Raw genomic sequence first — 120,668 nt, 5'->3', positions numbered from 1 at the left:
AAAAAAAAAAAGAAAAATAGACAGAACCCTAGGACAAATGGTAAAAGCAAATCTATACAGACAAAATCACACAAAGAAACATACACATACACACTCACAAAAAGCGAAAAATATATATTAAAAAAAGAGAGAGCAACCAAATCAGTAAACATATCTACCAATGATAATAAACTCTAAATACTAAACTAAGATAAACATAAACCAGAAACAAAGGATTTAGAAAGCAAATCCCAAGTGTACTTTCTCCCAAAGTTCACCGCCTCAATTTTGGGATGATTCCTTGTCTCTTCAGGTATTCCACAGATGCAGGGTACATCAAGTTGATTGTGGAGATTTAATCTGCTGCTCCTGAGGCTGCTGGGAGAAATTCACCTTTCTCTTCTTTGTTCGCACAGCTCCCAGGGTTCAGCTTTGGATTTGGTCCCTCCTCTGCGTGAACGTAGCCTGAGGACATCTGTTCTTCGCTCAGACAGGACAGGGTTAGAGGAGCAGCTGATTAGGGGGCTCTGGCTCACTCAGGCCGTGGTAGGGAGGGAGGGGTATGGAATGCAGGGTGAGCCTGCAGTGGCAGAGGCTAGCATGACGGCAGAGGCCAGCATGATGTTGCACCAGCCTGAGGCGCACCATGCGTTCTCCTGGGGATGTTGTCCCTAGGTCACTGGACCCTGGCAGTGGCAGGCCGCACAGGCTCCCAGGAGGGGAGGTGGGAATGGTGACCTGTGCTTACACACAGGCTTCTTGCTGCGTGCAGCAGCCTTAGCGTCTCATGCCTGTCTCTGGGGTCCATCCTGATAGCCGCGGCTCACGCCAGTCTCTGGAGCTCGTTTAGGCGGTCCTCTGAATCCCCTCTCCTCACGCACCCCGAAGCAACCGCAACCGTCTCTTGCTTCTTAGGCAGCTCCTGACCTTTTCCCGGACTCCCTCCCGGCCAGCCGTGGCGCACTACACCTTCAGGCTGTTTTCACTCTGCCAACTCCAGACCTTTCCCTGGGATCCGACTGAAGCCGGAGCCTCAGCTCCCGGCCCCGCCCGCCCTGGCGGATGAGCAGACAAGCCTCTGGGGCTGGTGAGTGCTGGTTGGCACCGATCCTCTATGCGGGAATCTCTCCGCTTTGCCCTCCGCACCCCTGTTGCTGCGCTCTCCTCCATGGCTCTGAAGCTCCACCCCCCCCCCCAGCCCCCATCTCCACCAGTGAAGGGCCTTCCCAGTGTGTGGAAACTTTTCCTCCTTCACAGCTCCCTCCCAGAGGTGCAGGTCCTGTCCGTATTCTTTTGTCTCTGTTTTTTTCTTTTTTCTTTTGCCCTACCCAGGTACGTGGGGGTTTCTTGCCTTTTGGGAGGTCTGAGGTCTTCTGCCAGCATTCAGTAGGTATTCTGTAGGAGTTGTTCCACACGTAGATGTAGTTCCGATGTATTTGTGGGGAGGAAGGTGATCTCCACGACTTACTCCTCCCCCTCTTGAAAGTCTTTTCCTCCTTACTTTTAACTGTCACTTCTGCATCTCTTCCCTGGGGCTTTTTCTTCGCTTTATCCTTTAGATATTGGTGTTCCTCAGGACTTCATCTTTGGCTTTATCTTCTCATTCTTCACTTGCATGATTATTTTTTACTACATCCAAATGTCTATGACTCACTAGGCTATAAACTCCATGAAAACAAAGCCTGGGTCTGTCTTGTTCTGAATTCTACCCCACTGCCTAGCACGCAGTCCGCACTTTTCCTGCACCTGTGCCCCAAGCACCAGCCCTATATCCTAGTTGCATCATGTGCCAGCTGTACAACCTTGAGTAAGTTAAGGCATCTGTACCACAGTTTCCTAATGTTTACAATGGGGAGAGTAGTAATACCTACCTCAGAAGTTTGAGAATTATATAAATTAATAGAGGTAAGGCACTGAGAATATTGCAAGGCATATAGCAAGCACTGTAAAATTTTAGGTATTGTTACATATCTAACTTATACTAGCCAATGCCTTCCTGTCTTTACATGGCCACACCAAATTCGATATCTTTGCATATTTTTATTCTCTCCATGTGGAATTTCAGTAATTCATTTTAAGACACTTTTTTTTGGTTAGGATTTTGCTTTCTGTATAAAAGAGGGATCAGAGAAGAAAAGCACTTAGAAAATCCACTTTTGGGGAAAAGAGAACAGTGGAAAATGGTATTTACAAATTAAGGCATTTACAAGGCATGTAATAAATGTCACTTTCCTTTCAAATGTAAAGGAATAGATATTGTTAAATATATGGCTCAGGTTTCTGCTATGTAAAATCTTCACTAACTTCACTAGACAAACTTAATATATACCATATCCATACTTATAAAGTAGCTATATCAAACTGTATTGTATTTGTTTATTTTAAATCTTCCCTAATTCTTAAAGATAATAATGAATCACATGTTATAGGGGTTTTGAAAACAGAACCTCAGAGAGTTAAGCAAATATATATCCAACAAATGTTTATTGAATCTTAATGCCAGAATAGGATCCATTTTACTAATTTATTCAAAACCTAGGAGTGACCCCCTCCCCACTTCCTAAAATCCTGATATCTTATTCTAACATTCAAGATGCTCCACAAGGGGGCTTCCCTGGTGGCGCAGTGGTTGGGAGTCCGCCTGCCGATGCAGGAGACACGGGTTCGTGCCCTGGTCCGGGAAGATCCCACATGCCGCGGAGCAACTAAGCCCGTGAGCCATGGCCGCTAGGCCTGTGCGTCCGGAGCCTGTGCTCCACAACGGGAGAGGCCACAACAGTGAGAGGCCCGCATACCACAAAAAAAAAAAAAAAAAAAAAAAAAAAAAAAAAAAAAAAGATGCTCCACAAAATTCATTTGTCCAAACTTTTCTCTCTTCTCCTTTCAATGAAACTTCTACTCCACACTATCAAACTACATTTGGGAACTCCAAACTATCTTCAACTTTCCCTCTTCCATGTTTTTTGTCACCTCCGTTTCCTTTCTGCTTATACAGTATATTAAAAAAAAAAAAAAGACAATGGACCAAAAATGGAGTCACTTACGCTAAGCCCCATGTCAACAAACCAAGATTCTTAATTATTTCAGTTCTCCCAGAAATGGAACCTTTAACCAGTCAATCAGGAAGCACCTGATCAGCACTTGTTAGGTAATGTGCCCAGCAGTCCCCTGCTATCCTGTAAACGAAAGTAACTTTGCAATAACCAACACCTTTTTTTGCCTAGTATCACTTCCTTGTTTTCACTCCCTTCTGCCTATAAAAGCCTTTCATTTTGTAGAGCTCCTCAGAGCTCCTTTCTATCTGCTAGATTGGATGCTTCCTGATTCAAATCAAGTTTTGTTCAAATAAACTCTTAAAATGTTTTAAATGCCTCAGTTTACATTCTAACATGTATTTCGTATATAGTCTTAAAGTGCTGGTTACAATCTGGTAGCTCATAAACCAAATTAGACTCACAGACAAGTTCAGTTTCATTTGTAGTTAAATTTTTTTTCTTAATTATATGTAACTATTGAACAGTTAGGAGCTTTCATGTTAAAAACCTAGATGCCAGATTTTCTGTGAAAGCTGAAAGGTTAAGCAGACTTAAGTTGTTGTAAAACAGAAGTTGGCTAAAACTGAGTAGAGGCTGCCCTCCTTGGATGGGGCTGGTCTAATATCACCCCAGTCTGCATTACCACTGTCAGTATTTGACCTTCTGATGCTTGATTTAAGAATTAGACCAAGTTCCAAATAGTCCTGTTTTCCTAGACCTCTAAGGCCCCCTAATCTCAATCACATTTTAGTCCAAAACACCTTTATTTATATCCTTCATCTGCAATTAATCACATGTTACTTTATAGAAACTCTCATATTATTATTTTGATGTTACAGAGGGCTTAGATAAAGAGGCTTTGAGGCAAAGCAGAGGGCACTCAAAAAACTTTACAGGGTGACAATGATAATTATTGGTTATTAATTCAATAAATATTTGTTCTGCTTCTGGTTTGGGGTTTTCCAGATCACCAAGACAATATTCCTGATGCAGTGCCAGGCACCAAGATAAGCAATTCTCATACATGTTCCCATTTAACTCTTTGCAACAATGCTATGAAGTAGATTCCAGTTTTACATATGAGGAAGCAGGGGCAGACCAGACTTCTAAACCAAGTATGTTTGACTTCTGATCTTGTTGTCTAGTCTTTTGAATTACTGGATAAATTCATCCTTATTATCACTGCCATGGTCCAGAATCTACTTCTTGGCTTCAAAGGTCAAGAAGCTTGATTTCTCTCACTGCAACCTGAGATGATCAGCTGACAAAGACTAACTCATAGGAGCTAAACTCTCAAGGGACTTATGTCTTGATCAAAATGTCACCTTATTGTTTTATAAGTGAGACATTCATCTTAGCAAGTCAATACATTCTTTTTTAAAATCTTCGATGCTCCACAAGGGAAGTCACAACTGAAAGTGGCTTAGGCAAGCAAGGCATCAGTGCAGAATAAATTACTTGAATGATTTTACTGACTAGTTCATCCAACTATCCAACTGACTATGCCACACAAGAATCTATCAAGGTACCAGACAGGTACCAGGCCATCCACCTGTTCAGGTGCCCCCCAACCTTAGATGGTGATTGAAGCATACTGTGACGAACCCTTATGTTTTGGGATCTTCTCTAGACTCCACGCAGATTACCATCTCCCTTCCCGTTATTATTATTTGTTTTCTTCAGTTATAATATAATTGATTAGGCCACAATTTCTTATGCCTTTTCAGACTTTGACTTAATTTCCAGGCCTTACTTTTGCTTCTTTTGGACTTGGAAGGAATTCTGTTTTCTAAGGGAACTATGACAAATAGCTAAACTGATTCATTTTAGACGGATTTGGTTTTTTAATTCTCACTTTTCTGGGAAGCACCTTATAGTAGCCCTTACGCACTGCTTCAGGTTCCCATTTTTATTTCATTTGCAAATGTTTATGTTTTGTCTTCCTAACTGGATTGTAACCTATTTGAGGGCAGTGACAACAATAATATATTTGAAGAGATTTACTATCTGTTTCCATTTTATTCACAAAACCACACAGCAAAATCATTCATGCTAATATTTTTCCCCTGCTTTTTTTTTTTTCTTTTACAAAAGGTGAAAACTGAAGTTAGCAGAAGTAAATTGACCTACCCAAGCTTATAAAATTAGTCAATGGCAAGACGAGGTTCTAGTTCCAGTTCTTGTAGTCTCTGTTCATCACACTTTCTACTATTGGTTTGTTGGCCAAAAAGTTCTGTAACATCTTACGGAAAAACCCAAATGAACTTTTTGGCCAACCCAATACATTAGGCTGCTTCTGCATGATCATGCTTAATATTCTCTTCTGAGCCCCAGGACACCACATTGTAAATATTGAATAAATAATCACAGAGGTTTTTTTATTGTAATTATAAGCCAGTGAGTCATAATTCTTATTATATGTATCTTAACATATCAACTATATGTCTCAATAATGCAAATGGTTATTATCTGATATTGTTCTAGATGAGTATTTCTCAACACATGGCCAGTGGCATATCAGCATCAGAGTCACTTAGGATGCCTGTGAAAACGGCAGATTCCTGGGTTTTTCTCCAATTTTGTTGAATGAGACTTCCTGGGGATGGAGTCCAGAAGTATGCCTATCAACAGGTTTTCCAACTAAAAGTTAATCATGCTGAAGTTTGACAATCACTGTTCCAAATAAACATAATGAGGGATAGAGTGAATATAAAATACCAGGTTCTCTAGGAAAGGCGATGTCAACATATAAAATATATATATATTTCAACATATAAAAACAATAGGGAAGAGGATACATTTCCTTGATTCTAAGATAACCTCAATTATAAGATACACCATTGATTCAATAATAGTTTTTGAAGAAAAGAGCATTAAATCCTCAAAAAATGTTTAATTCCAAACCTAGAAAATTTTAAATATTAAGAAAGTGAAACTTAGACCTGAGGAAATTCAGTACTTATATTTTAAATGGTGTAGTGAAAACAGGAGTTTGGAGGTGGGGAGTTGAACATGGTCTGTGTAGACTTTGAAAGCTAAGAAGAGAGAGGACACTTTAAATTAGGGAAACAAAATGAGCTAATGATTTGGATAGGTTTAATTAGTGGAGTGACCAAACCAAATCTTATAGAAAGAAGGTTGCTATTACATTTTAGTAGCTGGTAAGGGTGGTTAAAAAGAATAAGGACAGATTAAGAAAAGCTTTTACTGCCAGGTCAACTCATGATATTCAGTAGTTAAGGAAGTGCCTTTAAAGGTTTTTCAGCAGTAGGTGGAACTAATGAAAGCATTGTTTAATCTAGCAATATCCACAATGTACTCAAAGGAAAGGAAATTGTAGAGAAATCAGTTAGCAGGTTTACCCCAACACACTCACTAACCTAGAACAGCACAAGAGAGAATGGAAAGCATGGCTTGGATAAACCATTGAAGAAAGAGTCAAATCCTGACTTGACTTGCACTTCTGGAAATATATCTGAGGAATGTAATTATAAGTACAGATATAAACATTCAGTTCCAAGGACTTCCCTGGTGGTCCAGGAGTTAAGAATCCACGTTCCCAATGCAGGGGTCCCGGGTTTGATCCCTGGTCAGAGAAATAGATCGCATATGCCACAACTAAAAATCCCGCAGGTCGCAACTAAAAAAAGATCCTGCACGCCACAACGAAGATCCTGCGTGCTGCAACTAAGCCCTGGCACAGCCAAATAAATAAATATTTAAAAAGAAAAGATTCCGTTCCAAGGACATTGATTGCAGTGAAGTTCATAATAGTTAAACAATGGAAATGATCTAAATATTTAAGAAACAGGGATTGGTTCAGCCACATAGTGGAATATTATTAATTCACTAGGAATGTTGCTGTTGATGAATGGATATTAATGCATAAAAATGTTCACAATATGTTGATAACTGAAACAAATGTGTTTAGAATGGTCTAATTCTTGTTTACAAAAATATGTATGTGTTCAGATGCCTAGAAAAGTTTGGGAAGGATAGACATACAATGAAATATCACTAGTGTTATTTCTAATACTTCATTCTACATAGTGCAACGAAGGGTGTTTTTTATTTTCCTCTTTTTGCATATCTTGTTTTCTAATTTTTCTAAAATGAATATGTTTTGGTTTTCTACTAAAACAGCAAAATTAATTATCTCTTTACATTAAGCATTTTATATTAAAAAATAGGACTTGTTGACCATAAGGAAACTAAAACAAAACTACTTTTTTTAAGCCTGGGTGACAGAGTCTGATACTAATACGGAAAAATGTGGGAAGGCCAAGAACAAAAAAGCATTTTGAGATCAGGATTATATACATATCTCAAGGGAGAGTGTATAGAAAAATGGCCAAAAGACTGACTTTGGAGCAGTGTGGCGTTCTGGGAGAGTAATGAAAGATAACATTGGCTATAGAAGATGAATTTAGAAACCTTTCTCTCTTGCTAAGGTTTATTTATTGGCAGTAGGAATGAGGAGGAGAGGCTTCGCTTAATGCTACAATAGTAATTCTCAAACTTTACCGTGTATCAGAATCACCTAGAGGCCTTGTTAAAACACAGACCTCTTGTTGCTGGGCTTTACAACCAGAGTTCCTGATTCTGTAATCTCGGTGGGACTAGAGAATTTACATTTTTAACAAGAACCTAGGTGATGTTGATACTGCTAATTCCCAAACCACATTTTGAAAACAACCATACTAGAGTTGAGAGAGATCTGGTAAATTGGTAGGTTGACAGGGGAGAAATTTGTTTGAGAAGTCCTAAGGCATGAGATGTACTTGATTCAATGAGAAAATCTGAACCAGGTGAGCAGAGCCACTTCCAGAGCCTCTTTCTCACAAGGCAGAAGAGCCCTGATCATGGAGGAGCAAGGGGGCTCTAGGGAAAGGAACTGGGTTGGGATGGTACAGTGAGAAAGAGCTGGAGTGTGGGGAATTTAAAAAAACAAAAACAGAAGCAAACCTTAATAGCTGGTGCAATACCAGGGGAGCAAGGATTCTGAGTTGAAGGTGATGGCCTCTATTCCTTTAATTCATTCCTGGTGAAACCCATCTGGACCCATATTTAGGTTGCACTTTTAAAAAAGACTACATAAGTAAAATTGAGAAAACTGTTTTATTAATACTGTAGCATTTTAGAGCTACAATAAAAGGGAAAAGAAGGTCATTTCCCTCCAGTCACCATCATACATCTTTAACACCACCAGAACAGACTAGCATCTGGTGAAACAGCATGTAGTAGAAGCAGCACCTGGTAGAATATCATAGGATTGAATTTGTTTCTGAACAGGTGTGGGACTCCTCATGGGGGCTCTCAGAAATAATTAAATAGGGGATGTACTTTACAGGAAGCTGGAGTTTCTGCATAGTCAGTTGAGGGCCAGAGCCAGGGCAATTTGAGTTACATGGAAACCCTTGATTTTTTTTTTTAATCTTATTTAATTAATTTATTTTTTAACATCTTTATTGGAGTATATATAATCACTTTACAATTATCTGTTAGTTTCTGCTTTATAACAAAGTGAATCAGCTATACAAATACATATATCCCCATATCCCCTCCCTCTTGCATCTCCCTCCCTCCCACCCTCCCTATCCCACCCCTCTAGGTGGTCACAAAGCACAGAGCTGATCTCCCTGTGTTATTCGGCTGCTTCCCACTAGCTATCTATTTTACATTTGGTAGTGTATATATGTCCTTGCCACTCTCTCACTTCATCCCAGCTTACCTTTCCCCTTTCCTGTGTCCTCAAGTCCATTTTCTACGTCTGTGTCTTTCTTCCTGTCCTGCCCCTAGGTTCTTCATATCCATTTTTTTTAGATTCCATATATATGTGTTAACATACTGTATTTGTTTTTCTCTTTCTGACTTACTTCACTCTGTATGACAGGCTCTAGGTCCTTCCACCTTACTACAAATAACTCAATTTCATTTCTTTTTTATGGCTGAGTAATATTCCATTGTATATATATGCCACATCTTCTTTACCCATTCATCTCTCAATGGACACTTAGGTTGATTCCATGTCCTGGCTATTGTAAATAGAGTTGCAATGACCATTGTGGTACATGACTCTTTTTGAATTATGGTTTTCTCAGGGTATATGCCCAGTAGTGGGATTGCTGGGTCATATGGTAGTGCTATTTTTAGTTTTATAAGGAACTTCCATACTGTTCTCCATAGTGGCTGTATCAATTTACATTCCCACCAACAGTGCAGAAGGGTTCCCTTTTCTCTACACCCTCTCCAGCATTTATTGTTTGTAGATTTTTTGATGATGGCCATTCTGACTGGTGTGAGGTGATACCTCACTGTAGTTTTGATTTGCATTTCTCTAATGATTAGTGATGTTGAGCAGTTTTTCATGTGTGAAACCATTGATTTTAACTCAGAATTTTATCACTCTCTCTTGGGTAGAAAGCTAAGAGAAGAGGAGTAAAGGTATATATGCCCTGTACCTGTGCAATAATCTGCTCAGAGCCAATTTTGATTCAGCTAACAATAAAGAACCATCACAGTTTTAGTAGAACCATCAATAAAATAAAAGCAAGATATTTGAACTATAGCTCTAATAGGTTTACGCAGGATAAAGTGAGGAACACAAAACCATAGGCTAGGGAATAACTAGAATGCTGTTACACCCTAGTAGGAAGGTAATAAGGACTCAGCTAGGAAGTGGCTATAGATGAATGAAATAGTAAAGGGGTGTACAATATCAGCAAGACTTGATAGATGAGATAATAGTAAATAAATTAGGGTAAAAGTCAAATATAGCATCAATTTCTGTCATGGTAGCTAGAAAAGCTATGATCCAACTATGAAAAATAGAATTTTAAAAGAATTATCATTTTGAGAGTTAGAGATTTTTTTTGGATTTCTTAAGCCTGAGGTAATAATCAGTCTGTGATTTTAATTAGGGGAGTATAGCTTAATTCCTCTTTAATTATCTCACACTAAAGATTTTTTCTCATCTGAGTCTTTTTAAGTTACTGCTTGTACTACTCCTTTAATATTAATTATTAATTAACTTGTATTCTCAATGACCAATTCATGTGAATGTCTTATTTCCCAAAGCAAATTTTGCTCTCCTGAAGAATAAAACCAATGTTTTACACTTGTATCCCCCATATCTCATACTCTGGCACTGTAACTCCATACTGACTAAGTAATGCTATTTTACAGCACATGGTTCAGATATTCTTTGAAAAATACAAAGGATATATAAAAAATTATGATCAATATTCTGAGATGAAAGGTCAGGATGCCATCAAACAATATAAAGGAACTAGAAAGAACTCTTGTAAATTTAATATACAATAGTGTCAGTAAACAATGCATTTAAAATAATTGAAAGACAAATTTGAGGAAATCTCTTAGAAAGAAAAGATAAATAAAATTAGAGAAAAGATAAGATTTATAAAAGAAATGAAAAAAGAAATTTCCCAGAACCGAAGGACATGTTTCTACATTGAATGTGATCACCAAATACCCAGCCCAATGAATAAAGCAGGACCCACCCAAAGGTGTATCAAATACCGAAATGTCAGAACACCAAGAAGAAAGAGAAGATCAAATAAATGTCAAAGAAATAGGTTATATACAAAGGATCCAGAGTCCAATAGGATCAGACTACTCTACAATCACCTAGAAGGTAGAAGACAGTTGATCTATGACTAAAATGAAGAAAAAGTATCTCCAATGTTGAGTTTTATATCCATCCAAACTATAAAATGTGAAGGTAGAATAAAGGTCTAGATATTTTCAAACAAACATGACCTACAAAAGTGGGCTTCCTATGCACTCTTTCTCAGGAAGCTGAGAATATGTTCCACCAAATCAAGGAAACAGGGAGACAGGAGACCCAAGACAGAAAGTAATCAACATGTAAGAGAGGAAGAAGGAATTCCTAAAACAACAGTAGAGAAATCCCAGGATGACAGCTGTGCAGAAGGCCTATAAAACAAGTCCAGATCAGAGCAAGAGAAGTGAGTGTTCCAGGAGAGATTTACCCAAGATTAAAATGGGTGTGAGAAGTAACTTGATATGGTTGACCATACTGGTAAGCCTGCCTGAGTTAGTGGTAGGTGAAGAATAAAGCAAACAAACAAAATGATGAGGCAATGGTTAATTCCAGGGAAAACAAAACTTTAACAAAAAAAGTAATCACAGTCACAGTAAAATACCTGATTTAGTGGTGAATAACATATATATAACTCTAGTGCTTTAAATTTTGAGTACTTTGATCAAAAATTTGAAATAATTGGGAGGTTGGAGCAAGAGAAGGAAGAATGGTGTGAGAGAAAAGAACCAAATCCCCATCTTTTATGGGAGTAAATCAGTAAACAATATCTACAATTTTTAAATGAAGAAATCAGAGTGTAATCATGTTACTCAGAAATATGGAGATAAGGAGCTAAAAATATCTAGGAGTCAAATGTGACTGCTTCAGTGTGGAGGCATAGAGCAGAGAACTGCTTTGTTTGTACATAAACTATATGACTTTTAACACTATTACATCTGTAACTCTGAAAAATAAAAATTTTGGATAGTAACCAGCTTATTTTAAAATGGTATATTTTGTCTCACAATTAACTAAAGATGCAAATAAGCAAAAAAGAATGAAACATTTTCCAGTTTATTATCTTCTGACATTTGTCCCTAGATGCCACTCTCCACCTCCCTTAGAAAAATACTATGTACATTTTCACAAACTTAAATACATATATTTGGTCATCTTGAGTTACATAATTGCTGACAACAAATGAAAAGAAAAACTGGTTCTGTTTCTTTGTTATAAATAAGTTATTAAATTATGCATGTGAACATTTGAAACATATACTAATAAAAACTACCAGAGCAAGAAGGTTTATCTAAGTAGCATCTTTGAAAAATGGTGAAAGGTCATTATTTGAGATGCTTGTTTCATGATTTTTAGCTCTGCTATGGTTTCTGGCCTATAAATGATTTATTCATTCCATTTTTTTCATGTAATGCACCTTTACAAATTTCCTTTTTATAGTCAAGGCACCTTGCTAAGTTCTGAATTTCCTGAAATCTGTAATACTCTCACTTGTACTTAATCATCTTAAATACTGTAAAGTGCTTAATCTAGCAACATATATCTTAATCTGTTAACATTTGCAATTATTTTTCAGGGAAAAATTCTAATTTGAACAATAGTATTTATTGTTTACAGACTGACATGGAGACCTAAATTCAATATTCTGAAGAAGCTTTCTATTATCTCTTCTAATTTTCCTCGTTGCCAAGAGTTGAATAAATATCATAACATTGTGTCACTGTAAAAAGGTGGAAGGAAAGGCATTCCACTTTTTCACAGTGTTGCACCTTTTTCCTGCATTGTCAGGAAATTGTACTGCCCAAGCAAATATTTAAAATGTAGCAATGAGAAAAAACCTCTAGACAGTAAACCGCAAGAAGATATGAGCCCTTCCTCTTATTCACCATGGCATCCCCAGTGCCAAACATAGCATCCAGCAATATAATGGGTATTGAAATATGTTAAATGAGTGAATGCAACACTGCTTACTAATTTCGTCTATCTTCCCTAATCAAAAGAGATACAAAAAGACCACATTCTATTAGGTATCAGGAATTTATATACCTGACTACGAAGGAAGACCCATCTTGTCAAGTTTTGGATCCCCAGAACCTAGAAAACATGGAAAGACCAAAAAAAAAAAAAAAAAGTCCTTGTCGGGAACAGATCGCAGTGGGTTAGAGTAGCACCCAAATCCCCTTTTATTTGTCACCAACAAAACTTCCAGCCTACTCTGTCTGCCCGCTCTGAAAATTGAATGGCCTTAAGAGGAGTAGATTCTCAATGGAAAAGTCACTTTTTCAGGAACAGGCACTTCCACTCCATGCAAAATGAGGCCAAGTCAACAAAACAGCAAAGACTTGGCTAATGCAAGCACAAGCTAATTTATTATGATTGGCCCAAATTACCCACTTTTTTTTGCCGCGCAGGCCAATATCCACAACCGCACTGATGCCTCATGTAGGGCGAACGTTTTCACCAGTAGCTGGTGAGGAGCACGGTGTTTCTCAGCCAAAACCGAGGGAGACTGGAAATTGTGCAGTGCAGTAATCCAAACACCTCGAGTGGATCCCAGCCTTTAAAATCTATATCTCGTAAGAAATTCCTTCCATTTTCCATATTACAAGCTGGGGAAACAAATCTCCGGAGCTCTTCAGGGATGAGCTCTTTTCCAAATACTACAACCACTGCCACCTCCCCATCCCTCAGTCCAAGGTTGAACCACACACGACCCAGTTCTGAAGGGTCACACCTAGCTGACCGCCTCCCAGCTGGCCTTTAAAGAAGCCGCGCGCGGTCGAGCTACCCCAGAGTCCAATTTCCGTCCACAAAATGAGAGGATGTTTTCCTCCTGGCCACACCCTCCTAGCCTCGCCCTCCACGCCCCGCGCGAGCAAGAGCGCGCGGGCGCGCGGGAGGGGCGGGGTCGCGTAGGCGGCCGCTGCGAGTTTCGCCCTCCCTCAGCGGCGCGCCGGAACGCCCAGGGCCCATGGACAGCGCGGCGGCGCGCGCGCGCGCGCTCCCGGTGCCCTCCTCCGTGACGTGCCTGGCCCAGGCCGCGCAAGGGCGCTGTAGCTGCCAGAGCCGCTGTCATGGCGTCTGAGGCGCTGTCTGAGGAGAACCCGCCGCGGTCTCTTTAGAGCGAGGGGCGGGCGGCTGGGTATGGAGAGCGGCCCCGAGAGCCTGCAGCCGCTAGAACACGGAGTGGCCGCCGGGCCGGCGCCAGGGACAGGTTCTCCGCAGGAAGGGCGACAGGAAACCAGGCTCGCCGCTGGGGATAGTCCTGGAGTATGGGCGGCGGAGAGCAGCGGCGGGAAGGGGCAGGGGGCGGCAGCCGCCGGGAGGAGCCTCTCGGACTCGGCTTCTCCCGCCGGCTCGCCTCGGGTTCTCGTACCCTGCAGCTCCCTCCCGGGCTTGGACTTGAAGGGGAGCGATTTGGAGAATCCTGCTGCCCAGAAGGCGCCTCTGACAGGGCAGCACAAGGTGACCGCCTCCCCGGAGGTAGCCGAGGCCGGAGCCGACCATGAGTTGGGTCCGGCCGGAGACGCGGGCGCCCTCGCGGATCCCGCCGGCACCTGCCGGGCAGAGTCGGCGGCCGCGGGCTCCGAGGAGCCCAGCAGCGGCGGCGGCCTCAGCAGCAGTTGCAGCGACCCGAGCCCTCCCGGGGAATCGCCGAGCCTGGACTCCCTGGAGTCGTTCTCTAACCTGCATTCTTTCCCAAGTAGCTCCGAGTTCAATAGTGAGGAAGGAGCTGAGAACAGGGTCCCCGAGGAGGAGGAGGGCGCGGCGGTGTTGCCCCGGGCTGTGCCTCTGTGCCGAGAGGAGGAGCAGGAGGAGGGGGAGGCAGCCCAGGTGCTGGCGGCCTCCAAGGAACGCTTCCCAGGACAATCTGTTTATCATATCAAGTGGATCCAGTGGAAGGAAGAGAACACACCCATCATCACGCAGAATGAGAATGGACCCTGCCCTTTACTGGCCATCCTCAATGTTCTGCTTCTGGCCTGGAAGGTACACTCCGCAGCTTTCTATTTCCTACAGCTTTCGGGGAGGGGGAACACGGGGCGAGGGAGCTGCTGCCTGTCAGCTGATGGCTTCTTCCTTTTTTTCCCCTCATTCATCAATCCATCCCTTTTTCTTCTTACATGATATTCATTCTGAGACTCTCTTGTTGGAAGAGTGTTCTCATATATACGTCAGAAAGAATTGCCGGCAACCTCAGGTCTCTCTTGTACTGTTTAGTGATGAGCGTTCAGCATTCAGCTATGGCTGATATACTTGGAAACAGCCGGGACTAGGAGCATCTTAAACCCTTTGGTTTATTTTTTAACCTATATTTTTCTGTGTTATTCCTTCTTACTGACTTTATCACATATGGAAAAGAGTGAAGAAAGGGGGAAGATCATCTTCAGAAGTTACCATCAATCTGTGATATCAGGGAGCAAGTTTTGATGGTTACGTTTAGTCTATTTTCCAACTCCTGCTTGCTCCATTTGGGTGTGGATACTTAAGGGCATGGTGATGGGGACGATGTGGCCCCTTAGACAAATTCCATTTAAGGAAAAGCAGTGGCCTGAGACCTAATTACCATAACTTCTTGGTTTTCAAAGATCGTTTTTATTTTATGTATGATTTTTACTTGCCTCATTTCTTTTACTCTACTGAAATAGTCTGGCATTATTACCAGTAACCACACATCAGAATGCGTTAAGGGAGCTAAAATTATAACAACTAAAATAAGAAAAGATATATTCAAGTTAAAGGAGCAAAAGAGGGAAGGGCCCTTCAAAAGAAAGTATATTGAGGACTCAGTATATTGAGGACCTGTAAATGAAGTGTCTTATTTAAGCTTGCAGTTTTAGAGTGCTGAGAAGATGCATCTTAGAGTACATATTTTACTTTTAAATTGAGAATTGTATCTATAGATAAAATGTTCCCTAGAAAAAAATAACCTGGATTATTGTGACTAGTTAGGAAGAAAGTCAAGTAAAGGAAATAGTGTTTATTAAGTCACTTCATCTTCCTTTCTAGCAAGGGCTAATGCAAAGAAAATAAGATTAGATCTTACCAGTATCTAGTACATAATGGCACTCAAATGTTTTGAGTGAAAACTGCCTGTTCTTGAAGAGCTGTTGAGCTGTTTGGAGTTGCAGCATCGACTCACTTGAAATTACTAAAGAACAATGCAAGACAATACACTATAAATGCTAGGTTATAGGAAGCAGATTGAAATGCATTAGACATCCCAAAAGGGGAAGTTTTCCTTTGGTCTGGCATAGTCCCAGAGAGCTTCATGGAATTTTTAGATCTTGAAGGAAGTTTTTAAGGAAAAGTAGGATTTAAAATAACAGGAAAATGGAATTCCTGGGAGAGGGAAGGGTATAAATAAAAGGGAAGAAAATAAAATGGATAATGTGTGTGTGTGTGTGTGTGTGTGTGTGTGTGTATGTTTTGGATGACATGTCAAGGGAAAGCTTCACAGAAGAGGTAACCTGTGTACTGGGTCTGATGGCTGAGTAAGAGAAGTTCCTTCCAGGCAAAGGGAATAGTGTGTTCAAAGATGCTGAAGCAGAAAAAGGTTTGTTCTATTTGGAGACTCCAACCTTGCTTGGAGTGCAGTGGAGGAGAAGGAAATGGCAGTAGCAGGAAATAAAATTGATAGGTGGGTTAGACTCTGAATGAGCAGGCATGCTAAGGAACTTAGAGATTGTTTTATAAATCTTTGGTTCTTAGCCTTTTTTCTGCCTCAAGACTATTGATGCACACAAAAATTACTCATCAGTAATCATCAGTGATTGATGGGGAGATCAATTAAGAGAAGCAAGGTTGGATAGAGCTGTGTTCTCAAAGTGAGCCAGGGCTTCTGAGGTCAGTACTGTACATAATAGTACTAAGTTGTTTTTTGCCTTTTTCTCTCTCATTCTCTCAGTGTCAGTAGAGTTTTTCACGCTCTGTGATGTGTGATGATATCATTGCTCTGACAGTTAACAGAATCTGTGCTCGTGCATTCTTGTGTTTAAAATTTTTCTCAATTTTTATTTCTAGTATGGTAAATCTTGATAGATATAATCCACTTAAACAAAAGCTCTTTGGGATCCTCAATGATTTTTAGGACTGAAGAGGGTCTTGAGACCAAAAAGTTTGAGAAATGCCATAGTAGAGAAAAATAGTAAATAGGGTATGAAGGTAGTTGTCAGATTTCAGAGGACCCATCATTAGACACGTTTAGACTTTATACACAGCTGATAATAGGAAGCTACTATAAATTACTGGATAAAGGAATGACAAAGAAAGGGGTCTTTTCATTTGAGATTAGACTGGAGGTGAGATTGTAGTGAGTGTAGCAGGAAGAATTGATGAGGATAGCTCTTTTAGATGGAAATTCTCTGCCCCTTCTCTCTGATGAGGATAATGTCACAGCCTAAATGATGAATTGATTGCTATCTGGTTATAGGAAATGAAGGATGTGACACTTTTTTCTAATTGGGTAATAGAGATTGGTTGGATCATTCAAAAGGTGGAGAGTGTGTTTTAGATGGGAAAGTTGATGTCAGAGTTTGGCTGTGTCAGGTTGGAATTGTCTGTTAATGGGACATAAAAATGTAAATGTTCATTATGCCTCCAGAAACATAGAATGGGCCTCAGGAAAGACGTCAAAATTATAAGAAAAATTGAACTGGAGAATTATTGCATAGATAGAATTATGGTATCTGTGAGAATAAATGAATTCTCCAAAGAGAGTGGTGAGTAGTTCTCAACTATTTGCCATCCCAGTATATGTGAGGAACTACAAATTGCCAGTATAAACATCCTCCCTCTATTTTCTCGCTCCCTCTTCCATCCAGTTCTCCAGTAGACGTAGAGAAAACAGAGGAATAAAGTTGTTGGGGGGAAGGGAATGCTAAGCAGCAAAGATGAGAGAGTGTAAAAGAAATCAGTATAGGCACAATTTGAGATGTAAATGAGAACTAGAGATAGGACAAATTCATGATAGTGTGGGAGAGAAACTCTTATTTTTTTTTAAAAAAAGGTCAGTTATCATTGTCAAATGCAGCAGCGTCAAGGAACTAACTGGTGGAGCAGGAAAGATTTTGCCAAAAAGGACAGATATGAGAACAAGGTCGCTAAAAAGTCAATATAACATGGCATCCTCAGAATAGGTGGTAAAATTCTCTTCAGAGGACAACAACACCAATCTTTTTTTTTGAAGTAATGGAAGGAAGATACAAAGACAAGGTCATGTTAAGATAGAGAGACATGAAAATTGAGGCCTCATTCTCCATTTTGGCAGAATAACAGATGATCTCATCAGTAATAGCTATTGAACTTGCCAGTAATTAAGGAGAGAAGTTGTAAAGCATCGAAGGGTGAATTTTGTGAGAAAATTATGTTGTATTTTAAAGAAGTTCTCATCTCATTAAAGATTATGCATAGGAATTTGAGGCATAAGCAGAAAGTAGTCAGTGGCCATGGATAAATTGGGGTATTCTTTTAAAACTTCTAGTATGTCAATTTTGTTTTTCCCCGCCCCCCCCAAATAGTTCTCTCATCGCTGGAAATAGGAGCAGTAAGAATGGCTGGTTAGGATTATCAAGTATTGGGCTTTTCAAGGGTTGATTCATGGAGAGTCAATGGAATTAAGAATTGAAAGTAAAACAGTTGATCATCTTTTTTGGGGGAGAATGAAGTAATGAGAAAAATCAGTAAGGAATTTCCTAGCGGTCCAGTGGTTAAGGCTCTGCGCTTCCACTGCAGGGGGCATGGGTTCGGGCCCTGGTTGGGGAACTAAAAAAAATAAAAATAAAAAATAACTGAATACATTAGGAAAATTTGAGTGATTCAAAGGAAATAAGTGCCATGATGATTCTGGGTGAGAGATGACAGTTAAAATTATCAAACATGGTTAAGTACTAAGTTGGAAATGTTGAAGTTTTAATTAAAAGTGTTGGTTTAGGACTGATGGAAAGTAGGTGATCATTACTAATCTGTAAAATAGTTGAACTGTGATAATCCAACAAATCAAGAGAGAAGGAAATCTGTTCATTAAATTTAATTCAAGCTCAAATTTCTAATTCTCTAGCTGACACCAGGTAAATTGACCCAAATTGAAGTCTTGGAATACATTTTCATTTTGCTTCTTTATTTTAGACTGTTTTTGGTGTTTTATTAATAGTTTTTCTTTAATCTTTCATTTTATCTATCATAAAACAATGCCATTTATAGGTTTATTTGAAGACTGTGACCCAATTAATCAGTTGTATTTATAAAAATCAACAAGTCAGAAGATATATAAAATATTAAATTTACTTTCTGATGTTATTGGCCTATGTTATAAATACTGAAGCAGAGTGATGGGTACTTGGAAGTTCATTATGCTGTTACTTTTCGGCTTTTCCATATGATTCAAATTTTGCATTATGAAACATTTTTAAAAGCTTCTGCCTTAATATTTTTATGTTTATGAAGGTATTACTTTAATAATAGAAGGAGTCCCTGCTTTGTCACCCTTTTGTTTTCTTATAGAAAGAATATAGGTTCTAAGGCCCACATACTCAAAAAATATATATATATACACATACACATATGTATATAACTTATACTGTACATTGTAGTAGAAGACATATAGTAATATCTAATCATTATGTATCTAATTATTATGTAGCATTTTAGTGGAAGTCTGAATGCACTATTCTGGTTTAAGATGCTGGAAGCACATCCCCTCTGCTCCCCAGTCCTTTGGGTGGGAAATTCTTCCTCTTCTTTCTTTGCTTAGCAGGTGCTGAGACGATCTCCTACTCCACATCAAGGGAGGAACAGCAGGATTCTTAAGCAAGTTTGTTTACCTTAGTCTTGTTGCTCCAGACATTAAACCTAGAAACTATCAATATAAAATAAACATTGATACATTTGATTCAGTAAAAAACAAAAAACTTAAGGTTAAAAAAAAGAAAAAGGACAAAAAGATACCCCTTCCCCAAAAAAACTTCACCAGGAACTAAGTGAAGTCAAAACACACACTACAAACTAAGGGAATTATCTGCTAGATTACTGTATGTGTCTAAGGGCTAATTTCTTAATTTACAGAGAGCCCTTATAAATTAGAAAGAAAAAGATGAGTGACCCAAGAGCAAAATGAGCAAAAGGCCATTAGCAGAAAATTCAGTGAAGTTCAAGTGGACATATCCTCTGTCTCATTATCACCTGCAGAGGGTGAGCTTCTTACCAGAAAGCTTTTGCTCTAGTTCTCCTTCCCTCCTTGATGACTTCTTTTCTCATACCTTTTCACAGATACCTCTTCTTAGTTTTGACTAGGTTTTACTTTCTTTTTTTACTTCCTGACTTATAGGAATATTGCAACTGCACAAATTTTCTCATATTCCCCTTTTCCTAAAGTAGGCACAAAGCTCTTTTGAGGATTTCCAAGTGTATTACTTATAAAAATGGAAAAACAGATGGTGAGCTGAAGATTCCATTTTAGCCTCTGCCCACCCTGTTTGTTTTTTAATATAGATCCTGTAAGAAGAGATTAAAAGCTTCACACAGTGGTAGAGTTTTGTTTACACAAAGGTGCAAGCAACACTTCGGAGGCTTTCATTTCCAGTCTCTCCTAAGAATTAGGATTGGTGTAATATCTCTCGGTTTGTCAGATAAAGTAGATATGGGCTGATGATATTATGAATACTCCCTGTGGTGGTTGTCCTATTAGTGTTGTCCTCATTTTCTCCTCTCCCTTTGCTATGAGTAGTCCTTCAGTGGAAAACCTTCCCATTCTCCTTCCATCCTTGTCTCTGTTAAGTCCCAGATGAAGGACATTTGAGCACAGGTGATATCAGTAATCCTAGGGCTTTGAATAATAACAGTAAGTACTCAATTATTTTTATGTCCAGATACTATGCTAAGTATTCTACATGTATTATATGCATTTTCTCTTTTAATTTTCTCAACCACATCATGAAATCCTTGTGTAGATATTGTTCCTATTTTACGTACAAAGAAAATTGAGGTGCATAGGGTGTAAATAACTTACCCAAGGTAAGTTTATTCCCACTCCAGAACCTGAGCTCTTACTTCAGATATTTGGTTGGAAAGTTGAAATTCAAGGTAACAGTAATCCTGGTAGACAATAGGCCTGGGACAAACCAGGGTGGAAGAAGAGCTAATGATAAAGTCAGAGAAGCAGAAATAGACTTCATGATTACTTAGAACAAATCCTGGGGATCTGTTCTTTGCACAGATTCCTTCTGTTTTTAGCCTCCTGTGTTTTATCCCATGTCCTGTCAATTATCTGACACTTCCAATTTCAGAGGCTTTCTTGAGTTCTGTGGTGAACGAGCTTACCTTTACATCAAAGTTTATTCAGTATTTTCTTTGATATTTTCAGTAGTTAAGTTTTCTCTCTCCTGCCACTACCCTAGTTCAGGCCACTTTCATCTCTCTCCCGGACTACGTTAGTAGCCTTTTAACTGTTCTCTTATCTTATTCTCATCTGTCTTTCAAGCAATTAATATAAATGTTTCACTGTCACTTTTTCTTTGGGTAGATTTTCAGCATGGTAAGCTTGCTGAGCTGCTTAAATATAAGTCCAGTGAAATTTGAACTAAAGATGCCTTTTTAAAAAAGTTGTATTTATTTATTTTTATAAATTTATTTATTTATTTTTGGCTGCCTTGGGTCTTCATTGCTGCACGCGGGCTTTCTCCAGTTGCGGTGAGCGAGGGCTACTCTTCATTATGGTGTGCGGGCTTCTCACTGCGGTGGCTTCTCTTGTTGTGGAGCACAGGCTCTAGGCGCACTGGCTTCAGTAGTTGTGACTCAGTGGCTGTAGAGTGCAAGCTTAGTAGTTGTGGCACATGGGCTTAGTTGCTCCACAGCATATGGGATCTTCCCAGACCAGGGCTGGAACCCGTGTCCCCTGCATTGGCAGGTGGATTCTTAACCACTGCACCACCAGGGAAGCCCCAAGATGTCTCCTTTTATTATACATCTTTTACTGGGAAAATTTCACTGGAAAAACATTCTTCATTGTTCTGAAACCTTTGAATTGCATATAAAGTAGGACATTCTTGAAAATCTTATACATGTGAATATATCTGCAGTTTCTGATGGTTTTAAATAGTTTTAAATAGGCCTCGATATTACTCTGAGAATGGGGTCTTAAGTTCTGATAAACATTGAGGGTAAAGGTGTTTCAAATTAGCCAGAGTTGAAAGTTGTCTCTTATTAAATTTTCCTGGTTTGAAATACTGATGGCATGTAGAAAGTCAGTTAGATTTTTAGTATTTTTAAGTACAGTAATTATTCTTAATAATAAATGAATATTACCTATAAGAAATTAGAATATAAAACATGATGTATAATAGCTTATAATGTTTATTTGCTGGAGCCAGAATTAAAGGCATGTTGAAAGGATCCTTAACTTTTTTAGCCCTTATTTTGAAAAATGCTGCATTTCGTCTGTTTGATTCCCATTAATAATACTTATAATATAATTTCTTTACAATTTCAACTTTAAAAACTACGAATACTATATGATTTGCCGCATATTCAAAATCAGTGAAACTTGAACTGAGAATAAATTGGGTTTTTTTTTTGGATGCGCTGTGCTGCTTGCAGGATCTTAGTTCCACAAACAGGAATTGAACCCACACCCCCTGCAGTGGAAGTGCGGAGCCCTAACCATTGGACCACCAAGGAATTCCCAAGAAATTGTAATATTTAGTGATCCTTTTTACCATAAGTAATGCAAAAACAGACTACAGCACAGGAATCAAATAATTCATGGACAAGTTAAAAATATTGTCTCCTGGGACTTCCTGGTGGCACAGTGGTTAAGACTCCATGCAGGAGGCCCAGGTTCGATCTCTGGTCAGGGAACTAGATCCCACATGCATGCCACAACTAAGAAGCCTGCATGCTGCAACTAAGGAGCCTGCGAGCCGCAACTAAGGAGCCCGCCTGGTGCAACTAACTAACTAACTAACTAACTAAATATTAAAAAAAAATTTTTGTCTACTGAGCTCCAACTCAACTTTCTGTTTGAATGTCAAACTAAATTTCACAGTTATGAAGCAGACGTCATTTTCTTCTACAAACTTACCTTCCCTTACCAAATGTCTTGTTTTTATTAAATGTATGGATCTTAAGTTTTAGAGTTCCCTGAGCCTTAGAGTCAACTTCAATTTTTCTTTTCCCATCATCCTCCACTTTTCACTGGTCACAGAGTTCTGTCAGTTCTTCATTTAAAATATATTTCACGGGACTTCCTTGGAGGTCCAGTGGTTAAGACTCTGCTTCCACTGCAGGGGGCACGGGTTTGATCCCTGGCTGGGTAACTGAGATCCCACATGCTGTGCATCACAGCCAAAAAAAAAAATACACACACGCACACATATGTACACATATATTTCAGATAATGTTTTAGATAAGATTTCATTGAAAGAAAGTGTTACTGTTTTTAGAAGTCTGTGTATTAATTTAGTATCCTGCAGTTTTGCCAAATTCATTGATGAGTTCTGGTAGCTTTTTGGTGGTGTCTTTAGGATTTTCTATGTATAGCATGTCATCTGCAAACAGTGACAGTTTTACTTCTTTTCCAGTTTGGATTCCTTTTATTTCTTTTTCTTGTCTGGTTGCTGTGGTTAGGACTTCCAATACTATGTTGATTAAAAGTGATAATGGGAATTCCCTGGTGGTCCAGGGGTTAGGAATCCGCACTTCCACTGCAGGCGGCACAGGTTCAATCCCGGGTCTGGGAACTAAGATCCTACAAGCCACACTGGGTGGCCAAAAAAAAAAAAAAAAAGTTGTTCAGCATCCTTGTCTTGTTCCTGATCTGAGAGGAAATGGTGAAATGCTTTTCATCATTGAGTATGATGTTAGCTGTGGCCCTGTCACAAACGGTCTTTATTATGGTGAGGTATGTTTCCTCTATACCCACTTTGTTGAGAGTTTTTATCATAAATTGATGTTGAATTTTATCAGAAGCTTTTTTGCATCTATTGAGATGATCATATGATTTTTTTGTCATTTTGTTAATGTGGTGTATCACATTGATTGGTTGTTGCAGAGCACAGGCTCTAGGGCGTGCTGGCTTCAGTAGTTGTGACACGCAGGCTCCAGAGCACAGGTTCAGTAGTTGTGGCACACGGGCTTAGTTGCTCTGCAGCATGTGGGATCTTCTCGGACCAGGGCTTGAACCCGTGTTCCCTGTATTGGCAGGAGGATTCTTAACCACTGTGCCACCAGGGAAACCCCAAACTGTATTTCTTGAGTACTTATTAATTGGTATTCTAATTAAACTTTAACAATGTTCTTTGGCAGGTTATTTTCATACTTAGCGTTAGCTATATAAACTGTTCCTTATTTCTTTGTTATTATTGGGTCCCCTGCATTTCTCTCCCCCCTTTCCCCTATATCAAAATTATAGGTATCAAAATCTTGGCATATCACTTTTGAGATGTTTTACATTTCTGTTCAGGATATTAACACTTTAAGCAGGTTTTGTTATTTTTATTTTTGGTCTCTCGTGAGTCTATTCTCAAGTACACTTCACTCTTCGAATGACTAAGAATTACAGAATAATTGGGCTGAATTAATGATGTTTTATCCTATAGTTGAATATTTGGAGTTGTAGTAGCTATTTCCTTTTGTTAATTTAAATATTCTTTTGTTAATTTAAATGTTTAATATTAAATATTTTATTTAAATATTAATTTTAATAGAAATCTAGTTAGAATAATGAAATATTTGTAGGATAGGACATAATTTATTTTCCTAGATAATAAAAGCTTCATTTTATTTGGACTCTATTAATTCGAAACTGTGTGTTAATATGTACTGAGAGGTTTTGCTCAAATTTTAGGAAGAATATTTAAACTACTTAGAGTACCTTCCAGGTGTCCTTGAATACATTAATTTATTTGTAAACAATATGTTATAGATTATTACTAAAAGAGGACCATCTGAGAACCTAGGTCATACTTCATTTGTCTGTTCTTCATCATAAGATTTAAAATTTAGAGATTCAGACAGAATACCACAGTTTTAAATTCTGTATCCTTAGCTAGCTTTTCCATAACCTGTTTTTTCTTTAATAGACTCTAAAGAGACAAAGGAAAGAAAGTCTTAGGATCATTAACAAAATCTTCAGCATTTGCTTTTGTGGTGATGGTGGTAGAGGGAAGCAAAAAGAGAAGCAAGCATTCAGGAAGATCATTTTGTGGTTAAAAAAAATTAAGATCTGTTGATGGCTCCAAAGTATTAGTGGGAGGGAGGCGGGCATTTCTTCACTATTATACTCTTTTGTCCCTAGCTGTAGTGAACATCCAGAATATTTTGTTGGCTAAGATTCGGGAAATGAATATACCACTCAGTATGCTTGGGAATAGTTAGAATATTTGCGTATTTGTTGTCCCACTTCTAAAATCTCTATAAAGGTTGTCATTTCCTATTTCAAATGTTTGAAGCAAGACATGATGGGCAGTTGTTATTATTTGGAAATTTCAAGACTAAACCCTGAAATCATCTATTTGTAGAAATCTAGGATTGTAGAATGTATTTCCCAAATACATATACTTGTTAGTTCCTTGGTTTTTTATTGACAATTTTATAGTGGGATTACTACATTGACCAAAAGAGGATAAGCTATTTGTTTATGGGATTTTCTGGTGAATACATTTCTGCACTGAATTTGTCTGGAATAAAAGAACATATAGGTCTCATTTAAGAAGCATTGTTAGGTGAAAATTGGACTTTCAGAGTGGTCTGACAGTTATTCAGAATGTAAATATTCACAGTGTTTATAAACTACTGGTTTAAATATCAGACCTACAAAGTGGTATTGAAACACCTTGATAAAATATTATCTAAAAGCAGTTAAAATCATCTAAAGCAGGGATCAACATACTTTTCCTGTAAAGGACCAGATAGTAAATATTTTAGGCTTTGTGGGCCATATTGTCTTTGTTGCAAAGATTCAACCTGTTATTATACTGCAAAAGCAGCCAAAGACAGTACATAAACAAATGAGAGTGACACCCAATACAACTTTATTTAGAAAAACAGCAGGGGGCTATAATTTGCCAATGAGTTTCAATTTGAAAAATATACTCTTTATGGGAACTCTCTGTACTTTCTGCTGAATTTTTCTATAAACCTAAAACTGCTCCAAAAAAAAAGTCTATTACAATTTCTGGGACTTCCCTGGTGGTCCAGTTGTTAAGACTCTGTGCTTCCACTGCAGGGGGTGTGGATTCGATCCCTGGTCGGGGAACTGAGATCTTGCATGCTATGCAGCGCAACCAAAAAAAAAAAAAAAAAAGTCTATTACAATTTTAAAAAGTGTCCTAGAAAATAAGAATAATTTAGAAACAAGTAATGATTAAAACCTCAATGGCAACTCTTGGTTTTCACTGAGTGATAAAGCCACTGGATGACTAACTCATAAGTACCAACTGTCATTTATGCTTTCAGAGGGTCTAAAACTGTTCTGTTTTACAGGGATCTTGTTTAGCACTTACTTTATTCATTGATTAAAACAAACAAAAAATTGTGACATACCGTTACTACATTTGGTAACATAAAGATCCAGAGCACCTTCTTTAACACTTGTTGTTGGAGAAATTGCTGATTTAAATGATCCTGAAATAGTAATTCCTGAGGAATTTTTAATTATGCTGCTATTCTGTCATTGCTATCTTAATTATTTTGTTCGCGTTTACATCCTACAGTACTTATTTTTCTTCCATGAATATACCAAGGAGTATGCTTTTGAATAAGTCAGCTAAAATATTTACAGTCATTGGCTGTAATATCTGTGTAATTCATCTGATAATTCATTTGAAAAATTCATTTAGACTGTGTTGCAGCTGACTTAACTTTTGAAACTTAAATATGACTATAACGTATATACCTACTTTTAATCTTTTTATTGTGACATATAGCACATACATAAAACAGAGATGTCCAGTTTAACAAGTTATCATAAAGCAAACAGTGGAACTACCATGCAAGTCAAGATAGAGAGCATTGCCAGCACCCCAGAGGCCTCTTATATGTCCTGTTACAACTGTAACTCCTTCTCCTATCCCTAGGGTTAACCACAGTCCTAATTTTTATAGTATCCATTTTCTTTTCTTTATACATATACAGCTCTAAACAGTAAAGTTTAATTTTGCCTGTTTTTAAATTTTACAGGTTGACTCATATAGTTTGAATCCTTCAGTTTATGACCATCCTTTATACTGTATTCATTGCAGCTACTCAACAACAAAAAAATGGCCCAGGTAGACTGAAGTAATGGAATATTGACCTGTGTTAAGCCTGTCTTCAGTAAAACTGCTGCATGGGTGACCTGTCAAAACATGTTCGGTGCCTCTTCCTGCCCTTAAACTGTATTTTCTATCATGCAAGACGCTGTTGCAGGTGCATAATGAGAATCAGGATGGGTGACCAAAGGCATAGCACTTGGCTTTGAAAATAGATTTCTCATTGACTCTCTGAGATCTTGTATCACCCTGTAAATTTTATGGTGATAGGATTGGCTTTGTTGTATTAAAGATTAGTTACAAAGATTTTTAAATGTGAGTGTTGTATACCTATAGTAGATACATATAATACACATACATACTTGTGTTTCTGACTGAAGAAACACCTTAAGTATCTAAAACATTTGATTTTATAGAAAAATACTTTGTTTTTCAGGTGAAACTTCCACCGATGATGGAAATCATAACTGCTGAACAGCTGATGGAATATTTAGGTTAGTGTTGAAAAGTGAATGATTTTTATATCTCTTTCAAAATAAACCAAAGTTTTCAAAGCTAATATATTACCAAATTTCACCTTTTTGAGGCTATTTTTAAGTTATAATTTTTAATCTCTTAATTAAAAAATTTTATCAGTATGTTTCTGTTCTTGGATGCGTTCTTTCTGACCAGCATTAAAATTCTTTAAATAGACTAATGACATCTAGAAAACAACAGGGTACATATTAATTCCAATAAACTACAGAATGGGAAATGGCACAAAAACTCTAACATTGTATGTAGGTAGTGTTTTAAAATATTGAGTAGACTTGAATTAAAACCCAGGAGGTGATTTAGAGCAGTGCTACCCAAAATATGATTCATGCACCTCTGCCAGTCTATAATATGTTAGTTACCAGTCTGCAGTGAAATAGAGGCTTATGCTAGAGTGTAAAACATTTTAGTCCATCTGAAATTTTTTTGATAGCCAGTTTTTCTTGATGAAGGAAGCAGTGTATTGAATTGCATTCTGTTGTTGTTGTTGTTGTTGTTGTTGTTGTACGCGGGCCTCTCACTGTTGTGTCCTCTCCCGTTGTGGAGCACAGGCTCCGGATGCGCAGGCTCAGAGGCCATGGCTCACGGGTCCAGCCGCTCCGCGGCATGTGGGATCTTCCCGGACCGGGGCATGAACCTGTATCCCCTGCATCAGCAGGCTGACTCTCAACAACTGCGCCACCAGGGAAGCCCTTGAATTGCTTTCTTATGCAAGATTCTTATTTCAAAACAGACCATAATACACAGTTTGCAGACCAGTTGCATTAAGTAGAACTTGTTTACAGAGCAGGTTGTTGTATATCACCGTGTGGTCTTTTACAATTTAGCAAATAAGAATTTGTATATTTATACTTATACTATTACCAAATCGGAAATCTTAATCCATATTCTTACAGTTGTTTAGTAATTAAATTTTTATTTTAAAAAATCTTATTAGCTGATGTTTATTTATGCCATTCCAGACAACTAGCTAACTGATTTTTTTTGTGTGAGGTGTAGGTTTAGTGAAGTAATTGAGATTAGAGCTTTTGGAAGACCTTTTTCTTTATGTAATTAATGTCATTTAATCCCGCTCACTGGCTAGGGAACCTCATAGTTAAGTGCAGATTACTTTCAATATCTAGATGTCTGGAAATAGAATTTCTATTTAAACCTCTGTTACTCTAGCTTGGTGATTCTTAAACTTTGTGATTTCTAAATTATATTTCATGGAAAAGGCTGAAATATGCTTAGTGCTTTTGATGAAGAGCCAGCATGACTGCCAAGGACTGTGCAAAGGGGAAGTATTAGGAGATGAGATTAGAGGTAATGGGATCATATCATACAGTACCCTAGGCTATTATAGCAACTTTGACTTTTGTTGTCGGTGATTGGGAAGCCATTAAAGGATTTTTTTTTTTTAACATCTTTATTGGAGTATAATTGTTTTACAATAGTGTGTTAGTTTTTCCTTTACAACAAACTGAATCAGTTATACATATACATATGTTCCCATATCTCTTCCCTCTTGCATCACCCTCTCTCCCACCCTCCCTATCCCACCCCTCTAGGTGCATTAAAGGATTTTGAACAGAGGACTGATGATCTGACTTTGAGTTTAACAAGAATTCTCTGGCTGTTACTTTGAAAATAGAACTTAGTGGACTTAGTGGTGTAAAGATAGGAGCAGGGAGATTGGTTAGCAACCTGTTAAAACTGGCAAAAGGTGGTGGTGGCTTCAAGCAGGGTAGTAGAAGTGGAGATTATAAAATATGGTCAGATTCTGAATATAGAGCTGATAGAATTTGCCGATCAGTTGAATGTGGAGTGAAGTGAAGTCAAGGGTTACCCCATGATTTTTGGTTTGAACAACTGGAAGGACAGAGTTAACATCAACTGAAACAGGAAAAAATGTAAAGAACATGTTTAGGGAGGAATATCAGGATTTTGGTTTTGGGATGTTTATTGGCATTCAGATGGAGATATCAGGGAGGCAGTGGGCTATATAAATGTAGAGTCTAGAGGAGAGGGCTCAATCAGTGCTGTACAGTAAGACTTTCTGTGTCACTGGAAATGTTCTGTATCTGTGCTGTCCAGTTTCATAGCCATTAGGCACATGTGGCTCTTGAGATCTTAAAATATAGCTGATGTGACTGAGGAACTGAATATTAAATTAAATTTTTATTAATTAAATTTAAATTTATATAGCCATATGTCACTGCTAGTTATTGTATTGGACAGCACAGATCTAGCTTGTAAATACACATTTGGGAACAGACAACATATATAAATGACAGTTAGACTCAGTCACAAATAATATGAATGCAGATAGAGAAGGGAAGAGATCAGTGGACCGAATCTTGGATGTGCCAGTGATTAGAAGCTGAGGAAGAGAAAGAATGGGTAGAAGCTCAACTATGTGGAAGAAAAACCAAAGACTGATTTCCTAGAATATAAATGAAGAGTGTCAATGAAGAGTTAGAGATTAGTTGAATCAGATGCTGCTAATAGGCCATGCAGGATGAAGACTGAAAATTGACTATTGATTGAGCCATAAGGAGGTAATTGGTAACTTCAACGAGTCCACAGGATAAAAACCTGACTGGAAGTGGGCACAGGGGAAAATTAGAAGCCCTTATATATTGTACACAGCCAATAGGAATGTAACATGATGAAGCTACTGTGGAAAACAGTTTGTCAGTTCCTTAGAAAGCTAAATATAGAATTACCTATGATCCTATAACTTTACCCAAGAGAAGTAAAAATACATGTTCACACAAAAACTTGTACAGGAATGTTCATAGCGGCATTATTAATAATAGCCTAAAAGTGGAAACAACCCAGGTAGCCATCAACTGATGACTGGATAAACAAACTGTGGTATATCCATATAGTGAAACATTATTCAGCCATAAAAAGGAATGTATTGATACATGCTGTAATATGGATAAACATTAAAGACATTATGCTAAGTCAAAGAAGCCAAGTCACAAAATACCACTTATTATATGATTCCATTTATATCAAATGTCCAGAATAGGCAAATTTAGAGACAAAGTAGATAAGTGGTTGCTTAGGACTGGGGAATATAGGGGGGAAATAGAGATTGACTGCTAATGGGTATAGAGTTTCTTTAAGGGGAGACCAAAATGTTCTAAAATTAGATCATGATGATAATTTCACAATCCTATTAATGTACTTTAAAAACATTGAATTGTACACTTTAAATGGGTTAATTATATGGTATGTGAATTACATTTCTATAAAGCTGTTTTTAAAAAGAAAATTGAAGGAAAAGAATTGAAAAGAGTATTTTAGACAAATAGAAGTATTAGTCTTAGGCAGTACAGACCTTAACAATAGGAGGGAAGATAGAATGTATTAAAAATAGATGCAGGTAGGTGGACAGATTTGGGTGTGGTAACTTATAGAAGGTCTTTTGAGTGCTTCTGTTTTCTCAGTGAAACGGGAAACCAGGTCATCAGCTGAGAGTGAAGATGAAGGAGGAGTTGTTGAAGATGAGAAGGAAGGTATAAAATAGTTGCCTAGACAAGTTGGAGGTGAATGGGGAGATGAAGTATGATTCCTGGGCATTACCACTGGGGTTAGTGAGACCAGCCAACATTGGCGGTATGATTTCTTCAGTCACACTCAGCTGCATGAGTATAGGCCTGAATAGTGCAGGAGCAGGATTTAACCAGAGCTGGGTTTTTGCCAAGTGAGTATGTTGAAGAAAGAGTCTAGGAAATTGAACGTTTGTGTAGAGAGTGGTTATAATGATTAGCTATAATATTTAAGTTGCATAAAGAGGAAATGAGGATATAAATATGTTGAAGAAAAATGTGACGGGATTTAGTGGATTCTAGGCCCTGATACAGCTGAAGAATTTTTGGAGCCTGGTAATAACAAAGCCGTATGATCATAGGGAATGAGTTTCTGAGATAAGGTGGAATATAACATTTTTGTTGGAAAAGAGGTCAAGGAACAGAAAGTCCAGGGTATTAGATGGGTCATCTCTATGAGTATTGAAATTATCAAAAATTATGGCAGGATTTGTGTCATAGAGAGGTAGTGAGCTAGGAATGAGGCAGATTGACCTGAAAGTTGGTAGAGAACTATAACCAGGTGGGTGGATAATGGGTAGTATTATATGATAGCATGAGTTTTAAAACTGAGGAGTTTTAGGGAGGAGGGAGAGAAAGAATGACCATAAGGAGCAAGTAGATCCACCTCCAGGCTCACTGGTAAAGAAGCATGAGAGAGAAAAGACATCACTTGAGAGGGCTGCAGTGTCATCAAGGCAGAGCCAAATTTCATTTAGGCAGAAGATGAAGGAAACATTAAGAAAATACTTAGAAGATTTGAGAGACCATGAGTTCCAGAGGATGCTGAAATTCAAGATAGGAATTCAGGAGTCGTTAGTATAAAAATGGTATTTAAATCTGTGGAAATTGATGAGATCATTAAGAGAGAAAGTATAAAGAGAACAGACGTGGGTCCAGGATCATCTCCTAAAGTTTCCCAGCATGCACAGATTGTGTAGAGCAGTGTTTCTCCACCTTTTTTTCAGTATTGCCCCCCTAAGGAGCCTTTGTAGACATCTTTGTCCTAATCACTCACTCCAGGAAATTTTAATACCACAGATAAACTGTATGTCTCTTCATGTTCTGTGTCCCTTTGAAGGCCACAAACCATTATAATATCTAAGATACTTTTGTCCCTACCCTCCAAGAATCAGTTTTTGCCTCCTTGGGGGTAACATCGCCCCTGCTGAAATGCATGGGTTAGAGCATAACTTTTTGGCCCCAGGGACTGGTTTTGTAGAAGACAGTTTTTCCACGGGTTGGGGGGCGAGTTTCAGCAGGGGCGACATTTAATATACTGGGCTAAATAAAATATATCATTAAAATTAATTTTACTTCTTTTTACTTTTTTTAATGTGGCTACTAAAAATTTAAAGTTACACATGGGCTTGCCTTTGTGGCTTGCATTATATTTCTGTTGGACAGTGCTAACCTTAAACTGTGCTGCCACTCCACAGCTTCTTATGTCATCCTGGCTCTGCTGTCTGTGCTATCATAGACCGATGCCATTTACCTAATCACTTGCCTGCTAGTTACTACCATTACTCTACTTGCCTTTTTCTATTCTACCTTCTGAGACAAAATGAGCTCTTTTGCAGTTAGTTCCCATAGGTAAAGAATGCATTTGTGGGCTTCCCTGGTGGCACAGTGGTTGAGAGTCCGCCTGCCGATGCAGGGGACACGGGTTTGTGCCCCGGTCCGGGAAGATCCCACATGCCGTGGAGTGGCTGGACCCGTGAGCTGTGGCCACTGAGCCTGCGTGTGCGGAGCCTGTGCTCCACAACGGGAGAGGCCACAACAGTGAGAGGACCGCGTACCGAAAAAAAAAAAAAAAAAAAGAATGCATTTGTAATGGCAGAGACCCATGAGCAGAGGCAGGGGGCATATGAATGGAGGTACTTATAGTATAAAAGGGTAAGATTGGAGTGGAAATAAAAGCATCATAAATTATAATACGTCTTCATTTTACAAATGAGGTAACCAAAGCTCAGAAAGATTAAATAATGTGTTCTCTCCATCTAGGCACCTTCTAATATGATTTTTAAAATGCTGAAAGGCTAGTATTCACAAAAGTATATCCCTTCTCCCTTTCCACCACTCAAGTGTTTTCTGTTGTGGCCTCTCCCATTGTGGAGCACAGGCTCCGGACGCGCAGGCTCAGCGGCCATGGCTCACGGGCTTAGCCGCCCCGCGGCATGTGGGATCTTCCCGGACCGGGGTATGAACCCGTGTCCCCTGCATCGGCAGGCGTACTCTCAACCACTGCACCACCAGGGAAGCCCTCACTCAAGTGTTTTTGATAGAGTATTTTAAATTCCTACTACTTGTCTCTTCCTTGCAATAAATCACATTCCGAAGTACCAGTATACAGAGAGAGGAAAGAATTTCAAAGAAAGAATCCGTAAGACTTTGCTATTAATGGGATATTTCAGACAAACAGAAATTAAGAAACAAAAACCTGACAGCCACATTAGGCCAAAAAAGGAAGAGAGGGTTTGGCAGTAGGTAGTAGGTAACTTATCCCAGGTGAGCATTTGGAAAAGAGGAGACACAGTCAACTGTGGGCAAAATTAAAATGCTTCAACATTGACCTCCTTTTATAGTATTTATGTTCAAAAGATAAAATAAATTACCTTTTAAAAAGTCAGACAGCACCATCATCCCAACAACTATTTTCCTTACTATAATACGATGCTAGTCTCACCATCATACAAACTGTCTTGGATGGTTAAAATCATAGTGTATATTCTAGTTTGTGTTGTGCTTTTTTACCTCATCTTCCTAACCATTTTCTGCCTTCCACCTACACTTCTTCCCCACTTTATTAGACCTCCTAGCACTTACTAGGAGCTTTCCTTGCAAGGTTACCCATCCAGCCATATTTCCCACCACTCTGCAACATAAATCTTATGTATAAACCTCCTTATAAACTGCCCATAGAGCATGATGTTTCTTATATTTGCTTTTCCCATCATTCTTTCTTCCTCAAAGAATGCTTTTTCCCCTCACTGCCTTGGCAAGTTCTGCCGATTTTTCTGAATCCGCTTTAGATACTACCCCCTACAAAGGATATTTCTAAGTGCTACAGGCTTTATCAATATTTCTTTTCAAAATCACTTGGTACTTAAGACCTTTATTATATTTTACACTCTATTATACCTTATTGTTATTTTATTCTGTTTCCTGTATGTTCTTTGCCCAACCAAATTATTAGTTTTTTAAGGGAAACGCTCATTTCCAAACACGTTAACATGTTGCTAAACACAGAATAGACTTTCAATAAATACTGTATTTTAAAAAATGTTTTATTTATTTATTTATTTGGCTGCATCAAGTCTTCGTTGCGTCAGGCAGGATCTTCGTTGTGGCATGTGGGATCTTTTTTTGCAGCGCACGGTCTCTTCACTGCTGCGCGTGGGCTCTAGTTGTGGCATGCAGGCTCCAGAGCCCATGGGCTCAGTAGTTGCAGGATGAGTGCTCTCTAGTTATGGCGCGCGGGCTCTAGAGTGTGCGGGCTCAGTAGTTGTGGCTTGTGGTTTTAGTTGCCCCATGGCATGTGGGATCTTAGTTCCCCACCCAGGGATTGAACCTGCATCCCCTGCACTTGAAGGCAGATTCTTAACCACTGGACCACCAGGGAAGTCCCTCAATAAATATATATTTTTTAAGTTGTACGCGGGCCTCTCACTGTTGTGGCCTCTCCCATTGCGGAGCACAGGCTCCGGACACGCAGGCTCAGCAGCCATGGCTCACGGGCCTAGCCGCTCTGCGGCATGTGGGATCTTCCCAGACCGGGGCACACACCGTGTACCCTGCATCGGCAGGCGGACTCGCAACCACTGCGCCACCAGGGAAGCCCCCCAATAAATATTTTTGATTGAAGTAGTATTGTTGACCAATTTTGTTATAAAGGTTAGATAAGCTAGACAGAATTCTTAAGAGATGATTTATTTAGATATCTAAAACTGAAAGATGCTCCCTTAAAAACTCAAAATCAGTCTTTTAAAAATATCTAATTCTCTATTACAAACTTTCCTAAAAATACAGATGTCTATTGTTTCATATCACCCCAAAATTTAGTCACTTAGAACAATGAACATTTATTATCACACAGTATCTGTAGGTCAGGAATCTGGGTGTGGCTAAGTGACTTTGGCTTAAGATCTCTCATGAGGTCGCAGTCAGTGTGTCAGCTGGGGCTGCAGTCTTATCTCCAGGCCCAACTGAGGAGGATCTGCTTCCAAGCTTACTCACTTGGTTGTTAGCAGGATTCAGTTCCTCACAGGTTGTTGGACTGAGGTTCTCAGTTCCTCATTGACTGTGGCTCTCTCTCTAGAGGCTTCCTTCAGTTCCTTGCTGTGGGCATCTCCAAAAGGCAGCTCAGAACATGGCAGGTGGCATTCCTCAGAGTGAGCAAATGAGAAAGCACCATGACAAATGACACAATATTTTCTTTTATAATTTTGTAAGTGATATTTCATTATTTCTGTTGTATTTGATTCACTAGAAGTGAATCCAATCCACACTCAAGGGAAGGTGATTATACAAAGGTATGAATGCCAGGCTATAGGGCTCATTGAGGTCCATCAAAGAGGCTGCCTCCCTTAGTCAGGCCATTCTTCTCTTGTCTGAAGATCTTTTCTGACCTCAGGAAAAGAGGAGTTGCTTATCTGAGTCTTTCCCAATAATTATTCTGTTCTTAGCACCTAAGCTTTAATCTATGATAGCATCTCTAGGGTCATTTAGTATTGAATTATGTAATGTTCTGCATCCTGACGCTATTAAAGTTGTAGGAAAGCCCATGCGCCACAACTACTGAGCCTGCGCTCTAGAACCCTCGAGGCAGAACTACTAAGCCAACGAGCCACAACTACTGAAGCCCATGTGCTTAGAGCCTGTGCTCTGCAACAAGAGAAGCCACCACAAATGAGAAGCCCATACACAGTCTTTTATCAGGATAAATACAGAACTTAAATGAGCTATAGGATACAAGTATAGCAAATATGTTCTCAATTATTTGAAAAAATAATGTATAAAACTTAGTCAAAGCATAGATTTCAGTTAAATGCTATATTAAAACCTCACCATGTAAATATACAATGTGCCATGTATAGTAAGGATTCAAAAATATTTGTTAAATACACTTGCTTATATATTTCTGTGAATGAATTAATTTAGTGATTTAGAGTTCCTGTACCTATGGTGGAATAAAATTGTTTTCAGTTAGATTTTGCCAACTTAAAGTTCTAAATAAAAGCAAAAATAATAATGTGTTGATGTTCATAGGAATTTCTTTATTATCAGAGTTGGAGAGATTAAAAGAATACTTTTGAAAAAACATTTATTTATCTGTCTTTGCGTTGTATCTTCATTGCTATGCGCAGCTTTCTCTAGTTGTACTAAGCAGGGGCTAATCTTTGTTGTGGTGCATGGGCTTTTCAGTTGTGGTGGCTTCTCTTGTTGCAGAGCACAGGCTCTAAGCGCATGGGCTTCAGTAGTTGTGGCTCGTTGGCTTAGTAGTTCTGGCTCGAGGGTTCTAGAGTGCAGGCTCAGTAGTTGTGGCGCATGGGCTTAGTTGCTCCTTGGCATGTAGGATCTTCCTGGACCAGGGCTCGAACCCATGTCCCCTGCACTAGCAGGTGGATTCTTAACCACTGTGCCACCAGGGAAGTCCGTAAAGGAATACTTGAGGGCTTCCCTGGTGGCGCAGTGGTTGAGAGTCCGCCTGCCGATGCAGGGGACACGGGTTCGTGCCCGGATCCGGGAAGATCCCATGTGCCGCGGAGCGGCTGGGCCCGTGAGCCATGGCCACTGAGCCTGCGCGTCCGGAGCCTGTGCTCCGCAATGGGAGAGGCCACAAAAGTGAGAGGCCCGCGTACCACACACTCACACACACACACACACACACATGCACACACAAAAAGAATACTTGATGCAGTCTTTAGTAGTTTATTTTGAATTTGAAAATAAAAGTTAATAAAACAGTTTATCAACTTAGTGACTTGGGAGGCTGGCTGAGAAGTTAGTTCCATGTATCACTGTTTATATCAAAATTAATTCCAGATAAATTAAAGATTTAAACGTAAAAAAAGGTAAACATAAAATTACATGAAGAAAGTATATGTGAATGTTTGTATACTCTAAAGAGGAGAAAATCTTTCTAACATGACATCAAAACCATCAAACCCAGAAGCTATAATAGAAGAATTTGACTATACTGAAATTAAATATTTCTGTATGGTGAAAAGTAGGCAAAAAACATCACCATAAAGTCAGAAGCCATTATGGGAAAAAAATAATTTACCATGTATAACAGGAAATGTTCTAATTCCTCTAACTGAAAAAGATCTTTTATGGTTCAGTTAAAAAAAAATGATACTTGTATAGGCAGGCAATTCAAAGAAAAGTATATATAATTAATACATAGGTAAAAAGGCAAAACATGGATTAAAAAGTTACTGCATTTATTAAAATGATGCTACATATATTTAAAAGGTATCACGTATACTAAAAGTCATTTTTAGGGGCTTCCCTGGTAGCACAGTGGTTAAGAATCCTCCTGCCAATGCAGGGAACACGGGTTCGAGCCCTGGGCTGGGAAGATCCCACATGCTGCGGAGCAACTAAGCCCACGTGCCACAACTACTGAGCCTGCACTCTAGAGACTGCGAGTCACAACTACTGAGCCCGTATGCCACAACTACTGAAGCCTGCACACCTAGAGCCTGTGCTCTGCAACAAGAGAAGCCACTGCAATAAGAAGGCCACGCACCACAACGAAGAGTAGCCCCCGCTCGCTGCAACTAGAGAAAGCCCGAGTGCAGCAACGAAGACCCAATGCAGCCAAAAATAAATAAGTAAATAAATTTATTTTTTTTAAAGTCATTTATATATTAAAAAGGTGATACCAAGTGAAAATACATGTATAAAAATATATCAATTTGGGGGAAGTATAGTTGCTTTACAATATTAGTTTCAGGTGTACAGCATAGTGATTCAGTATTTTTACAGATTATACTCCATTAAAAGCTATTAAAAGATAATGGCTATAATTCCCTATGCTATACAATCTATTCTTGTTGCTTATCTGTTTTATACATAGTAGTTTGTATCTCAATTCCATACCCCTTTCTTGCCTCTCTCTCCCCTCTCCTCACTGGTAACCCCTAAGATACCAATTTTTTAAATGCAAAAAAAAAGTTTGCTTACTTCTAAGAATGACAGACATTTAGAAGACTGACGGCACCCATTCCTGGAAAGGTATTGGGGTAATAGTTATCTTGCTGATAGTAGTGAAACTTGGTAAAAACCTTTTAGAGCTTTATTGTAGTGACACGGAAAGATGCTTAAATATAAAGAGGAAGAAAAAGAAAGTTCAAAACATAGGATGTACACTGAAAAAAATATGTGAGACCTTAGCTAACAGTTAACATTGATTTTCTCTGACTGGGGGGGTCAATATTTTATGTTACCTATTGCTACAATTTATAATTAAAATATATTACCTTTGTAATTAGAAAAAAAGTAATATTTTTAAAAGACAACTTTACAATTTCTTTTTACAGGAGATTACATGCTTGATACAAAGCCAAAAGAAATTTCAGAAATTCAACGTTTAAACTATGAGCAGGTAATAGATACAATTTTTGTTATGTTAAGATAGTTAATTTTTACTTATGGATATATTCATTGGTCTCTATCAGTGGCTTTGCTTTTTTTAAAAAAATTTATATATGATTTTTATACAACAGGTTCTTATTAGTTAACTATTTTATACATATTAGTGTATATATGTCAATCCCAATCTCCCAATTCATCACACCACCACCACCCCGCCCCCACACCACTTTCCCCCCTTGGTGTCCATGCATTTGTTTTCTACATCTCTGTCTATTTCTGCTTGCAAACCGGTTCATCTGTACCATTTTTATAGGTTCCACATATATGCATTAATGTATGATATTTGTTTTTCTCTTTCCGACTTACTTCACTCTGTATGACAGTCTCTAGATCCATCCACGTCTCTACAAATGACCCAATTTTGTTCCTTTTTATGGCTGAGTAATATTCCATTGTATGTATATGTGTGTATATATATATATATATATATATATATATATATATATATATATATATACACACCACATCTTCTCTATCCATTCGTCTGTCAGTGGGCATTTAGGTTGCTTCCATGACCTGGCTATTGTAAACAGTGCTGCAATGAACATTGGGGTGCATGTGTCTTTTTGAATTATGGTTTTCTCTGGGTATATGCCCAGTAGTGGGATTGCTGGGTCATATGGTAATTCTGTTTTTAGTTTTTTAAGGAACCTCCATACTGTTCTCCATAGTGGCTGTATCAGTTTACATTCCCACCAACAGTACAAGAGGGTTCCCTTTTCTCCACACCCTCTCCAGCATTTGTTGTTTGTAGATTTTCTGTTGATGCCCATTCTAATTGGTGTGAGGTGATACCTCATTGTAGTTTTAATCTTCATTTCTCTAATAATTAGTGATGTTGAGCAGCTTTTTATGTGCTTCTTGGCCATCTGTATGTCTTCTTTGGAGAAATGTCTATTTAGGTCTTCTGCCCATTTTTTGATTGGGTTGTTTGTTTTTTTAATATTGAGCTACATGAGCTGTTTATATATTTTGGAGATTAATCCTTTGTCCATTGATTCGTTTGCAAATATTTTCTCCCATTCTGAAGGTTGTCTTTTTGTCTTGTTTGTGGTTTGCTTTGCTTTGCAAAGCTCTTAAGTCTCATTAGGTCCCATTTGTTTATTTCCATTACTCTAGGAGGTGGATCAAAAAAGATCTTGCTGTGATTTATGTCAAAGAATGTTCTTCCTATGTTTTCCTCTAAGACTTTTATAGTGTCTGGCCTTACATTTAGGTCTTTAATCCATTTTGAGTTTATTTTTGTGTATGGTGTTAGGGAGTGTCCTAATTTCATTCTTTTACATGTAGCTGTCCAGTTTTTCCAGCGCCACTTATTGAAGAGACTGCCTTTTCTCCCTTGTGTATCCTGGCCTGCTTTGTCATAGATTACTTGACCATAGGTGCATGGGTTTATCTTTGGGCTTGCTATCCAGTTCCATTGATCTATATTTCTGTTTTTGTGCCAGTACATATTGTCTTGATTACTGTAGCTTTATAGTATCGTCTGAAGCCAGGGAGTCTGATTCCTCCAGCTCCATTTTTTTCCCTCAAGACTGCTTTGGCTATTCAGGGTCTTTTGTGCCTCCATACAAATTTTAAGATTTTTTGTTCTAGTTCTGTAAAAAATGCCTTTGGTAATTTGATAGGGATTGCTTTGAATATGTAGATTGCTTTGGGTAGTATAGTCATTTTAACAATATTGATTCTTCCAATCCAAGAACATGGTATATCTCTCCATCTGTTTGTGGCATCTTTTTTTAAAAAAATTTTTTTAATATATCAGGTTCTTATTGTTTATCCATTTTATACATATTAGTGTATATATGTCAGTCCCAACTGCTTTTGCTGCATCCCATAGGTTTTGGATCATCATGTTTTCATTGTAATTTGTCTGTAGATATTTTAAAATTTCCTCTTTAATTTCTTCAGTGATCTCTGAGTTATTTAGTAACGTATTGTTTATCCTCCATGTGTTTGTGTTTTTTATGGGTTTTTTTGGCTGTAATTGATTTTTAATCTCATAGCACTGTTGTCAGAAAAGATGCCTGATATGATTTCAATTTTCTTAAATTTACCAAGGCTTGATTTGTGACCCACAATGTGATCAGTCCTGGAGAATGTTCTGTGTGCACTTGAGAAGAAAGTGTAATCTGCTATTTTTGGATGGAATGTCCTATAAATATCAATTAAATCTATCTGGTCCATTGTATCATTTAAAGCTGTGTTTCCTTATTAATTTTCTGTCGGGATGATCTGTCCATTGGTGTAAGTGAGGTGTTAAAAGTCCCCCACTATTATTGTGTTACTGTCGATTTCCTCTTTTATAGCTGTTAGCAGTTGCCTTATATGTTGAGGTGCTCCTGTATTGGGTGCATATATATTTGCAATTATATCTTCTTCTTGGATTGATCTCTTGATCATTTTGTAGTGTCCTTCCTTGTCTCTTGTAACATTCTTTATTTTAAAGTCTATTTTATCTGATATAAGTATTGATACTCCAGCTTCCTTTTGATTTCCATTTTCATGGAATATCTTTTTCCATAGCATCACTTTCAGTCTGTATGTGTCCCTAGGTCTGAAGTGGGTCTCTTGTAGACAGCATATATATGGGTTTTGTTTCTGTATCCATTCAGCGAGCCTATGTCTTTTGGTTGGAGCATTTAATTCATTCACATTTAAGGTAATTATTGATATGTATGCTCCTATTACCATTTTCTTAATTGTTTTTGGTTTGTTTTTGTAGGTCATTTTCTTCTCTTGTGTTTCCCACTTAGAGAAGTTCCTTTAGCATTTGTTGTAGAGCTGGTTTGGTGGTGCTGAATTCTCCTAGCTTTTGCTTGTCTCTAAAGCTTTTGATTTCTCCATTGAATCTGGACGCCATCCTTGCCAGGTAGAGTAATCTTGGTTATATGTTCTTCCCTTTCATCACTTTAAATATATTGTGCCACTCCCTTCTGCTTGTAGAGTTTCTTCTGAGAAATCAGCTGTTAACCTTATGGGAGTCCCCTTGTATGTTATTTGTTGTTTTTCCCTTGTTGCTTTCAATAATTTGGGTTTAATTTTTGTCAATTTGATTACTATGGGTGTCGGCGTGTTTCTCTTTGGCTTTATCCTGCCTGGGACTTTCTGCACTTCCTGTACTTGGGTGGCTATTTCCTTTCCCATGTTAGGGAAGTTTTCGACTATAGTCTCTTCACATATTTTCTCTGGTCCTTTCTCTCTCTCTTCTCCTTCTGGGACCCCTATAATGCAAATGTTGTTGCATTCATTGTTGTTCCAGAGGTCCCTTAGGCTGCCTTCATTTCTTTTCGTTCTTTTTTCTTTATTCTGTTCCATGGCAGTGAATTCCACCATTCTGTTTTCCAGCCCACTTATCCATTCTTCTGCCTCAGTTATTCTGCTGTTGATTCCTTCTAGTGTATTTTTCGTTTCAGTTATTGTATTGTTCATCTCTGTTTGTTTGTTCTTTAACTCTTCTAGGTGTTTGTTCTTTAATTCTTCTAGGCCTTTGTTAAACATTTCTTGCATCTTCTCAATCTTTGCCTCCATTCTTTTCCTGAGGTCCTGGATCATCTTCACTATCATTATTCTGAATTCTTTTTCTGGAAGGTTGCCTGTCTCCACTTCATTTAGTTGTTTTTCTGGGGTTTTATCTTGTTCCTTCATCTGGTACAAAGTCCTCTGCCTTTTCATTTTGTCTATCTTTCTGTGAATGTGGTTTTCCTTACACAGGCTGCAGAATTGTAGTTCTACTTGCTTCTGCTGTCTGCTCTCTGGTGGATGAGGCTATCTAAGAGGCTTGTGCAAGCTTCCTGATGGGAGGGACTGGTGGTGGGTAGAGCTGGGTGTTGCTCTGGTGGGCAGAGCTCAGTAAAACTTTAATCCACTTGTCTGCTGATGGGTTGGGCTGGGTTCCCTCCCTGTTGGTTGTTTGGCCTGAGGCGACCCAGCACTTGATCCTACCTGGCTCTTTGGTGGGGCTAATGGCAGACTCTGGGAGGGCTCACGGCACCGAGTACTTCCCAGAACTTCTGCTGCCAGTGTCCCTGTTCCCACAGTAAGCCACAGCCACCCCTCGCCTCTGCAGGAGACCCTCCAACACTAGCAGGTAGGTCTGGTTCAGTCTCCCCGGGGTCACTGCTCCTTCCCCTGGGTCCCGATGTGCACACTGCTTTGTGTGTGCCCGCCAAGAGTGGAGTCTCTGTTACCCATGTCCTGTCAAATTCCTGCAGTCAAATCCCGCTAGCCTTCAAAGCCTGATTCTCCAGGAATTCCTCCTCCCATTGCTGGACCCCCAGATTGGGAAGCCTGACGTGGGGCTCAGAACCTTCACTGCAGTGGGTGGACTTCTGTGATATAAGTGTTCTCCAGTTTCTGAGTCACCCACCCAGCAGTTATGGGATTTGATTTTATTGTGATTGCACCCCTCCTACCATCTCATTGTGGCTTCTCCTTTGTCTTTGGATGTGGGGTATCTTTTTTGGTGAGGTCCAGTGTCTTGTTGTCCATGATTGTTCAGCAGTTGGTTGTGATTCCGGTGCTCTCGCAAGAGGGAGTCTCAGTGGCTTTTGGGGCATTTTTTTTTTTCTCTTTTTACACCCTTTTAAAAATGTAAAAACCATTCTTAGCCCACAGCCTTATTTGACCCACAGGCCATACTTTGCTGATCTCTCTTTTATGTGAACCTATATGCAATGTAGAATGAAACATAGATACCGTTCTACACACCTATGTAGAATGGTAACTTGGTATTTTCCTTGAAAAAAATGACTTTCAAGTGAATTTGTTATTGATTTATCTTTCCTCATTTGTGTATATTTTACAATTAAATTATATGTAGAAAACAGTTCAGCAGATGATGTCTGGGGTATGTCATTAGGACTAAATCTGCTGTTTCATAGTTTCAATGTATCTACATTGCTTGGCATGTTCTTTAGAGATACTATTCTGTAATATAGGAGGGGACCACTGGGCTCAAAATTATTGGAGCTGTAAGAAAGCAAGCAGAGCTTCATTTTCTTCAGTAATCTTCCTTTGTTTGACAATGAAAGACAAAAAGAAATCAGGTTCTTACAGTGAAAGAAGTATCAGGCAGGGAAGAAACAGACATCATTGGAATCTTTATGTTTACTTTCAAAGTAACCCTTACTACATACTTTCACCAGTATCCAAATGGCAAAAAGAAAACAAAATTCATTTTGGTGTTGCAAAATTTCTTGAATTTGAATGTTCGTATAATCTAGTCCTAATAAAATGGAAAAGCCAGTATGTTGCATTGCATCACTGTTTAATCCATAGCTAAAGTCAAATAGGTGTGCTAAATCATTTAAATTCTATTGGAATTTGTAGCCTAAAGCAAGGATTTCCAAACATTTTTCACAATGGAAACCTCTTTTCAAATGAAATCTTAGGCTAACCTTCAATATATAAAACCAGTAAATATTTTATTAGTATGAAGTGTTAAGGTTAAATTTATATTGTTTATTTATCAAATTTGTATCATTTCTTATTGAAATCAAGGCTATTATTAATACAGAAACTTGAAATTAGAAATTATGGATCATAGTTGCAGTTTCACGTTAACCTCAAAATTCATTTTACTTCTGTTGCACAGTCTTGAGAAAATCTTATTTATTTATTTCTTTAACATCTTTATTTGAAGTATAATTGCTTTACAATGTTGTGTTAGTTTCTGCTGTGTAACAAAGTGAATCAGCTATATGTATACATATATCCCCATATCCCTTCCCTCTTGCGGATCTCCCTCCCACCCTCCCTATCCCACCGTTCTAGGTGGTCACAAAGCACCAAGCTGATCTCTCTGTGCTATGCAGCTGCTTCCCACTAGCTATCTATTTTACATTTGGTAGTGTATATATGTCAGTGCTACTCTCTTACTTAGTCCCAGGTTACCCTTCCCTCTCCCCATGTCCTCAAGTCCATTCTCTATGTTTGCATCTTTATTCCTGTCCTGCCCCTAGGTTCATCAGAACCATTTTTTAAAATTCCATATATATGTGTTAGCATACAGTATTTGTTTTTTGAGAAACTCTTGAGTGATGAGTATTTGCAAATGATATCAGCACTTTGTTTCAAGCCTGTCTTGCAGTCTCAGGATATGTTTCCATTAAGGTGATCTAGACTCTTGGAAAATGATTGGAAGTAAAGTTTTGCTACAAAGTTGAAACAGACACTAACAACCACTTGCATTTCTTATAAACATGTCAGACAGAAAGTACCCTACATTTAAAATAAGCTTTAAAACTATTTATAAGGCATTGTGATTTCATTACCATTAGTTTTGAGAATAGTATGTACCAAGCTGATAAGACTGAGTCTAAGCTGGTGTTTAATGTTCCACATGTGTGATGTAACAATGTTCTTTTTGTATAGTTTTGTGTAAACAGAAATGTTTAAGCCTAAATTTTAGAAAGACCAATGCAGAGCTGCAGTCTTCCTAATTAAAAACCCTTTTACAGAAATCATAATATAAACAAAGAGCATATTTTTTTCAGTTTTGCTTAATGATGACAGCACAAGAAAATACTGTGTGTGTGTTTATGACAGGTTTTTATATGACTGCAAATATATTTTTAAAATATATCTTATATTTAAATTTAAAATTTCACCACGTTAACGGTATCTTTAAGAAAAATTCTAAGAAACAGTTGAACTACTGGCTTAAAGGAGTAGTAATCCTTTCTTGTAAGCACCCATTTGGATTCAGGAACAAGATGGCAAAATACTCTTTTTAACTCTTTGTGTTTATTTTTATCAGTTTTGTTTATGGAGATTATTAATTGTATTAACTTAGTTATTTTAACATTATATAATCTATTAAAAATGTAGAAGATACATAAAGGTATAAGCTTGAGTCCAGGAGCTGTTAGAAATTATACTTCCCCCTGAAGGAAACTGGATGATTGGCAACTAAGAATTTAACAAATAGCAGAAAAAAATCAGTAGTATCAATAGTAGAACTGCAATCCTACAGTGGCTCATTATTGCTAGTATTTTCTCACATTCATCATTGTTATGGCTTTAGGAAAAGTTTTAAAACACTGAAAGGAAAAAAATGTGAGCTGATTGTTTTCAAGGGTTCAACTTTTAAGAAGACTGAGAAAATATATTGTTTTAGGGGAATATAGTTATTAGAGGTGAAACTGACAAAAGCCAAAGAGTATATAACAGTGTTATCCTGTTATAAATTTTTCATTCATAAATTTAAAACATTCGAATAATTTGTTTTCAGTCTGTATAGTCTCTTAGCATGGAATTTTATAAGTTAATTGGTAAAACAGAACTTTGTTATTATGACCTAAATTTGTCCTTCTCAGATTTCAGTGAGAGTCTGTAATTTTAACATAAAAGGATTTATTTCATGTTCACCCTTTCTACTATAAGCCCTCCAGTAGGCTATAGTCTACTCCTGTTTTATATCTTTAGTATGTAGCACAGTGTCTGATTAACAGTAGGGATTCAATAAAATTTTATCAAATTTTATATATTGGTTTTTATTTGTTCCATCAAATATACCCTCTAAATTATGTCCATATTTAATATATTAAAACATTTAGAAAAACATGTTTTAAAATAGTCTTCATTACACACTTACATGACCGTGTTTATTGAGAAAACTGATGTGGACAGAATGACTCTTTAATTTGACCAACAAGTCTTTGTGAGCCAGCCTCTTTCTCTCAGACTTCATCTCCCACCATTTACATTGATACATAATTATTACCCAAAGTCTATAGTTTACATTAGGGTTCACTCTTGGTGTTTATACATTCTTTGGGTTTTGAGAAATGTATAATGACATGTATCCACCTTTATAGTATCCTACAGAATAGTTTTCACTGCTGTAAAAATCCTCAGTGCTTTGCCAGTACATCCCTCCTTCCTCCTAACCCCTGGCAACCACTGATCTTTTTATTGTCTCCATCGTTTTGCCTTTTCCCACTGTGTCATTTGGAATCATACAGTATATTTCAGGTTGGCTTCTTTCACTTAGTAATGTACATGTAAATTTTCTCCATGTCTGTTCATGGCTTGATAGCTCATTTCTTTTTCTTTCTTTCTTTTTTTAAAATTGTGCTTAAAAAACATAATATAAAATTTTCCCTCTTAACCATTTTTAAGTGTATAGTTTTGTCATGTTAACTGTATTTATATTCTTGTGTAGCATCTTTAGGACATTTTCATCTTGTAAAACTAAAATTCTATACTCGTTGAACAACTCTCCAGATCTCCCTCCCTCCAGCTCCTGACAACTACCATTCTACTTTCTATTTCCATGATTTTGACTACTCTAAATATCTCACATAAGTGGAGTCATGCCGTATTTGTTCTTTTGCAGCAGCTTATTTCAGCATAATGTCCTCAAGTTTCATCCATGTTGTAGCACATAATAGTATTTCCTTCTTTATTTTAAGGCTGAATAATATTCCATTGTATATGTATACTATGTTCCCTTTATCCATTTATCTGTTAATGGACATTTGAGCTGCTTCCACCTCTTGGCTGTTGTGAATAATGCTGCAGTGAATATGGGTGTACACATATCTCTTCAACACGATGCTTTAAATTCTTTCAATTCTTTTATGAATATACCTAGAAGTGGGAGAGGCCTTCCTCTTTGACTAGAAATTTTGTCTTTGGACTTCCTGGTCTAAAAATAGGTCCCTTACCCCTCTCACTCTGTACATCCTTATCCTGTTCAATTTTTCTTACTAATACTTGACTTTATAATTTATGTATTTGTCTCTCATCGTAGGATGTTAGTTCCATGAGATTAGGAACTTTGTTTTATCCACTATTTTATCATTAGAACTCATACTAGTGCCTGGCACATAATAGGTACTTAATAATAAAAATGGAAGGGGTGAATACATTGGATACAATGGAAAATTTGTAGTAAATGTGCCTTCATTTAAGTATCTTTTTTGTTGTTTGATTTTCCTCATTTTTTCTCTTCCACTTTCTATTTTCAGAATATGAGTGATGCTATGGCAGTACTGCACAAACTACAGACAGGCTTGGATGTAAATGTAAAATTCACTGGTGTTCGAGTGTTTGAATATACACCAGAATGCGTAGTATTTGATCTTCTTGATATTCCTTTGTACCATGGATGGCTAGTGGACCCTCAGGTAAGTAGAAAATCTTAAATTATATGAACACAAATATAGTAAAAATCTCTTTATTTGGCAAATTAATCTAGATTTATATTTTCTGATACTTATGTTTTTGTGCTTTTACATGAAATTAGCCACATTGTGAGGTTAAGAGCACAGTCCTCCAGACTGCTAAATCTGCCCAAGACTTTTGACTATAATTTCATGGAGTTAGAGGCCAACTACAAAGCTGAGTCCACATCCTCACCAACACTTGTTATTGTCTATCTTTTTGATTACAGCCATCCTAGTAGGTGTAAAGTTGTATCTCATTGTGGATTTGTTTGCATTTCTCTAATGACTAATGATCATCTTTTCATGTGCTTATGAGCCATTTGTATATCTTCTTTAGAGAAATATCTGCAGATCTCTTGCCCATTTTTAATTGGGCTATTTGTCTTTTTGTTACTGTGTCCTAAGAGTTCTTTGTATATTTATAATATATAAAGTATGTAAGTATAGAGTATATCGTTTTAGTGCTTAATTTAGGAGTATGATCCATTTTGAGTTGATTTGTGTATATGGTTTGGGGAAGGGATCCAACTTTATTCTTCTGCATGTGGATATTCAGTTGTACCAGCCCCATTTGTTGAAAAGGTTATTTTTCCCCCCAGTGAATTGTCTTGGCAGTCAGAGTGATCTTTGTGAAATAAACCCTCCCCTTTATCCCTGCGCCCTACTCTTTTCCTTAAAAGCCTCCAGTGTAACTAAAATAAGATACAAAATCTTTTTTTTTTTTTATTGGTATATAGTTGATTTACAATGTTATGTTGGTTTCAGGTGTACAGCAAATTGAATCAGTTATACATGTACATATATCCACTCCTTTTTAGATTCTTTTACCATATAGGCCGTTAGAGAGTACTGAGTAGAGTTCCCTGTGCTATACAGTAGGTCCTTATTAGTTATCTATTTTATATATAGTAGTGTGTATATGTCAATCACAATCTCTCAATTTAACCCTCCCCCCACTTTGCCCCCTGGTAACCATAAGTCTGTTTTCTAAATCTGTGACTCTATTTCTGTTTATTTTAAATTTTATTATTTATTTATTTTTGTCTGTTGGGTCTTCATTGCTATGTGTGGGCTTTCTCTAGTTGTGCCAAATGGGGGCTACTCTCTGTTCCCATGCGCAGTCTCCTCATTGCCGTGGCTTCTCTTGTTGCAGAGCACGGGCTGTAGACATGCAGGCTTCAGTAATTGCAGCACGCAGGCCCTAGAGCACGTGGGCTTCACTAGTTGCGGCACATGGGCTCAGTAGTTGTGGCTTGCAGGCTCCAGAACACAGGCTCAGTAGTTGTGGCACACGGGCTTAGTTGCTCCACAGCATGTGGGATCTTCCCAGACCAGGGCTTGAACCCGTGTGCCCTGCATTGGCAGGCGAATTCTTAACCACTGCAGTACCAGGGAAGTCCTTTATTTCTATTTTGTAAATAAGTGCATTTGTACGGTTTTTTTAGATACCACATATAAGCGACATCATATGATATATGTCTTTATCTGACTTACTTCAGTCAGTATGACAATCTCTGGGTCCATCCACGTTGCTGCAAATGGCATTATTTCGTTCTTTAAAATAAGATACAAAATCTTTATTCGAGTTTTTATGATATACTGCATGATCTAGAGTCTGCCTCCTGTCAAACTTCACCTCATGTAATTCTCCCACCTTTTTACTACCCTCCAACAACACCAGCTGCCTTTCTATTTTTCAGACATACCAAGCTCATTTCTAGCTCGGGTTTTTGTACTAGCTGATTACCCACTGTGGAGCACTGTTTTACTACCCTAACACATTGTTCTCCCAGATCTCTCCATTTCTAGTTCCTCGTTATTCAGGTCTTAGTTCAGATATCACCTTGTTAGAGAGGCCTTCCCTTGTTGAAATTAGTCACCCTCTTTTCCCCCAGTCTTTATCTAGAATTATTATTTATTTATTTACTTGATTGACTCTCATCTCCCAGTAGAGTGTATGTTTTGGGGTTTTTAAAAATTGATTACTTATTTCATTTATTATTATTATTTTTTTGGCTGCTTTGGGTCTTCGTTGCTGTGCATGGGCTTTCTCTAGTTGCGGCGAGCAGGGGTTACTCTTCATGGCGGTGCGCAGACTTCTCATTGTGGTGGCTTCTCTTGTTGCAGAGCATGGGCTCTAGGCACGCGGGCTTCAGTAATTGTGGCATGCAGGCTCAGTAGTTGTGGCTCGTGGGCTCTAGAGCACAGGGTTAGTAGTTGTGGTGCACAGGCTTAGTTGCTCGGCAGCATGTGGGATCTTCCTGGACCAGGTTTCGAACCCGTGTCCCCTGCACTGGTAGGCGGATTCTTAACCACTGCACCACCAGGGAAGTCTGAGTGTGTGTTTTATAAGAGCTGGGCTCTTATTTCTCATTGTTAAGAACAGTGCCTGGAACATAGTAGGTTCTCAATAGATATTAACTGATGGAATGAAACATGCATGCATGCATTACCTATAGGGGAGGAGAGAGCATAATAGCAAGGATTTGGTAGTGTTTCTTCATCCCTGTCCTTTGGTAAAGGTAACTGGTATTCTGGGCAGTGAAAGGGTGGCTTACTATAAGCAGGGCATCTGTATTTTTTTTGGCACTGTGTCTCTGAGAACATCACTGAAAAGTCTAAACATGTCCAGCATCTGAAACCTCCAAGGTGAGTCATGTTGGATCCTGGCAGATGGCAATGCCAGGTAGCCTAGATTCTTGAGGAGGATGAACTTATGACCTAAGGAATTTAAGCCTGAGTTCTTAAAAACTGGACTCAAATCATCCCTCTGACTGTATGTGTAGCTATATATTGCCTGGCAAACAGTTGAATTCATATGCTTAAAGAAAAAAAGGTACTCTAATATAGGACAGAAAATTTTCATCAGACTTTTCTGGTCTACACAGTGGTTTTTAAACTCTTGGGCCTGAGAGCTGTGCTTTTTATCTATTTTACTTACTTGTTTTGTGACAGAAGCATTCTGATGCTGAGAAAGAAAAAAGAACAAGGCAAAATTTGAAATCCATAGGTCTCTATGAAATATCTCTCAGAACTGGCTAGTTCTTTGTATTATGATTATGTGTACTGCAAATAATTATCTTGCAAATAAATGTCAGTCATTCTCTGGATGGTGGGTGGGCACCATAGTTCAGCCACGGGAAGGTGTTTCTCCATTATTAATTGATAATTAACTGTTTAAGAGCAGCATTGGGGGCTTCCCTGGTGGCGCAGTGGTTAAGAATTGCCTGCCAATTCAGGGGACACAGGTTCAAGCCCCAGTCTAGGAAGATCCCACAGGCAGCAGAGCAACTAAGCTCACGAGCCACAACTACTGAAGCCCGTATGCCTAGAACCTGTGCTCTGCAACAAGAGAAGCCACCGAAATGAGAAGCCCGGGCACCACAACAAACAGTAGCCCCCTCTCGCCACAACTAGAGAAAGCCCACGTGCAGCAACAAAGACCCAACTCAGCCAAAAATAAATAAATAAACTAATTAATTTAAAAAGAAAATAAAAAAGAGCAGCATTGGAAGTCAGATGACAGTGGAAATCATACATTCAATGTGCTGAAAGAAGACAAATGCTAACCTATTTCCTATTCCCAGAAAAATTATCTTTCAAGAATGGAGAGAAATAAAGTCACTTTTAAATTAATTAAGATAGTTTCCTGCCAGCAGACTATCATTAATGGAAATTCTATGCAAGGATTTTGAAAAGAAGGAAAGTGATCCCAGATGGAAGAGTGAATAGAGAGAAAATAACATGATAAATATAAATGATTGTTGACTGTATTAAATAATAACATTATCTTTTGGGGTTTAAAAAACATTAGCATATGCAAAAATAATAACATAAGTTGGGAGAAGGGTAAAGTATTCTAAGGGCCTAGAATTAATTGTTCAAGAAGAGAGTATTAACTTCTGAATTTGATATGATAGGGGTAGATGTGATAGTTCCTATAACTTCTCTGTCCAACATGGTAGCCAACTGTTGCTATTTAAACTTAATTAAATATTTACTTCTTAAGTTTCACTAGACACATTTCAATTGCTCAGTAGCCACGTGTGGCTAGTGGATGTCTTACCGGGCAACAAAGATATGGAATATTTCCATTATTACAGTGTACTCTATTGGATAATGGTCTTTTGGAGTAACCGTGAAAAGAATAGAAAATATAGTGGATAACTTTTACATTAGTAGAAGGGGGAAAATTAATGCTAAAAGAAGGAAGAAAGTGAGGTAAAAGAATGGTAGATTTAATAAATTTGAATATATGAATAATTATAGTAAGTATCAATAGGACTAAATGCTCTAGTTAAAAGACAATGATTCTGAGGCCGGATTAAAATACATATAGTTGCTGTTACAAGAGACATATATAAAACAGTCTGAAGTTAAACAGAAAGATTGCAAATAAAAAGAGAAAAGAGAGATGCCATACTGTTGCTAATCAAAAGAAAGCTGGTGTATCTATAGTAGTATCAGAAAGAATAGACTTTTAAGTCAAAAAGCATTACTAATAATAGAATGTTTAACTTGCCAAGAAGATATAATCATTTTAACTTTGTGCCTGGAGACACCTGGAAAGTAAATACCCTGATTGACTGTTTGTTTATTCCTTGGACCCATGGGAATTGCCACAAAGAATAAAGGTCAGTTTTTAACAATGGAAAACAAAATTTGTATGCATCTAATAACATAACCTCAAAGTACATAAAGCAAAATTTAACAGAAGTATAAGAAGAAAGAAATTGTCATACTGGGAGATTTTAATATACCTTTCACTGTAATTGATAGAAGCAGAAAAGAGAACCTAATGAACATACATTCTTTAAAAAAAGTTAATGAACTTTTTGTTTTTGAATAATTCCAGATTTACAGGAATTATTCAAAGATATTATTCAGAATTCCCATACATGCTTCTCAGTTTCCCCTAATCTTACATGACCATAATATATGTGTCAAAACTTAGAAATTTAGTATTGGTACATTACTGTAACTATATTAGTCTTTGCATTTCACTAATTTTTTCACTAATTTTTTGTTGTTGTTGTTGCAGAATCCAATCCAGGGTATCACATTGCATTTTAATCATTGTATCTTCCTAGTCTTCCCTTGTCTCTGCCATTTTCTCAGTCTTTCCTTGTTTTTTATAAACCTGACTATATATTCTTTTCATCCACTCATGAAATTCACAAAAATTGACCTAATACTGGACCATAAAGCAAGTTTCAACAAATTTTTAAGGATTTAGAATATATGAAGTACAGAATAGTCTCTGACCACAGTGCAATTAAACTAGAAATCAGCAGAAAAAACAGTAGAGACTGTCTGGATCAAAAAATCATAATGAAACTTAAAGTATATTTTAAATTACACAACAACTAAATATATATCAAAACTTGCGAGATTTAGCTGAAAGTTTTTTTTTAAGCTAAAACAGTTTTTAAAGCCCTAAAATCAAATATTAAGGAATAATGAGAGTGAAAATTAATGAGCTTTATATCTATCTTAAAAGTATTAAAATAGAAAGTAAATATATAATAAAGAAGATTAACAAAGCTAAAATTCTTCAAAAAGGACTTGAAGAGACACTTCATAAAAATGGATACCCAAATGACCAGTGAATATATGAACTAGTCATCAGGGAAATGCAAATCAAAACCTAAATGAAATACGACTACACACCCATCAGAATGGCTGACATTTAGAAGTCTGACAATACTAAATATTGGAGAAGATATGCAGTATAGAGAATTTTTATTCCATGCTAATGATAATGTAAATTGACTACCTCCTTTGGAAAGCAGTTTGGAGTTATCTAGTAAAATTGAGGATAAGACTCAAGAATTTGACAAGGCAAATTCCCTAGAGAAACTAGATTTGTGAAACAGGATAAATGTACAGGAATGTTCATAGCAGTATTATTTGTCATCGCCTCACACTGAAAACAACTTGAATAGCCATCAAAAGATGAATGAATAAATGTATTATAGTATCTTCATACTATGGAATGCTGTAGTACAATGGAAACAAAAAGCAGCTGCATACCACTGCATACAACTACCTAGTATGTTATATTTTTGCTTATTTGGTTTATTGTTTATCCTTTCTCTAGAATATAAATTTCATGAAAGCATAGACCATCTATTTTATTCACTGCTGAGTCTTCAGTTTCTCTAACAGCACCTGGTACATGGTAGTACATAAAGGCATCCAAATGAATTAATTGAATGAAATATGAATGTAGAGATCCTGCCTATGAAATTTGAAATCTTTGTATTTTTCATTGCTAGTCTATAGTAGTACAACTGATTTTTATATATTGATCATGTATTTATTATAATAGGTGTATTTTTATGGATTCCTTAGGATTGAAAATTCAGTTCTTTGGAAAGACAATGAAGTTGAGTCACTAAAGAAAATTGCTGTAATCAGTAAAGGTGTTACAAAAAATAATGAAAATATAAAGGGATTGTGCTCTCAAACTGCTTCTTAGGGTCTAAGTTTTCATTTTAAATAAATGAAAACTGAAAGGCATATTTTTTTGTGTCGTTTACCTAGAATCATAGCCAAAAGATCCACTTCCAAAGAAAGGGCCTTATTTGGCTCTGTATCAGAAGGTTGACAAGTGAATACATTTGTGTGTTTTAAGTTAACATGAACTGTTTAAGATATGTATATAACATTTTCCACAGTTTCCTGCTTTAATTTATTCAATTAACTGATCTTCAGCTAACCATCAGTCCCACTTGGATGGTTAAGAGGCTTTTACCATCCTTGAATTTTGCAGGAACAAAGAAAAATTATAACCTAGAGAAGTTGTTCTCAAACTTTGCTAGGCAGCAGTGAAATGAAAACTTAGGCACGTGAGAAACGACTTGAGTTTTGAATCTTTCAGCTTTTAAAAAAGCTCCCAGTTTGAAAACCACTGTCCTTACTATTGTGCAGACCTGTCAATTCTTGTGGTATTCAAAGAGTAGGTATTCATGAAGATCATTTGGATGTGGAAAGAAAACATTGCCTCTCTTATTTTTTATCTCATTGTATTAATTTGTGTTAATTAATATATTAGTTAAGTACATGTAAATAATTTACAAATAAATATATTTTAGGAATGGGAGGGCAATCAAAGTAAGTTGTTTAGACAGCAGATATCTATTTTGCTTCAATAGTAAAAGCAAAGTATATGGTAGGAGAGTAGAGGTGCCCAATTTTATTTTCCTATACCTTAAAACTTTGAATTTATTTTTCTACTGTACATTCACAGACAAAGATCAAATAAGAATCATGAGGCAAATATTTTCCCTTATTAATATATATTAACTTTTCTTTAGAAAAATAACATTAGTTATGTCTGCTCATATCTCCACTATGCTAGGAACTAAGAAACAGATAAAGTGGGAAACCCTGTTTATCCCATAAATTAACATCCTTTAGATTTGCCTTGCTTTACAATCTTTTTTTTTAATTTTAAAAAATTTTTATTTATTTATTTATTTATTTTTGGCTGTGTTGGGCTTTCCCTAGTTGGGGTGAGCGGGGGCTACTCTTTGTTGCGGTGCACGGGCTTCTCATTGCAGTGGCTTCTCTTGTTGCAGAGCATGGGCTCTAGGCCAGTGGGCTCAGTAGTTGTGGCTCGAGGGTTCTAGAGCGCGGGCTCAGTAGTTGTGGTGCATGGGCTTAGTTGCTCCACCACATGTGGGATATTCCTGGACCAGGGCCAGAACCCGTGTCCCCTGCATTGGCAGGTGGATTCTTAACCACTGCGCCACCAGGGAAGCCCGCCTTGCTTTACAATCTTAAGAAATAAAGTTGTATATAATAATTCCATTTTATTATTTTTTGCATAATTGAAATATGGCTAAGCCATATTGTTCATAATATGTTATTGTGAGCCATAAACAAAACTGGAAACTGTTGGGTGTTGATTTTAGTGCTGATTTTCTTTTTTCATAAGTAATACTTTTATATTTAATATTATATTAGAATAAAACCCTCAAGAGTTATATGGGTTTCTTTGTTATTGTTTTTAATTTTATCATGATTAGTGAGACAGTCGTTTGTTTTGTAGATTGATGACATTGTAAAAGCTGTCGGTAACTGCAGCTACAACCAGCTAGTGGAGAAGATCATCTCTTGTAAGCAGTCAGACAACAGTGAGCTGGTTAGTGAAGGTGGGTGAGTGTTGCTATTATCTGACTTATTCTTGGCAAAGTAACTTGTCTTAAAATTTAATATCTTTTAAATGTCTTAAATACAACTTCTAAAAAATAAAAGTGATTCTACCTGTGAGAATTAAAAGAAGTAATTATTCATAAAGGTACCAGTGAAAGGTTTTTCCTAGAACCCTTTTTACTTGTTTTGTAAAATCACTTCTGGATTCTAATAAAAGTTTTTGGAATCACTTGCTACCTTTGATATAATCAGTTACCCAGGGGTTACTGATAATTACTCTTTTAAAAAAGGGTTATTATTTGGGAGTACTGAGGGAACTTTATAATTCATCCTGAACACTTCTGTTGACTGAGATGTGTATTATGGTACTCAAGTGTTCATTTTAGTAGAGCTCTACCTTATATTTCAGTACAATATAGTATATTAAAGCTCTATTTTGGATCAGAGCACACCTTTGATCATCAGTTTCCCTAATCCTTAGCTAAAATTAAAAATTGCTAAATTCATCAGCATAGAAGTGGGGTTTTTTGTGTTTGTTAGTTTGTTTTTTAAGTTGTGTTCCAGTCAGTGAAGGGAAGAGCAGATTTGAAACCAGAGTGCTATCAGGAACCATAGCATTTGGGTATAACTTCACCATCACCCACTTCACTTTTTCATAAATATACACAAATACTGAGACTGCTGTTCTCCTCAGTTTGAAGGGTTAACGAAAGAGAAATCATGAGAAGCAGATACACAGTTCTTTCACGTGAGGTATAATAAAAATTTATTATCGTCACTACATTTTAAAAAATTAAATCCAAAGGACTACAAGAGTACCTAAGAACATATAAAAGAAGATGTGTACATGAATCTCATACTATATTGATTAATAAGAACCCAACTAATTACACTACTCAATTATCCAGAAGTTTAACATGTTTATGCTAGAGGCCAGTAGCAGGAAAATACACAGTGTGTTAGTTGAGGCTCATCTAGTCTTTTACTTGCAATAAACACAGATATTCAGCAATGCTGATCATTGATTTGTGTGGTGCCTCTTCACTACAACCTAAGGCAGCAAAGTTTAAATTTTAGGGGAGAGAGGAGCAACAAAAGTTGTTACAAAAAATGTTTTCCCTCAGTTAACAAAATTCCACTCACTAGAACTTGCCATTCTTTATCCAAGCTCTCATTACTGTAAATATTCTTAGAAAGCAGGCTATAAAGTATCCATCTGTGGATTCCTGCTTTCTCAGTAACTTTCAGTATGCTATTCAATAGTAATTGAGAGAACAATAGGGTCCAGAAAGTGTTAACAGATGGAATGATAGCCAATAAGTGATATTTGGATGAATATATTTATAAGGTAAGAAGCTATGGGAAACACTAATGTTAACAGCATTTTCACCAAGCTAGGCTGCAGTGTAACAGGGGTAGGACTTATTACACTAGCAGAATGAACAACAACCAAAAAAGTCCCTTCATCACTTCTCCTTTTTCTCAACGTGGTTTTACAACTATTATTATTATTTCTCTGGTATTGAATCCCTGGGATAATAAAAAACTGTTGCTAATTTGTATAGAATTGATAACTTGAGAAGAACATCTTGGTAAAAGCAAGTAGGAATCTTCCTCTTTAGTGGTATAGAATTTTCAGGTAATATATATCAGAGCTGATTAATTCCTTGATATATAAATTTCATAATGGTGCTATTCTGCTTATCATATTTCCATACATAGTCAAGGAAAAAATATATGTGAAATTCAGTACAATTAAAAAGCTGAACTAGTTTTTTGTTTATAAGAAATTACAAACATGTAGTCTGTTTGAAATAAGTATTCAATCCCAATGGCTACTTGTATAAGGCACTATGAAATCATTAAGGAAATAAAAGGCCACAATGGACATTTTTATTTTTTCTTATATAATATAGCAATTAGCTTTTTTCCCATTTTCTTCATCATATTTTTTTGGGTGTATTGTTCAACCAAAGTAGTCAGCTTTCTTTTTCTGTTTAGCCTACAACTGTAACTTTCCTTCTGAATCATAAAATATCCCAAAGTGGTTTATTTCTAATCCTTTTTATTAAAAATTATTAAACTTTTGTCTTAGATGATTTTTTTAAAATTCAAATATTTCATCTCCATAAGGTGCAGAATACAAGAAATATGTTTACTATCATTCCTTTTTGATGAAAAAGAAATATTATTTAGTTAATAGTCAAATAGAATTAGATATTCTTTCAGAGAACATTTATTTTTTTCTGGTGGCGATACCTTGTAAGTAAAAGTACAGAACTTTTACATGTACACAGAATATTTATTATTTGCTACATCTTTTGGATATTAATACTTTTTGGAATCAAGTTATAATGATGGGTTGTGGCGTGGCAGCAGAAATCAACAAGGAAAAAAATAGCACAGTACCAGTTTCCAGACTTCACGATAACTGGTCATTTAATTCCAGAAGATCTCTCAGGAATAATTTCTTCTTTAACAATTGTTTCTAGGTAGAAAAAAATATGCTCAAGGAAATTATTCCAGCATATTCACTTATTCAAGCTCACTTATTGAGCTTTTATTATGTGCCATAAACACTGAAGATTATAGTTTGAGTTCATATTATTTTTGATTAAATAATATTGATTTCCTTTTCTTTTTCTCTTTATTTTGGAAAAACTCAAACCCATAAAATTGAAATAGCACAATGAATATATGTACCTATATACATATTTGTACATATATATGTTTCATCTAAATTCACCAATTATTAGCATATTGAATTTTTACTTTCTGTATTCACACACACACACAATTTTTTTCCTAAATCATGTGACAATTAATTGCAAATATTATAGCACTTTATCCATTAACTCTCCAATATTTGTCTCCTAAGAACAAAGAATTTTCTTATGTAATCACAATGTAGTATCTCAGGAAATTTAACATTGATACAATACTATTATCTAATATACTGCTTATATTCAAAATTCCCCAGTTGTCCCAGTAATGCCCCTTATAGCTTTTAAGTTTTTTCAGTGTAAGTTTCAATCAAGTATCATTTAATTATCATATCAATTTAGTCTCCTGTAATCTAGAACAGAAGATTCCTATCCCCTTTTCTTTTTTTTTCTTTTTGGTCTTTTGTGGTATTTATTTTTCTTTATAGTCCAGGCTAGTTGTTTTATAGAATAGTCCTCAATCTGGATTCATCTGATTGTTTCCTCATTAGTAGATTTGGGTTATATATTTTCCGTGGGAATTCTACATAGGCGACATTGTGTCTTTCCTAGTGCATCAAATCAGGTGGCACATGATATCTGCTTATCCCATTGTTGGTGATGTTCAAATAGGATTAAGGTGATATTTACCAGATTTTTTGTTGTTGGAAAGATGCCCTTTGCCATTTGTAATTAATAAGTAATCTCTGATATTTTGTTTTGAAACTCCATAAATTTGTTTAGTTATGAAAATTGAAACTAGATTAGGCTTTTGAATATTCCACTAAAATCACACAGGTGTCACTGTTTACAAGTTGGTAGCAGAATTAGGAAACATTTTTCTCTCTAAGTCTAAATTAGTCTACGCTCTATGGTTTGGGGAGAATTAAAGTTCAGTTTGCATTTATAATAATCAGCACTAAATTTTATAAATTAATACCAGTTAAGTTCCAGTCTTCACTTTGCCATAACTAGTTTTGTCCTTGAGTAAGTCACTTATTCTCTCTGAATCCATGTCCTGTTCTCTAGAAACAAGCAGCTGAGAAAGACTTTTCTAGTGTTAAATTTTTGAATTTCATACATGAAAGTAACATTGTGCTATATCTCCACTGATTTTTTGTATCTTTTTGAAAGGGTTTTGTAGAGAGTATATTGTATGTATGAGGTGTGGGAGGGACATTTGGAAACATCTTTCTGAAGGAAGTGATTAGTTACATGGATATTATAGACAGCAGTGGTACTTCTCAGCACAGGCATAATGCTTACTTTTAAAATGCTATATAATAGAAAATGCTTTAGTATATAACTAATACATTCTACTCAGTAACTTAGTATTTAGCAAAGTAATGATAGTAATTGAGGAGGGGTCTTATTTCTAAATGTATAAAACCAGGAAGTTGCAAATGAGCTATAAATTTCCTTTGGCTGTGGCCTTCTGTATCACTTTTTGTACTTCCTGTCCTACATTACCAATTCCTTGGAATAGTGTGATATATTGGTAACTTTTTACAACCACTTTGCAGCTTGAAGTGCTATGGCTTGACACTAAAAGTGAGGGAGTGGAATAAATCTATATTATGCAGCTGCTTCTGGCCCTACCAAGTTTCTACCAAGTTTATTTTCAATTTTTTGTTGAGTCTTCAGTTTCTTAACACAGATTCATCTTTACTCCCTATATCTGCACCTCCCTGCTCACTTACAAAACTTTTTAGAGCATTCTCCTCCCCCCTGTTCCTTTTTAAAGAAAGGGAACAAAAGAAGGAAGGAAGAGAAAGAAGGAAAGAGAGAAATATAGGCTTTTAAAATATTTATACAACTGATTCTCATTATTACTGATAGTGATGTTCCATAAAGTTGCTGTGAACACTGAATTAGTGAATACCAAACCACTGCTCATAGGGGAAACACAACATTAGGTTCCTGTGAGCCTCTGGTCACAAGATTTTCATCAACTTATCAATACATAACCTTGTTTTTTGTGTGTTACTGTTGAGAGACACCTTATTTTTTTTTTAACATCTTCATTGGAGTATAATTGCTTTACAATGGTGTGTTAGTTTGTGCTGTATAACAAAGTGAGTCAGCTATACATATACATATATCCACATATCTCCTCCCACCCTCCCTGTCCCACCCCTCTAGGTGGTCACAAGACACGGAGCTGATCTCCCTGTGCTATGCGGCTGCTTCCCACTAGCTGTCTGTTTTACATTTGGTAGTATACATAAAAGTCCATGCCACTTAGAGACACCTTGTTTAATATATATTATTGATTCAGTAACATTAAACTCATATCCAACAGCTCTGTAACTCATGCCCAGCTGAAGCTGCAAAAATATGCATTGTCTCTATAAGGCACATCACAACCTTTGTGTGCTTAGGAACACTAGCTTCAGCATTATGCTTGGGGGCCATTTTACATGTAAAAATCACTCCAAAGAAGCACAAAAATTTCACAAAATGTGAAAAATGTGGCATTAAATAGAATGTGAAAATGACATTTGTTCACAGTATAAGAGCTGAAACAAGAAGGTGACACACTGTTGCCTATTTTGACTTCAGTGGGGAATGTGTCTGTTGGGTGACTCAATTTTTTTGCTGCTTTGCACATATTCAGGAATGACCCTGAAAGTGCAACAAGTATTGATTTTGGGAGTTATAAATTTTAGATAGTAGGCAAATTAGTGGATATGAACCCGTGTGAATAATGAGGATCCACTGTATGTATAGCTTTTAAATTAAACCCCAGAAGGTTTCTTTATATTTCGTTATGTTTGAAAACAGAAGAGATGATTTCTATTTCTGAACTTGATATATCTACATAATGAGTAGCATATGTTGGAGGAGATTAGGATAAAAATATCATCAGTTACCCCACTGTTTTCTGTTCAGTCTATGCTTACTTTTAGATTTAAGGCAAGAATTGAGCAGTTTGTGAATTGAAAATTATCTGGGATCTTTGTCAAAATCTTAAGCAACTCAATTTCTTGAGGCTACTTTTAATTTCTAAGCACCTATCCATTGGGGAAGTAGTTGTTAACTTTTGCTCCTACCCACTTTTTATTTATTTATTTATTATTATTATTTTTTTTCGGTATGTGGGCCTCTCACTGTTGTGGCCTCTCCCGTTGCGGAGCACAGGCTCCGGACGCGCAGGCCTAGCGGCCATGGCTCACAGGCTTAGTTGCTCCGCAGCATGTGGGATCTTCCCGGACCAGGGCACGAACCCATGTCCCCTGCATCGGCAGGCGGATTCTCAACCACTGCGCCACCAGGGAAGCCCCTACCCACTTTTTAAATTGCTAACCCTTACCTTCTTATTGTTTTATTGGGTTTTAGTTTTATTGTATGTGTTTCTTTTATTGCAAGGCCCATGAAATCCTTTGCGGAAGTAGGTGTGGTATAAGTACATATATTTATTGATAAAAAGAATTTCAGATAACTGTTTCTTTAGCCTGGAAATGTCTATAGACACATCTTCCATTGCAGAATTAGAAAAAAAAATCTCCAATTTAGGGCCATCATGTTCTAGTAGGAAGAGTCTTATTTTGATTATCCTTTCTTCATACTTGGAACACAATGTAAATAGAAAAACTTTTAAATTTTGAAATTATTCTTCCATCTAATATTATGCATTGGTTCCTAGGCTTTGTAGCTGAGCAGTTTCTAAATAACACAGCCACTCAACTGACATACCATGGATTATGTGAACTAACTTCGACGGTTCAGGAAGGAGAACTTTGTGTGTTCTTTCGGAATAATCATTTTAGCACCATGACCAAATACAAGGTATGATATAGAAATAGCTACTGTTATTCTAAACTAAAGGAGCTTGATTTAGAGATGTCTTATGATCTGCTTCAAAATAAAAAATTTTAGCATAATATTCTTTAACCATCAGATTATGAAGGTAATAATTAATTCTTTAGGGTGGAATGGATTAGCAATTTGTTACTTAAAATCCGTTTTTTGTTTTTATTTAGGTCTCAACTCTGTTTTCACAGATTACTGCATTAACATGTATTTATTATTTTCTTTCTAAGAAAAAAAAAGATAAACCCTAGAGTTAGAACTAGGATGACTGCTAATGATGGATGTTTACATTTGAGGGCTAAAGGCATTTAGAGAAAGAATCAAGATTTGTCTTTATGATAGTGTTTCTATTATTAAGTTATCAGTGTGACTTTAAATTCTTTTTATCATGTCATTTATGGCTTTGCCAAAAAAATCTTACTGATTCATCCTTCTTGTTATCTCTTCAGTGCTTCCATTTTTACAGCTGCCACCTAATACAGGAGTTTATCAACTTATCTCTAGACTTCTGTGGCAGAATACTGCTCTGATCAGGTCAATAATATTGCAAAAATGTTAGTAACACCCAGTGCCTAGAGGATAAAAATGCAAGGTATTTTCTACTATCCCCTTGTGTCAACACTTTGTTTCAGCCATAATGATCTGTCTGCTCATTAATAGTCCTCCATCCCCATATACACTTTATGCTTTCCCATTTTGTTTCTTACTCCTAATCCCTATGTGAACATTCTCACTCCTTTTTACCTATCCAAATTTCACCTATCTTTTAAGATGCATTTTAAATACTAACTCTTCAGTAAAGCTACTTCTTCTCTCCTTAAATCAGTGGTTCTCAACCCAGATTGTATGCTAGAGCTGCCTAGGGAGCTATTAAAAAAAATACCAATGCCCAGAGCCCAGCACCAACTCACTTAAATCAGAATCTGTAGAGGTGGGACCTGAGCAACAGTATTTTTAAAATGTTTTCCGGGTGATTTAAATATGCAGCTAAGGCTCTGGATCACTACTCTACCCTTCCTCCTTTACTTGTTATGGGCCATATTGTCCTTACTTTGCCCTTATTGATGAATACCTAGTTAACAATTTTATTTCCATGTAAATGTGTCTCATTTTTCTAAATGAAAGTAAGCTTATTGAAGTCAGGAATCTGACTTTGTATTTCCTTCAACACTTTAATCAGTGAATTGCACAAAGTAGTGTAAAATAATGATTTGTTTGCTTATTTAAGAATACTCTATAGCCCTAGCTCTCCTGCTCCCGTTAGTTATAGCAAGGGTTTGTTTGTATTGTTCCCATATTTAAGCTAGATGTGTGCTAGGTATGGACCCAGATTTATCCATACTCCTCAAAAATCTAAGGCCAAAGAACCACAAAATCAGAATTATTGCTACATAATAAATACTGCTAAGTCATCTCACTTTACCTGATCTCTTCAAGTCCACATTTTATTCATTCATTCAACTAATATTTATTGACCATGATTATGACTGGGTACTTAGCTAAGTACTAGGACTGCAGCCTGAGCAAGGCAGCTATAGTTCCTGCCATTTAAGGACCTCCTAGTATGACAAGGGACAGATGTTAAATAAATACACAAGTAGGTATCATTTCTATTGAGATACACTCTGTGAAGGGTACATACAACATGCTGTGAGTACTTTTATTAGGACTTATGACCTATTTGAAGATGTCAGGAAAAAAAGGGGGGTGGTGCGGTTAACTAAGCAGATGGAACATGTGTGCAAAATCCTGAGGAGGGAAATAACCTAACTTTTTAAGGAATTCAAAGAAGGGCTGTGTGACTGAAGCATAGAAAATAAGAGGCATGATGTAAGGCTCAGCAGATAGATATCAGATCTTGTAGAGTCCTAAGTTAAAAGGAGAAATAGGGAATTCTCTAGCAGTCCAGTGGTTAGGACTTGGCACTTTCACTGCCAGGGCCTGGGTTCAGTCCCTGGTCAGGGAACTGAGATCGCACAAGCCATGCTGTGTGGCCAAAAATAAATAAATAAATGAATGAATGAATGAAAGAAATAGACTTTGGTCTCCTGATGGCCTAGTCGTTCTTTTTGTTCTCTCTCTCTCATTTTTTTTTTTTTTTTTTTTCCTTTGCAGGGGTAAGATAGTTCAATTGAGAAAACAAAGTCTCTGGCTGTCATGAGTGGTTGTTTTACAACTTCCCAAAATTGAGCTTTAGACGTTCCCTTTTTTTTTTTTAATCAAGGCCATATCCCTGACCTGGAAGTCCTTTACTAGTCACCTAGGTATTCACAATCTTCCTGTGTGGTTGGGAAGGGTGTGCCTCTCCTGGAGCACTTTCTGCATTGGGTCTGTTTCTGGACTGAGTATGCATTTCCGTGAGATAATGATAGCCGAGAGAATGTGTGTATTCTGCTATTTCTCACTTCTAAGTTTTTCTCAGTAAACCTTATTCTATAGCTAAACAGTGTATCACTAGTGGTGTGTGTCTCCCTGCCCCTTTTATAACATTAAGATGCTTTGGACTTCGGGGCAAGAGTGGATGTGTATTTAATTAGGAGACTATTGTAGGAGGGCAAGTAAGAGATTGTAATGACTTCAACTAAGATGTAGAGAAATGGAGAGTAGACAGATTCAATAGACATTTAGGAGATATAATCAACCAGATTTGGTGATTAAGATGTGAAAAATAAGAAAGAGGATAGAAATTATTTCAAGCATTTTTTCTGACCACAATGGTATGAAACTAGAAATCAACCAAAGAAAGAAAAATGAGAGAAAAACAATGACATGAAGACTAAACAACATGCTACTAAAAAAAGAGTGGGTAACAATTAAATCAAAGAGGAAATTAGAAAATACCTTGAGACAAATGACAATGAAAACACAACTTTATAAAATCTATGGGATGCAGCAAAAGCAGGGAATTTCATAGCAATACAGGCTTTCCTCAAAAAACAAGAAAATTCTCAAGCCATCTAACCTACCACCTAAGAGAATTAGAAAAAGAAGAGCAAACAAAACCCAAAGTCAGCAGAAGGAAATAATAGAGGTCAGAGAGGAAATAAATAAATAGAAATAAAATAGAAATTTAAAAATTTTTTTAAATAGAAAAAAATCAATAAAACCAAGAGCTCTTTTTTAAAAAATTAATTAATTTATTTATTTTTAGTTGTGTTGGGTCTTTGTTGCTGCACATGGGCTTTCTCTAGTTGCAGCAACCAGGGGCTACTCTTCATTGTGGTACATGGGCTTCTCATCATGGTGGCTTCTCTTGTTGTGGAGCATGGGCTCTAGGCACATGGGCTTCAGTAGTTGTGGCACTCAGGCTCAGTAATTGTGGCTCACAGGCTGTAGAGCACAGGCTCAGTAGTTGTGGCACATGGGCTTAGTTGCTCTGCGGCATGTGGGATCTTCCTGGACCAGGGCTCAAACCTGTGTACCCTGCATTAGCAGGCGGATTCTTTTTTTTTTTTTTTTTTTTTTTTTTTTTTTTTTTTTTTTTTTTGTGGTACGCTGGCCTATCACTGTTGTGGCCTCTCCCGTTGCGGAACACAGGCTCCAGACGCGCAGGCTCAGCGGCCATGGCTCACGGGCCCAGCCGCTCCCCGGCATGTGGGATCCTCCCGGACCGGGGCACGAACCTGTGTCCCCTGCGTCGGCAGGCGGGCTCTCAACCACTGCGCCACCAGGGAAGCCCTGGCAGGCGGATTCTTAACCACCATGCCACCACGGAAGCCCCAAGAGCCAGTTTCTTGAAAGGACAAACAAAATCGACAAACTTCTAGCCAGGCTCTCCCAGAAGAAAAGAGAGAAGACCCAAGTAAACAAAATAAGAAATGAAAGAGGAGAATTAATAACCAATTCTGCAGAAATACAAAAAAATCATAAGAAATACTATGAATAGTTATATGCCAACAAACTGGGACAACCTAGAAAAAAAATGGACAAGTTTCTATAAACATACAGCTTGCCAAAGCTGAGTCAAAATAATTTGGGGCTTCCCTGGTGGTGCAGTGGTTAAGAATCTGCCTGCCAATGTAGGGGACACGGGTTCAAGCCCTGCTCTGGGAAGATCCCACATGCCGCAGAGCAACTAAGCCCGTGCGCCACAACTGATGAGCCTGCACTCTATATCCCATGTGCCACAACTCCTGAGCCCGTGTGCCACAGCTACTGAAGCCCGTGTACCTAGAGCCCATGCTCCACAACAAGAGAAGCCACAGCGATGAGAGGCCCATGCACCGCAACGAAGAGTAGCCCCTGCTTGATGCAACTAAAGAAAGTCTGCATATAGCAATGAAGACCCAGGGCAGCCAAAAATAAATAAATTAATTTTTAAAGAAAGATAATTTGGACAGACTGATCACTAGAAGTGAAATAGAATCTGTAAAAACAAAACAAAACAAAACAAAAAACGAAAAAATAAAGCCCAAGAAACCCCTACAAACAAAAGTCCAGAACCAGATGGCTTTACTGGGGAATTCTAACAAACATACAAAGAACTTATCCTTCTCCAACTATTCCAAAAGATTGAAGAGGAGGGAACACTACCGAAGTCATTCTGTGAAGCCACCATCACCCTGATACCAGAAATCACACAAAGACACCACAAAACAAATTACAGGCCAATATCTTTGATGAATATAGTTGCAAAAGTCCTCAACGAAGTATTAACAAACTGAATCCAACGATACGTAAAAAGGATCATACACCATGATCAAGTTGGATTCATTCCAGGGTTACAAGGATGTTTCAAACACATGCAAATCCATTAATGTGATGCACCAAATCAACAAAAGAAAAGACAAAAACCAAATGATCTTCTCAATAGATGCAGAAAAAGCATTTGATAAAATTCAACATCAATTCATGATAAAAACTCTCACCAAAATGGGTACAGAGGGAACACATCTCAACAATAAAAGCCATTTATGGGACTTCCCTGGTGGTCCAGTGGTTAAGAATCTGCCTTCCAATGCATGGGATGCAGGTTCAATCCCTGGTTGGGGAACTAAGATCCCACATGCTGCAGGGCAACTAAGCCTGCGTGCCACAACTACTGAGCCCCTGTGCTCTAGAGTCTGCATGACACAACTAGAGAGAAGCCAATGCGCTGCAACGAAAGATCCTCCATGCCGCAACTAAGGTCCCTCATGCCACAACCAAGACCTGACACAGCCAAATAAATAAATAAATTTTAAAAATAAAAGCCATTTATGACAAACCCATAGCCAGTATAATACTCAATGGTGAAAAGCTGAAAGCCTTCTTGCTAATTTCAGCAACAAGACAAGGATGCCCACTCTCACCACTTCTATTCAACATAGTATTGAAAGTTCTAGCCACAGCAATTAGACAAGAAAAATAAATAAAATATGTCCAGATTGGAAGGGAAGAGGTAAAATTGTCTTTCTATGCAAGACTCTATGCAGAAAACCCTAAAGCCCCTGCACAAAAACTGTTAGAACTAATAAATGAATTCAGTAAGGTAGCAGGATTAGTATACAGAAATCTGTTGCATTTCTTTATACTAACAAATATCAGAACAGGAAAGTAAAAAAAAAAGTGTTTAAAATCGCATCCAAAAAAAAAAAAAAACACCTAGAAATAAACCTAACCAAGAAGGTGAAAGACCTATACATTGAGAACTATACAACATTGATAAAGGAAACTGAAGAAGATTCAAAGAAATGGAAAGATATCCTGTGGTTTTGGATTGGAAGAATTAATATTGTTAAAATGGTCATACTACCCAAAGCAATCTACAGATTTAATTCAGTCCCTTTCAAATTACCTGTGACATTTTACACAGAATTAGAATGATCCTAAAATTTATAAGGAACCATAAGAGACTCAGAATTGCCAAAACAATCCTGAGGAAAAAGAACAAAGCTGTAGGCATAATCTTCCCAGACTTCAGACAATACTGCAAAGCTACAGTAATCAAAACAGCATGGTATTGGCACAAAAACACATATGGATCAAGGGACCAGAATAAAGAACCCTGGAGTAAACCCACACACCTATGGTCAATTACTCTTCGACAAAGGAGGCAAGAATATACAAAAGACAGTCTCTTTAGCAAGTGGTGTTGGGAAAGCTGTACAGCTGCATGTAAATCAATGAAGTTAGAACATTCCCTCACACCATGCACAAAAATAAACTCAAAATGCCTTAAAGAGTTAATATAAGACATGACACCATGAAACTCCTATGCCAACAAATTGGGACAACCTACAAAAAATGGACAGTTTCTATGGACATACAGCTTACCAAAACTGAATCAAGAAGAAGCAGATATTTTGAACAGACTGATCACTAGAAATGAAATAGAATCTGTAAAAAACAAAACAAAACAAAAAACACCCAAAAAACTCCCTGCAAACAAAAGTCCAGGACCAGATGGCTTTACTGGGGAATTCTACCAAACCTACAGAGAAGAACTCATCCTTCTCAAACTATTCCAGAAGATTGAAGAGGAGAGAACACTACCAAATTCATTCTACAAGGCCACCATTACATAGAATAAAACAAAGGGGGAAACATTCTTTGACATAAATCACAGCAATATTTTCTTAGATCAGTCTCCCAGGGCAAAATAAATAAAAGTAAAAATAAACAAATGGAACCTAAACAAATTTTAAAGCTTTTGCACAGTGTAGGAAATCATCAACAAAAAGGCAACCCATGAATGGAAGAAAATATTTGCAAATGATGTGATGAATAAAGGGTTAATTTCCAAAATATACAAAGAGCTCATACAACTTAATATCAAAAAAACCACAATCGAGTCAAAACAAACAAACAAACAACCGAGTCAAAAAATGGGCAGAAGACCTAAATAAACATTTCTCCAAAAAGACATACAGCTGGCCAACAGGCACATGAAAAGATGCTCAACACTGCTAATTATTAGAGAAATGCGAATGAAAACCACAATGAGTTATCACCTCACACTGGTCAGAATGGCCATCATCAAAAACATCTACAAATAATAAATGCTGGAGAGGGTGTGGAGAAATACCAATATGTGGGAATATTAATATTCCCACTGTTGGTGGGAATGTTAATTGGTTTAACCACTATGGAAAACAGTATGGAGATTCCTTAAAAAACCAAAAATAGAACTACCATTTGATCCAGCAATTCCTCTCCTGGGCATATATCCAGAAAAGACAAAAACTCTAATTCAAAAAGGTCCATGCACCCCTGTGTTCATAGCAGCACTGTTTACAATAGCCAAGACATGGAAGCAGCCTAAGTGTCCATCAACAGATGAATGGATAAGGAAGATGTTGTGTATATATACAATGGAATGTTAACCATAAAAAAGAATGAAATATTGCCATTTGAAGCAACGTGGATGGATCTAGAGATTATCATGCTGAGTGAAATAAGTCAGACAGAGAAAGACAAATACTGTATATCAGTTATATGTGGAATCTAAAAATTAACACAAATGAGTTTATTTACAAAACAGAAACAGCCTCACAGACATAGAAAACAAACTTATGGTCACCAAAGGGGAAAGTGGGGAGGAGGGATAAATTAGGAGTATGGGATTAACAGATACACAGTACTATATGTAAAATAGAAAAACAAGGATTTACTGTATAGCAGGGAACTATATTCAATATCTTATCATAGCCTATAATGGAAAAGAATCTGAAGAAATATGTGTAACTGAGTCACTTTGCTGTACATCTGAAACTAATGCAGTATTGTAAATCTATTATTCTTTAATTTAAAAAAAGAAAGAATGATTTCTGGGTTCTAACCATGAACAACTGGATGAATGATGATGCTCTCTGTCGAAACGCAGAACACTGGAACAGAAAAAAGATGTGAACTTTTAGAACTGTTAGCTGCTTCTCAGGCATCCTTCCAGGTGGAAATGTTGGTTAAATGGTTCAGGACTGGAATAAGTTTTGTGTACAAATAGGGAGAGGGAGAGTATGAGATTTACAAGAAAAATGTGGAATTGGAAGAAAACAGGAGGCCTAGGACAGAGATTTGAGGAGTGCCAACATTTAAGGATCAACTAGTGGAGTATAAACTGGCAAAGGAGACAGAAAGAAAAGAACAAAAGGAAAATCTAAAGAATATGGTATCATTTAAACCAACAAGGAGAGAGTGTTTCAAGAAGAATGGAGGGCTTCCCTGGTGGCGCAGTAGTTGAGAGTCCGCCTGCTGATGCAGGGGACATGGGTTCGTGCCCCGATCCGGGAAGATCCCACATGCCACAGAGCGGCTGGGCCCGTGAGCCATGGCCGCTGAGCCTGTGCGTCCGGAGCCTGTGCTCCGCAACGGGAGAGGCCACAACAGTGAGAGGCCCGCGTACCGCAAAAAAAAAAAAAAAAAAAAATGAAGAAGGGAGATCCTAGATTGTTAAATGCTATTGAAAAGATGAGTAAGATAAGAAAACTTGGGGGGAAAGTGTTCATTAGGGATATGGGTTTCATTGATATCTTTTAGAGAATGGTGGAAGCAGAAAAAAAAATCATTGAATTGGTTAGGAAATGATTGGGGTCTCAGATACTAGAAACAGGTTATAGGCAACTTTTGACAGACAAACAACAGTTTGTCTGTGAGGAAGCACAGACATAATGGCTCATAGCTATAGTAGAGTGTGGAATCCAGGGAAGGTTGTTTTTGTTTAATATGAGAGACTTTGACAATGTTAAAATATTGAAGGACTCAATAGAGAGAAATGTTGAAAATTCAGGAGAGGAGATAATGTTAGAAGCCTCCAAGAAGGTGAGAAAGGACAGACATTTTCACAGGTAAAAGGGATTGACCTTTGGTTTAAAAAGAGATCTCTCCATTGTAAAGGAGGGAAAGAATAGACTATGAGTAGAGCTACAGGTAAGTTTATAGATTTGATGGCAGGAAATAGAGAAAGTTATTGTTTCAGTGTTTCTATTTTCTGTAATGTGGAAGGCAAGATCATTTACTGAGACTGAGGAGGGGTAGGAAGGTTTGGTTCCAGATTTGAAGAAAGAAAATTTGAAGTAGTCTTCACAGCATGTGGGAGAAAGGACTAACTCGAGAGATTAAGAATCACTAGGCAGTGTTAAGGCTGGTAATTATTACATGAATATACCACTTGTGTCATTTTTCTGCAAGAGCATTCATCAGAGTGTAGGCCTGGTGAAGGTAGTTAGTTATCCTAGATTTGGGACTTCGTTAAGTAGGTGCATCAAAGATTAGAAGAGCAAAGGAATTTAGGGGCTTGATATTATGTACATCATGATATTGTCCAAACTTATAAATATTTTCCTAGAAAACAACAACAACACCATTCTTTAAAAGGTAGTCCTGTGGGTTTTTTTGTTTTTGTCCATGCCACGTGGCTTGTAGTATCTTAGTATCCCAACCAGGGATCGAACCTGGGCCCTTGGCAGTGAAATCAATGAGTCCTAACCACTGGACCACCAGGGAATTCCTGGTAGTACTATTTTTATAGAAGGGATAAATGGAAACAACTATCCTGGTGGCCAGTCACTAGGGGGAAATGGTATTACTTTCTATAGTGACCACCAAACTGAAACAGTAGCACTGTTTTTTACTTTTTATTATGAAACATTGGAAACTTACAGAAAAATGATGAGACTAATTTAATGTGTTCCTATTATACTCATCACCTACTTTTAACAATTTTGACATTGTATTTTTTTATCTATTTTTATATTTTTGCTTATACTTAAATATGTATCTTGGGCTTCCCTGGTGGCGCAGTGGTTGAGAGTCCGCCTGCTGATGCAGGGGATACGGGTTCGTGCCCCTGTCCGGGAAGATCCCACATGCCGCGGAACGGCTGGGCCCCTGAGCCATGGCCGCTGAGCCTGTGCATCCGGAGCCTGTGCTCCGCAACGGGAGAGGCCACAACAGTGAGAGGCCCGCGTACTGCAAAAAAAATAAAAATAAATAAAATGTATCTCTAAACAAGAACATTTCCCTTTCAAATCACAGTACCATTATTGCATCTAACAAAGTTATCTATAATTTTTAATATCATCTCATACCCAGTCCATATTCAAATTTCCCATTTGTCCCCCAAATGGTTTGTTCAAACCAGGATCTAGGACCTTGTGTTACATTTGGTGAAGTAAGTCCTTTTTAGGCATAAATCCTGTGTTTTCCAGGAATCTTTTGGGTCTTTGGGCTATTTGTATCTGCCTCATTATAATTCTCTCAGTTCTATTTCCTATATTCCTGTTGAACTTTCTTTCCAGTTCTGAGGGTCTTTAAATTAGACACTGCTTTACTCTGGCAAAGTACCCAATGAGTACATTCTTTATAAGAGTCAGAGACACTTTCCCTCCTAATTGACCCAGTGACTGATAACCGACTTACCACAAAATCTATAGCACTTCTTCAGTTGTTGGTGTAAAACTAGAAGCCTTAAAGGAATACTTACTAAAATTTAAGGAAGGGGTTCCTCCATTTGCTTGATAAGGAAATAAGATGGAAGATTGTGCCCTTGTTTTATTAAACCTGTTCAGCATTAAAACTATTATTCTGTACCACTAATTGCTGGGTTGTTAAGAGTTTCTGTAGTTCTTTATAAACTTGAGCCCTAGGGAATCTGTAAGGATATAAGTAAGGAAAAACTAGAAAACTGCTTTTTCCAACAAGATATGCCTACTTTTACTGCTGCATTAGATCTTCATAAAGACTTCTAACATTTCACTTTTGAAGGACCTTGAGATTTTTAGGGCCATTTTATGCATTCATATTTAATGATCATTTTATTTTGCATCTTCCTGCCCCTGTGAACTCTTTGGAACAACTAGAGTATAAACACAGTTCATTCCATGGAATTTTAGATACACTTTCTTTTTTAAAAAAAATATTTATTTTATTTATTTATTTTTATGGCTGTCAGGTCTTAGTTGTGGCACGTGAATCTTTGATGAGGCATGCAGGATCTTTTTTTAAAAAAATAAATTTATTTATTTATTTTTGGCTGTGTTGGGTCTTCATTGTTGTGCTCGGGTTTTCTCTAGCTGTGGCGAACAGGGGCTACTCTTCGTTGCGGTGTGTGGACTCCTCATTGTGGTGGCTTCTCTAGTTGCGGAGCATGGGCTCTAGGTGCACAGGCTTCAGTGTGGCACGCGAGCTCGGTAGTTGTGGCTTGTGGGCTCTAGAGCGCAGGCTCAGTAGTTGTGGCACACAGGCTTAGTTGCTCTGAGGCATGTGGGATCTTCCTGGACCAGGGACTGAACCCATGTGCCTTGCATTGGCAGGCGGATTCTTAACCACTGCACCACCAGTGAAGTCCCGCGGGATCTTTAGTTGTGGCGTGTGGGCTCTTCATTGCAGCGCATGGGCTTCTCTCTAGTTGTAGCATGTGGGTTTTCTCTTCTCTAGTGGCGTGCAGGCTCTAGAGCACTTGGGCTCTTTGTTGTGGCGCACAGGCTCCAGAGCACGTGGGCTCTGTAGTTTCAGTATGCGGGCTCTCTAGTTGAGGCGCGTGGGCTTTAGTTGCCCCGCGGCACATGAGATCTTAGTTCCCTGACCAGGGATTGAACACACATCCCTTGCATTGGAAGGCGGATTCTTTATGACTGGACTACCAGGGAAGTCCCTCTAGATATACTTTCAACAAAAAATATAGAATATTTTCTACTACAGATAAATGGTGTCTATAACTAGGGACCTATAATAATAATAAACTGCCAGTCTATAAGTTGGCAATCAGTCAAAAGTATCTATAAGTGTATTATTCTATTAGTGCGGCTTATTTTTACTGTGATTTGCAGAAAGGATCTTTATCCTTTTCTTTTACTTTTTGGTACCCATATCGTATCATATGCCATTATTATCTCAGGACCAAGACCAACAAGGAAAAAGTCTGTGTTGGGACAAAAAGGATTACCTAGGAGAGGGAATCTCTAGTTTCTTTATAGGTTGTACCAATTTCCTTAGCAATTTACTGAATTCTACCTTGTGTATAAAATATTTTTGTCATCTAAAGTCTTTTGGAACTCCAGAGATGTATGAGCCATGGACTTTTGTTTGACCAAAGGGAAGGTATGTGTCTCCTTTGACTTCTCTAGTATTATATCTCTGTTCTAACTCCTGTCTCTAGACTTTGGATAGAGGCAGGGGCAAATTCTCTTGTTCGGTTAAACTTTTTGGTAACTCTCTCAAACCGTATTTCTAAAACTGGACAAAGTATTCTCTGTTTACTAGCTTTATGATTCCATTTCCATAGACTTTTTTTAAAAATTAATTTTATTTTTATTTATTTTTGGTTGTGTTGAGTCATCGTTGCTGTGCACAGTCTTTCTCTAGTTGTGGCAAGCAGGGGCTACTCTTTCTTGCTGTGTGAGGGCTTCTCATTGTGGTGGCTTCTCTTGTTGCAGAGCATGAGCTCTAGGCGCACGGGCTTCAGTAGTTGTGGCACGTGGGCTCAGTAATTGTGGCTCGCGGGCTCTAGAGCGCAGGTTCAGTAATTGTGGCGCACGGGCTTAGTTGCTTCACAGCCTGTGGGATCTTCCCGGACAAGGCCTTTGAACGCATGTTCCCTGCATTGGCAGGCAGATTCTTAGCCAATGCGCCACCAGGGAAGCCCTCCATAGACTTTTTTTTGCAGCTGTATTAGAACTTTATTTAACTTGATAGAAGCCAAAATTGATGGTTCTTAACATGGTATGTGGAAATCAAAATTAAAGAATACAAAGTACCTTTAAAAAAAAAGCATTCAGCTCAGTCCTGGTTCCTTCAATATTACTGCCAAACTTCTGTGAAAGAAGCCTTGTAATAAAGACTAACAGCAACATAGAAGATGATTTAAAAAAAAAAAAACAAGTTCATTTATCAATTTAACAATCTAGAAAAAAGAAAGTGACTATAATACTTGATGACAGACATCATATTTAAGTAGAAAACACAAAGATTAAAGTAATATCTCTGAAAATATTGCACCACTTCAGGTGTTTCCTCCAAATTTGCTTTATGTAATTGGATATAAATTAATGAACAAAAACTTAAGCAAGATACATGTAACAATTTAACAGAACCTGATAATCTAATTTCTTTCAATTTTTCTCAAACTCATCATGGGGCTTATAAGAAAATTAACCAACATAGATACTGCTGCAGTTGAATGTCAAATCTTTAAGTGCTTATGACATACTAAATTTTTCTATAATGCAATTATGAAGAACCCTTCAAGAGACTTGTTTTTTATGTAGAAAAGTGTTAAAGTCAAATATTAAACTCAATATAAAATAATAAGAAACATTTCTGATTTGTTGGGTTGAGATTGCTTCTCCTTTTGCTAATGAATGATTTTTTAGCTGTAATATCACTGAGTTGAACAAATATGTCACCTTTGAGTACATTAAGAAAAATAAACACATGCTAAATGGATAAAACATTACAACTACATCCTTACTAGACCATCTCTACTTCTAACACTTCAGAAGCTTAGAGATTCAGTGTGCTTATATTAACTGCAAGAAAAAGATAAAAGAGAAATTCCGTCTTTTTTGAGATCACAACTATGAAGTCAGGTTATACAAATTCTGTAATTGTGTGCAAAACATGAAACACATTTATCTTAATTCTCCCTGCTTAGAATTGTCAGTCACTAGCAGACTGTCCTTCCAAGAAACAAACAGAGATGTGTTTTATATAACTTCAATAACCTCAGCACTACAATACAGGGAAGGAGGTCACAGGAAAGAATAAATCAAAATTGTTACAACTGAGAAACTTTTCTCAGTTTAACCATGGTGCCACTTTCATTTTTACATAAGCATGGTGGAATAATTCAAGCTCAATAAATCAGAATTGTTAATGTTTAAAATTTACCTTGACTTTTAGTTATCACCATATTAACAACCAAAATAATTAGGTGAAACACATAAGAAAGGGTAATATTAAATCCCACTTTACTAGAGTTGGTTTCTTGACACATTAACTCATTTTTTAAAGAAAAGGGATAGTGCATCTCAGCTTGCTTACACACTAGGAGATCACTTTGAATTCTGCATTTCCTAACTGCAAACAGATACAGCACTTCTAACAGGTTATAAATAAACTGGTTTTCAAGCATAGAGCCAGCCCTAACGATAATAATACACTATTTTAAAAGACCTAAGGCAATTAATTCCATCTCCAATGGAAAAAAAGAACTGTACAAACAAGCTTAAAACTACCTTTTTTGTGCCAGTGTTATAAAAATGTAGCTTTTAATAAAATCTTGACCCAAATGCCAGCAACTTGAGAAAAGAATTTGGGTGGGGGGAAGAAGAAAGTATTCATTTAGGAAAAACAACCACTATCTTTTTCCTAATCTTTGACATACACAGTTTAAACTTATACAGCTGCTTTAACACTTTACACAATTCCTATGTATTGGAGCAATAACAAGATCTAAATACAATTATATTTTTGAACACTGGGTCAAGGCTTTACATAAAAATACCTTCCTACTTTTCCCCCTAAGTTTCTAAGATATCACATACTTTTCCCCAACATCTGCAGCCATTCAGGAATATTTAGGAACGTTTTGTGTATGATCTTAATCCCTAATCCCTGGCTCTTTGGGCTCAGTGACAAAAGATCAAAACCACCAAAAATGATAGTTCACTTGAAGTCAATTAGTCTCGTAGGACGAAAGCAGTGCTGCATCAACTGGCTCCATGTGAAGGATCTCATCAACCAGTCGTCCATACAGTCCAGATGATAGATGTGCATGCACGGGAGAAATCGAATTGGGTCCCCATGAACAAAGTCCATCATACAGATCACACACTCCCGGATCTTTTTTTCTGATCCATCTCTTCCAGGTTCATAAACTCCTTTAGGCAGATGCTGTATAAGGCCTGTTCTTTGAGCTATCCTAATTTGTTCCTCTTCAGTCAGCTGAGTTGCTAGGTGGGTCTGGCTAGGTGTTCGGTGATAGACCGGAACTGGAACTTATTCCTGATATGGCGGTGGCGGCTCCTTATCCTGCTCCATCCCCTCGCCAAAGCTAGCCCAGTCGGACTGAGACTCGTGAAGCAGGGAGATGTCATCCGAAGTGGGGGACTTGAGGCAGTTCCCCATCTTCTGGGGCTGGGGTGTGTGATCTGTGCACTGTTTTGACAGTCTTCTCCCCTCCATAGACTTTTTAATTAGGGCTTCTGTCATCACAGAGTCACAGAGGATGTGTGAATTAAATTGATTTTTTCCCTATTATACTTTTTTCCTATTCTTGATTATTATAATAATTTACCAGTAAACTTCACACTTCTCAACTGTGTATGGATCTATGGTTTTGATTGCACAGCCTCTCATGACATTTTCTCTGACAACAGATACTAGTTGACTTACTGTTTTTGGAAACTCCTCTTATTTCTAGTTTTGTGGTTTATCATTCCTAAACTCTGGACAAGTACCTTTTCCATTACTAGCAAAGCAATCAAGTCCAGCTCTTGTTAGTTATTAGTTGTAATAGCACTCTCCATGAACCCTTGATTAAACTATTCTTCCCTCACCTGTCCATTGGCAAAAATACATATACCCCTAATTTCTACCTCGTATGTTACCTTGCTCCATGTAATTCCATCTAATCTCGTACAGTTAAATTGGGCAGATCATTTTGGCATATCCACATTGAGTACATGATCCTACGAAGATCTGTGCTTTTCATCAGCATAACTAAGATTAGGATCTGAAAGTAGCAGGAGGATATGCTAGTGAGAGTGCACATGCTTTCAGGGCCATTCTTGTGGTTCTAAATAGTAAGATGACTTTTTAACCAGACAGGAAATTTGAAAGTATAAAAATGGGCTGTATATAAATCCCCACTTTCCTAGAAACAGACCCATTTTGGTCTGTTCTGCTTCGGGATTCTCTCTATATCCAAGATCTAGTTGTTCCTTTTTATTTTAATGATCCTCCTCCGCTTCTCTAATACTTCCTGCTTGCTCTTTTTTTAAAAAATAAAAATTTAAATTTATTTGTTTATTTTTGGCTGCATTGGGTCCCCGCTGCTGCACACGGGCACTTTACAGCTGCGGCAAGCGGGGGCCAGCCCTCGCCACGGCACACGGGCCCCTCACCACGGTGGCCTCTCCCACCGCAGAGCACAGGCTCCAGGCATGCGAGCCTCAGTAGCCGTGGCCCACAGGCTCAGCAATTGTGGCCTAAGGGCTCTAGAGCACAGGCCCAGCAGTTGTGGCACACGTGTCCAGTCCAGTCGCTTCGCGGCACATGGGACCCTCCCAGGCCAGGGATTGAACCTGCGTTCTCTGCACTGGCAGGCAGACTTCCCACCACCGCGCCACCAGGGAAGCCCCCCCCTGCTTGCTCTTGACTAAAATAAACTACTGATTCCGTGGCCTCTGTCTAGATCACCTAGCTTCTAAATCTTTTGTTAAATAATGACATCCGCCTAGTTCTTTCCCCATCGTGACTCCCCCTTGATCATCCCTTTCCCATATCAACTTTTTTTTTTTTTTTTTTTTTTTTTTTTTTTTTTTTTGCGGTATGCGGGCCTCTCACTGTTGTGGCCTCTCCCGTTGCGGAGCACAGGCTCCGGACGCGCAGGCCCAGTGGCCATGGCTCACGGACTTAGTTGCTCCGCGGCATGTGGGATCTTCCCGGACCAGGGCACGAACCCGTGTCTCCTGCATCGGCAGGCGGATTCTCAACCACTGCGCCACCAGGGAAGCCCCCCATATCAACTTTTATATCCATGTCTTGACTGTTTCCTCTACCTCTTGGTTTTAAATTATTGACAACTCTGGAGTATATTCGAAACCAAGGTGTTTAAGGTTGGCTTTTATTAGTTTGCTTTTTTACTTTACATTTAGGGATTAGAAGTGAGAGTAGTTTAGAAGGAGATACAGTTCAAGATAAGTACTAAAGCCATATTAAAAAAATAAAATAAGTTTGTCCATTCACTTTTCTCTTTGACTAAGACTATGGTGGGAATTTTTTTCCACAGAAGGCTACACTTAAGTAAAAATTCACCTAATCTAGATTTTTTTTTTTTTTTTTTTTTTTTTTTTTTTTTTTTGCGGTATGCGGGCCTCTCACTGTTGTGGCCCTCTCCCGTTGCGGAGCACAGGCTCCGGACGCACAGGCCTAGCGGCCATGGCTCACGGGCTTAGTTGCTCCGCAGCATGTGGGATCTTCCCGGACCAGGGCACGAACCCGTGTCTCCTGCATCGGCAGGCGGATTCTCAACCACTGCGCCACCAGGGAAGCCCTAATCTAGATATTTTTAAAAGGTAGTTGATACATCAAAAATTGTCACTTTTTTTTTTTTTTTTTTTGGCCGTGCCACGCGGCTTGTAGGATCTTAGTTCCCCGACCAGGGATCAAACCCGTGCCCCCTGCAATGGAAGCGTGGAGTCCTAACCAATGGACCACCAGGGAATTTCCAAATTGTCACTTTCTTTTAAAAAAATTTTTTAGAGGCGGGAAGGGGAAAGAAATGTAACAGAGTAAGAAAAGTGATTCCACAGTACAGGCAGAGAGATACATCTTTTCCTTTTAAATAAGAGGCAGGGAAAGGAGATAGATAGAGAAACTGAGATAGATTTAGGGGCTGTTCATGTGCCCTGCATTATACTAAGCATTTTACGTTCATTATCTCATTTAATTTTCACAACTTCCCACTTTACATCTGAGAGAACAGGCTTAAAAGCCCTGAGTAACTTGCTCAAGACCACACAGCTTGTAAACAGCTCCAGTCTGACTTTTAACTTCACACTCTAAACAGCTCTGCCTCTCTGGGTGGGTAAGAAAGTTACTTGTAGGTGAGGTTGACGTTTGTTAAGTAGAAGTAAAGTTCATTTTCAATTTATAAAATTCCTTAGAAATCCTCTCGTCTCACTGCTTCTGTATCACTTTATAAGAAAAGAAAACTAAGGTCCAAAGACTTTAAATAATTCAAATCCAAGCTAGTTAACCAGAAATATTCAGGCAGTGCTTTCCTCTGTATATTAAAGGCTAGAATTACTTAATTTTTTTATTACATTATCAGGTTTTCTTCTATTTTACCAATTTACAAAATGTGATAGTATTATGTATATTGTTAATAAAAGTAACGTATATACTCTATATAGAATTATCAGAGTATTTTAGATAGAACAGGTTTTCGTTCAGTCATCTTTTGTGATTTAATTGCCCATTAAAAAAAAATTATAAAAATTATCTAATGTCATTTGTTCTTATGTAATAATAAACATACATTTTATACATTAAACAATTTAACTTAATATATGCATTCTGTATTTTTTTGTGAAATTAATATTTTAGAGACTGGTGAGTGAGATTAGGCAGAAGATTTAAGGCTTAGAAAAGAAAGCTTTGGCTAGATATTAACAGAAGTGCTGGGATACAAAAGCAAGAAATACTTTTTTCTTTTTCTTTTTTTTTTTTCGTTTTTAGCCGCACCATGCGGCTTGCGGGATCTTAGTTCCCCAACCAGAGATTGAACCCGGGCCACAGCAGTGAAAGTGCCAGGTCCTGAACACTGGATCTCCAGGGAATCCCCAAGAAATATTCTTGACGGTGATTTAATTGTAGACTCTCAGGAACAAATGGGCCTAAAGTATTCAGTACTATACTGACACATGCTTTGTTATTTTAAGTAATAACCAGCATTGTTGACAGTGGACCAGTTACAGACTTTTTTTGATAAATGTCAAGATCTAAAAGAGGAAGAAATTGAGGCTGATGGTCCATGAGAAGACAGGTCACCTATACCAAGAAATGGATACTTTTAGTTAAAACTTTTAAATATTCATGTGCTATGGATGATAGTAGCTTTCAATAGAAATGCTCCCAGAATTTACTTATCCTAAAGTGTCATTTGGAGGAAAATTATTGATAAGATTATAGTTCCTTCCCAACAAACAGCCAATCTAATATATGATCTATACAAAATAAACTGTAAAACTTAGATATTATATAACATGTTGAAACACATTGTGATAAGTATAAATAGAAGGGTCAGATCTATTCAGTGGAAAATTAGTTTTTCTCTTAAATTATCCCAGAACAAGGTAGACCCTAACTGGGTATTCAAAAATATGTTAGGTAATGAGTCTGCATGGGTGAATAAAACATGGCTCTGGTCCTCAAGGAGCTTAAAATGTATTAAGAGAGATGATTAAGTAAACAGACAACTGCAATTCAATGTATGAAGTGCCTTAATACTGTTAGGTCCAGGATTCTATGAAGTCACATAAAAGGGGCACTAATACCAGAGTAAGATGGGATGATTACTACCCATGATATGAATCCTCAAGCACTTAGCATAGTGCTAAGCATATGGTAGGCATTCAATATTTGATAAATTGGGACATACCTGATTAAAAAACCAAAACAAAACATGAGCCTGGACTTAATTTTTGCTTAAAACAATGTTTTTAAACTGTATACCAAAATGTGTTTCTTTATGAATCCTTTTCATGTTGCACTAGTAATTTCAGTGACCTTGTAAATTAATCAGTACCTACAGCTGATTCTTGAATGTAACTGCTACTAGACAACAGGAAAGACTTTGTACTTTAGGAGGAGCTGTGTCTCATAGTGCTGGACACATAGTAAATGTTCAAAAATAACAACTACTTATTTTAAAGCTTCAAAATTTATTCAGTAATTCTCTACCCTCACCACCAAATTCTTTAAAGGAATTTATTATTAATTATTAAGATTGTGTATAAGTGAGAACTTGAAAAGTATGATTCTTGTGCAATAATAAACACTATATTAACCAGTGGGAATTCTGAACAAGTAAATGAAAGTCTTGTCCTTGGCAAATCTGAAATAAAAATGGCTTACAGGGCTTCCCTGGTGGCGCAGTGGTTGAGAATCCGCCTGCCGATGCAGGAGACACGGGTTCGTGCCCTGGTCCGGGAAGATCCCACATGCCGCGGAGCAACTAAGCCCGTGAGCCATGGCCGCTGAGCCTGTGTGTCCGGAGCCTGTGCCCCGCAACGGGAGAGGCCACAGCAGTGAGAGGCCCGCATACCGCAAAAAAAAAAAAAAAAAATGGCTTACAAATGTTATATGGTATACTAGGGACACTTTACATATGATTGGAGTTAAAACTAATGCATATGAGCAATTAGAGATCAATGGTAAATTCTATGGTAATGACTGTAAATACATTATGAATTCATTGATTAATTCAATAAATATTAGGCTTCAGCTTTATGATACAGCCTACACTAGGCAGAGATAGATTAAAAACTACAGTCTGGGGAATGAGGAAGAAAACATAATCATTGAACAGTGTGATTTAATGCTACTATAGAAAAACTACAGAGTACTGTTGGTGTACAAATTAAGAGCAGCTAATGGTGCAGAGAAGGAAAAATTGGTATGAAATGGATTAGTCATATGTGCTTAATTTTTTTAAAAAAACAGGAAATATGATATAATTTTATTGTGACTATGTCTTATTTGTTATCTGATGTATTTTTTAGGAGCTTATATAGTATTTTTCTATTTTATGAAATGAGATTAAAAAACCCCAAGGGCTATTTATAAGTTATGAATTAGTTGAACATGCCAAGAACTCCTATTTCTCATCATACTGTAGTGTACCTTTTATAAACTATATTCAAAGCCAAGTGGATATAATTCATTGAGCAAATAAGATATCTACTTGGTCAACTATTTAGTATGTTGTGCAGATCTAACTAGTAGGAATAATTATATGTTTTAAAAAGATTATACAATTTCTCTTAAATATTAACTAGCTTTGATCAATTTAACAGTCCTTTTTCTTATTTCTTATTAAGGGTCTACTGTATTTGTTGGTAACAGACCAGGGGTTTCTCACTGAAGAAAAAGTTGTTTGGGAAAGCCTACACAATGTCGATGGTGATGGAAATTTCTGTGACTCAGAATTTCATCTGCGGCCTCCTTCTGATCCTGAAACTGTATACAGAGGACAACAAGATCAGATAGATCAGGTAAATTTGTTGTTTTATCTTCTTCATATTGTTTAAAGTGCTCATTCCTTTCAAATGTGAATTTAGTTATCCAAATTTTTGAACTAAAGATTTGTTCATTAATATACCTGTGAAATTTTCCTGACACTTCCTAAATAGGTAAGTGATTATTCTACATGTACATTAATTGTACACTTTGGTTCAGAAGGCCAGATTATATTGAACTGTGAAGGTCATGGTAAAGAGTTTAAATTTTATTCTAATTGTAGTAGGGAAGGTATGCCAAGTATTAAACATGGAAGTGACATGATCTACTTTACCTTTTTTTAAAATTGAGGTAACATTAGTTTATAACATTATGTGTTTCATGTGTATAACAGTATATTTCTACTTCTGTAAAAAAATATGGAATGCTTCACAAATTTGTGTGTCAGCCTTGCATAGGAGCTGTGCTAATCTTCTCTGTATCGTTCCAATTTTAGTATTTATGCTGCTGAAGCGAGCACTACTTTACCTTTTTAAAAACCTGCTATGTGGCAAATGCATAGGAAGGACACGGTTGTAAGCAGACTAGCAGTCCAAGCAAGAGGTGATGATGGCTTAGCCTTGGTGGTAGAGATGAAGCGACAAGTACGTACTTGAGATCTATTTTGGTTAGTCAGAAAAAGTAGAAAAGAGGGAGTCTTAAAGATAGCATACACTGGATAAAGAGTAGGGGGGTGTTCTAAGCCTTAGAGTCCAAGGTAAGGAGGAACAGACACAGCAGGAGCTGCACTACTGAGCAGAATTCTTACTTAGAACTGAGACAGACGAGATTTTTGCCTGCTATTGGTTGGTAGGCTTAGAGCCACCAGTGTGTTTATTACTAGAGCCACCAGTGTGTTTATTACTAGAAGTATAACAGTGATGTGACATTTTCCTCAACTGAGGCAGAAATATGTTTATGTTAAACAGTTGGCACATGTTTCACTGATAACAATTTAAGTGCATAGAGACTGTGTTCATTTAACCATTATTCATTGAGCAGTTGTATTGAGCACTATAACTACGTCCTGGGGACACAAAGATAAATCATTCTGTCCTGTCCTCAAAGATTCTGCAGTCTAGTTGGGGAGGCAGGTATTTGACCAACTAATATTATATGTTAAGTTCTATAATGGTAATTTGAATAGCAAGCTATGAATGGATGAAAGAATACTTGATTCAAACAAATACTGATCTTTCTAGGACTCTTGGCTTTCCTTTGACAAACAGCCATAATAATCAACATACTCATTTTCCTTCAGAAGATATACAGGAGCATGGTTTTTTAAGTGTTACTTAAGAGAAATATACAGGATTTTTCTAACCACTGTATGTAAAAAATATTGGCACAGGAATGAAGTAAAGCAATAGATTACCACAGTAATCTAGTCGTAAGGTGTTGAGAATATATGTATGATATTGTCTTTAAAAGTAGCAAGGAAGGGACTTGGCAAAGAGCAGAGTTTGAAGAATTGAGGAGAAAAATTTGAAGGACAAATTCTTGATGTCAGTAAGATAATCATGCTAGATAGTACAAGGTCTTCACAGGCAACAACCTTTTACATATCCTCTGTGGTTATTTAAAATTCTCTTATTTTGAGGGTAGATTGGGGGAGGTTCACAAGAGTAGTCAAGTTTCATTCAGCACTAATTCTTAATAAAAGTGGATGTTATGTTAGATAATATAACTTTTGACCAAAGATGCATCACTTTCTCTCATAGGAAATAATCTGGGTGTGTGTGTGGGAGGAGAAGGGCATAGTTAAGTAACTGAATATGATTGTATCATGGACAGCTATGTTGGCTTTAAAAATCATCTTTTGGAAGAATGTTTAATAAATAATCTTGGGAAGTTCTTGTGACATTTTTTTAAACAGAAGACTTTATGACATTAAATGGAAAAGAAAGCAGATTATGATAGTTTCAGGGGTTGGGAGATGTGTTTGTATATGAATATAGAAAAAAATGATAAATATATAACAATTATATATTAATTGGTAACAGTAGTTGGCTCTGTGTAATGATATTATGGTAATCTTAACTTTCTTATTTATGCTTTTTTCCTTTGTAACGATTTCTACAGACATGTGTTTTTTTTTTAAGCTTTTCTGAATGCCTTATATACTGCTTCTAGAAAGAATTTCAAATGAATATTTAAAATATTTATAACAATGGAAGCATCACTGAAATAATTTCATACCTCCCAAACAGAAATAAATAGAAAACTATTTTTACATTTACCCTCTGGTATGTTTTTTAAAAGCCACTCTCAATAGGTTTGTAGATATAATCCCTATATTCACACACTTTAGTTCTTGGATAAAATCTCATAGCTAAAAATGGTTATCATTTAATTTCTTAGGACTATCTTATGGCATTATCTCTACAACAAGAACAGCAGAGCCAAGAGATCAATTGGGAACAAATACCTGAAGGAATCAGTGATTTGGAACTAGCAAAGAAACTCCAAGAAGAAGAGGATAGACGAGCTTCGCAATATTACCAGGAACAGGAACAAGCAGCTGCTTCTGCTTCTACACAGGCCCAGGTAAAAACTAGTGTTCTGGTTCTTAAATATAATGATCACTTTAGCAATAAAGAAATCTGTGCTGAGATAAAAACTTTTAAGTTAGGTATTGACTCTGTTAGCATTTTTAGCATCCATGGATTTTATGACATTGTCCTAAATTTGTGATTATCTTAATATATTTCTAATTTAGTTAAATTTACTTTTTCTGAGGTTCTGATGGGAAGATTTTCCAAATTTATTAAGTTCTTAATAGCTTCAAACAATATAAACCAATTTGAACAGATCTTTCCTATCAATTAGAAGGCAGTATAAAGTACTGCTGGAAAGAATGTAGACTTTGGAGCCAGATAAATGTGGATTTGCATTTTCTGCTTCTGTCTCCCCTTACTAGGTGCAACATGGACAAAGTCCTCAACGTCTCTTAGCTTCATTTTCCCTATCTGGAAAAAAGAAGATAATACTTAACCCTTAGGTTTGTGGTTGAGAATAAATAATGTTAGCATTTAATCCAATGTTTGACATGTGCTAAGTATTCAACAAAGGTTAGCACCTTTCCACTTTCCCCAGCTAAATGTTTTAAGCGCTGCAAATGTAACTAAGGGGGTTTCTAGTTCTTAAATCTCATTTCATTAAATGAAAAAAAAATTCCCCTTCTTTTATGTTTGTACCATGCTAGAACTATTCCTTTGATTTGGGTATTCAAGAAAGCTTGATGCTCTTTAAGGTCTGATGAAACTTTAAATATAGAGGTCTCTATTAAAATAGGTATAACATTTCTATTTCTAGAAATATTGACTACTCCAAGCTTAAAATTTAAAACCTACCATGTTATGATTAGCTTTTCACTAAAAAAGTTCTCTCATTGCACAGAATACACATTTCACACTCTGAGTCCTCAGGGGTTTTTTTCCCTCCTTTTAAAATCTGTTTATTATAGTATTTAATGAGATCTTGGAGAACTATTGTAGCTTGCCAAAAGATGTCACTTTCTTTAACATTTCCTAAACTTTAACATACATTATCTTGAATTTGAGTCTTCAGGCAATATAATGCTATATGTTATTTATTGTTTGAAGTTCCATTTACTCAGAATGGATACATTAATTATATCTGTTCTGAATGATAGAGGCAGTTATTCAGATACCATATCACATAACAAGTCTATACACCAATAGCCTTTTTCCATTAATAATTCCTTTCACTCCTGTAGTTTTTCTTTCTAGATAACTATGCTTAAGCATCTTGGAAAAATTGTGGTAATTTTTTCCTGTTTATTTTTCTTAAAGCAAAGCCAGCCAGCACAAGCCTCTCCATCGAGTGGCAGACAATCTGGGAATAGTGAACGTAAACGAAAGGAACCTCGAGAAAAAGATAAAGAAAAAGAAAAGGAAAAAAATAGCTGTGTCATTTTGTAACAAGTGTGGATCTTGTTGGAATCATCTGTATGTCTTCAGAAACAAAACCATAGGAGGAAAGGAAGAAAAACCGATAAATACCGTCTGTGCCTGATTTCCCAATGGATTTTGTTCATGTTTTTCAGGGGAAAGGTTGTTACTTAGTTACAATCAGACTTTTTCAAGTCACACAGTATACTCTTTATGAGCTGGAGTTTCATGTTACAAGTTGAAAATGCTGTGTGTTGTCATTCATGAAAAATAATGCACTTGTAGCCAAATAAGCAAATCACAGCAAATTTGTGTCATAGTGACATTCATAACTCATATCAGTTAGTAAGCTATTTCATCTTCTGTTCTAACAATGAATAGTATTCATTGTTTCCTTCCTCGAATCTAAATATTAGCACAATAATTTCTGAAATTAATTTTTACAATGTTAAATTATGATCTAATCCATGAGAAACCAGGGGTTTAATATAGATTTAAAAAGAAAAGAAAAGACAAAAATAACAAAAATAAATAACCCTCAATTGTATATTGGACTGGTTTAGCCTTTGAACAGCTTTACCTTTCTTTAGGAATGTACATTTTAGATATATCTTGAGAACTGATAATGGAGCTTGGATTTAATTTAGATAGAAAAAAAAAAATTTGTATTTCTTTTCCAATAAAAAACATTATATAGCACCAATACTCATCAAAATCAAATCTTAATAACTTTGTAGTGTTATAAAATTTGAGGAATTTTGAAATCTTTAATAAAGGTTACTTGGACCACAGTTACTATTTATTGATAGTGTGCTAAGTGAGTATAAAGAGGAAACCATGTGGATGCTAGGCCTTGTAAATATGGAGATGTAGAAATAGAAAAGGAGATAGTTCAGTGTCTACCTTTTTCTAGAAATACCTTGAACCTTAAATTTTAAATCATGTTTATTTTCTAGAAAATTAAGTATACTTATTAAAACCAACAAAAAAGCACATTTTTGAAAAGATGTTAGATAATCTCTGAGTCTAGTGGAAAAGCATTAGTAAAAATCTGTTTGAGGATAAGAATTTGGAGGAATTTATGTAGAAGCAATCAGATTATTCTAACTTATGAGAACCAAATAAACCTATAACATAGTGTTTGTAGGTTTCAGAAAGAATATTTATTGAACTTTATTATAAGGCAACACATATTTTCCTGTATTTCTATAGTTTGGAAAACTATCCTTAATAGTCCTTTTTATATGCTTTATATTTAAAAGTTTGTTTTAGTCATTTTTGAAAAGACTATTGCTGCTGCAAGTAGTTACGTGATTTACATTCTAAGTCTCAGTAAATTTGTTTGTTCAAGAGCATTTTAATCTAACCTGAGCATCCACTTGGAGAATGCTTTATGTGGTCTGGGGTGACAAAAGACTACAAAAAAAATGTGGTCTTGATTTCTTAAGCTATGTCCTTAACATTCTCCGTGATCCAGGACCAGATATAAGATAAATCTATATGTAAAAAGTAAAGTCTTATTTATGGAAGAAATTATTCTAAGGGAAATATCCAGGGTCAAGCTGTATCTTTTACATCCTTCTATATTGCATGTCTGTTTATGTTATACCATTTGTTATTCCTTCAAATTTCATATGCTAGCATCATAAGTCATCAGAGAACCTGTTTGGGGTATAAAACTTTCATACAAAATATTTGGTGAGTCTCTTGATAATAACCCAGAATATGTGTATATTGCTAAAGTAATCACATGTACTACAGAATTCTCTATTGGCTCAAACAAGTTAATTTTTAGGCCAAGTTTATTCTTGATATCACTCTGTTGGTTAAAGGAGGAAACTCAAACCTCAGGGTTTGTTTTTCCCAGAACAGATAGTAGTGACAGTGCATTATATTTTATTAAGAAGCAAAACAATAAATCCTGAGAAGTTTTAAAAAACATATTTAAGGCATATTTTTCCATAATTATATACTTAACTATTTATTGCCCTTGAAAAATATATGTGTAGAAGGTATTCCTCTGTTAATTGTTACTGTCTTAATTTGTTCCAAAGATAACACTGCCATTCTGCAGTCCCATTAGAAGAAAAAAAAATTCACTCAAAACCAGCAGTGCTGCTATCAGATAAGTAAATGTCAATGTATACTTATAAGAAATAACTAAGAATGTAATGTGTTTGTTAATTCAACCTTTTTCTATGTAGTATTTCCCAGTCAGTCTTTCTTACATTCCTGGAATTCAGTTTGATATACCAAGAGTAATAATGATAAAATGTTTACTTTGAATACTGTGGGGGAAAATTAAATGTTCAATTCTATTAAAAAAAAAAAAAAACTTCTGAGAGATACTGGTTTCCCATCCTTGAAAGTTATAAAGAATTTAGAGCTATTATGTCTTTATTTTGCTCAAGTCAACAAATTACATATTCAGACATTTGTTGGTTTAGGTACACTGGAATTTGATAGTGGTATATTAAAGTCTTTCCTTCACAGTATTTTGTAATGCTTGAAAACTGTTACATGTGCACTGCTAGTAGAAATTAGAACTTAAACATTTTTGTTTTTAAGATTTATAGGCTAGATTAGAGACACATTTGCATCAACCAGTCACCTCTTCTGCAACCAGAGCTAGCAAAAGAAGCAGATGAATGAATGGATATGGTCATTGAACTGTCTCATACTTCAAAGACTTTTCCTTAAGGTTAGTAACCAGTCTTTGTTAACAGTATGAAAATTTTCTTCATGTTAATCCCATTGAATCAACAACGCTGTGATTTATAATACATTATCAACACTAAAAAATACATCGTGTGTGTGTGTGTGTGTGTGTGTGTGTGTGTGTGTGTGTGTGTGTGTGTTTGAAGCAAGGATCCATGACTTGTAATAGATTCTCAAAGGAGTCTCAGATTTAAGAATCATCATCACCAAGCTGTTTGAGGCAGCTAAAATTGGAATTGGCTGCTTCCTATAATATGCTGTTTCAATGTGCATAGGTAAAGTAACTTATTTCATGTTTCAAGATGTCAAGTTAGTAGTTGAATGAGACATAGATTTAAGGTTAGGATTAGTCTTTGGAATATATGTATATGTTTTTTGTCTAAAATTTCTAGTATTTGACTACTTATGTTTTGAATTCTTCCTCATACTTCTTGATCTTAGCTTAATTAAGCAAGTTACTATCAGAGATTAGTTGACTGAACCCAACATTAACCATTTTGTACTTTCACAAAACCTTAACATTTTGTTTTTAATGAATCAGCAACTCAGTTCATTAAGAGACAGAAGATCTTGAGAGGAAAGAGGACTAGAAGTAAAATATATATTTAAGGAAAGAACTATCATATTAATGTTGGCATATAAAGCAGATATTTGTAAAATTCTGCTGCAGAAAAATCAAGGCAAGAATTTCTAGAACTGTCCTAAAACAATCTCATTTTTTAAAAAAGCAAAAAGCAAATTGATTGTATTTCATTTAACTTTCCTATTCAATGGAGTTATTGTAAAACATGCTGGAAAGCTTATGGCTTTTACCTATCACAGAATATTTGGGCATACAACTTACACTATAATAATAAATTTACTAATGTTTGATAAAATAAGATGGAGGCATTAAAGATGGCATATAATTTGTATTTTAAGGTATGGGAAATGTGAAATTCTGAATCATTTTGTCTAAAAACCTGGCTTTTACCTTGCCTTCGGCAAATTTACCATGCCTCAGTTTACTCTAAATATCTAAAGGATGCTCATTTTTAGTGCTTTGCACCTTGGAATAAAGGGCATAGTATAAGCACAGGGTATTACTGAAATAATCATAAATATTACACACATCTTTTGTTCTTGAATGTGTAGATTTTTTCCCTCAATGACAATATTTCTAAAGCCAGTTTTTTTGTGTGTATGTTTTTTAATGCTGTCAAAGTTTGTAGAATTATCTTGTCTTTGAGCATGGCATCATCTCTTCCCCCAACTTTTTTTTTTTTTGCTACACTGCACAGCATGTGGGATCTTAGTTCCCTCTCCAGGGATCGAACCTGTGTCCCCTGCCAGGGAATTCCCTCTTCCCCAAATGTAGTATTTTACAGTTGCTTTTGTGTTCTGTGGGCTATAGGATCAAAACCAAGAGTATCTGGGGAGTGTAAAAGCATTAAAAATCTATTTTTTCTGATATCTTTCATATTTCTAAATATTTAGATTCTCTTTGCCTCTTTATGGAACAGAGTATAATGGGATCAGATTACTAATACATATATGTAAACATTTTTGCATGGATGGAATTCATTTAGATCTCTTAATTACTGTCCTTTTTAGGGCTATTTAAATTATTTCTGTTTTTTAAGTATAAAATGTTATTTGATAATATACAATTAAATTTCTTTTAGAAAGTGACCAAAAATAGTAAAATAACTAACCAGAACCAGAGTTCTTAGGTCCTCTAGTAATTGTGTCCTTTTTTACTGATGTCCAACACTTCTAAAGCTCTTAGGAAAACATAAAAAATTGTGGTTACTCTTCTCTAGTGCCACTTTAAAACTAAAATTATAATTGAAGGCTTCTTGAATAAAATATACTGCAATAGAGAGATAATGCAGTCTAAGGGACAAATTGCAGGACCCTGATAAGTTTAACTGATTTTGAAGATCTGTCTAAATTTTAACTCATGCATGTCTTACTTAATCCCATTGTTTCTGCCATTAGAAATTAGAGTTTAATAAATTGCGATATACATATATGTTTTTACATGAAGGATTCTAGTTTCTAATTTCACTTTTCTGATCTCAGAAAAATTCAACTCAAAAAACAGGGTAAAAGTCTTCAGCTTTTGCCTCAAGTTTAGCTTTATCCTGTTGAGCTGAGAAAGGATGAGATTTAGATTTGCCTGCTTATAATAGATATTTTTTAGGGCATGGTACTATCCTAGATATGGTGTTGAAATACCATGGCAGAAACATAAAATCTAAGCTTTAAACCACAGTAGATTTAAATAACAAAAAGTTGTAGTATTATTCTATAATGTCTCTACTTCATCTGATATTAATTCTAAGAATTCCTTCAAATCACTTAATAATTTGTCACCATTAACTTTACAAACCTTATATCTATCCTCACTGTAATATCCTATCTTGAGAGGCAAGGGTGCCTCCTAGATTAGAGGGTGGACAAAAATTCTTCTGAAGGTGATCCTAGCTTATTTGGCTCTAGTAGTCACAGCTTTAATAGGAATTCGGGAAACTGAAATACCCATTTAAGTTCCCAAATCAGTGACCTGTCCAAATGAGCATTATGACTGAAATACCCTGCAGAGCAGTTCTAACTAATGAAATGTGTTTTCAGACTAAGATTGGCATTTAATCTGTCCTGTATGTCTCTCAATTTTGTCAGTTTTTGTTGTTTTTTACATTGTGGTTGTATGAAATAACCATTTTTTTCCAAGGTATATAGGATATCCTAAAGCTTTACAGAGTTTGAAAGATGAGGATTTGAAAAGCTTCCAGTAGTTTTTGTTAAAATGCTATCTTCTCAGTAAAATGACCACTATTGTTTTCACACATCCACATATCACAAGTAGGACAGTATGATCAGAGATTGATGTATGATTGCTACCCAACAATCAGCAAAAGGGATAATCTTCACTTGTGAAACTTCAGAGGTACCCTGAAAGTCACTTCCTAAAGTTAGTGCATGTGAGTCTTTTTTCCTTGAATTGTGCAGAATAATTGGCTTGTGGCACATATTTGGAGGAGTAGCAAGTGAAATGGTATAATGACTGCAGAGAAAGTGATCTTGAAATACAAGAAAAAACAAATTTTCTTCTTCCACTTTATTGCCCAGCTATTTGGGTCAGGAGGTTGCTATGATAGATCTCTATGCCAGGCCAAGAATGGCCAATTGAAATAGAGTTCTCAAAGAGTTTAAATATATAGATTGTGTACGAGTGCCTATTTTTTTTTCTCCTCCTTTCCTTTACTATCTTAATGCCCTTTCTACTTCTGAAATAATTCATCTGTTTTGCTTTATGACCAGCTTTAATTCTAGTTGTAGAATAATAGCAACCCTAGAGATTGATAGAAAAGAGCATTGAAATACATCTTTTGAATAAAGACTCCTAAAAGCATCTAGCTAGCTTAGGGTTGAACTGAAATTCTGTGAAAGAAAGTTATTGTTTTATATGCTAATTATGCTAAAACCATTTGATTTTTAAAAGTCTTAAGTTTCACAAGTTTCATTTTTGGAGGATACTCCTAAAAAAGGCATACTGAACACAGATGGGAAAATATAAAATATTTCTGAAAGAATTATTCAGTATTATTCAACGTTTAATTTCATGTTTGTTATTGTACCACAAGGATAGCGTCATTCTTGGATTAAAATGTTGGATTTTTGTTAATATACTTAAATCTGTAACCAGTGATAACACCCTTAGTATTTTTTATTATAGATTATATTTTATTTCAATAAACTTTGATATTTAGACCAAAAAGTCTTTCTGCTATATATATTAATCTCATTAAGCTACTTCTTACAAATGTTAACAGTGGGGAAATGGGGAATTGACATTAATTCACATTTACTTAGGATTAACTCTTAACATACTTGGACCAACTCTTGATAAAGACAGTGCTTTTCCCTCAAGAGACAGTGAATAAAGAAACAATTAACTCTAAATTATATAATAGTTAACTACCTGATCCCAATGGTAGATTTGTTATATCTGATACTTCTATTCTCTTGGAGGACTAAGTTAGCAATAACTGAGGAGGGAATATTTTCTCTTTATACCATGCCAATCCTAATATAAAGTTTTTTGTCCAACAGTTTTTTTGTCCAACAGAGTTTTTGTCAGCCGATATCTGGCATTTCTCTGTGGAAGCTTTCTTTCTTTCTTTTAAAATTATGTATTTAGACTGCACCAGGTCTTAGTTGCAGTATGCGGACTTCTTAGTTGCAGCGTGCATGTGGGATCTATTTGCCCCACCAGGGATCGAACCTGGATCCCCTGCATTGAGAGTGCAGAGTCCTACCCACTGGACCACCAGGGAAGTCCCTGTGAAAGCTTTCTTAGTAGACTCCCCAGCCTTCTAGGCAGAATTAATCATTCCACACAGTGTTTTGACGACTTCTCCTCATTTATAGCACTTAAGCTAGACTATGAGCCTTTTAAGAACAGGGATCATGTTTTATTCATCTTGATTTTCTTGGCAATATTACATGATCATTGGCACTTTAAACAAACCTAATATCTACTTAGAGGAATTTTTTTAAATACCTATATTATGTGGTAAGTTTTATTGCTTGCCTGTCCTTTAAATAAGTAAGATAAGTAAGTTATTTAATCAGTTTTCCCCTTTAACATAAAAGTTATATAGATAGAAGAAACCAAAATGCTTAATCTGTTTCCCCCTACCCCCTGACTCCCCTGATTTTCCGTGGGTATCATCCTGTATCCTCCTAGGCTGCTTGGGGAACAGCAGCCTCAGCAAAACTAAAGTAAGCAGCCTTGTTCTTTCCCCATTTCATACCCTTTTTACAGGGTCTCTTTCCTCACTTTATATTATCCTATGAAGTACATACCTATTAATTTGTTGGAGCTGAGATTTGAAGCCAAGCAATCTGACTCCAGAGACTGTGCTCACAAATATATCTGGAAGGGGACAGATAAATCTAGGTCAGGTCTGTGTTCAAATTCTGACTCTTGACTTTTTAAGACACATCTGTTTCAAACCCTACAGAAATCTTCAAAATCAGGCCTATTAGCCTCCTTTGTACTCACTAGTCTTAAAGCCAGTGAATTCTGCACAGCCTCTTTTCTCAACTGTAAAACAGAATAATTTCTCTCTCAAAATTGTCATAAAGATTAGTGTACTTAAATTGCCAAATACATAATAAACACTCAATAAATTATAACAGATTGTGGATAACAGACTAGGGATAACTTTTCTTACCAGCCAAGAATTTTAAACGTGAAAAAACACCCCTTTAAATTAGGAAGGCCCCTTAATCCTTATAAAAGTAAACATTTTTTGATTCTCTCCCAATTATAATGCTGATCCTACCATAAGAACTGAGATCAACCTGGACTCAGAATGGCCCAGAGTGAAAAACATGGAACAAACAAAACTTCAGAATACATAAAATAATATAATCATAAATTCCAGGTAAGACTTTGGAAATTGTGACATGTTCTCCTTGGAGATTCATTAGTTTACTCATTTATCAAGGAAGATTCAGGAAGTTAGACTTAATAGGAAGGACCATATTTGGACAGTCAATGATCTATATTTAAAGCTATGGCATTAAATTTTAAAATTAAGTGCAGTAGAAGTCAAGAGCATAGGACCAAAAAAGTCAGACAGGCTGAAGTCAGCACCTTCAACAATGTCTGAGTCATGTAGGGGAGTAAAGAATAATTTTCCTTCTACTACCCTTCTAAGTTCTTGGCTGGGGCATTGTACAGAAGACAGATTAATAAGAGAAAAACAAATTTATAATGTGTTTACATGGGAGATAGGGAAAAATTAGTAACATAGAGGTAGCTTAGAATTCTGGCTTAATTACTATTTCAGTTAAAGAGAAAAGAAAGTGTGTGTGGGAGACCAGTTATGCAGAAGTAACCATGAAAAGTAAACAAGAGCAAGGTTTGTTACGCAGATTAAAGTCTTTAAATTGGTGCCTTCCCCATTTATTAGATTCCCTTGTGATTTAGTCCTCCTCTTTCTGGTAAAGGAAGATTTCCTTTATAAGTATAAATTTCCATTACAAAAAAGCAACTTTGTTTTCAGAGCTTCTTCTGTATCTGCTATTTCTCCAAATAATTCTTATTGCAAAGAGGCATATTTTGGGGTGGCATATTCTGCTACCCTTCAATCAACTCAGGCAAAAGATGATAGCATTTAAAGGATTCTTCATCCTTTTGAGGACTTTTCTTTGGGCTGCCAACTTTACTAAATAAATCACTATAAAGAAGTGGTGATACTTTAAATAAAATATAGTAGCCTCTGAACCCTGGCATTCCACTGAACGTCCTAGTCCTTAAAATATGGAACTAACTGGTTACTAATAAACATTATATCAGCAGTACTCCCTATTTATTGGAATATTATCATTATCAGACATTGAACTGTTTATATTCTTAGTCTTACTTAATCCTCACAACAATTTTAAGAGATTGATACTATCACAGTTAAGGAAACAGAAACTTGAAAGATTAAGCAACTTGCAAAAAGTCAGTGCTAGTGGCAACTTGAAATTTAAAACTGAACCTGTCTAGTACTCTATAGTCCATTCTCTTCACAATTACGGAAGCATTCACAAATTTGCATACCTAATATGTTCCAATGACCTCCTTCCTTTTTAAACCACTTCTTATATTTCTGATATTTTTCATCTACATTTCTGGTATGCAATCAAAATTTTAAGCCTGGGATCACTAAAGATTTGCTTCTCTTCTAGATGTGTCATTGTTTTAGTCCTCACAGTTAGGTCTATGATTCATTTCAAGTTAATTTTTCTTTTTCTTTTTAATTGAATAAATTTGATGTGTAACACTGTGTAAGTTTAATGTGCACAGCATGTTACTTTGATACATTTATATGTTTAATATGATTGCTCATAATGATGCTTCTATTACATAATTATAGTGCAAGATTATTGTCTATTTCACTGTGCATTAGATCTCTATGGCTTATTTACTACTTGTTACAAGTTTATACCATTAAGCACCATCACTCTTATTCCCCACCCATCACCGTCCCCTAGTAACCACCATTTTACTGTTTTTTAGTTTTAACTTTTTTAGATTCCACATGTAAGTGATATTGTACAGTTCTTATCTTTATCTGATTTATCTCAGCATAATTTGCTCAAGGTCCATCCATGTTGTTGCAAATGAGAGAATATCTTCCTTTCTCATGGCTGAGTTATATTCTGTTGTTAATATGTACATATCTTTTTTATCCATTTATCGGTTGATGGGTATTTGGGCCTTCTCCATATCTTGGCTATTGTGAATAAAGCCACGATAAACATGGGAGTACATATATTTCGTCTGAATCCTGTTTTCATTTTGGGGGAGTATATACCCAAAAATAGAATTGCTGGATCCTATGGTAGATCTATTAATTTTTTAGGAACCTCCATATTGTTTTCCATATTGGTTGGACCAGTTTACATTCCCATGTATTAAGGGTACCCTTTACATCACATCCTTAGGAACCTCCATATTGTTTTCCATATTGGTTGGACCAGCTTACATTCCCATGTATAAGGGTATCCTTTACATCACATCCTTACAAGCACCTGTTGTCTCGTCTTGTTGGTGATAGCCATTCTAACAGGTGTGTGATGATATCTCATTGTGGTTTTGATTTGCACTTCCCTGATGATTAGTGATGTGGAACACCTCTTCATGTGTCTGTTGGCCATTTTGATGTCCTCTTTGATAAATGTCTAGTTCAGCCCATTTTTTATTTGGATTGTTTGTTATTTTTGTTACTGAGTGACCAAGTTCTTTGTATATATTGGATATTAACCCCTTATCCAATACATGGTTTGCAAAAATTTTCTCCCATTCTTTACATTGTCTTTTCATTTTGTTGTTTCTTTTGCTGTGCAGAAGCTTTTGAGTTTGATGCAGTCCCATTTGTTGATTTTTTTTCTCTTTTTGTTTGTGCTTTGGCATCATACCCCCCAAATTATTGCCAAGATCAATATCGATGAGATTCTTCCACATGTTTTCTTCTAGTTTTATGGTATCAAGTTTTAAAAATTCATTTTGAGTGAATTTTTTTGAGTGGCGTGAAATATAGGGGTCCAGTTTCATTTTTCTGCATGCATTTTCCCAGTTTTCCCAGCACCATTTGTGGAAGAGACTGTCCTTTCCCTTTGAGTATTCTTGGCTCCCTTGTTGAATATTACTTGATTGTATATGTTGGGGATTAATTCTGGACTCTCTATTCTGTTCCTTTTGTCAATGTGTCTATTCTTGTGTCAGTACCATACTATTTTGATTACTATGGCTTTGTAGTATAGTTTGAAATCTGGAAGTGTAATACGTCCAGCTTTGTTCTTTTGTCTCTGGATTGCTTTGACTATTCAGGGTCTTTTATGGTTCAACACAAATTTAGGATTGTTTCATCAATTTCTGTGAAGAATGTCTTTGGCATATTGATGGGTAATGCATTGAATCTGTGAATGGCTTTGGGTAGTATGTCCATTTTAACAACATTGATTCTTCCAATCCATAAGTATGGGATATCATTCAATTTGTTTATTCTTCAGTTTCTTTCAGTAAAGTTTTATAGTTTTCATTACACAGATGTTTCATTTACTTAGTTAAATTTATTCCTCAGTATTTTTTATTTTTGATGCTATGTGAATGGGATGGTTTCATTTCTTTTTCAGATACTTCAGTGATTTTGTATGTTGATTTTGGAAGGCAGCTATGCTCACCACTATACTACCAATGCTACACTGTATTTTGATTTTGTATCCTGCCACTTTACTGAAATTGTTGACTAATTCCAAGTTTTTTGAGGAATTTTCTATATATAGGATCATATCATCAGCAAATAATGACAGTTTCACTTCTTTCTTTCTGATTTGGATGCCTTTTATTTCTTTATCTTGACTAATTGTTCTAGCTAGGACTTCCAGAGCTATATTAATAGGTGTGGTGAGAATGGGCATTCTTGCCTTATTCCTGACCTTAAGAGAAACATTTTCAATTTCTCACCATTTCATTTCTAATTTTATTTGAGTCATCTCTTTTCTTCTTAGCCTAGCTAAATGTTCATCAATCTTGTTTACCTTTTCAAAGAACCAGCTCTTAGTTTTGTTGATTTTTCTGTTGTTTTTATGGTCTCTATTTCACTTATGTCTCCTCTGACCCTTACTATTTCCTTCCTTCTGCTGACTTTGAACTTAATTTGCTCTTCTTTTTCTAGTTCCTTGTGGTGTAAAGTTATATTATTTGAGATCTTTCCACTTTATTAACAAATGTGTTTATTGCTATAAACTTTCCTCTCAGAACTGCTTTTGCTGCATCCCACAATATTTGATATGTTGTGTTTTCATTTTCATTTGTTTTGAGATAACTTTTAACTTCCCTTTTTTCTTCTTTGGTCAAATGAAGTGTGTTGTTTAGTTTCACATATTTGTACACATCTTCTCACTTTCCTCTTATTGTTGATTTCTATTTTTTTTTACCATTGTGTTCAGAGAAGATAGTTGGTATGATTTCAATCTCCTTAAATTTAGTAAGATTTGTGGCTAATCATGTGACCTCTCCTGGAGAATGTTCCATGTGCACTTAAGAAGAATGTATTCTGCTCCTGTTTGGTGGAATGTTCTATTAAGCTCATTTGGTCTAACATGTGGTTCAATTCCAATGTTTCCTTGTGGATTTTCTGTCTGGAAAATGTATCCCTTGATGATAGTGGGGTTTAGAAGTCCCTAACAATTATTGTATTGTTGTCTATTTCTCCCTTAAATCTGTTATTAATTGCATATTATAGTTTGGTGCTAGGGTGTTGGGAGTGTATATATTTACAGTTGTTGTATCTCCTTAATGTATTGACCCCTTTATCATTATTTAATTACTGTCTTTGTCTTTTCTTACTCTATATGACTTGCAGTCTTCTTTTGTCTGGTATGACTAAACCCACCTCTTTTCATTTCAATTTGCTTGAAATATCATCATCCATCCTTTCTCTTTGACCCTATGTGTGTCTATAAAGCTGAAACGAGGACTTCCCTGGTGGCACAGTGGTTAAGAATCCACCTGCCAGTGCCGGGGGACACGGGTTTGAGCCCTGGTCCGGGAAGATCCCACATGGCTGTGGAGCAACTAAGCCCGTGCACCACAACTACTGAGCCCGCGTGCCACAACTACTGAAGCCCACATGCCTAGAGCCCGTACTCCGCAACAAGAAAAGCCACCGCAATGAGAAGCCCGTGCACTGCAACAGAGTAGCCCCCTCTCACTGCAACTAGAGAAAGCCCGCATGCAGCCAAAAACAAATAATTAAAAAGAAAACAGAATCTGTAATTTTATTTTATTTTTTTTGTTTTTGTTTTTTGTTTTTTGCAGTACGTGGGCCTCTCACTGTTGTGGCCTCTCCCGTTGCGGAGCACAGGCTCCGGACGCGCAGGCTCAACGGCCATGGCTCACGGGCCTAGCCGCTCCGCGGCATGTGGGATCTTCACGGACTGGGGCACAAACCTGTGTCCCCTGCATTGGCAGGCGGATTCTCAACCACTGCGCCACCAGGGAAGCCCCAGAATCTGTAATTTTAAAAGTCCCTGCGAACAAAAGTCTAGGACCAGATGGCTTTCCTGGGGAATTCTACCAAACATATAAAGAAGAACTTACACCTGTCGTTCTCAGACAATTCCAAAAAATTGAAGAGGAGTAAATACTACCAAATTCATTCTGCAAGGCCACAATTACTCTGATAACAAAACCAAACAAAGACACCACAAAAAAATTACAGGCCAATATCTTTCATGAATATAGTTGCAAAAATTCTCATGAAATATTAGCAAACCAAATCCAACAATACATAAAAAGGATAATACACCATGATCAAGTTGGATTCATTCCAGGGTCACAAGAATGGTTCAAGATACATAAATCAATCAACAAATGTTCATTGACATTAATGTTAACACCACATTAACAAAAAGATAGACAAATCTGCATGATCATCTCAATAGATGCAGAAAAAGCATTTGACAAAATTCAACATCCATTTATGGTCCAAAACTCTCACCAAAGTGTGTATAGAGGGAACATATCTCAACATAATAAAGGCCACTTACAACAAACCCACAGGCAACATAATATTCAACAGTGAAAAGCTGAAAGCCTTCTTACTAAATTCAGGAACAAGACAAGGATCCCCACTGTTACCACCTCTATTCACATAGTATTGGAAATCCTAGCTACAGAAATCAGACAATAAAAAGAAAAAGTATCCAAATTGGAAGGAAAGAAGTAAAACCATTACTATTTGCAGGTGACATGATACTTTATATAGAAAACCCTGAAGTCTCCACACAGAGTTATTAGAATTATTAAAACTATTAGAATAAATAATTTCAGCAAGGTAGCAGGATACAGATTAATATACAGAAATCTGTTGTGTTTCTATACACTAATAATGATATATTAACAAAAGTAAACAATTGGGCCCTAATTAAACTTAAAAGCTTTTTCACAGCAAAAGAAACCACAAACAAGATGACAAGACAACTCTCAGAATGGGAGAAAATACTTGCAAATGAAGCAACTGACAAAGGATTAATCTCCAAAATATACAAGCAGCTCATGCAGCTCAATATCAAAAAAACAAACAACCCAGTCAAAAAATGAGCAGAAGACCTAAATAGACATTAGGCTGAGTAAAAAACAAATTCATTAGGTTGGGTAAAAAAAACCCAACAAACTATATATATATAGTTTTAAACTGAACAGTTCCCAGAGGCATGCAGGGCAATAAGTTCAAGCTTCAACCAGCCAAAGCAGAGAGTTCTGGGTGATCAACTAGGGCATACATTGTTGACCACAAAGAAGCCACCCCACAATATTATGATTAAACTATCCCTTGAATGAACAAATCCTGAAAACAAAGCTCATATTTATCAAACTGATAAATAACTTAAATGCCTTACATTCCTTGAAGGAAGACAACAAAATCCAGACATTCAACAATACAGCATTTATGAATTCAGCATCCAGTCAAAAATTATTAGACTTTCCAGAAACCAAGAAAATGTGATCCCTAACCAGGAAGAAACCTCAAATGAAAGGGATTATAAGAGATGTTAAATTAGCTGACAAGGACCTTAAATACTATTGTATATTTATGTATTTAAAGGCAAACATGAACATAATAAAGAGAAATCAAAAATATTTTTTTAAAGCCAAATAAAGCATTTAGAGATTTTTTAAAATATGTGAAATAATTTTCACAGGATAAGATTAACAGTGGATTAGACATTGCAGATGAAAAGACTGGTAAACAGAAAAGCAAAAAGATTAAATGAATAAAAAAATAAACAGAAGTTCAGTGACCCTTGAAACAACATCATCTTAGAAAATACATGTAAATGAAGTCTTAGAATAACAGTACAGAGTGTAGAAAAAACAAAAAAAGATGGCCAAAATTTTCCAATTCGATTTAAATATAAAAAGTTACAGAGTCACAAAGGTCAACAAATCACAAATAGGAAATACACACACCAACACACATCATAATCAAATTGCTAAGAACCAGTGATAAATAGAAAATCTTAAAACAATCAGGAGAGGGGGAGGAATATCTCATCTTTGCACCTCCCCACCCAGAATACTTGTTAAAGTTATCCAATAATGCAAGACCCCTAGACGGTGCTGGCGCCTTAGTAGCTGTCACCACATAACACATGCCAAGGGACTGATACTTTGGACAAAGAGCTCCTCACTGCATTGTACCAAGGAGAGAGATTCCTTTGGTGCTAAGTCCCAACCCAGATCCTTTGGAAAGGAAAGACAGCCACCTAGGAGTAGACCATGCCTTTTCCCTTCCTTTTCCCATAACCACCTAAAAGGTTGGCACTATAAGTCATCAGGCAGAGATACAAAGTGAAAGCTGTGGCTTCCCCCATGAAGCAAAAGGCAGATCTGTAGCACAGTGGTTTCCATCTTTCAAAAATACCATGGTATTTCTGCAGCACAGAAAGGGATTAGTTCAAACTTAACTTAAGCCAAGGGTCCTTAAACCAGACAACCATTGCCACGAGAGAGGTCCCTAACCCTAACAATACTGATTAAAGGCTCTCTGGAGGAAAAAAATATGAGCAGACTAAAGGACCCCCCTCCCCCAGTATATCCAGTGTCAAAGGAAGGGAGGAAAGGAGGGAAGAAGGGAGGGGGAAAAGGGAGGGAAGGAGGTGAAAAGAAGAAAGAGAGGGAGGGAGGGGAAAAGTCAAGGAAAGAGAAAGAAGGAAAGAGGGGGAGGGAGGGAGAGAGAGAGAAAGAAAAAGGGAGAAAGAAGAGGGAAGGAAATGAAAGGAAAAAGAAGAAAGGAAAGGAAAGGAGCCTGGATACAGGAGAAGCTAATAAAATAAATGAATACACACACAAACACACATTATTAAACTGAAACAAAGATTCACAGTTTGAGCCAATTGGAAATCCAAAATTTGCTAAAAGAACTTATATAACAAAAAGATAAAAACAGAGCTGATTGGCTCTTGTGCCTCTACAACGTGCAGGTTCTGAATTTAACATTTACTAAAATGTACCAATTCGCACAGCTTCATGGACTTAACACTGGAGTTCAAATTAGTTATACCTGGGGATCTCACTAAATTTGAACATGGTACCCCAATAATCATAGGAGAATAACTAAATATAAAATGGAAAATAGTTATGCCTCACTTAAACTATAGCCTTGCTTTAATTTCCCATAGCCAGCACACGCATTGCCCTAAAATATTCCAAAGTGAGCATAGACACTCACTTTAAGTCTTTGGCACTTACAAATTAGCATGACAAAACGAGACCCCACAGGGCTTCCCTGGTGGCGCAGTGGTTGAGAGTCCGCCTGCCGATGCAGGGGACACGGGTTCGTGCCCCGGTCCGGGAAGATCCCACATGCCGCGGAGCGGCTGGGCCCGTGAGCCATGGCCGCTGAGCCTGTGCGTCCGGAGCCTGTGCTCCACAACGGGAGAGGCCACAACAGTGAGAGGCCCGCGTACCGCAAAAAAAAAAAAAAAAAAAAAAAAAAAAAAAAAAAAAAAGAGAGACCCCCCGCAGACTCCTAGTTAAAGTACTTAATGTGGCCCACTGAGGGTAAAATACAGTTCCATGGATGGAAACTTATTATATGAGACCAAATTAGTGAACAGGTTATTGCTCCCACTGTTTCTCCATTTGACAGCCTACTTTTGCCTGTTCTTAAACCTAGAAAAAAAATCATGATGCCTCAGAGTGCCTTACTACAGTCTTACTTTTTGTGGTCCCATCCATTAAGGCCTGCATACCCAATACTGAATATTACTGAAATTACTAATGCCATCCAATCAGAGACTGGTAAATATTTAGTTACTATAGATTTCTCTAGTATGTTCTATTTGGTGCCTATTTACATAGCCTCTCAACCACAGTTCACCTTCACTTCTGAAGGGACGTAATACCCCTTTACTAGGCTAACCATGGGGTCTCTCAACATCTTTGCCATCACACACAATCTTTGCAGACAGTATCTTAACTGCATTCACCTTTCTCCAGGAGCATCAGTATTCCATTGCATTGATGACATCCTCTCAGGAGATTCATTTGACATATTTATTAAGGACACACAAGTCCAACATCTTTTAGTCCTTTCTGAATTCTGAAGGCAACATATTACTCAATTACAAGTTTTACTTAATCTCACTGATGCCACTACTTATAAATCAGCCCATCTTAAATGGGGTTCCCTTCAACAAAAGGCTGTAGAATCTGTCCAAACTAAAGTCAACAGGCACTTCCTTCAGTGCCTTTAGAGATTCCTTTGCTGTAGAGGCTTTGACAACTCCCCACATTCCTCCTGGAGTCTCTGGACCACCTATGACAGCCATAAATTGTCCATAGGCTTCTAATGCAGGAAACTACCCTTCTCAGCCTCACACTATATATACCATTAGAGCAGAAACTGCTGGTCACATACTGGGATATCCTGGAAATACAGGCTCTCAGACCCTGAGCCTGTGACCTTCAGTACACAACTGCCCATTATGCCTTGAGTCATGGAAGCAGCACCTCACAAGCTTGGCACTGCTACTGAGGCCTCCGTGATGCAGAATGGAGCCAAACCTGGGCCCACTGGTTTATTCCTGGCATATTCCACCTGAAAGAGAAATGGCGTTTTGCTCTCAGTCCCTTACCATATGTCACTCCCCCTCCAGACTGCTTGGCCCCCTGGGGAGCCACTTGGGATTAACTGAGTGAACAGCAATGGTGAGCTCACAGAGTGTACAGCATTGCCACCATCACAAGTGAGGAAGCTCAGTGCAACGTTGCTGCTTCACCTCTTAACTGAGATGTCCCGATGAAGGATGAGACACAAGGGTCAGCAAAACTGGCCAAATGGCGGGTAGTCATCTTAGCACCAAACGCCCTAGTCAGCAAATTGCTCCATCTGCACATTTTTATAAACGTTTGGGCCATTGCCTAAGAGTTGCCCCCTCCTGTCGAGGTGAAGGACTCAAAACCTCTTGCCTTACGTATCCAAGATATAAATCAAAGTCACACATGCCTCTACATATATTAAGGTCATAATACAGAGCCTCACCATTCATTCATCCCCTTCAAAGTTCCAGACATTACTGATAGTCACCAAGGCACACATTTCACTCTCAAAATACATACTTCTGGGCTCTGGGGAAAGGCCCTCAACTGCACTTTTATCTTCCCAAAGGTCCTGGACAGCCAGTTTAATGAGAGACATAATGGTCTCTTCAAATGACATAATTTTACTCTCGTCTGCAAATAGACCCCTAAATGGGTCTCTATCTTGCCCCAGGCTTTAATCTCTCTTAATTTAAGTCTCCTTGGATAACTTACACCTTATAGCAACTTAAAACTTTCCAATGCTTTTTCCTATCTTTAGAGGCTATGTCTTTCCTCTATGTATATGGAGACTCATTATATATGAGGCCCTTTTAATAATGTCTCCCTGTATCTTTATGGATTTTCAATCCTGCCTCCCACCCCGTAAGGGTAGAAGGCTAGATCAAGGATGCATAGTCCTTTTGGACTCATTATCTGTCAGGCTAGGCACCTGCCCATTGGATAGGGGACCCTTTTGAGCCCGAACTTCCACTACCTGAAATCTTCAATATCCAGATAATAAAGGGGTGGGTAATTCTTCTGAGCTCTCACTCCAATCCTCTCAAGGAAATAAAAATTAGTTGTCCAGGGCCATTTCCATAGACAGTGTAGACTGCCAAGAAGGGAAATAGAAAATCCCACTTAGTGAATGAAAATTACATTCAGAGGTAATAAAATCAACACCATATCCCATAATGATGAGATCAATATCAGGCAACAAAAGCCTGCCAAGTGCAGCTGCACACCATTCCATTGGCTATTTGTCTTGTTACTTTTGGTCTGTGTGCTTTTGTTGGTTTGCAGTCTGGAGGCCCAAACACTCCAAGTAAGTCACTGTTTCAACCAAACACAGCAAATGTTGAGGCCTGCATACCATCAAGTGTAACTAATGCAAGCTTTGCAGCCCAAAGTTCCTGCCAGCTTGCCTGCCAACAATCAAACCAACTCATAAAGCAAAAGGCCCATAATAATTGGCTTAATTGGAGGACCTGCCTGCAGTTTAAGTCTAGATCTCTAACCACCTCAGCCATGGATATTTAAAAAACAAACAACCTGTTAGTAACATGCACCTAAATCAGGCCATAAGATTTAAAACCTATTTGTTGCAGAATTCCTTTCATTACCCATCTGGGGAAAACCTTGGACTGTTGGGAGTTTTTAGATTTGGCCAGCCCTATATGGGGGTTTAAATGTGCCAACTGGGTTCTGGTACTTTGGCCCAATTATGGCAGTATCATGGATGCCAGCATCCCTTTTGCTAGCTGTGTACCCACAAAGCTTCTTGACTTAAGCTTGCAAGTAAAGCTCTGAGGCCCAACACTGCCTTCAAATTCCACAAGCAGCTTATTCTTCTTATACCGTAAAGTCAGAAAAACATGAGCCCTATCAATCTGAATGGGTATCCACTTAGGAAGGACGCACCAGTCCCACATCCCAGATGCCATTGCTGTGGTCCAGGAGTTCACCACTAGATGACATCGCCTCAGACACCATCTCTCCTGTCCGAGATCTGCGCACCAAATGCTGAGACCACTGCCCAAGCTATGCCCATGGGTGGCCTCTCCTAAGCCACTGACAAATTAGACACAGGTCACTTACTGCTCTTCCTCTTTTGCTATGAGGGGTTCTATTATGTTTTCTGTTATGCTTGCTGTTTATGTGGCCCATGATCCTAGTATACTCCTTGCTCTCTGCCAAAATATACACCTTTATACTCCCATGTCTAATGGGAAACCCTGTTTCCCACATAGCACTACGATCTGTGTCATTCTAAAAATTAATGAAAATTATTGCTTTCCCCAGGAGGCAACTACCTCATATGAGCCCACTCCCCTCTGCATTCTCCTACCCACCCCTCTGGCTTGCCACTTCTCACCTTGCATGTCTGACCATGGCTACCACACTACCCTTGCCCCTTGGTTACAAATACTACTGACATTTATATATACCTTATTAAACTCTCAATTCATTCTCTCCAACAATATAACCGCAGAACCTACCACCATAACCCAAGAAGTACACCAAGATATTGTCATGAAAAATATAACTTGGACTTTTAACATACCTGACAACTCCAAGATATTGTTAGAGACCTCAGAAATTTCAGATCTGTTTTCATAGCTAATGCCATGTAAATGGGGAACTTAGTTATGGCCAGCCCATTAGGACTCCTTGTACTTCTACCTGTTTTCTTCCTTTTCACTCTCACAATAAAATATTTTCTATGCCATTCAGGGCAACTTATGCTCTACTCTCTAAAATTCTACTCTACTATTCAGGCCACTCAAATACCCCAAATAACTGAACTCAAAACTGATGATAAGACATTAGGGGTCAATTGTAATATTTTTTTAATGCTATCTTAAGATATTTTTTATTGAGATATAATTGACATATAGGAACTGTACATACTTAAGGTGTACAGCTTGATGTTTTGACATTGTGAAATGATCACCACAACCAACTAATTAACATATCCGTCACCTCACATAGCTACCATTTTTTTCTTTTCCTTCCTTTGTACTGAAAACACTTAACATCTACTCTGTCAAGAAATTTCAAGTACCCAATACAGTATTGTTAACTATAGTCACCATGCTGTACATGAGACCTCCAGAACTCATTCATCGTATATAACTGAAACTTTGTCCCTTTGACCAACATTTCCCTATTTTCCCCTTCCTTCTGTCCCTGGCAACCACCATATTCTCTGCTTCTATGAAATTGACTATTTTAGATTCCATATATAAGTAAGATCATGGAGTATTCGTCTTTAAGTGTCTGGCTTATTTCACTTAGCATAATGTCTTTCAGGCTCATCCATGTTGTACCAAGTGGCAGGATATCCTTCTAAAAGGCTGAATAATATTTTATTGTATATATGTGTACACACACACACACACACACACACACACACACACACACACACACACATCTTCTTTACCCATTCACCCATCAGTGAACATTTAGGTTGTTTCCAAGCTACAGTAAACACAGGAGTGCACATATCTCCTCAAGATCCGGACTTCATTTCTTTAAAATATATATCGAGAAGTTAAAAACACTATCTTGATCAATTTTAAGCCCCTGGCTAGTGGCAAGTCAGTTTCCCTTCCTGAGTGGCTAAATCCACACCCAACCACTTCCCTTACTGGGCTCTCACACTCCAGGCCACTATGCACCCAACCTAACTGCCCTGGGAGAAGGTACCAGACAAGACAGTCCCTATGCCCCTAGTTAAATCATTCAAATTAGCCAATCCACAGAAGAGTCATGAAACCTAACTGACCACACCTCATTTACCATATATAGGCTGCCCCTTACAGCTCTAATTTGTTGTTACCCTGTGCCTGGGTGCAATCTCTCATGGTACTACATGGTAGCTTTTTCTTGTTCAGAGCTGTAAGTAACAGAGTTCTGCCTTTCATCTATCCAAGTATCATTGTATCCCACCATCAAAAGAATCTTTAAATGTTATAAACAATTAGAAAATGGCCTATAAAAAATGATCTAAGCTTCTACCTTAAGAGAGAAAGAGCAAATTGAACCCAAGTAAGTAGACAGAAATAATGAATGAGAAGGAAAAAAATGGAAAGAAAATAGACAAATGATAAAGAAAACAATGAAACAAAAAGCTGGTTCTTTGAGGGTAGAAAAAATTTTAAATTACTTTAGCCAGGCTGACCTAGAGAAAAAGAGAAAACAAACAAATGCCAAGAATGAAAGAGGTGACATCACTAGAAATCCTACAGCCATTAAAAGGACAATAGGCAATGTATTAATAATTTTCTGCCAATAAGTGTGATCACTTACATAAAATGGATAAATTCCTTGAAAGACACAAGTTACCAAAATCAGTTTCAAGATGAAACAGAAAATCTTGGTAGCCTTGCGTCTATTTAGAAAATTGAGTCTGTACATTTAATACCTCCTCAAAAGAAAATTCCATGCCCAAATGTCATCACTGGTAAATTCTATCAAACATTTAAGAACAAAATAATACCAATCTTACACAAACTCCTTCAGAAAAAGGCAAAGGAGGGAACATTTCTCTATTACATTTATGAGGCCAGTATTACCTTCATAAGCATTGCAAGAAAAGAGAACTACAGGCTAATATTCCTCATGGAAACAATACAAAAGTCTTTAACAGCAAAAATAACAACAACAAATGAACAAAGAATGAAGACTCAAACTTTCTGATTTCAAACCTTGCTACAAAGCAACAAAAATAAATATGTTACTGTCATAAGGATAGACATACTGATCAATGGAATAGAATTTAGAGTTCAGAAATAGAACCATATGTCTATGGTCAGCTGAATTTGACAAGGTGCCAATACTATTCAACGGGGAAAGGTCTTTTCAACAAATGGTGCTGAAACAACTGATGATACACATGCAAAAGAATAAAATTTAACCCTTACCTCATACCATATAAAAAAATTAACCCCAAATTGATCATACACCTAAATGTAAGAGCTAAAACTGTAAAACTCTTAGGAGAAAACATACTGGTAAGTCTTCATGACTTCTGGTTTGGCAATGAATCCATAGAAATGACACCAAAAGCACAGCATCAAGGAAAAAAAGTAGATTGTACTTCATCAAAATTTAAAACTTTTGTGTTTCAAAGGATACCATAATAAAATGAAACAACCACCCACAGCATGGGAGGAAATATTTACAAATCATATATCTGATAAAGGACTTCTACCTAGAATATATAAAGAATTCTTACAACTCAATAAAAAAAGGCAAATAACAATAAAAAATGAACAAAAGGTCTGAAGAGACATTTCTTCAAGGAAGATGTACAAATAGCCTATAAGCACTGGAAAAGACGCTCGGCTTTATAACTCATCAGAGGAATACAAACCAAAAACACAACGAGATATCATTTCACACCCACTAGATTGGCTAGAATAAAAAGAGAGTAAATATTGTAAGAAAAAGGAAAAATCAGAACTTGCATATACTGTTCATGGGAATATAAAATTGTGCAGCCAATCTGGAAAACAGCACGACAGTTCCTCAACATAGAGTTACCATATGGCCCAGCAATTCCACTACTAGGTGTATACCCAAGAGAAATGGAAACATATGCCCACATAAAACATGTTCAGGAATGTTCATAATAGCATTATTCACAATAGCTAAAAGATGAAAACAAACCAAATGTGCATCAGATACATGTATAAGTGAATCACATTGCTGTACACCTGAAACTATCACAACATTGTTAACTATACTCCACTACCAAATAAAAAGTTAAAAAAGAGAAAACAAATGTCCATCAACCAACTCTGAATGAATAAACATAAACAATGTGTGATATAACCATACATGTAACATTTTTCAGGCATAAAAAGGAATGAAGTATTGATACACGCCACAACAGGGATGAACCTTAAAAACATTATGCTAAGTGAAAAGAGCCAGTCACAAAATATATGATTTCATTTACAAAAATGTCCAGAATTGCCAAAACTATAGACAGAAGGTAAATTAGTGGATGCTTAGGATGAGAGGCAGGGGAGGGAAGTGAGTGAGGTGACAATTTAAAAAGAGTATAGGGGGCTTCCCTGGTGGCGCAGTGGTTGGGAGTCCGCCTGCCGATGCAGGGGGCACGGTTTCGTGCCCCCGTCTGGGAGGATCCCATGTGCCGCGCAGCGGCTGGGCCCGTGAGCCATGGCCGCTGAGCCTGCGCGTCCGGAGCCTGTGCTCCGCAATGGGAGAGGCCACGACAGTGAGAGGCCCGCGTACCACAAAAAAAAAAAAAAAGTAAAAAGAGTACAGGGACTTCCCTGGTTGCACAGTGGTTAAGAATCTGCCTGCCAATGCAGGGGACATGGGTTCAAGCCCTGGTCTGGGAAGATCCCACATGCTGCGGAGCAACTAAGCCTGTGGGCCACAACTACTGAGCCTGCTCTCTAAAGTCGGTGACCCACAACTGCTGAGCCTGCATGCCACAACTACTGAAGTCCGTACACCTAGAGCCCGTTTCTCTTGTTCTCTGCAACAAGAGAAACCAATGCAATGAGTAGTCCGCTTGCCACAAGTAAAGAAATCCTGTGTGCAGCAACGAAGACCTGACACGGCCAAAAATAAAAATAATCTTAAAAAATGTACAGAGTTTTTATTTTTTTAATATAAATTTATTTATTTTTAGCTGCGTTGGGTTTTCGTTGCTGCGTGCAGGCTTTCTCTGGTTGTGGTGAGTGGGGGCTACTCTTTGTTGTGGTGTGCAGGCTTCTCATTGCAGTGGCTTCTCTTGTTACAGAGCATAGGCTCTAGGCGCACGGGCTTCAGTAGTTGTGGCACGTGGGCTCAGTAGTTGTGGCTTGCAGACTCTATAGCGCAGGCTCAGTAGTTATGGCGCACGGGGCTTAGTTGCTCCATAGCATGTGGGATCTTCTCAGACCAGGGCTCGAACCCGTGTCCCCTGCATTGGCAGGTGGATTCTTAACCACTGCGCCACCAGGGAAGCCCCAGGGTTTCTTTTTGAGGTGAAAATTGTAGTGATTGCTGTACATATCTGTAAATGTATTAAAATCATTGAGTTGTATACTTTTTTCTAGATTTTCTTATTTTTTAAAACTTTTTTATTATAGAAAATTTCAAACATACATAAAAGTGGAAGGAGTAGTATAATAAAGTCCCATGAATCCATCAATTAGCTTCAAGAATTATCAACACATGGCCAATCTCATATCATCTATATCATTCTCTTGTCCCCTCTCCATTTTTTTTAAATAGTAGGTCCTTGTCAGTTATTCATTTTAAATATAGTAGTGTGTACATGTCAATCCAAACGAAATAACTGGGTGAATTGTGTGCTATATGAATTATCTTTCAACAAAGCAGTTTTGAAACAAAAAAAAAATCCTTAACAAAATTGCAGAAAATGAAATCCAGCCACACACACACACACACACACACTCCATAACCAAGTATGAATTTTCCCTGGCATGCAAAGTTGATTTAAAATTTTAATATCAGTCAATGTGATTCAGCATATTAGCAGAATGAAGGGGAAAATCTATATAGATACAGAAAAAGCATTTGACAAAATTCAACACCAATTTGCAATAAAAACTCTTAGCATATTAGGAAGAGCAGGGAAATTCCTCAGCCTCATAAAGGGTATAAATGAAAAACTCACAGCTGACATCACACTTAATGGTGAAAGACTGAATGCTTTTCCCCTAAAATTGGGTACTATGCAAGAATGTCTGCCCTCACAACTCCTATTCAACATTCTGTTGGAGATACTAGCCAATGCGATAAGGCAATGGGAGAGGGGAGGCATTTAGGTTGGTAAGGAAGATATAAAGCTGCCTTTGTTTCCAGAAGACATGATAGTGTACATCAAAAACCTTGCGGCATCTCCAGAAAAGCTAGTAGAATTAATAAGTATACTTAGCAATGTCACAAGATATAAGGGCTCAGAATACAAAAACCAATTATGTTTCTATATAGCAGCAGAGAACAATCAAAAATTAAACATTTTAAATACCATTTACAATAGCATCAAAACCATTAAATACTTAGGGATAAGTTTAACAAAAATTGTTTAAGACTTATACACTGAAAATTAAAACACATTGCTGAGAGGTTTTAAAGAAGGCCTACTAAATGAAGAGATACACTAATTATAGTTCGGAAGGTTTGATATTGTTTGTTAATGTCAGTTCTCCCCAAATTTACCTATATATTCAACATAAATCATTCAAAATTCCAGCAGCATTTTTGGGTAGATATTGGTAGGCTGATTTTAAAACTTACATGGAGGGCTTCCCTGGTGGCGCAGTGGTTAAGAGTCTGCCTGCCGATGCAGGGGACACGAGTTCATGCCCCGGTCCAGGAAGATCCCACATGCCGCGGAGCGGCTAGGCCCGTGAGCCATGGCCGCTGAGGCTGCGCGTCCAGAGCCTGTGCTCCACAACGGGAGAGGCCACAACAGTGAGAGGCCCGTGTACCGCCAAAATAAAATAAAATAATAATAAATAAATAAAAACGTACATGGAAATGCAAAGGGGTGAAATAAAGACTATGGTATTAGTGAAAATACAGACATACAGATCAATGGAGCAGAACAGACTTACATATATAGGGTAAGTTGATTTCTTTTAAACGAGGGTGCTAAGATAATAAATTGGGAAAAGATAGTGTTTTCAGCAAATTATACTGGAAAAACTAGATATCCATATAGAAAAAAAAAATGTACCTCACCCCTTTAACGTATGCCTTACATAAATCAACTTGAAATAGATTTTATCTAAATCAAAAAACTAAAACTATACAAGTTCTGGACAAAAACGTAGGAGAAAGGCATATGTGATCTTGGGGTAGGCAAAGAGTTCCAAAATAGGACAAAACGTATGCATGAACCTTGAACAAAAATTGATAAACTGAACTTTGTCGCAGCGAGATCTTTTTTGACTCACCTCCTAGAGTAATGAAAATAAAAACAAAAATAAACAAATGGGACCTAATTAAACTTTTGCACAGCAAAGGAAACCATAAACAAGACAAAGAGACAACACACAGAATGGGAGAAAATATTTGCAAATGATGTAACCGACAAGGGATTAGTCTCCAAAATTTACAAACAGCTCATGTGGCTTAATATCATCAAAACAAACAACCCAAACAAAAAATGGGCAGAAGGCTTAAACAGACATTTCTCCCAAGAAGATATACAGATGGCCAACAAACACATGAAAAGATGCTCAACATCACCTATTAGAGAAATGCAAATCAAAACTACGAGGTATCACCTCACACCAGTCAAAATGGCTATCATCAAAAAATCCACAAGCAACAAATGCTGGAGAGGATGTGGAGAGAAGGGAACCCTCCTACACTGTTGGTGGGAATTTAAATTGGTACAGCCACGATGGAGAAGAGTATGGAGGTTCCTTAAAAAACTGAATAAAGAGCTACATTTTATCCTGCAGTCCCACTCCTGGGCATATATCTAGAGAAAAACATGGTCCAAAAGGATACATACACCCCGATATGTTTACAGTAGCCAAGACATGGAAGCAACCTATATGTCCATCAATAGAGGAATGGATAAAGAAGATGTGGTACCTATATACAAAGGAATATTACTCAGCCATTAAAAATGAATTAATGCCATTTGCAGCATCATGGATGGACCTAGAGATTGTCATATTGAGTGAAGTAAGTCAGAGGAAGAGTAATATCATGATACTACATATATGTGGAATCTAAAAAGAAATGAAACAAATGAACTTTTTTACAAAACAGAAACAGACTCACAGACTTTTTGAACGAACTAATGGTTACCAGGGGGGAAGGGGACAGTTAGGGAGTGTGGGACTGACATGTATACACTGTTATATTTAAAATGGATAACCAACAAGGACCTACTCTGTAACACAGGGAACTCTGCTCAATATTATGTTACAACCTAAATGGGAAAAGAATTTGAAAAAGAACAGATATATGTATATGTGTAACTGAATCACTTCGCTGTACACCTGAAACTATCACAACATTGTTAATCAACTATACTCCAATATAAAATAAAAAGTTAAAAATAAATAAAATGATATATTAAAAAAAAACAAATGTTACTTTGTTTATCCTCTTATGTACTAAAAAAACAAAGTCCATATTTTTCAAAGCCTTGTATCATGTTAAATATCAACTTTTCCTTAATGATTACATTTTTAAATAAATAATTAAATAAATAAGTATAAAAATATTTTACAGTTAAAAAGTCCTAACCACCATCTGAGTCTTCAGCGAGTTGTAGCAGTAACATCAAGGATCACTCATCACAGACCACCATAAGAAATATAATAATAATGAAAATGTTTGAAATATTGAATTACCAAAATGTGACACAGACATGAAGTGAGCAAATATTGTTGGAAAAATGGTGCCAATAGCCTTGCTATTGGCACCATTATGCAGGGTTACCACAAACCTTCAATTTGTAAAAAAGCAGTATCTGTGAAGCATGATAAAATGAGGTATGCCTTACATAATAAAAAATATAAATATTATATATATATACATATATATACACACACACGTTCCCAGCAATTCCACTCCTACATATTTACTCGAGAAATGAAAACATGTGCACAGAATTGTACACAAATATTCATACCAGTTTTATTCATAATAGCCAAAAACTGTCAACTCAAATTTTAATCAATAGGTGAATGCATAAAAAAATTGTAGTACACCCATACAGTGCAATACTATACAGCAACAAAAAGGAATTACTGATATACAAAGCAACATGGATGAATTGCAAAAATGTTACACTGAACAAAAGGAGCCAGATACAAAAGTAGAGATTATTTTATGATTGTTTATATGAAACTCTAGGAAACAGAATCTCTAGTGATAGAAAGCAGATAAATTGTTGCCTAGGGCTGAACATGTGAACTGTAATAACCAGGAAAGGGCACGAGGAAAACCTTTAGATGAAAATATTCTGCATCTTGAACATGGTAGTGGTTACTTGGGTGTATACACTTATCAAAACTCATTAAACTGTACACTTGAAATGTATGCATAATGTTATTTGTAAATTTTACTTCAAAAATTTAAAAACTGTATTTCTACATACTAGCAATAAATGATGGAAATCTGAAATTTAAAATTCTATTTATAATAGCATCAAACATATTAAATATAAATTTATCAAAATATGTGCGAGACCTATACACCGAAAACTAGACCTCGAGTTACCTCATTTGTCATTCACCATTTCCACCTTGAGATTTTACGTTTAAATTTTTTTAAATAGTTAAATAGAGTGAGAATTATAAAGTGTAATATTTTTGCTTTGTAAGTACAAATTTTAGTTAAGGCAAAAAGTACTTTACTGAACTGCAGTAATACCTTTTAAACTGAAAATTCTTTTTTAATCACTAATTTAAAACTAAAGAATACAGGAAATGCTTATTATGGAAAATAATTTTGTCATATAGAGGAGGACATGTTTAGAAATTATTTGCTGTGTGGTATCAAATATATCACATATAAGTCACTGGTCATATCTCCCCTACACTGGATGAGATGACTTGAAGTGATCTTCTTCGAAGTACATGCCTATGTTTGAATCCTAGTTCCACCACTTGCTATCTTTATGATCTTGAGCAAACTGTTCCTTCATTTTCACACATTAAAATGGGAATAATAGCAGTACGTATACCTAAATCATAAGCCTGTTGTGGGAATTAAATAAGTTAATGCATGTAAATTACCTAGTACAATGCCTAGCACATGGTAAGTGCTCAATAAATACTAACTTCTGTGATGACAGTCAAGCTCATAATATATTTACCATGCCTGACAAACATTAAGCTTGAAGTATTAGTTACCTTATTATGTGACAAGACTTTTTTTCCCTTTAGGCTCCTGTGATTAGTTAGAATGACCACAGTTGCCTACATTTGAATTTTTATTATAAGTTAGACAGGAATCATAAAAGCCATAAATCTGTGGATAAAGAAATTGGGAACCGTAAAGGTTAGATTATATGCTCCAGTTAGTAGGATCAGAACCAGACTCCAAGACTTCTAACTCTGGATCTAGTCTCAATCTTGGTATCTATCTGTAATCCTTTTTAAAGGTGACTCTCCAGTTAACAGAATTAAAACAAAGTACTTCTTATCTAATTAATACATAGTATTAATATTTCAAAGCTCCACCAAGACAGTTCTGAAAGCCCTGGACACAAGTTCCTAAAGCTGATGCCGAAGTTCCCCTTTCCCTACCCCAAGTGATTCAACTATATGAAGTTATTAATCATCAGTTAACTAGAAAATTACATTAATCAGAGCATCTCATCCCACTAGCAAAAGACGGTGTTTCTGAAACTAAAATGACATGTTGGAGCAGTGATGAGGAAAACTCTACTACTCATAAAATCGTCAGCTGCTCTTAAAAGAACATTTGGTCCTTCTCACTCTGAGCTATATCTCCAGAGTGATTCTCAACCTCAACTGTTCTTTATCTTACAGAATAATATTTTAGAATCTTTAGTTTTATTATCGTATACTTAAGGAATGCACCATATATCTTACTTGTCATGGCATCTGACCTGTCTCCACTCCACTCCATCTCCCAAAGGCCTGGCAGCATATGGTGAGTAAATTAATGAATTAATATATTTTGATGGATGTCATTAGAAATTTTAGAGAAGGAAAGCTATCTTTATCCAAATGACTGGTTATTGCTTGAGCTTTTGATGTACTTAGGCAGTCTCTAATAAACTGATAAAAATGTAACTATTGAGCAGATTTCATATTCTTGCTTCCTAACCCCGATGGCAAATCCAAGTGGGAAGCAAATATATGATTTGGTGAGCTTGGAGCTGGAGCAAAGATGATCTAATGACTAATATTCATGCCTAAGGCAGGCATCACCTCTGTGGCTTACATCTGATGGTCTGGGCAGCCTGTCTCTAAATGGTCCCATTTCTTACTGGTGGCTTCTCCAAAGGGTGGCTTGAGAGGCTTTTGGCCGTCCTCAAGCCCTTACCTCAATTTTCACCAGATACTCTCAAGGTTTCTTAGAAAAGTGTGTCGGTTACACCAATGCAATTTCAAGATAAAGCCCAGACCCCCTACCCCAACCCCCATTCCTACCAGACTGCAGCCCCTAAGCCCCTTCTATACAAATTCTGAATTCTCCATACATTTATTCGACAATTATATTGAGTAGCTACTAAGTGCCAGGTGGCTCACGATATGGCAGTGAAAACAAAACAAAAAACCAACAAAAACTGCTGCCCTCCTGGAGCTGACATCCAAGTTGGGAGAAACAAATGATAAATGTCAGATGGGAAGGGGCAGAGAGAATACTGAGGGTGGGCTAAGAGTGTGGCAGTTTTAAATATAATACCAGGGAAGGCATCACTGAGAACATGACATTTTCATGAAGACATGAAGAGATATGTGGGTATGTGGGGGAAGTGCATTCCAGATCAAGGAATCAATGCAAAAGGCCAGAGACGGGATGCTGTATTCAAGAAACAAGAAGAGGCCAATGCAATGGAAACAAAGGGAGCAAGGAGAGTAGCAGGAAATGAGGTGAGAGAAGTAGTGCAACTCCAAAGACTTTAGATTTATTCCAAGGGAGATGAGGTGATAACTTGAAGGTTTAAAACAGAGAAGAGAAAAATATATGCCGTTTGCCGGTGTGGACATAAAATAAAGGTAATTAGCACAGAATACACAGGTGAAAATTAACTGTTTGGAACCTGACTGTTAAGCCTGGTTAGAAGGGCTAAGTATAACAGAGAAAGGAAAGATAGCTTATTTTGCAGGAAGCACTTAAGGATTTCAGAAAACAATTCGTTGCAGGTAAAAATAGGCAGTATTTGTTGACTGATGCAGTTTAAGTGACGTAGGAAAGAGAATTTTATGTATGGCAGCCTTACGGACTTTGAAGATAGTGACTAAACGTTTGTGAGGATTAGTTAGTTTGTGGGGGAGGTAAGTGAACATGTTAGATCAGAGGCACTGAGAGGAAAGCGAATTAAGCACTGGAGGTACTGGAAAAGATTCATCTTTAGGTAAGGAGCTGGATTTGACGAAGTTGGAAAGAATACAAAAGTAATTTGACATTTTTACAGTAAGGATTCAGTACATGTTTAACTGTTGGAACAGGCTTAAGTATGGAGGAACTGAGTTAAGTGACAATCTAGCAAGGGATACAAACATAGGCAGAAGGGGTTTCTAAATTTTTCTATGCAACTCTTAAGTTTTTTTTTTCTTTTACAATTATTTTGGGCATGTGTAGTTTCTGACTTCAGTGTCTTGCCCAAGCTTGCTAAGACGGGCTTTTTCTTGAACCACTGTAAGCTGTTCCTCCTAAATCAATGAAACCTTCTATATTATTGGATTGCTGAAACATTTTTGGATTGCTCAACAAGTATATGGAGAGTAACAAAATTTTCTCCTTTTCCTTGGTTTTGAGGAACCCATCTTCCTTTATAAAATTTCTAAAACTGGTTTTCACTACTGATCCTTAGCCAGCCAGATCTCTACTAACTGGTGCCCCTGAACCCTAAGGGCTACTCCCAAACTCAATGCCAAAATTTCAGAAGGTAGTTTTGTTGGTTTTTTTCCAACTTGAAAATGCTATACTATGGCAAACTGAGGAAAAAATAACTACCTACCAGTCTGTAGACTGTTGTACCATTCAGTGTAGGTGTAGAAGAGATTATAACAAATCAAAGATCTAATACTTTAAGAGATTACTTCTCAGATCCCCATCTGAAAAATGGGTAGGAAAATAATTGTTACTTACAGTTAGTAGTATTCTTTTGAGTATTAGGCAAGCAACGCGCTAAAGATGCTTAGTACACTGCCCAGCACATAAAATGCTTACGAATGTTAGCAACTGTGTAATCCCTTGTGGTAAGCATAGCTCCACTCTACAAATGAGGAAAAAAGATCAGAAGTGACACAGAGACCCAAAGTCACAAAGAGAGGCAGACCAAAAGTTAGTTCACTCCAATACATACTGAGGCTTCCATTGTGCCATTCTACAAAGTGCAGAGGGGATCAGGAAATGAAGAAGACCCCTAGACAGACAGACAGACAGACAGACAGACAGACAGACACACACACACACACACACACACACACACACACACACACCTGCTCCCACAACTGTAGAGTTAGGAAGGGAAGAAAAGGGTATGAAATCTAGAATACAAAAAGTGCCAGTTCCCCCAAAGAGTCAAAGACAAGGGTACCCTGGCTGCCCACAGCACTCAGAAGTCTGAGCCATCTCATGGGCACAGCCATAGCCACTCAGAGACACTTACAAGAACCTCTATAAAGACTCCTTCTCAAATCAAAAGGTGGCCTCAGAGCAATCCCTTGGCACCCATCTTTTACTCTGTATGAGCAGACTGCTGAGTTTTCCAAGAATCTAGACCATTTGAATTACTCATCACTGATTTATATGAAGGAATATGTGAGGCTTTAAGAGGCGCTATTCTGA

The 120,668-nt window shown here is 37.1% G+C and overlaps 1 protein-coding gene, 1 non-coding gene and 1 pseudogene across 4 annotated transcripts; 1 reads left to right on the top strand and 2 right to left on the bottom strand.

Moving 5' to 3' along the window:
• Positions 1 to 11,643: 11,643 nt before the first annotated feature.
• Positions 11,644 to 89,430, top strand: MINDY2 (MINDY lysine 48 deubiquitinase 2). 3 transcript variants are annotated; one of them, XM_059056259.2, is made up of 9 exons: positions 11,644 to 14,586; positions 27,277 to 27,334; positions 38,503 to 38,567; positions 47,593 to 47,751; positions 55,847 to 55,949; positions 62,299 to 62,441; positions 83,210 to 83,383; positions 85,749 to 85,934; positions 87,203 to 89,430. In XM_059056259.2, the coding sequence occupies exons 1-9, from the start codon at positions 13,741 to 13,743 to the stop codon at positions 87,329 to 87,331; spliced, it is 1,863 nt and encodes a 620-aa protein (XP_058912242.1). In that variant the 5' UTR covers positions 11,644 to 13,740; the 3' UTR covers positions 87,332 to 89,430. The 3 variants fall into 3 exon arrangements, with proteins under 3 accessions (XP_058912242.1, XP_066885873.1, XP_058912241.1); XM_067029772.1 differs by lacking the exon at positions 87,203 to 89,430 and adding an exon at positions 86,308 to 86,468; XM_059056258.2 differs by lacking the exon at positions 87,203 to 89,430 and having other exon boundaries at positions 85,749 to 86,081.
• On the bottom strand, positions 77,059 to 77,594 carry LOC131752167 (RING finger protein 11 pseudogene; annotated as a pseudogene).
• LOC131753879 (U6 spliceosomal RNA) lies at positions 83,762 to 83,868 on the bottom strand. The gene has a single exon (XR_009334948.1). It is a non-coding gene; the product is annotated as a U6 spliceosomal RNA (small nuclear RNA).
• Positions 89,431 to 120,668: the final 31,238 nt, after the last annotated feature.

Source organism: Kogia breviceps, chromosome 3 (assembly GCF_026419965.1).
Source record: "Kogia breviceps isolate mKogBre1 chromosome 3, mKogBre1 haplotype 1, whole genome shotgun sequence".
Classification (NCBI taxonomy): Eukaryota; Metazoa; Chordata; class Mammalia; order Artiodactyla; family Physeteridae; genus Kogia; species Kogia breviceps.
This window is presented reverse-complemented; position numbering and strand designations above follow the sequence as displayed.

Bases quoted from the DNA above. Each gene is read 5' to 3' on its own strand.
- MINDY2 (XM_059056258.2), top strand. From the start codon at position 13,741: ATGGAGAGCGGCCCCGAGAGCCTGCAGCCGCTAGAACACGGAGTGGCC. The intron at 14,587-27,276 runs GTACACTCCGCA...TTTGTTTTTCAG, and splicing joins TTCTGCTTCTGGCCTGGAAG to GTGAAACTTCCACCGATGAT. The intron at 55,950-62,298 runs GTGGGTGAGTGT...ATTGGTTCCTAG, and splicing joins CAGTGAGCTGGTTAGTGAAG to GCTTTGTAGCTGAGCAGTTT.